The sequence below is a fragment of the Rhinopithecus roxellana genome, chromosome 15, assembly GCF_007565055.1.
Source record: "Rhinopithecus roxellana isolate Shanxi Qingling chromosome 15, ASM756505v1, whole genome shotgun sequence".
NCBI lineage: Eukaryota > Metazoa > Chordata > Mammalia > Primates > Cercopithecidae > Rhinopithecus > Rhinopithecus roxellana.
In genome coordinates, this window is record NC_044563.1 from 7,576,152 (window position 1) to 7,720,330 (window position 144,179).

General features: G+C 38.8%; 4 protein-coding genes across 4 annotated transcripts in view; all 4 read left to right on the forward strand.

The window, feature by feature from the left end:
- The first annotated feature begins 3,327 nt into the window (after positions 1-3,327).
- Positions 3,328-68,263, forward strand: LOC115893454 (oocyte-secreted protein 4A-like). The gene is made up of 7 exons (XM_030917155.1): positions 3,328-3,420; positions 18,534-18,636; positions 44,000-44,128; positions 63,703-63,881; positions 65,217-65,314; positions 67,242-67,385; positions 68,130-68,263. The coding sequence occupies exons 4-7, from the start codon at positions 63,819-63,821 to the stop codon at positions 68,203-68,205; spliced, it is 381 nt and encodes a 126-aa protein (XP_030773015.1). The 5' UTR covers positions 3,328-3,420; positions 18,534-18,636; positions 44,000-44,128; positions 63,703-63,818; the 3' UTR covers positions 68,206-68,263.
- Positions 68,264-110,093: 41,830 nt separating this feature from the next.
- OOSP4B (oocyte secreted protein family member 4B) lies at positions 110,094-116,415 on the forward strand. Its single transcript, XM_030918663.1, has 3 exons — positions 110,094-110,315; positions 111,164-111,261; positions 116,304-116,415. The coding sequence occupies exons 1-3, from the start codon at positions 110,094-110,096 to the stop codon at positions 116,413-116,415; spliced, it is 432 nt and encodes a 143-aa protein (XP_030774523.1).
- Positions 116,416-127,037: 10,622 nt separating this feature from the next.
- OOSP2 (oocyte secreted protein 2) lies at positions 127,038-134,689 on the forward strand. Its single transcript, XM_010384997.2, has 4 exons — positions 127,038-127,287; positions 130,300-130,478; positions 131,500-131,603; positions 133,598-134,689. Exons 1-4 carry the CDS (start codon positions 127,137-127,139, stop codon positions 133,806-133,808), a joined length of 645 nt encoding a protein of 214 aa, XP_010383299.1. The 5' UTR covers positions 127,038-127,136; the 3' UTR covers positions 133,809-134,689.
- A 4,035-nt stretch (positions 134,690-138,724) lies between these two features.
- Positions 138,725-144,179, forward strand: part of MS4A3 (membrane spanning 4-domains A3) — a 14,293-nt gene continuing 8,838 nt past the window's right edge. The window contains exons 1-2 of the mRNA XM_010384993.2: positions 138,725-138,853; positions 143,471-143,642. Coding sequence (XP_010383295.1) covers positions 143,487-143,642 — 156 coding nt within the window. The 5' untranslated portion in view covers positions 138,725-138,853; positions 143,471-143,486. The remainder of the gene's footprint in view (positions 138,854-143,470; positions 143,643-144,179) is intronic.

Genomic DNA, 144,179 nt, shown 5'->3' on the forward strand with positions numbered 1-144,179 from the left:
AAAATCTAGGTAGTACCATTCAGGACATAGGCATGGGCAAGGACTTCATGTCTAAAACACCAAAAGCAATGGCAGCAAAAGCCAAAATTGACAAATGGGATCTAATTAAACTAAAGAGCTTCTGCACAGCAAAAGAAACTACCACCAGAGTGAACAGGCAACCTACAGAATGGGAGAAAATTTTTGCAATCTACTCATCTGACAAAGGGCTAATATCCAGAACCTACAAAGAACTCAAACAAATATACAAGAAAAAAACAAACAACCCCATCAAAAAGTGGGCAAAGGATATGAACAGACATTTCTCAAAAGAAGACATTCATACAGCCAACAGACACATGAAAAAATGCTCATCATCACTGGCCATCAGAGAAATGCAAATCAAAACCACAATGAGATACCATCTCACACCAGTTAGAATGGCAATCATTAAGAAGTCAGGAAACAACAGGTGTTGGAGAGGATGTGGAGAAATAGGAACACTTTTACACTGTTGGTGGGATTGTAAACTAGTTCAAGCATTATGGAAAACAGTATGGCAATTCCTCAAGGATCTAGAACTAGATGTACCATATGACCCAGCCATCCCACTACTGGGTATATACCCAAAGGATTATAAATTATTCTACTACAAAGACACATGCACACATATGTTTATTGCGGCACTATTCACAATAGCAAAGACTTGGAATCAACCCAAATGTCCATCTGTGACAGACTGGATTAAGAAAATGTGGCACATATACACCATGGAATACTATGCAGCCATAAAAAAGGATGAGTTTGCGTCCTTTGTAGGGACATGGATGCAGCTGGAAACCATCATTCTTAGCAAACTATCACAAGAAGAGAAAACCAAACACCGCATGTTCTCACTCATAGGTGGGAACTGAACAATGAGATCACTTGGACTCGGGAAGGGGAACATCACACACTGGGGCCTATCATGGGGAGGGGGGAGGGGGGAGGGATTGCATTGGGAGTTATACATGATATAAATGATGAATTGATGGGTGCTGACGAGTTGATGGGTGCAGCACACCAACATGGCACAAGTATACATATGTAACAAACCTGCACGTTATGCACATGTACCCTAGAACTTAAAGTACAAAAAAAAAAAAAAAGTAATGGCAAAAACTGAGATTACTTTTGCACCACCCTAATACTTTGCGTGGAGGACAAACGGCCCCAAGTCTGCTCCCACCTCACATGCATGGGGACTGGAGCAAGGGTACCAGTGGAGGCACATATCATGTATATTTATGTAAAAGCTTTAAATGAAGAAACTGTTAAACAAGATACATTATGTTTGCTATTTTGACAAACTGCCTTTCATAATGAGCTAGAAAGATAGACTTTAATCTAGAATTCTCAGAGTCTAGAATCTCTAGAATTTCACACTGGAACACTGCAATGTGGTGAGAGCCACCGTCTGTCTCCACTCTACTACCCTCCCCTGCCCATGGCCCATGGTTAAATCCTTCCTCTTTCTAACCCAACTCTGACCTGCATTGTAGGGGGCCTCAAGTGCACATGTGTGGACACTCCAGGTGTTGTGTCCAAGCTCCGTCCATATTTGCAGCAGACAACGGCCCCTTGGCCACCATTAGGCCCAGGGCTATATACACCTGAGAGAACTGACTCAGGGAAAGGGCTCAAGCAGTCCTCGGATGTAAGTTCAAGGCCATTTGGGCAGGAAATTATGAAGGCTTGGGATTTGGATGGCATGTTCCTTTGTTTGAACACATTTCTTGTGCCCAGGGAAGAACATGATGGAGTAGTTCAGAGCGATACCCTCTAAAGCATGGGTCCCTGAGCAGAGGCTCTTCCTTCCCAGAGCTGAGGGTGATTCAAAGTGGTGTGGTAGCAAACTGATGTTTTCCGTGTCTTTTTTTTCTGTTATAATATGTGGGTGTGTAGAAGAAGCTAAATTGGGAGGGAGATGTGAAATGTTTCTTTGGGTGAAGGAATTTTTTATTTTATTTTTTATATCTGTTATGAGAAAGCTGTGTGTAGACTACTGATTCTGGAACTTGGCCCAATGTCATACTAGTTGAACTGGTCTCTGTTTTCTTTTTGGTCATCCCAGATCCTCAAAAGATAATGACTGGCAGCACAGATAACATACATGTTTTCCAAAGTTTATATTATAGATGTTGGGAGTGTCAGGAGACTATATGATGAGAAATAGGATTTGGATTCATTGTTTTATTCCTTATTGATCCATCAAAGAGGTCATTTAATGGGTAGTCCCAGGTACATCTGATTTCTTATTTAAAATTATGATGTTACATTTCAGGTCAAAGGATGCTGAGATTTATAATGTTGGTGTTTTCAAAAAAACCCCAGTAGGATCTAATATAAAACAGATATAAATAAAATGAAGATAATTGAAGGAGGATTGGAGGTCTGCCTCCCTCCCTCATCAGCAGCCCTGAGGACTTCTGCTCAGAGTTTCTGAAAGTGTCAGCCTCTAGAAGTCACCTGGGGAAATTGTTAAAAATGCAGATTCCAAGGTCTTGCCCCACTGCGTTAGACTTGAGAATTTGCATGTTTGACAAGACCCTACAGTGACTCATATGCATTCTTACATTTCCAGCTACAACAGATCTCAATGGACTAGATTGGGGTTAGGATACACATATTTTTAATAGTGTTCCAGATAATTTTGAAAGTTAATCTAAAATTTGGAAGCCATGGAAATAAATACTCTCAAAAGTGACCATGCCTGAGGCACGATCTCAGAGTATGATCCTGGGGTCAGCAGCATCAGCAGCACCTGGAAACTTTCAGAATTGTAAATTCTTGGTCCTCCGATTCCCAGCCCTGAATAAGACTCTCCAGAACACAGTTCAGCTATTGGTGGATTAACAAGTGCTGCAGGTGTTTCTGATGCTGCTAAAGTTTGCAAATCATTTCCCAACAATTCAATAAACATGCATTGACACTCTGTGAACATTCTGTTCTAGGAACATTGAGGGCCTGAAGAAGTCACAGTTCTCAAAGATTTGTCAATGGTGCTTTGTTTGCAGCCTGATTTTGGTTCTGGAGTGGTCAAGAGAATGTCAAATTCAGCAGGGAGAAAAAATTCTATGTGTGAATATAAAAATTGTGGTTTTTATAAAGAGTTTTAATTTTGTTCTTTATACTTTCTGTATTTTCCAAACATTAAACAATTTAAATTGGCAAAAACAATACATTCCTGGAAAATATGAGCCATTGGCAAAAAGTGATTTGTAAATGTCATCAGCTGGGTGTGGTAGCGGGTATAAAAGTATCCAAAGCAGGGCAACCGCTTCCAATTTCCTGAATTTTTCAGGGGTCATTAGTTGGCAGCTGACATCATGAAGGATTTTGCGGGGTTACAATCGTCTTTCCTTCTGTGCGTGATTTTGACTCTTTCTGAGCAAAAGTCAGGTACGAGTGACCCTTCTATTTTGTTGTTCGAAGGCATAGTTTCTTAGCGGTTGCGGGCCTTTTACTGTTTGCTGTTTTGAGTAGAAGTGACTTTCCAGTATAGTTTTCTGACTTCTGTAGTGGTATTGCTTTCTCTTGTTTGCTCTCTACCACCCCGCAAAGCAAGTGATTTATCTAGTTTATCCTAATGCTTAGGAAAGAGCTAGTTTTATTCTTCCTCTGGATTTAGGTATTTTCTGTTGTGTTTTCTCACCCTATTCACCCTATCTGTGGAAAAATATTTCTCTGTTTATGGTTTCAACTTGCTCTTCCGCCTCCCACCCTGATCTCCCACTCATAATCCTGCCACCTGCCTCCTGTCCTGCCCTGTTGCCTCCTAAATGGTCATGAGTTAGTGATTATAAATCAGACTGTGAAAATAAAGTTCTTCATTCTTTCTCCTTTCACTTCTTATTCTCCCTAAGTCATAAAGTTGTTACCATTAATATTAATCATTTTGTTTACATTCCACTTACTTTTTCCATATTTTACAGTAATCTTTTCTCATGGAAACTATATATTTTTCTTTATTTAAAAAGTTACTGAATAGAAATACTACATATAGAATACATGTAATTTTGTTATTTCTAGTTTTTTTCTTCCTGAAAATACAGTGATGAATTGCTTTATCTGTGGGACATGTTTTTGTCTAAAAACGTTTTTCGGATATGCTTCTGGTAGTAGAATTAATGGACACAAAATGAAGAAATGCTGTTGTAGCACCACAGCTGTGAATGTTTTGCATTGACAGACTCACCACACAAGGTTTTCATCTGAGACTATCTTCGTTGTGCATCATAGAAGGATACAGGGTGGAGACAGAGCAGGCGCAGATCTTCATCTTATTGGCAGGTCTAGCAAATGCCCCAGGGTACAGTTTCCCTTGTCTCTTCACCCACGTGGGACGTAGAAGTCTGCCAGGGATGAGAGTCAGAGGTCATAGAACCTGCAGCTTCAGTGCCCTATGAGTCATTTACACCGGCCTTGCATCCTGGGGACAAAGCCAACTTGATTGTGGTGTATAAGCTTTTTGATGTGCTGCTAGATTCGGTTTGCCAGTATTTTATTCAGGATTTTTGCACTGATATTCATCAGGGATATTAGAGTTTATCCTCTAAGAACTAATGAAAAGGAAACCATTTGGAATATGAAGCTTTACATCATTAGAACCCTGGAGTGAGGTTGGTTTGCACAGTTTCTCTGTGCAATGATGAGGTATTTATCAATGCCATTTGACCATTACAGATGCTCTACCCAAATCCCCTGGGGACCCCCCTTACTATTTCTGTTTGCCCCCTCCCTGCTTGTGTGTGATCTGGCTTTCAGTGATACCAATTGGGCTTGGAAATTTAACAAATACTTCCCACTCTCATGATTGAGTGATTTGGGAGCATGAAAAGCCAGCTCTGTTTCTTGAATCAGGGATAAACTTGGAGGCAGGATTTAACTTTGGAGCTCACTTGAGGGTCCTACTGAGGCTAGGACTCTGCCTTAAATAGCCTTCCTGCTTGTTGTCTTTACCTTCTATGTCCTACTTTTCTCCCATTCCCTTACTGGGGACACTTCTATAATAAATCACCTTCACGTAAGTATCCTTGCCAAGTCCTGCTTTTGGGAAATCCAAGTAAGACATGCTAAAAATGAGTTAAACAGAGCTCAGGGGTGATTGTGCCCATGATCACGTAGCTAGGGAATGGCAAGTCAGGACTTGAACATACCTTCTCACCTAACTGCCACCCCACAGATCAGGGAATGCTTGCAGAAACAGGAATAGTAGCCAAATGACTCAGTTTTCAACTCTTTAAGGTCAAATTAAAAAAATCTTAGCCTAAGTTGTTCTTTATTCTACATAATACCTAACTTTCCCCCCCTAATTCTGAGTGCTTATATAAATCAAAAGGCTTGAATGGGAATAACTGTAATAAAATATTTTTTAAAAGACAATAATTTAGATGTTTTCTGAATATACTATGGCCCTATGACTTTTGGGGACATCCCTGAAACTTTGCTATATCTTCAGGATCAATGGATGAATGCTATTAACCTTTTAGTAGTTTATGAACAACAACTTTTAAAAGATCCAGGATTCTCAGTTTATGCTTGTAAGAGATTGTCTTGGGGATTTTGTTTAGCTTATCAGAGCTAGCATTTTCTGTTTAGAACACATTTTCCTGTGGTAGGACTTTTTTTTTTTTTTTGAAGTAACACCCCTAAATGGAAGTGTGTTAATCCTTAAAAAAAAAAAAAAAGGCAAGTAGAAGGCAGAGAGGTAGCAGTGGTAGTAAATCTACTACTGCTAAAGTAGAAGGAACAAAAATGAATTGAGACAAAATGAGACTTACTGGTTTATGTTTAAATGTAATCTGATGTGCAAATTGTGTCTTCTTTAAAACTTTCAGCTCATCATCTTTGGATACCACTTCAAGCTCTATCCATAACAATCTTACAGAATTCCAAAATGACCCTCCCTCTACCAATTCTCATTCTCCCTGGAACTTAACCAACCCTAGCTTATTTGGATTGACTCGGATTCCATATTTTCAAGACTCCTCGGTGAGGATCCTTAGAAGAGACAAAACGTGGCAGTGTCCACATAGAAATGATCATATTGACATAAGGAAGAAAAAGCTCAAATCTCTACTAAGGAGGGTATTTGTTGTTTAAATAGTGTCTATGTAATGAGTCTCACATTACATTTCAATCGTGTTTAGAAAAAAATGCTACTTCCATGTGTCTATATATATCCTGGTCTTGTCAATAAGTCTCCCTTTACCCTAGTTATGACAAATAGATGAAAATCTCTAGTGTAGTTTAAACATAATCTGAGTCAATAAACTACTCACTTTAAGTAGTGCTCAGACACTTGAATAAAAATTTTCAAGTCTTTCAACCCTTCCCTCTAATCCCTGACACACAGTAGGTCCTCCATGTTCACCGGTCAATGTATTAGTCAATGTGTTTTCTGTGCCAAGTTTATCAAGTGGTTACATTGGAAACTTTTCATTAACTACCTTTCTTTTTTCTCTGTAGGTAGAGGCATCTCATCCATCACTTCTACTTAATATGTCTCATCCATTAGTCCATGAGAGTGTAAATGTAGCTATGTTCTAGGTTCTTTCATGGCAATCCTGATAACTCTGTTGCTATAGCTTACTTAAAATTTAATTTTTGAACCACTCACTACAGATTTATCAATTTTTGGTGCCACTTCCTGAGAGGACATTGGGTTGGGATAGTGCCCAGTGCTTCATATATTTTTAAAAAGTGTTCCTTTTAAACACAGGCCATGCTGCCCTTGCATAGTCTCTTATAACATGATGTCTAAGTATAATTTTTATGTGGAGTTGATCTTACAAATAAAATATGCTGTGCCTTTGCTTCTTGATGACTGGGTTATAATCTCAAAACAGAACCTAGGCTGGGAGGTAGGCATGGAAGGGTCTCTGTCCTCCACCTGCTATTAGTGTACAGTCATGTTTTAAATACAGTAGACTGATAATAATCCTACATGGTTGTTTCATTCCTTTAAGAAAGATTTAGTATCCATGACAGAAATGAACACCATTGGATCAGCCAGGAAATAAGAGTATAAAGTTTGACCTCCTGTAGGCCCATGGCTTTGGGAAACTGGTAGCAGAATATTTCTGTATCTTTCTTCAAGATCAATAGGGTGAGATGAGTTTTTATTCTTGGCACTCTAGGAACTAAACCTTTAGTGATCCCTTAGGACCATCCTTCTTTATTTCAATGACTACTCTCCAGTTAGTAATAACATCATTCTGAAACATGTTCATGAGGATCTTCTTGAGATATTTCTAACAAAACCTTGAGGGCTCAAGTCCTGCCTGTGTGATCCTATTCATATTGGGAAACCTTAGTCAATAGGGTTTATTGACTAGATATTTGTTATTTGAAAATAACTGGGTGAAGATAGACGTCTTTTAATCTCCATCAGTGTTTTCCTGCTGGCAGAACCTAAATGGGAGGCTGGAAAATCTAATTTTTGAACTCTTGGCTCCAACATTGTAGGGCAGAGAAAGGCACAGGTGGTAGTGAGACAACAGGCAACGGACACACGTAGGCTTGCTGCACCAACACAGCTATTGTTTTCTGTTTTAGTAAGGGGACCAGCAAGGATTTGTGTGTTAATTAGGACTAAAGTTGGTTACAGTTCATAGAAATTGTTCAGTGTTTCCTAGAAAATATTACTTGACATTTTCATCATCCTTTAAATATAAACAGTATATATATACCCCTCCTGTCCTTCTCCTTCAAAAAACTCCAGTAATTTAAGAATGAAAACTAGCTGGAAAACTCAGAAAATGGTGGTACGAATGGGTAGTTTCCATTTCAGCAATGAAGACATGCAAGAACGTTTGTCTTAATCAGGACCAAGAGTGGATAGAGTTTGCATATTTAGTCTCTCTCTTTCATATATAGCATTCATTTGGAAGGAACTTATTACTTTCATTCATAAAATATTTCTTGTTTTTCCATTGTCCCTTAAGCCAAAAGCCCACCAAGTCCAGAATGGGAGCCAGGGGTGGTAAAGGCAGACAGAGAGTGACAACCCTAATCAATGTCCCAAAGCTGTGGTGCTTCATTCTTGAAAGGAGGATTGCTGGGCGTGATGGCTCACACTTGTAATCCCAGCACCTTGGGAGGCCAAGGCGGGCGGATCACCTGAGATCGGGAGTTAGAGACCAGCCTGACTAACGTGGAAAAACCCCGTCTCTACTGAACACACAGAATTAGCCGGGCGTGGTGGCTCATGCCTGTAATCTCAGCTACTTGGAAAGCTGAGGCAGGAGAATCGCTTGAACCCGGGAGGTGGCGGTTGTGGTGAGCCAAGATCGCGCCATTGCACACTCCAACCTGGGCAATAAGAGGGAAACTCCGTCTAAAAAAAAAAAAAAAAAGATTTAAAGTTCTAAAGAGAGAGGCTAAGAGGGGCGCGCGGCGAGCCAGTGGCCACTACTCTGCGGGCCGGCGGTGGCGGCGCCGGCAGCGCGTTCGAACGCTGGCGCGTAGACCAAGGCTTCGTATGCGAGCTCTGAGCGCTGAACCCGCTGCGCTCGCTGTGGCTCACGCTGGCCGCCCCTTCCTGCTGACCCTTCTGCTACAGCTCCTGCCTCCCGGCCTGCTCCTGGGCTGCACGCTCTTCCAGGACCTGATCCACTTTGGGAAAACCAAGTGTGGGGGGCCGCCACACCCCACCGCCTGCCGCGCCTTTGATGTCCCCACGAGATTTTTTTTTCCCACTTCTCCCACTTCTGTATCACCTCAGTGCTGTGGCATGGCTTCCTGCTTTGGTGCCTTACTCCGTCTCTGTTCCTGGGAGCATCTTTTCCAAGCTGGCTTTTTGGTTTGCTCAGAATTCTCGGGGCAGCACAGTTCCGGGGAAGGAAGCTGGCACTGTCTGCATTCTTAGTGCTGGTATTTTCTGGCTTACTGGGTGAGGTGTTAACTTTATTCATTTTATGCAGATGTCGTATTACAGTCAGCCAAGCACTAACGCTTTGCATTTATATGTACTGTGCTATGGGGGAAAGAACCGTATGATTAAATAAGACACATATCAAATGCATAGTCAATCATCCCCACCCCCATCCCTGGAGCTGTAATCCAAAACTGTTAAACTAAAAATCTTTTTAGTATATCTTTAAATACATGCATGGCAAGAACATTCAAAAGTTCTTACAACAATTCTGATAGGACATTTTCTCTCCCATCAATTAACACCACTTAATTAAGATTAATCTGTGGCCCAGTCTATTTAAATAAATGCCATATTTATTTTACTTATTTAGAACTTGCCATTCTCAGAAACAAAACCCTTTGTACATTGGAAATGAAAAGCGTATTGCAGTTTGGTGTTAATTTCCATGTGAATGTCATGTATAATTTTAAATAAATTATTTGGGGAAAAACGTATTTTATTTTTAGCATGCAATTTTATGCCCAGGTTAGACTAGGGATTTGGCTGATGTTCTGGAATCTCATTGTACTGTTAAGTAATGAGCATCCCCCATGACGCACCCTGTCAGGGGTTGTGAGAAAACTGCAGTGTTCAGTTTCCCGCCCGTTTCCTTTTCCTGCTGTCTCTCTCTCACTCATCTCTGCTTCTTACTTTCCCTTTTCCTTCTGTGCCCAAACATTACATTTCCAGGCAAAGATAAAAGAGGAAATAGTGATGTCCTGAAGGGGATTCAGAACAAAGTAGCATGGCCTTTGGTGAAAGCTTCACCTATGGGAAAGAATTGAGAATCGTGCTGTGCTTGCAATGTCAGAATCGCTACTGTTTTTTTATGTGTGTTGGTGAAAATATTCCATATGCCAAAAGGGAGAGCATCAGGGAGCTGGCAAATTCTTCACAAGGATCCAGAAATAGTTTAGAGTTGGAGAGTCATGATTTTCCCGTTGGCTTAGTTGAATGGCTGTAACCTCTCGTCTTCTACTACCACTAAGTTAGGGGGAATGACATTGAACTACCTCATTAGCAGCCTTGCCTGGATTAACTACTGATTGTAAAAGTTTACTGAAAATAGCCTTTGTTTTTGTTGAAGCTCATCCTACACACTAACATTTGCTTATGGTAAGCATGGATTATTTTGTCTCTGCCAAGCTGTGTTCTGTATTAGATTTTTACTTCAATATGTGGTTACTGCTAGAATTCCTACAAAAATGCCTTTGCAGATATTTTTGTATGTAGTTTAAAAGATATTTGGTTTAAGGAGCCTGCAACATTTGCATAAAGTGCCTGAAAACCCAAGAACCACTGATAAATGAGATCTCTCAAAATGAGCTGATATATTACAGAGGACCTTGAAACAGAAAAAAGTAAATATATATATAAAAAGTTCTAAAGAGAGAAGAAAAGCACTTCTGTTGATCCCCTGCCCCCCTGGATTGGTCCCATCCATGGGAAGTTATCTATATCTTATACATTTATGTACATATCTTCCATTTTTGAAAGATAGGGTTATAAAAGAATAAAAATTTCAGAAATAGTGTCTAGATAGGTAACATAAAAAAAAAGAAAAATGATGAAAACTGAGGTAGTTTGGAAAGCCTAAACCATTTTTTTGAGGGTACAGTCCATATTTAGCCAAAGCACAAATGTACATCTTCTAATTTTCAGAAGAATGCAGAAGTTTGTTATAAAATTTCCTGCTTTTTAATGTTGGTTATTAAAACATTTAAAAAGCAATAGTAATAGGAAAGAGTCATCAATATTTGATCTTTGATAATAAAATAAATGAAGCAAAATGACTGTCATATGGTAGCTGCTCAACACATGTTACTTCTGTTTTGCACACTAGTTCCAAAATAGTTGCTGACTGCACGACAGCTATTTTGGTTGCTAAGCCCTGAACTTCCCCTCACACTCAGGCAGACTCTGGGAGTATTAGCTTTATTGTCTGCCTTGAAGTTTCTATTTCTCTAAGGAGCTTTGTGAGTCTATGATGGTTCTTCAAAGTACATCTAACACAAAACATTAATCTTTGCCAACCATTCATGTTGTATCTTACTACTTGTTAACCCTTTACTCTTTTAAGAAATTGGCCATGTGTAGAAGTAGAACATGCTTCCTTGCTTTGCCCTACCATTGCCTGATATATTCGTGTAAGTAGTTCCAGACACTCCAGGGAGTTCACCTATGGAAACTTCCAGAAGAGCCTCCCCCTATGCCATTCTGGCTTGAAGCTTCCTCATATAAGGTGTTGCATCATTTGCAATGAGTAGGAAAACATGTAACAAAGAAGTCTCCAGAGTCATCTGATTTCAGTATCTAATCCCTTCAATCACTGGGTGACAGAGTTTAGTCACAGAAAGCCATCAACTTATGATATTTGAGATAATTCAATGTCTGTCTGACATTTAAAAGAATGAGGCCAAATAATTTTTTATAGTAATAGACATATCTGGAACAGCCAGATGCTCTATTGCATCCCTAAACTGATCCCACAAAGGGCCCTGTGAGTCAGTTGACCTGTGCATGACATCCTCTCAGGTATTTCAAAAGTCCCCGAGAAGCCTTGGGGTTCATGGGCACCGAAAGCAGCTATTTGATTGTATGGGACACACATTTACTTTTTAGTACCAAAGTTGTCATAAAATGTTATTTTCTAGAGGCTAAGTGATAGTGGTGGAAAAGTTTTCTTTTGGTGTATGCTTGTTGTAGGAGGTAATTTCTTATACTTGAGCAATGTGACAGGCATCAAATCATGTGAGGCATCCCAAATCTTAACCTCCTTCTGTTTCCTGAACAGTCCTTGCTGTGAGCTTTAGCAAGATGAAGCCCCTATGCCGTTAAAAGGGTGGATTCTTTATCTTTCCTTGTTTTTTACTACTTCTGGGCTATTGTCAGATAGGTGAGAAACTTGGGTTTATGGTGGTTTGATTGCATGACTGCCAAGGGATGGGGTTTCTAGTCTGGTGTTATTGACAGGATCATTTGTTGCTAATACCCAAGGCCAGAGGGTCTCAGTCTGACCAGTTAACTGGTTAATGTCTTTGGAAAATGGTGTTTTTTTCAAGTTCATCACTCTATTTGGTTTATGCCTCATCCTCCTTTTTAACACCTTCCTGAATTCTTTTGAACTATCTTCTCAGCCCATCTCCTTTCCTTGGTTTTCCATTTTAATGCTCTGATCAAACTTCTACTTTAAATCTTTCTCCCTTTGACACCAAAGGTCTGACTGTTCCTCTAAGTCTGTCACATTATTTTGTGATCTGGTGAAGTGTGAGTGATCTCTCTCAGGTAGCTAAAGAAACTCTGGCTAAAGAGAGAACTCAGGTGCCATTAGCGTGTTTTCAACCCTTCCTTCAAACCTGGAGAATTATTTTTTTGGGAGGCTGCCATGGACTAATTGGAGGATTCATTAATTCCTTTTTTTACTCTCACACTCATTCAGAAAATACTTGAGTACTCGTGACATGTCAGGTACCGTGCTCAGTGCTTGGAATTCAAAAGGGTGTGGCTCCTGTCTTAGGGGAGTTTGCAGTCTAGTGGGGGAGACAGACATTAATTGAATCCTCCATATGTAAACTGCTAAGGATCAGAGTACAGGGAAATGTGGATACCTCAGCAGGAGGCTTGACCCACTCTGGAAGGACCATTCTCCTTGGGAAATGATGAGTTAAGATCTTCAGCAAAAGTAGGAGTTGAGTTGGTTGATGTGCAGGGGAATGAATGGGAGGGAAGTGCCAGGCAGTGGGAACAGAAGGTACAGGAGACCCGAGGTGGGGATGTATGTGAGATGGTGCAAGATAAAGAGTATGGTGGGATCATGGAGAAAAGGAGGAGCTGCCTTGAGATGAGACTTGCTTAGTAGGCAGTGCAGAGAGGGCTGGAGGTGGCAGTGGCACAAAGACAGGCCATTCTCCTTTAGCTTACTTTTTTTTTCTTTTTTTTTTTTTGAGATAGAGTCTTGTTCTGTCATGCCCTGCCTGGAGTGCAGTGGTGCGATCTCGGCTCACTGCAACCTCTACCTCCTGGGTTCAAGCGATTCTTCTGCCTCAGCCTCCTGAGTGGCTGGGACCACAGGTGCCTGCCACCACACCTGACTAATTTTTTTGTACTTTTAGTAGAGACAAGGTTTCACCATGTTGGCCAGGCTGGTCTCGAACTCCTGTCTCAGGTGATCCACCTGCCTTGGTCTCCCAAAATGCTGGGATTACAAGCATGAGCCACCTTGCCAGGCACCTTTAGCTTTTGACAATGGTACACCTTGTCAATAACAATGACACATTTGCCTAGTGCCTGGCCCACAATTGTGATTTTGTGATCCTATTGCTAGTGATCCTCAAAGTGTGGTCAGTGGGGCATCTAGTTTGAGTGGTGGCAGAGAATACTTACAGGCCATAAAAAGCAGAGAACAACAACAACAACAACAACAACAACAACAACAACAAAAACCCCAGAAAACTCAGGTTGTAGAACCAGGAGAAATAATAGGATAAACTCTAAAAGAATTGCCTAATCGGCATCTCCACTGAGAAGTAGCAGGTATCTTAAGAAGTTGAGAACTGAGGTCGAGCATGGTGGCTCATGCCTGTAATCCCAGCACTTTGGGAGGCCAAGGTGGGCAGATCACTCAAGGTCAAGAGATCAAGACAATCCCAGTCAACATGGTGAAACCCTGTCTCTACTAAAAACGCAAAAATTAACTGGGTGTGGTGGCGCACGCCTGTAGTCCCAGCTACTCAGGAGGCTGAGGCAGGAGAATCGCTTGAAGCCAGGAGGCGGAGGTTGCAGAGAACAGAAATCATGCCACTGCACTTCAGCCTGGCGTCAGAGCGAGACTCTGTCTCAAAAAAAAAAAAAAAAAAAAAAGTTCAGAACTGAATTTATAATTTTGTCCCCAACCCCAGCCTGTTCCCCTCCGGGCTCCCCTCCTGTATCTCAGTACATGGCAGCTGTGTTCATCTCTACACCATATTCAGTCTGTAAGAAAGTTCGGTGCCTTCTACCACTACTAACATGAGACAGGCTGCTGTATTTCTCAGTTAGATAATTGCAGCTGCCGCCTAACTGGTGTTTTTCCCTTGGTCCTTGAGAATCTATTAAATATTCTCAAGACAGCAGCCAGAGCCATTCTGTTAATACCCAGTGTATTTATTTTCCAAAACTGCTGTAACAAAGCACCACAAATTGGGGGACTTAAAACAATAGAAATTTATTCTTTCACAGTTCTGAAGGCTAGAAGTTCAAAATAAAGGTGTCAGCAGGACCATGCTTCCCCTGAGAATCTTTGTAGAGTCCTTTCTTGCTTCTTCCTAATTTCCAATGGTGTCTGCCAATCCTTGGTTTCCTTACTCTGCAGCCATATCACTGCAATCTCTGCCTCTTACCACATGGTGCTTTCCTTTGTGTGTCTGTGTCTTCACGTGGCTGTTTTCCTTCTTCTTATAAGGGCATCAGTTACATTGGATTAAGGGCCCACCCTACTCCTGCATGACCTCATCTTAACTAACCACATAGGCAATGACCCTATTTCCAAACATGGTCATATACTAAAGTACTAGGGGTTAGGTCTTCAATATATCTTTTTGGGAGACCCAATTCAGTCTATAACACCAAGTTAGATCGTGGCATCCTCTGCAGAAGACCCCTCATTGTATCTATCTGGCTCACAGTAAAAGTCATATAGTCTTTATTATGGCCCTTAAGGCCCTAGCACTCTGTTTGTCTTGTCTCCCAGGGAAGAGGGCTAGAAAATGCCAGCCCTTATCTACTTTGCTGCTCCATCCTCCTAATTCAGCTTTAGCTACCTGATGTTCCTGCCATTCACTGAATGCATGCTCCTGCCTTAAGGCCTTTGCGTCTGATATTCCTTCTGCCTGGAATTCTCCTTGGCCCTCTGGATTACTCTGTTTTCATGCTGCTAATAAATACATACCTGAGACTGGGCAATTTACAAAAGAAAGAGGTTTAATAGAATGACAGTTCCACGTGTGTGGGGAGGCCTCACAATCATGGCAGAATGTGAAAGGCACGTCTCACATGGCAGCAGACAAGAGAGTTTGTGTGGGAAACTGCTGTTTCTAAAACCATCAGATCTCATGAGCCTTATTTACTATAATGAGAACAGCATGGGAAAGACCCTCCCCCATGATTCACTTACCTCCCACCAGGTTCCTCCCATGACACTTGGGAATTGTAGGGGTTACAATTCAAGATGAGATTTGGGTGGGGACACAGCCAAACCATATCATTCCACCCCTGGTCCCTCCCAAATCTCATGTCCTCACATTTCAAAATCAATCATGCCTTCCCTACAGTCCCCCAAAGTCTTATCTCATTTCAGTATTAACTCAAAAGTCCACAGTCCAAAGTCTCATTTGAGACAAGGCAAGCCCCTTGTGCCTATAAGCCTGTAAAATCTAAAGCAAGTTAGTTACTTCCTACATACAATGGGGGTACAGGTATTGGGTAAATACAGCCATTCCAAATGGGAGAAATTGGCCAAAACCAAGGAGCTATAGGCCCCATGCAAGTCCAGAATCCAGCAGGGCAGTCAAATCTTAAAGCTCCAAAATGATCTCCTTTGACTCTGTGTCTCACATCCAGGTCACACTGATGCAAGAGGTGGGCTCCTACAGTGTTGGGCAACTGTGCCTCTGTGGCTTTGCAGGGTACAGCCTACCTCCTGGCTGCCTTCATGGGCTGGCGTTGAGTGTGGCTTTTCCAGGTACACAGTGCAAGCTGTTGGTGGATCTAACATTCTGGGGTCTGGAGGACTGTGGCCGCCTTCTCACAGCTCCACTAGGTGGTGCCCCAGTAGGGACTGTGTGGGGGCTCTTGTTATGCCCAGACCGTTTATTCCCCGAAGAAGACCACCAGAGTCCAGAGTCAAAGCCAAGTGGCAAGGATCTTTACTGCAAGTTCGAACTTGGTCCCTCTGCTCCACAGCATACAAGAGGGCCCCGAACGATGCATGTGCTCGCTTTTTATAGCCCGATGTAAACAGGATATATAAGGTTACAGAGAAACAAGGGAATTCTTTGGGTTACAGCATTACAATTGGTTAACATTTTAAGTTATACATTTAGCAGTTTTTTTATTGGTTCCCGCGCTTTCAGTAAAACCACTCCACAAACGGTTGTGACCTTATCGGGGACTCTCCAGGTGGTGTTTTTCTAAAGTTGAGACAAATGGAGGAATGTTTGCACTGGGCCCAGGAAGTTGAGACAAATGGAGGAATGTTTATACTGGGCCCAGGACTGAGATATATGGAGGAATGTGTTTGTACTGGGCCCAGGACTGAGATATATGTTTGATTTCTTACACTCTGACCCCACGTTTCCCTTCTGCACTGCCCTAGCAGATGTTCTCTATGAAGGCCCTGCCCCTGGGGCAAACTTCTGCCTGGGTAACTAGGTGTTTCCATACATTTTCTGAAATCTAGGTGGAAGTTTCCAAATCGCAGTTCTTGACTTCTGTGCACTCACAGGCTCAACACTACACGGAAGCTGCCAAGGCTTGGGGCTTGCATCGTCTGAAGCCATGCCCAAACTCTGCATTCAGCCATGGCTGGAGTGGCTGGGATGCAGGGCACCAAGTCTCTACATTGCACACAGCATGGGGACCCTGGGACCCCAACCCACAAAACCACTTTTTCCTCCTAGGCCACAGGGCCTGTGATGGGAGGGGCTGCCGTGAAGACCTCTGATGTGCCCTGGAGACATTTTCCCCATTGTCTTGGGGATTAACATTTGGCTCCTCATTAATTATACATATTTCTGCAGCCAACTTGAATTTCTCCTCAGAAAATGGGATTTTCTTTTCTATCACATTGTAAAGCTGCAAATTTTCCGAACTTTTATGCTGTGCTTCCATTATAAAACTGATTGCCTTTAATAGTATGCAAGTCATCTCTTGAATGCTTTGCTGCTTAGAAATTTCTTCTGCCAGATACCCTAAATCATCTCTTTCAAGTTCAAAGTCCCACAAATCTCTAGGGCAGGGGCGAAATGCTGCCAGTCTCTTTGTTAAAATGTTAAGAGTCACCTTTGCTTCAGTTCTCAACAAGTTCCTCATCTCCATCTGAGATCACCTCAGCCTGGAATTCCTTGTCCATATCATTATCAGTATTTTGGTCACAGCCATTTAGCAAGTCTCTAGGGAGTTCCAAACGTTCCCACATTCTCCTGTCTTCTTCTAAGCCCTCCAAATTGTTCCAACCTCTGCCTGTTGCTCAGTTCCAAAGTTGCTTCCAAGTTTTCAGGTATCTTTTCAGCAGTGCCCCACTCTACTGGTACCAGTTTACTATATTAGTCCATTTTCATGCTGCTGATAAAGACATGCCCCAAGACTGGGTATAATGTACAAAAGAAAGAGGTTTAATAGACTTACAGTTTTACATGGCTGGGGAGGCCTCGCAATCTTTGTGGAAGGTAAAAGGCAGGTCTCACATGGTGGCAGGCAAGAGAAGAGAGCTTGTGCAGGGAAACTCCCAGTTTTAAAACCATCAAATCTCGTGAGACTTATTCACTATCATGAGAACAGCACAGGAAAGACCTGCCCCCATGATTCACTTACCTCTCACCAGGTTCCTCCCACAACGTGTGGCAATTGTGGGAATTACAGTTCAAGATGAGATCTGGGTGGGGACACAACCAAACCCTTTTCCTCTATGATCAGTTCCCTTGACAACTAAAGAACTCTGCTTAAATGAGGCCTTCCCTTACTCAAAAATTACTTAAAATCCCATCCCCTGTACTACATTAAACTTTTTACCTGCCTTATTCATAGTATTTATCACCATCTAATGTGATATATAATTTGCTTATTTTTTATTGTCTGTATTCTTTCATTATAATGTCACCTACATGAGATTTCCAGTGCATAGAACAGAACTGGCACATGATATATTTCATTTATTCTAACATGGGCAGTTGTTTACACAGTAAAAAAAATCAGAATTCTAGAAAGTTTGTAATCAGCTATATATAATGATTGGTCAGTGGACAGGAATGCTGTAGCTGTCATCGTTTGCACATGGAGAACTTGGTCTGAAACTTTCTGTTGGCACCTCTTGGTAAGGTCAGAGAGTGCTGGCATGAAAATTTGAGAAATAAGTACCACCAGTTGGCATACAACCTGGAGATAAGAATGAAGCATTCTTTTAAGAGATATTGCATCACCAATGGTGGTGATGGCTCAAAGAGAGATACATTTGTGGGGAAACAGGAACATTGATGACTGTGATCCAAGAAGTGATTTAGAAGAGTGAGACTCACTGTAAAAAGATTTTAGGATTACTTTAACCAATAAATTTTGTTTATACTTGCTTTTGTATGCGGCACAAGAGTGATATGATTAAAAATGTCCATAAGAGCTCTTTCAATTTTTATAAAATGATTCGAAGACTAAGTAGTAAAGTGTGCCTGATTCATTAGTAGCTCCTTTAATCTTAAAGATAGAAAGTTTCCTTAATCTTTGTATGAAAAATAGTGGTATAGTTAAACCTTAGATTCAATGAAAAATGGGAGGAGATGCTCAAATATTTGTTAGACGAGTGAATAAAAATTCACCCCAGACTTTTTTTTTCTCTCTCTCTCCTAAGGGCCCTGTGGATTCCTTCCTCTAAACCCATTAAACAGTGCCATCTGCAGGGAAGGCAGCTCATGACATCCTGTTTGGATAGATGTGCAGTAACAGCATGGAAGGTAGAGCTCTTTTTTTTTTTTTTTTTTTTTTTTTTTTGGCTACAGGGTCTTGTTCTGTCACCCAGGCTGGAGTGCAGAGGCCTGATTTCAGCTCACTGCAACCTCCATCTCCCAGGTTCAAGCGAGTCTCCTGCCTCAGCCTCCCAAGTAGCTGGGATAGGCATGCACCACTATGCCTGGCTACTTTTTGTATTTTTAGTAGAGACGGGGTTTCATCATGTTGGTCAGGCTGGTCTTGAACTCCTGACCTCATGATCCGTCCACCTTGGCCTCCTAAAGTGCTGGGATTACAGGTGTGAGCCACTCTGCCTGGCTGGTAGAGCTCTTTATACAATACCACTACCCACTTTATCCTTTGAAACTTATAGAGGCCCATTTTTTAGAAGATATGAACTCAAAAAGCCAGAAATGACACTCAAGCTTTGAATTCTTTCTGTTCTAACATAGCTTCATGTTTAAACACTAGAAGAATAATAACAAGTAAAAAAATTGGCAATGCCACAATCCAAGTCTCTGTGAGTGTCTCTTAAAACTAGCAAGTTTATTTTGACTCATCCATGAGTCAGATCTAGGATGAGCAGTTATTATTTTTTAGGCAAGACTGAATTGGCACATCAGATAGATAAAGGAAAGAGAAAGAAAAAGTTAAAATGTTTGTTCAGCCTATATTTTTCTGGCTAACAGCCACTAGGAAAAGCTGGATCGAGAAAGATCTACATTAACTTTCTTGTGTTCTAGTAACTAAACTTTTAGGCAAAGCCTAAGACTGTCCTGTTTAAACCAACTCTTTCTATCTAGTAAGAAATTATAATGATATGGTATGACGGCAAAGCTATTTTGAGGCCTGGACTCTCCACTAACCACAGCACTTTAGGAGACAACAAGGTCTCTGCCACTATCCATTATCCTAAGTTAGCATGTGGGTGTTGGAGATGGGGGATGGCATGACAGCTCCATATGAGTATTAGGGAAATAATAAATGGAAAAGGCTGCTGCTGCTAAATCCCTATAATTATGTTTTGGTCTCTGGGTCAGTTCCAGGTCACTAGCATCTCAACTAGCCTAAAACCCATATAACACTTATTTGTAATTTTAATTTTTAGTTCTGTATTAATGGCATTTTATATACCCCCAGTCATAATGGAACTAGGGTGAATTTGGGCATCAAATCAGAAGTGCTGATTTTGCTACTGATAGAATCTCAGGCCTGTGTGCTGGCTGAATGCTCACACAGTGGTTGTAGATACTGTACTTTACCTTTTAGATGGTGAGGATGTTGAAAAGGCATTTTTTTTCATTTCCACATAGGTGGTCTTGTGACCATAAAATCAGTTTTACAATTAAAATAACGCCTAGATTCCTGCACTGCATCTTTTGAAAAGAGCTTTGTTTAGTAATCTCTATATGCAATAAAGGAATTGCATCTCTGTTTTGCATCTTTCACGGACTTTCTTCCTTCCCCTGGTGCCCTCTGCTGCATTCTTCTTTCTTTGACTGCCAGTCCTGGTTTCTGACAATGTAACCTCAGCTGGAACTTAGGTGATGATTTTGCTTTCCTTGTTTGGTTAAGTAAACTTGTAACCCCAGGAACATGTGGAAAAAAATAGGTATAAAGTGTGCATATTGTGTTCATAGGGATGTGGTGAAACATTTTCCAATCATTATGCTGCTTTATGGGTGCTATGACTTAAGATGCCTTAAGGGGATTTGAGCTACTAAATATCTAAGTTTCAGTTTGTATTTATGAGTGTGATTTAAGTCATTGGGAGAGTTTATTCTAATTAGCAAGTCTGCTTTGTTAGAAATTTGAAACATTTGAGAGAATCAGATATATTAAATATGTAACTATACTTAAAATATCTAAGGATATTGACATTAAGTGGCATCAAATGAGTAGGGAAGATACCATTTGTAAACTTGGATTAACTATACATTAATCAAAGAAAAAGTCAAAAAAAGTAATGATTTTAATACTTGAAAAAATAGGATTGACAGGTTGAGATACTTTAAAAAGTTTTACATATGTTTAATCAAAATAATACTTATTAGAACAAAATTAAGTTAAACTTTTCATGTGCAGAAATGCTGTAAGATAGTAAAATGTTAGTAACAAATATCACATACTTAAAATCTAGTTCCATAGAAATATGTGATCTGGGAAACTGCAGTTTCTTAACAAGCCTGTGCTATCTTGGAGAAAATGTTCGTCTAAAAGGTAATAGCTTCATGAAGGAATAAAGGGTTGATAGGTCCTGAGTATGGAAACAGGACATTGACAGCTAGGGACACCTTCTCCAAAAACGACTGGGTATCTTATGATGCCTTTGGGAAAAGGCGTCTACTGAGGTGGTCATATGACTATTCTTTTTTATTCTGTTTACATTCACTAGAAATTGTGGTAATTTTCCCTGGATATTGAATCCTAGATTGTTATTTTTTTAAGTCAGCATTTTGAACTTGAATTTTTGTCTACTGTTTTTTTTTTTTTTTGAGACGGAGTCTGGCTCTGTCGCCCGGGCTGGAGTGTGGTGGCCGGATCTCAGCTCACTGCAAGCTCCGCCTCCCAGGTTCACGCCATTCTCCTGCCTCAGCCTCCCAAGTAGCTGAGACTACAGGCGCCTGCCTCATCGCCCGGCTAGTTTTTTGTATTCTTTAGTAGAGACGGGGGTTTCACCGTATTAGCCAGGATGGTCTCGATCTCCTGACCTCGTGATCCGCCCGTCTCGGCCTCCCAAAGTGCTGGGATTACAGGCTTGAGCCACCGCGCCCGGCCTTGTCTACTGTTCTTATTACTCTCCAGTTGTAATGTGTCTGTATTAGTCTATTCTCACACTGCTGTAAATACATATCAGAAACTGGGTTACTTACAAAGAAAAGAAGTTCTGCAGGCAGTACAGGAAACATGACTGGGAGGCCTCAGGAAACTTACAATCATGGCAGAAGGCGAAGGGGAAGCAAGCATGTCTTACATGGTGGAGCAGGAGAAAGAAAGAGCGAAGGGGGAGGTGCTACATACCTTTAAACAACCAGATCTTGTGAGAACTCACTCACTATCATGAGAGCGGCAAGGGGGAAATCCATTACCATGATCCAATCACCTCCCACCAGGCCCCTACTCCAGCACTGGGGATTATAATTTGACATGAGTTTGGGAGGGGACACAAATCCAAGCCATATCAGTGTCTTTTTTAAAAAAGCTCTGGAATCTTTTCATATTTCTTGTTTGCAGCAGGAAAATTGTCTTTGTGCTGGCACTTTAGTTGCACCTTGTATAGGCATTGCATTTCTCCATCAGGTGGGCAGCTTCTGGAGGGTATGGTTTATGATACGAGCCATGGAACTCTTGATCATGTGTCCTGCCCTGCACTTCTTGTTATAAATGAGTCCTTTGATCTGGCCTGATGTTATCTGGGATCCATGCTCGTGGTGAATTAAATATTCTAAGCCCTTGGGTAGTAGTGTTGACTAAGGCCCTGCAGGCAAACCTATACCTGGTAGGCATATGATGTGGTCAAATTGTCACCAAGTTGCTGATTGGTCTCTTCCAGTGATATGTGGTCTCAGGGACTTAGGGTTATTGTCAGGTTGTACATTTGGTAGCAGCAGTAGCTCGATTAGTTTTGTTAAGTCAGAACCCATGCTATTGAGCCAGATATAGTCTCCATCTTTGGCACCACAGCTATTCTGTTCAGGTTCTTGTGCTAAGAGTGGAGTGGCTAATGACAGAAACTGGCCAATGTCAACTGGCCAAGTCATTTTGTCCACCTATATGTTTAGAAATTCTTCCATGGTGGATGCTCCCTGATGGTTATTAACAAGGGTTATGCTTTCATCTTCATGGTGGGAGATGCAAGACACAATTATTTGTTCTTTACAGAAAATGTCCCAGCATGTTCCAGACCACTGGACACAAAAATTTCAATCATGTTTGGGCCTCTGAAACTTTATAGGGTTTATCTCCTCTCTTTGGAGCTCAGGTGTCTTACCAATTCTTCCAGTGTACTGGCTACTTCTTGTTTATCCAGCTCAGTTAGTACAATATTGTCAGTATAGTGTGCCACTATGATACTCCTTGATACGTTCACATGGCCCATGTCTCTTTGGAATGTATTATGGGAGGGGGTAGGGGTCTTAATATAGCTTTGAGATAACACTATACCTGTATAGTGTTGCCTGTTCCAAGCAGATGCAAACAGTTTCTGATTGACCAGATCCAGAGCAGCAGTTGCATACTATGTCCTTGAGTTTGGGGTATCTTCTCTAGCAGAAATACCACCTTTGGCACAGAGCTGCAGTATGTAGTGAAGGTGGTATTATTTCCAATCTTCAGATGTACAAAGTCACTTTTAAGAAGGACTGCAGGTTTCAGGTGGGAACTTGTGAGTGTTAGAGTTGTGGCTCCAGAAAGGTCGAATTCTTGCCTCAGCACTGGGAACTGAGTACAGGAGAAACACTAGCAAATGGGTAACCAAAGTATCACTCCATTAGAATCAGGCACAGTAACTAAACTGATAAAAGTTTTTTATGAGCATATAAATTTCTATTTCATACCAACCTCCCAACCTAAAAGTTCCCACCAGGCAGATCTGTTTGGAGAGGCAGAGGAAGAGGAGGGAGAATGGGTAGAGAGAGAGAGAGTGAGCTCTTACTTGGGCTCTAAAAGAAGAAAGATTGCTCAGGTTTCTTAACGCAGGGGGACGGGTTAGAGAGAGAGGTAGCGTTTGGTTGCCTATGACTCCAAGCCTTCGTAAATATACCCCAAGGGGGTTCTGCCTTGCAAATGCGATAGGTATGTGCCAGTTCTAAGTTGGAAACTTTGGCCTAGCTTATAGAGTCTTTGCTCTTTCATATGATGTGTGTCACCCTTTAGCAACTTTGAAATGGGTAACTCTTACATTTTTGTTTTATTATGGACATTTTCAACCTTATAACAGCCTACATTTATGTATTGAATCCCCATATACTTACCACCAAGCCTCAAAGTTAGGGTATGTCAGTATTTTACCAGCCTCATTTGATTCTTTCCCCTTTGCAATTTTATCTCTTATGCCTACTTCTCTCTGTAGCTGTCATAGTATTTTCTTTCCTGCTGTTATAGCTACACTACTCTGAATGTTGCTGATGTTCTTTCCAATTCCTTTCTTCCCCTTCTCTCTTAAACTCATTTCAATTGGACTTTCACTCCCACCCTGCACCCAAACTGTTTTTTATGAAAATCACCAATTGCTCTCCACATTGTTTCACCAATTACCCTCCACATTTGCTAAGTCCAGGGATTGCTTTGCAGTCCTCATCTTGCTTCATCTGTCAGTAGCACTTGTCTATTTTCACTGCTAGTATTTTATCTTGACTTCCAGGCTGTCACACTTTCTTCATTTCCTCCAGTATAATGTCACCAACTTCTTGTTAGTGTTCGCTGGTTCCTCTTCATCTCCCTGACCCCTAACATTAGAATTCTTCAGAGCTCAGCCTTTGACACTTAATCCAACTTTTACTAAATTATAGACAGTAATGATAGACATCTAATGAGATAAAATAAACTTTACTCATAAACATTGTCTCATATAAAGTTAAAAATGAAGAGAGTGCCCACTAAAAAGGGATTGTGAAAAGGTACCTGGCTATTTCGTTTAAAAGTAAATAAATAATTATTTTCTCAAGTGGAAGACAACCTATGGAATAATTAGTCCCAGCTTCCTGAAAATGACTAAGTAGCTCATCTGATGCGTAATCCTTAAGCAGCGATGGAAATTGGTGTCAAGATAGGGTTTGGTCAGAGTTGTATCTTAAAAAAATATGCAATGATGTTTTGGAGGGGAAGAGAGGCAATTGGATAAGGGAGGCCAGTTAAGAATGTGTGGTTGAGATACCAGCAATGGTAAGAGAGTGTCATGTGGAAGAGCAGATAGTCCAAGGATGACTTGGTAGGAAATTCTAGTAGCTGACAAGTAGGAAAAAGTAGGAGGAGAAGAGGAAATACTAATTCTGAGAAACCTCAGAGAAAGTAAGAGAAACTTGAGTGGAACACCCTCTTTCACTGAATGGTATTAGCTGGACCCAAAGGGGGAAAAAAGCATGGGAGTAAGAAGAATTATTGAGTGCCAAACCTTTAGGATGGAGCCATCAGGTTCTAGCAACTACAAGCCCCATGACTCATGGTCACTGAGAAACTACCACTTCAAGGCACCGTAAGTCAAGGTCCACTCTTATACCCTGCCCAGAACACATCCAAGTCAAGGAAACAAGTAGAAATAGCAGTCCTCCTAATACTGCCAGGGTCTTCCTTATGCTGGATCATGGGCTAAGACCTCCTGAGGCAACAGCAGTTGGAAGGTGCTAGGAAGCCTGAAGTGGTTTTAGAGCCAGTGCCACATTCAGATGTATTCAATTAATCTCATTCAGCGACAAGAGAGAAAATCTTTCACATATTGTCAACTCCACCCCCTAACCTTTTCTCGATCACTTTGGTAAGGAAACCATAGTGTTATAAAGGGAACACAACAAAGCATTACGTAGTGTCCATAGAACTGTCATTTAAGCACTTTTGAAATGCTTAAATAGATGTCATCTGCTGGCCAATTTTTAATACTATATAAGCTCATTTAGAGATGCCACAAAACTTTGACCTGATGATGTATTTGTACTTCACTACCCACTGCTAAAGCCATTTTTTACAGTCTCTGAATTATATTGTATCTATCTATATAATAATAATATATATTAATCTTACATAAACACCCCGCACACACCCCCACACATGTGTGTGCGTATGTGCATGTAAGATTAAGAACTTATTTAGAATGCTAGTAGGAGCTGCACCAGTAGCTGCAGAATTTACCTAATATTATCAACCTGGAAAGGAGAAGCCAACAGGGCCATGAGGCCCAACCTTGACTACTTTTCAGTTTGCAAAAATCATCCTTGAAGTGTCCCATTCACTTAAGTCATTTCTGAATGTCCTCCTCAAGTCTAACCCTTAGATTTCTTTTTCTTTTCTAAAAAGATTTTACATATTCCAGAGACACTGTGGTGTGCGAAGCACTGATGGATGCTTCCGTGTGAACAATGTGTATCTCCTGGAGAGTCTGTTTAATCTGAAGATTCTCAAAATTCCTAATCTATGAAAAAAAGCTTAAATTTCCTTTAAGTTGATTCCTATGAATATATTTATTTCTCCAGTAGTGTTCCTTTTTATATACTGAGATTTGTACAAGCTCAAGAATATGCTGTCACTGTGTTTTGGGATCTTTGGGGTGTCAATTTTCTTTCTGGAAATTTCTGTGGCTGGTGGTGCCTTTGCCTGAGTTCTTGTCCTATGTCCAGGAAGAATGAGGTTCGCAGACAAGTGAAGGGTGAAGAAGACCAACAGGGGCTTTATTTAGTGTTAGAACAGTTCAGTGGAGACTGGCAGTAGGTAGCACCCCTCTGTAGGCAGGCAGGTTGTCTGTGGAGTGTTCAGCTTTCAGCAGAGAGGGAGCTCCTCTCTGCAGCTAGTCCTCTGGACATCTGCTGCTCTCAGCAGAGAGGAGGTCCTGGAGAGGGTAGCTCCTCTCCACAGATAGGTCGTTTGGTTGTCTCTGCAGGTCTCTGAAGCTCTCAGCAGAGAGGGTAGCTCCTCTCTGCAGCTGATCATCCTGTGTCTGCTCAGCTATGGCTGAACCCAGGGCTTTTATGGGCCTCAGAGGGGAGGAAGTATATGTCAATTGGCCCAGGGGTGGCCATGGGTGGGCTTGGAAAAGGTAACAGTTCCCACTTGGGTCTGTGGGACTAGCAGCCTGGCCCCCAGCCTTCAGGTCCTCCCTGATCCGAAGGAGGTACCTTACCAGAAACTCACTCCCTTTCACTTGGAATTCTGTCTGCCTCCCACTGTTCATGGTACCTGGGCTTGGCCTGACTTTGCTCCCAGATTGGAGCAGATGCCAACAGCAGGGAGAAGCCAGACAGCAGGGGCCAGCATTTCCAAGCCTGTGAGAGCAGAGTGGGGGGCCTGAGTGCAGGGATACCTGAGTCTGCAGCCACAGTTTGGGCAGTTGCAGCCCCACCCAGGAGGGCAGGGCTCCTGCCTGCTGTGTAGCATGAAGCCCCGGTGGCGCCTCCTTGCTGCTGCTGGGATAATAGCAGACAAACTGGAGTGGCTGCCACCATCAATTGTACCACAAGATAGTCAAAGAATGGATATGGCAAAATTTCCCAGACAGTCTATTAAGAGAATTATGTAATGACTTATTTGGACAATTTAAAATGGTATTTAAAATGTAAATAAAAAGGATGCCATTGTAGAAAGGAAAGGGCGATGCCTATGAATAATTAGAATAAAACTATATTTTAAGCATGCTGCTTCAGCTATAACCCTATACTATGTTATCTTTTGTCATTTCAGAAATAGTTAAAAAGCATCAGATAAGTAGATCTGAAAATGTCCTTAATTTTATAAAATGACTTAAAAGTTATATCAGGTGAAGCAAATCCAGTACCTAAGTTTTAAGTATATTTCAGTCAGAAGTTGGGGGCAGGGGAAGTACTATTGAAGACAGGTGGCTTTAAGAAAATTCATGAAATAATATAAAATGCAAACAAGACAAAAATGTTAAACATAAAAAATTAAAGTCTCATCTAATACATTCCTTGGTGATAGCCATTGTGATTAATTTTTCTAAAGTTTTTCACAGCATATGTATGCATTATATAAAATTAATATAAAATTTATAAAGAAGTTATATAAACTAATATATATTAATTATATTCTATCTTGTATTGTATTAATTATATTGTATCTTGCAGGTCTCTGAAGCTCTCAGCAGTGGGGGTAGCTCCTCTCTGCAGCTGATCATCCTGTGTCTGCTCAGCTATGGCTGAACCCAGGGCTTTTATGGGCCTCAGAGGGGAGGAAGTATATGTCAATTGGCCCATGGGTGGGCCATATATTCAATATATTATTGAATAATAATATATTAATATTCAATATATTATATATAATAATTATATAATAAATTATATACTATATATAATATATATAAAATTAACACCATAGCTCTTGCTAAGGAATGTATATACATACTATAGAAAACTTTGTATAAATCTGTGTATGTGTACTGTATATATACGTATACTATAGGTATGTGTGATAGGCATATATGTTATATATATATACTGTAGGTATATAGATTTACTTTGTTATTTTAATTGCTGACTATCAGTGCATTGTATTGATATACCACAATTGATTTAACTCATATCAGATGGTGGATTGTTGACTTGATTCTACTTTGCTAATATTGCAAAGAGTACAGTAATTGATATCTTTTAAGATAAACTGTTGCAATCTCATATCAGTATTTCTATGGGACAAAATAATATATTAGGAATTGTGACAAAGAATAAACATATTAAAACAGTATTTATTGCTAAATTGTCCCTGGAAATATATCAATTTACTTCATCATAGGAAGTAACTGATATTATTTCTTTTCTAAGAAAACCGTCATGACTGAATGTTAACAAATCTCTTAAACATTTTTCCTCAGAAGGGTGGAAATGATACCTATTTATTTAAATTTGAATTTTTTTTGTCTTTTGTTTTTGCTCAGCTAGTTTTTTTTTTTTTTTGTAGCACAGATCCTTTTCACAAAGGCAGACCGATCCCTGGGTTGTTTTTTCTTTATGGGTTTGATTTACGGGTCATTGAAAATGGTCTTATCTACTTAATTTATTAAAGTAGTCATTGGTTAGTTTTTAGGTAGTTTTTGTTACATTAAAAATCATTTAGAGGTAATTGTAAATTCATACACAGTTGTAAGGAACAACACAAAGAGATTCTATGTACTTTTCACCCAATTTTCCCCAGTGGTAACATCTTGCAAAACTAAAACACAATATCACAACCAAGATATTGCCATTGATATAGTCAAGACACGGAACATTTCCATCACCACAGTGATCCATAATAATGACCTTTTAAGAGCTACATCTACTTCCCTCCTGTCCCCATCCCCTTTTAAACCCTGGTAACCACTAATTTACTCTCTGTTTCCACTTTTCCATTTCAAGGGTGTTGTATAAATGGAATAATATAGCATATTACCTTTTGGGATTGGCTCTTTTCACTCAGCATAACTCCATGGAGATTCATTCAGAATGTTTCAATGAAGCAATAATTTGCTCTTTTTCTTGCTAAATAGTATCCCATGGTATAGATTTCTATAGTTCGTTTAGCCATTCATTCAAGAAAAAGTGGTTATCTAGATTGTTTCCAGTATTTTGCGACTATGAATACAACTGCTAGGAACATTGGTGTACAGGTTTTTGTGTGAAAATAAATTTTCATTTATTTGAGACATGCCCCTGACATATCATTTGCTTAATAGATATCTATTGGATAATTGAATTAATAAATTAGTGAGAAGAGAATAGAAAACAAAGTATACCACACGTGGTTATTTTCATTCATTTAGTAAAATACCTGTTTGTGAGAATTTACTGTTCCATTAAAGAGGTCATTAATAGGTCACATTTGTCTATAAAAACACGAATCTTATCACCACAGTTTGTATTCTCTGTGCTGAAGATCTCAGAGGCACTGCAGTGAACGCACAGCGGTACCAGCGGATATTTTAAAAATTTCAGGGAAACAGTGAGTGATACTTGACAACTGTCAGACATGATGCAAATGACCAGCTCAAGGTAGTCCACAGTCCCAACCTTTGGTGGCACTACATTATTTTCTATTAGTCCACAACTTTGTGCAGCTTGGGATTTAGTGGTTGCTGTGACGAAATACCAGGGCAGTCACCGTGGGAAGATCCATGTGGAACAAGAAATGAAGACGGTGATGCCCAATCTGATTGCAAGAGCTGAGACGCTGTGCAGTGTCAAACAGTCATACATATATTATCAGTAATTGTGGTTATTTAAATAATACAATAAAAATATTTTCTTCCAATGTATATGTTTCAGTGTTTTCAAATGGCTACTAAGTTGTCAGTACAAAAATACTTAAGTTATTTTGATGTAACAATAAATGAAGCTGTTATGTATTTCTTTTGATGAAAGGATGCCATAAAAAACAAACAAACAAAAAACAAAAGTTACTCTATCATTAAGAGAACTATGTGAATGTTTGGGACCCTCTGCTATAACTAGTCACATATCCTTAAAATTTTCCTAGAGTAATAATTCTTTTTGTAAAAAAAAAAAAAGAAAAAAATTTGGCAAAATAGAAGTGTAATTCTCTAAACCCAAGGCAAGAAAAGAGAATGCAGATGCATATAGGAGAATTACTCAGGATCTTCAGCCTCTGAAAGGGAAGGCTTGTTGAGCCCTGGTCCAGAGATTATTGAGAGTGAGACTGAAATATCCTGTTTCCCTTAGTCAGGGAGACACTTCTGTAGGCCAGACCACTGGACACCTTAACTAGTGAGAGGATTCTTTCTTATTTTTTCTGTCTGAATACAAGTGTTAAGGGGTACATAGCTGCCATATTTTAGTGTTGTTAGCCATTTAGTGAATTTGAATCAGTTAGGTGTCTGGGGATCCCACTGGATAGAGACAAACAAATGACACAGTTAATAGTGAATTACCAGCCCTGTACTGGTCATACTCCAGTCAAAGTAAAATGCTCAAAGTGTATTTAGCCTGCTTGTATTCATTATTATATTAAATGGGTATAAGCGAGTCTGTTGTAATTATGACTCGAATTCCAGAAGCAATAAGTGAAATGTGACCAAATAGAATCTGAAGCAAAAATTAAACAAATTTTGATGGCAAAAATACCACAAACAAAATCAAAAGACAAATGACTGCCTAGGAGGAAAATATTTGCATCTAATATCACAGATAAAAGGATAATCTCCTTAATATATAAAAAGCTCTAAAACATAAAAAAGAAAAAACTAGGCAATGGAAAAGCTATAGAAATGTTCTTAAGATGATAACATTTTTAACTTCATGTATTCTTGTCAAAAAGGTTTTAGTCTAATTATAAGGAAATAATCAGATTCTGAATGAGTGTCTTTACTCAAGATAACTAGCCAAGGTTCTTCTAAAAGGACATTTCCATACAAAACAAAATTCATGAGGTACAACTCAAGAAGACGAAAAATAACTCAATAAAAATAAAATGTTTGAATAGATACTTCCTTAAAAGGATGTACACATGGCAGGCCAGGCACGGTGGCTCATGCGTGTAATCTCAGCACTTTGGGAGGCCTAGGCAGGTGGATCACCTGAGGTGAGGAGTTTGAGGTTAGCCTGGCCAACATGGTAAAACGCTGTTTCTACTAAAAATACAAAAATTAGCCAGGTGTGGTGGCGGGCACCTGTAATCCCAGCTCCTTGGGAGACTGAGGCAGGAGAATCACTTTAATCTAGGAGGCAGAGGTTGCAGTTAGCCAAGATGACACCATTACACTTCAGCCTGGGCAACAGAGGGAGACTCCGTCTCAAAAAAAAAAAAAAAAAAAAAAAAAAAAAAAAAGGATATACATATAGCAAAGAATCATATGAAGAGTTGTACAATATCACTAATTATTAGGAAAATCTAAACCACAAACGGAGACCACTACACACCTCCTAGAATGGCAAAACTTAAAATGGCCCACAACACCAAGTGCTGGTAATGATAAAAAGCAACTGGAAATTGCCATGTTTCTGGTAAGATTCCAAAATGACGCAGTCACTTTAGAAAACAGATTAGCAACTACTAAAATTAAGTATATACAACCCAGCAATTCCACTCCTGAATATTTACCTAAGAGAAATAAAAACATATGTCTATATAAGGATCTACATATACACAAATGTTTATAGCAGCCTTATTCGTAAGAGCCAAAAAATGGAAACAGTCTAAATGACTATAAACTTATAAGAGATTAAACAACTTGTGGTATAGCCACACAATGAAATACTCTATGATAATGAAGAACAACCTATAGTTACCCCTAACAACTTGAATGAATCTCAAAAGCATTATGAAACCTAAGGAAGTCAGATACAAAGTCTACACATTATATGATCTAACTTCAATGACATTTTGGAAAAGATAAAATTATAGACACAGAAAACATGCACTTGCTTGGGGCTGGGGATTAGAGAACAGGTGACTACAAAGAAGCAGGTGGGTACATTTTGGGGTGAAGGAAATGTTCTATATCTTGATTATTGCAGTGGTTACATGACTGTATATTTTTCAAGATTCATGGAACTGTGTACTTAAAAAGAGTGAATTTTATTCTTTGTAAATGATGCCTCACTTTAAAAAAAAGTAAAAAGAAAAAAAATGTACACTGGAAAAAGAAGTTGAGGGTTAGACTCTAGTATGTTGTTGAAAATGGAAGTGATACAATAACTGAAAACAATGCATGAATATTTATTGTAGTCAGAATAAAGCAAATAGCAGTAAATAGCTATAAAAAGGCTGGTGGGAGAGGAAATGGGGAGAAGTAGGTCAAAGGCTACAAACTTGCCATTACGTAAGATGAGTAAGTCTAGAGATCCAACGTATAGAGTGAGGAGTATAATTAATAATATTGTATATGTACTAAAAATTTTCTAAGAGGTAAGATTTTAGGTGCCCTCCTGACAGACGAGGTAACTATGGAAGGTGACAGTTATGTCAATTTGCTTGTAGTAATCATTTTGCTACGTATATTTATATCAAAACATCAGGTTATATATCTTAAATAGAGACAACAAAAAGAAGACATACTGAGAACAATGGAAACCTTCAATTTGGTTTTTATATCAGATAATCACCACCGCCCAATAAATCTGGAGATTTCTAGCATTTCAACGTTGGAAAAGAGGGATAGATCCTATAATGACTGTCGGCTATTTCCTGTGCTACCTCTTGTTTAACCATTTTGCTCCAAAAATTGAAATATTTTTTCACTAACATATATATATTAATGTATTTAGTGTTTGTAAGTATTTAAAATGTAGTTTAAAACATTAAAAAAAGTTTATTTTAAAAAGAAGACTTTTTTTTTTTTTAGGACATGAAAGCAATCATAGATTTATTATAAAACAAATAAAAAAAGATGAAAGCCTGAAGATAGAGGCTTGTCAGGTTCACAACTATGCCAAATGTCATGTTGAGGTCTGAAGGGATTGGGTGAATGAGCAGAACATTTAAGGGGGCCGTAGGCAGGTGAAAGATGATTTTATTTAACAGCAGCTCTCATCAAGAACTTTCTCACACTGTCTGCCCTGTCTCGGCTGCTTGGTCCAGAGCCTTCCACACAAAGGTGAGCGACTGGCTTTCCCTTGCCTTCAGGGTCAGCAGCTTTCTCTCTCTCTCTCTGGGCACGAGCAAGCTGAGCTATGTCCTGGCTTCCCTCTGTCCAGATGGACAGCTTTGGTTCTCTCTTTCTCTGGGTGCCAGTGCAAGCAAATGTACAGTGTTAACAGGGCAATTATACCTTTTACAGACAATAGCGGCTTAGAGTCAAGTGGTGGTCTTCCCATGTTATGGCTACATGTCTGTGATAACAAGTGGAGTTATACGCCTGTGCCCTAAACTCGCTGAATCACAAAGGATGTTACTATCCTACCTTGGCCTGTCCTTGACCAAAGCACAGTCATGTTCCTTACAAGGCTCATGGGTAGAAATAAAAAGGATAATAGAACTGTAAGCAACCACCTCTTCAATGCTTCCATCCTCACCCTGAAAGTATTGCTCTTCCAGTGATTTAACCAGGTAATTTTAAGATTTAAACCGCCTATTCTTTACTAGTTTATTGACAATTTGATAACAATAGTAGTTTTGCAGATTGTCAGATGTAGGAGGCTAAGACTGGGTGGCTGAAAGTCGGAGACATTGCCTTGTGCATCCTTAGGTACCTGTGGACAACGTTTTGACATTCATTTGGACTGAACCTTAGCACTGTCCACCTAGATAGCAATATATCTGAAATGATGTTTTAATGTACTTTTTATCTCAATACACATCAAATTTAAAAAGCATAATTATTAAAATTAAAATATATTTGTATCTTTAACACAAGTGAAATGTAAACATTTCAAAAACTTTTAAAAAGAGGCCAGGTGCAGTGGTTCACACCAGTAATCCCAGCACTTTGGGAGGCCGAGGTGGGCGGATCACTTGATGTCAGGAGTTCAAGACCAGCCTGGCCAGCTTGGCGAAACTGCATCTCTACTAAACATACAAAAATTAGCTGGGCATAGTGGCAGGCGCCTGTAATCCTAGCTACTTGGGAGTCTAAGCAGGAGAATCGCTTGAACTCAGGAGGCAGGGAGTGCGGAGAGCTGAGATCGTGCCATTGCATTCCAGCCTGGAGAACTAAACTCCAGTTTCAAAAAAAACAAAGACAAAAACAAAATAAAAACAACGAACTTTTAAAAAGAACAAATGCTAACTAATTAATTCTATTTTTTTCTTCTTTCTCCTGCCATCTTTTATTGGGCACCCATTTTGTGAAACTTAGGACACATAAAAATATAGCGGAATGGTCCCAACCTGTGAAGAGCCCATCATTTAATGGCATTTTAGAACTTTTAGAACAGACTAAATTTAATGATAAAATTCACATAATATCAAGGATAGTTAAATGCCTTTATATAGTCTTTTCTATTTGTTTTTGGTAACCTTCTACTTTCCATGTTCTATTAACGTAGGACACAGTTGCTAAACTCTAATAACTGGTTATTAGTGAAAAAAATCAGAATATATTTGAACCAAACATTCACTTACGCTTGTTTTGGTAATGAGATTTTGAATTTGTCATTTTTAAGTTGGCATCTTCTGTTTTGAAGAAAGGAATCTAAGTGTGAGTAACTATTTACAGGCATTGCTACTCACAACGTAGTCTCCAGAGCAACATCCTGCAATCTTAAAATGCAGAATCTTAGCCTTCACCCCAGACATTCCGAATTAGAATCTGCATTGTAAAGGGAGCCTCAGGTGATGTGTGTGCTCCTTAACGTTTGAGAAGCAAGCATTGCTGCTAATGGGCATCAACACAGCATGTACTCTGAAGGCAAAACCCTGTAGACCAGGGATTCTCAAAGTGTGGTCCCTGGGTGGTCAGTATGAGCATGGCCTGGGAACTTGTGAGAAACATCAATTCTCAGGTCCTAGCCCAGTCTCAGTGAATCAGAAAACTAAGTGAGACTCAGCTGTGCTTCAATAAGCTCTCCCGGTGATTCTGATCTCTACTAAGTTTGAGTGCCACTGTTTAGAGATTGGTTGGTGAAAACACGTGAAAGTAGATGAAATCTTTCAATTCCCATGTTCTCAGGGCTTTGCCTTCTGAGATGCACAGAACAATTAAATTACACAGTTATATCTTTAGTGTTCAGAGGTGGAGACAGACGTTATAGGATGATAGGAAGTTTTAATAAAGTAAACCTTAGTGCATAAAAATAACTATATCTGATGCTTTGGACTCTAAAGCAAGTGAAGCCTTCTATTATACTCGGCACATTTTGCTTCATTTTTGCTCTTGTTTTTTGACATCTGAGTAAAAAGTGTGACATCTTAGAAAATGAAACAAAATTATATTTATGGCACATGTGTGCTAGCCAAAGTTGTAGTTAATTACCCACACCTGTGTGTGGCTTCAGGTATTTTGGCATATAAAGCTATCTATTCTCCCCAACTTCTGTTTCCTGAGTGAGATCTGGTTTTCAATCTGGGCAAATGAAGACCATTCTGGGGTTAAAAGGGCTCTTTTTTCTCCATTCCTTGATATGGACCTGCTGCTGGAGACTGGTCAGGTATAACTTATGACTTGGGGAATAGAAGTTTCTTAAAGAGGGCTGAAAGACGTGGCTTTGGATTCTTTACAGTTTTGGTCTGGTTGAATCTTAATAATAGCCAAGGACACACGGAGGGGTGGTGCCTCTTTTAGGGGTGCAATCTTGAGATCTCATGTTTTTCTCTTGCATATCAGCACTGAGACTAGGGAATGCGCCCTAACCTGAGACCTTCTTTCTCCAACTCCCCATTCCTTTTGATCTTATTCTCACCATATCAATTCTTGGGGCTCAAATACTTGAAGTGGGTTTAATATGAAGAGTGTCAAGTGGCCTGGAAAGCAGAGGAGTGGGTGGTGGTAGGAACTCAGGACTCTGTGGTGTGTCACATACACGAAGAAAGCCTTATAAAGTCTTAGCCTTTCTTTACCTTATCCTTCATAGATCCTTTTCATTTCAGAGGGAGCAGTCAGTGCCTCCTAAGTGAGGTGAGCAGTGGTCCAGGTTTTTCCAGTACTTTTCCTGCATTAGCCCTAAAAACCTCCTGTCCGGAGCAAACCAGAATGATTGGTAGCCCTGAGTATAAACTCGGGCTGTCAGTTTCTCTCTTTCTCTTTCTCTTTTTCTGCCTCTCTCTTTTCCTTTCTTTCTCTCCTCCCTTTTTCTCTCTTCTTTTTCTTCTCTCTTGTTCCCTCCTCCCTCCCTTTCTTTTCCCTCCCTCCCTCTCTCTTTCCTTTTCCCTCCCTCTTTCCCCTCCTTCTCTCCCTCACTCCCTTCCTTTCATCATTTTTTTCTTTCTTTTTGAGACAAGAGTCTCGCTGTCACCCAGGCTGGATTGCAGTGGTACAATCTGGGCTCACTATAGCCTCCACCTCCTGGGTTCATGCAATTCTTGTGCCTCAGCCTCCTGAGTAGCTGGGATTACAGAGGCGCACCATCACATCTGGCTAATTTTTGTATTTTTAGTGGAGATGGGGTTTCACCATATTGGCCAGGCTGGTCTCAAACTCGTGGCCTCAAGTGATCTGCCCACCTCGGCCTCCCAAAGTGCTGGTATAACAGGCATGAGTCACCGTGCTGAATGCTTTTTCTTTTCTTTCTCTCTCTCCCTTTCTTTCTTTTCTTTTCCTTTTCTCTTTCTTTCTCTTTCTTTTTCTTTCTTTCTTTTCTCTTTCTTTCTTTTTCTTCTTTCTTTCTTTCTTTCTTTCTTTCTTTCTTTCTTTCTTTCTTTCTTTCTTTCTTTCTTTCTTTCTTTCCTTCCTTCTTTCCTTCCTTCCTTCCTTCCTTCCTTCCTTCCTTCCTTCCTTCCTTCCTTCCTTCTCTCTTTCTTTCTCTCTCTCTTTCTTCCTCTTCCTGTTCCCTTCTTCCTCTTCCCTTCCTCTTTCTCTTCTTTCTCTTGTCTTTCTCTTTTTCTCTTCTTTCCCCTTCTCTTTCTCATCTTTCTCCTTCTTTTCTTTTCTCCTTTCTCTTCTTTCTTTCTCTTTTTCTTTCTTTTGTTTTATTTATTTCTTTGTCACCCAGGCTGGAGTGCAGTGGTGCCATCATAGCTCACTGTAGCTGCGAACTGCTAATTTAAAAAAAATTTTCTGTAGAGACTTGCTATGTTGCACAGGCTAGTCTCCAACTCTTGGCTTCAAGGAATCCTCCCACCTTGGCTTCCCAAAGCTTTAGTATTACAGGTGTGAGCCACTGCTTCCTGCCTGGGCTGTCAATTTCTAAGGTTAAGATTTCAGAATTGCAATGAAAGCTTGTGTATATTTGTCAAGTTACCTGTTCAACAGGACAACCTAGACCTGACATGGGTACATGTTAGAATCTTAGTGTATTCATTATGCTTTCTTTAATTAGGAACTATTTAAAATGGATAACTAAGTTTAAAAAAGCAAGTAACTGTAAGGAATCATATCAATATCCACTGACCCGGTCTTCAGCTTTATTAAATCCATAATTTGCTATGTTTGCTTAAATTTTATTTTCTAATAGAAGTAAAAGTTCAGGTAGAGTTGAAGTCCCTGTGGTCATTCCTGATTCTATTCTCTTCCCTCTTTGCCCATATGTGAGTTCGGTAATTATTCATTTTCCTGTGTGTTTTACAATTTTACATCAAATTTGTGGATCCATAAATATGTTTTTCAGGCATTTATCTTCTATTTCTATTTAATTCTACAGCTTTTTTGTTATCCATCACTTGGAGATTTACATTTGTAGCTCTGGTTTATTTTAATTACTATTTAGCATTCCATTGAATGCACTGCATTGAATAAATGCATTGTAAATTGTTTCTGTTCTCATGTTGATAGAATTTTTCCAGCTTTGGGCTGTTATAAGTATTGTTTGTATTTGAGTGTTTTATGTGTGCGTGTGTACATATCTAGGAATGGAACTGTGGGGCCACAGGTGCAGATCTGAAAAGTAACTCTCTTGCTCAATCGTTCTCTAATTCGAATTGGTGCCCACAGATAGTCTTATTTTTGCCAATCTGGATATGAATAACTGGGGCTTTTGCATTTAAGGAAAGTCTTATTTTTAGGTAATTGTAGATTCACATACAGTGTAAGAAGTAATACAGAGATTAAGTATACCATTTATTCAGCTTCACCCAATGGTAACATCTTGCAGAAATACAATACAGTATTACATTGGGATATTAATATTGATGCAGCCAAAGGACAGAATATCTCTGTTGTAATCAGGATGCTACTTTTAGAGCCACTTCTACTTTCCTCCTGAACCACTCATGCCACACCTTCTGTCTCCCCATTCCTTAATTTTTGTCAAGCAAAGATCTGTTCTCCATTTCTACAATTTTGTCATTTCAAGGGTGTTATATAAATGGGCTCAGAGTTTGCAACCTTTTGGAATTGACTTTTTTTTCACTCAGCATAATTCCTTGGAGATTCGTCGAAGATGTTGTATGTATCAATGCTTGATTTTTTTAATTTCTGAGTGGAATTCTATGGCATGATTATACCATGGTTTGTTTAATCATTCACCCACCAAAAGACACTATGGGCTGCCTTCAGTTTTTGATTATTACAAATAAAGCTATTGTTAACATTTATGTACTTTTTTTTTTTTTGGAGACAGAGTCTAGCTTTGTCACCCAGGCTGGAGTGCAATGGCGCAATCTTGGCTCACTGCAACCTCCACCTCCCAGGTTCACGTGATTCTCCTGCCTCAGCCTCCTGAGTAGCTGGGATTACAGGTGCATGCCACCACGCCTGGCTAAATTTTGTATTTTTAGTAGAGACAGGGTTTCATCATGTTGGTCAGGCTGATCTTGAACTCCTGACCTTGTGATCCACCTGCCTCGCCCTCCCAAAGTGCTGGGATTACAGGAGTGAGCCACCTTGCCCGGCCCATTTATGTATATTTTATGTGAACATGCATTTGTATTTCCCTGGGATAAATGCCCAAGAGTTTAATGGTTGAGTCATATGGTTGTTGTATGTTTAGTTTTTAAAGAAATTGACAAACTGTTTTCCAGTGTGGTTGATGCATTTCACATTGTCCCAGCAATGTATGAGTGACCCAGTTTCTCGGTGTCCTCACCAGCATTTGGTGTCTTCACTATTATTCATTTTAGCCATTGTGATAGGTGTGTAGTGATAATTGTGATTTGAATTTGGATTTCCATAATGGCTGATGATATTAAACATCTTTTCATACAGTTATTTGCAATGTGTATAGCCCCTTCTGCGAAAGGATTGCAGATCTATATAGCTTCGGTTTCTCTGCTGAGTTTTCAGTATCTCCTGAGAACTCAGGCTCCTTCTAGTATCTTAAGAGCAACTGAAAAAATTTTCCTTTAGTGAAGTCTAGAAGAATAGCCAAACTTACTCTTAAAAAAAACAAAAACAAAAACTCATGCCTACCCAGTCTCATAATTTCTGGTTTGTTCTAATTCTCTTCCCCTGGGACCTAATTCAAGTAGCAGATTATATCAGAAAATTATTTCCATTTCCAGATTAAAAAAAACTTAATGTCCAGATATTTCAAGATAGAAGGGAAAGGAGAGCACTGTTTTCACTCGATTTCTATGAAAGCCTGGTTGCTAACTTGAGTTTTCTGGACAAGTCTTTATATATCATGGAACTGTAGGTATAAACATGGAAACGTGCTTGCTTCTGTAGAAACGAAAGGGCTTGCTTCAAACAGCTTCAGTTGAACAAGGGAGACAGAAAATGCTCTACACTTAGTGTAAACATTATAATATGGATATAGTCTTGTGATTCTATTTCTACAATAAGTGACTTTGGAGGGTTAGATGAAATCTTACTTTGTATTGATTTTTTCCCCTATATATAGATTCACTAAAGAATGTATTTGAAGGATGAGTATATGTGTGGATATTTTTAGGGGATGAAGTAATAATACAAAGACCATGTTTTGCAAATTTGTTCACCTCTTAAGACATTTTGTTTTAGTAAGGGATGATCTCTTCATTTGTATTAACAGGGCATGCTAAATTTTTTTTGAGCTGATCTATCTAATTGCATGCTAACAGAAAGTTTCTCTTTTCTGCTTTTCAGCTATTCAAGTACACTGCACCCAGTTTTGGTTCTTTGCCAGGATTAAACCCACGATATTTTACAATTTGTATACAAACCCCGATGAAGTGTTTCTAGGAGATGGCTGCCCTGTAACCCATGTTTTGCCAAATGTCTACTATGAGTTTTTCTACCATCCTCATGACTGTGGTATTGTAACTCAAGTAAGAGAAATGGCTGTCAAAACCCAAGTGTCTTATGATTCCTTCAACATACAAACCAGAAGTCATTAAGTGTCTATTTGTAGTATGGCTAGACTCTTTAATGATCACATTTAGGACAGAAGCAGTTAAGAAAGGAGATGCTAAATGCTTTTTTCTTGTTGGGTGGTAATTGCAAACACTAATTATTCATTTAGTGATGGAGCAGGCTGGAGAGTTGAATGTTTTGAAGGAGGAAAGTATTTTCCATGCATCACAAGGTTTTTCAACAGTTTGTCTAACTAATTATTTGTTATAATTCATGAAGTTTGGTCAATTGCAAACAGAAGGTGGGAGTAACACTAATCAAGCATCAGAAGCCTTTTCAAAGTAAATATTCAGTAATCTCCCAGCCCTAGCCCCTACTCACCAGATATTTTGGGTATACTAAGTCACTGTGCATATCACTGATAAAAGTATAACTGGAATTTTGACTTGATTTAAAAAGCTTTTAAAGTTAGTAAAATCTTGCTATGATAATCCTTATTTTTTTCATTATCCCAAATAAAATGCTAAGAGAAGTAATAGAACTTGATCAGGTTTAGATAAATGCCACAGATTGGGTAACACAGAAAGCAAAAGCAAAATTTGAGGTAGAGTTGAGTGTGCGGAATATTTATTAAGAAGTGCTTTTGGGAGAAAGAAGATTGGGCAAAGGGCAAAGCTGAGCTGTGATACAGGCTCAAAGACAGCTTTGGCTGACCCTACACAGGGCTTCACATTCCTGCTGGGTAGGTGATCAGAAGTGGGCCACCCTGGGAGAGGGGCGTGGCTGGGGGTAAGACAGCTCTCAGCAGCTACACAATTCTTGGAGGGGGTGAGAGCTGATGGCTGAAGGCTATCTGGCAACAGCATTCCCAACAGCTGGGTCAACAAGCCCTTAGGGGATCTGGGAAGCACATTACAGGTCTAATATACCACGGCATGTATTGGGGGGCACTATCAACCTTGATATAAACTGGGGGGAGTGGGGAATATTCAAATGTTAATAATCTGGGTGGTGGTAGTATGTTCATTTCATTTTATCTATGCTTATATTTTCAAATTATCCAAAGAGAGCAGGATATATCTGAGATAGGAGCATTTAAAATTATGTAATGAATAGGGTATCTCTGAATCATCGTATCTTCCTATGCTGTCAAAGACTGGGCCTTATATTGAGAACCATATGCTAAATGTACTTAGAAAAATATTTTACTATTAATTGTCTTAACTCCATTCCACCCCACCCCCCTGAAAACAGCTATTCTTCCTGTTAGGTATTTATTATATGCTGATAATTTAATCACTATTATTCTTTACCACCATAATTATTGCTTTTTTATAGAAATAAGAAAACAGACTTACTTGTTTAAACACGATTTCCAAGGATTCATGATGAATAGAGGCAGCTCCAAATTCCAAATGTGATTCATATGATCTCAAAACCCATGCTCTCTTTGAATAAGCAATGCATCACTACAATTGTGTGTCTCAAAAAGAGTTGTCAATTGCTTTCTTGAATGTGAATCACAAAGCACCTTTCTCTTTTAAATAACAAGTATTGCTTGCCTTTTATGTACAAGCACTGTGCCAGATTTTAACCCATCTGTCAGTTTGGAAAATGGTCCTGTTTCCTGTGCACAGATGCTGTTTATAGTTTAGTGAGAGTGTGACCATTTTTAGAAAGCTTGATGTATCTATGTAAATGCCTGTAAGTTTCCTGAGATACTGGAGACAAATATGGGTTTAAAACCTCTCTTTGTCTTGTAGCCACTCAGGGAAGTTCTTCTGCTTAAAACAAAAATTAAGTATATCTCAAGAGACTCTACTGTCCGATCTGAAATGCCTCTGTCGTGTGTTGTCCGCAAGTGAGTAAGGAGTACTAGACCCCTGTCCATGCCCCGGCGTCATTTGCTGTCCAGATAAAAATTCCAAACCTGAAAGATCAAATGGTACAACCAGCGAGGGGAGTGGAGGAGACACCAAAATCTAATGGGAACACAAATCTCTTGATCTTTGGTGTCTTAGTCCTCTGTTGCTTTGCTATAAAGAAATGCCAGAGACTGGGTAATTTATAAGAAAAGAAGTTTAATTGGCTCATTGTTCTGCAGGCTGTACAGGAAGCATGACTGGGGAGGCCTCAGTTTTTACTCATGGCATAAGGCAATAGAAAGCAAAGCTGGAGCGGGCATACTCACAGGGCTGGAGCAGGCGGAAGTGGTCGGGGGGAGGTGCTACCCACTTTTAAAAAACCACATCTCCCAAGAACTCTATCATGAGACCAGCACCAAAGGGATGGTGCTAAACTAGGGGTCCCTAACCCCTGAGCCATGGAGATGTAGTGGTCCCTGGCTTGTTAGGAACCTGGCCGCACAGAAGGAGGTGAGCGGCAAGCCAGCGTTACCACCTGAGCTGTACCTCCTGTCAGATTAGCGGTGGCATTGGATTCTCATAGGAGCACGAACCCTATTGTGAACTGCGCAAGCGAGGGATCTAGGTTGCACACTCCTTATGAGAATCTAATGCCTGGTGATCTAAGGTGGAACAGTTGCATCCCCAAACCGTTATCCCCTATCCGTGGAAAAATTGTCTTCCGCAAAATTGGCCCGGTTGCCAAAACGTTTGGGGACTGCTGTGCTAAACCGTTCATGAAGGGTCCACCCCCATGACCCCATCACCTTCCACCAGGTTCCACCTCCAATATTGGGGATTACAATGAACATGAGATTTGAGTGGGGACACAGATTCCAAACCATATCACTTGGCCCTGTATTCTTCAAAAGTTGTCCCCTAGAACATAGGAATACTGGGAATATTATTGAAAAATGAAATGATGACTTATTTTTTGATATAAGCATCAGGGTCACTGAAAACCTGATAGGTTTTCGTCAATCAAATCAAGTTATTGAAGTTATTTAAACTTAAGCCCATCTGCAAGTTTCCTGAAGGCAATAAGAGAAAGTATAATAAAGTCTAAAAGATACTGAACTCATCAGGGTATCAAGATCAGCATGTACTATGCAGGGCTGACAGTGTTGGGAGAGAGACATCTTAAAACAGGATTTGTGGGTTAAGATTGGGTCTTTTTTTAATTGACATCTTGAGAAAGTCTAAGTGCTTATTTCATATTTTATGCCTGTATCAACATATCTCGTGTACCATATATATACATATCTACTATGTACCCACAAAAACTGAGAATAAAAAAAATTCAGAACATTAACAACCACTTTGATTAGGTCTTAGCACAAGTGTGATATATTTGGCAGGACTTTGGGCAATTTTTCAACTAGGTTTTTCTGGTTAAAATCCTGAACTGAATTTTTTTTTTTCCCTGAGTAATTACAGAAGAGCCACATTACACAGAACTCTTCCCACAGATAATTATAGTAGCAGTTAACATTTATTAATCACTTACCTTATGCCTGCACTGTGCTTGTAGGAATGTATTTGTTTTTCCTGCTAACTCAATGAGGTAGATACTATTCTTTTATTTTTTTATTTTTAAGTGGTTGAGGCTCCTTATTTTGCTCAGGCTGATCTTGAGCTTCTGGGTTCAAGGAAGTCTCCCATGTAGCTGGGACTATAGGTACCTAGCTGTGGTGGTAGATACTATTATGCCAATTCAGGGTGAGAAAATTGAAACACAGAAAAGTTAGGTTGCTTGGTCGACATCATTTGCTGGTAGATGGTGGAATCAAGAAGTGAACCCGGAAGTCTGTTTTTTAAGTCTTTGCTTCTTAGCATTACAAATACTGCCTGTGATGTTCTGGGGTGGGGTGTGTTGGTGGGTGGTGGGGGGAAGCAGAAATCAATATGTCTACCAATAATAGTAATTTGGCCCCAAGTTCAGCCTTGTAAATGCTAGGATCTGAGTAGATCTTAACCACTATGATATTTTTCTATCTTCTCTTATTTTAGTCAGCATCCTCTTTTAAATGCAGTTGAAACGAGAGATGGGGAAACTGACAATGTTAATGAATGGGAGATAGAGGTGAGGATACACATTGCAAATGAAGACACGGCAGTAACTTCTACAACACAATCTTGGTAAGAACTCTCAAAACTGGCATCTTATGAATTTTGTCCAGGTATGTCATAGATACCAGTCAATACAATTGTCAAGAAAATGGCACACATTTGTCTTAAGGTGCATTTTGCCTAAAATGTTTCTAGTTTAAGAATGCAAGTTCATGCTTTCCTATGTCTGTTGAAGTTTTTATTGATCATGGTGGTCTTGATAACCTGTTACTAACTGGGAACCCCATATAACTAAGAGCTATCCATTTTGGGTAGTAGGTGAAATACTATAATTAACTAAAAAGAAAATAGCTATCAATTTCAATATCAATAAAGTTCTGAACCGTAATAAATGAGTATTAACACTGAGCCTACAAAGTGGCTTAGATATGTTGACGATCTCTGGGAAAGTGAACTCAGAAGTGTCATAAGTCTGTGTTGCAACTTTTTCCAGAAAGTACCAAATGACTGTAAGGTAGTACAGCTTTTCATTCTTGAGCCCCATATGAAGGCGTATTGTGAAAAATCCACACATATTAATATATGGCTATTAATAAAAGGATGGAGTTGTGTTTAATAGAGAGTAAATAGGATACCTAGAACATTTGGGATGTACTTCGTAGCTTAGAGGGCAAAAGTATCCTTATTCACTTATTTTTTTTTTTTTTGGTGGAGTCTCACTGTGTCGCCCAGGCTGGAGAGCAGTGGCGCTATCTCAGCTCACTGCAAGCTCCACCTCCTGGGTTCACTCCATTCTCCTGCCTCAGCCTCCCGAGTAGCTGGGACTACAGGCGCCTGCCACTATGCCCGGCTAATTTTTTGTATTTTTTTTAGTAGAGATGGGGTTTCACCGTGTTAGCCAGGATGGTCTCGATCTCCTGACCTTGTAATCCACTTGCCTCGGCCTCCCAAAGTGCTGGGATTACAGGCGTGAGCCACCGCGCCTGGCCCTCCTTATTCACTTATACATACATTGCACTTGAATCATTAAACACTTAAGGATTACAGTCTCAAGGATAGAACATATTCTTTCTTCTCCTTCCTTACCTTCCACTTACACCTTCTCCTGCACTCCCATACATATACATTGCTTTACTTATGAATAACAGGCTCTTAGAAGTAGCAAAGTAATATTTACATTGGGACGTATATTTTATTTTCTTCCATTTCAGTAAGAATCTGACTGCTACACTCCCTTGTTCATCAAATGAATACCTTTTTTGCGAGAGAAGAAACTGCAGCTGTCCACTTTGGTACTGAAAGGCCATGTGGAATCTCTGCCATGATTGCTTAGGACTGAGGATTTAATGTGCTATTTTGTGAAAATCTGAGAAGCAGGAAGGGGATTTAATGATCTCAACTGCTATCCATCTGAAAAACCTAACTTGTGATTTTAAATAAAATGCAGGCTGCCTTCCACTATTCCCTTTTTAAAATAGGAGCTGCCACTGCTTTTAACTTTATGAAGTTTTATTTATGAATAAAGCTTGTACTATTATATATCTGTTTCTAGTTATTGCAAGACTGACTTTTATGTAATTTCAAGCTTCAATGCTCATTAGAAATAGGTTTATAAGGGTACAGTTACTAACTCTTCTCAGTTGCCGATTCATGCCCTTAGCTAAGGCTTAGTTGTGGTTGGTCCTGGTAACAGGGCCTAATCATTCATTTATTCCACAAAGAATCCCTCATGGAGTTCACACTTTAGTAGGAGGAGGCAGAGTATACAAAAAAACATACTCTATAGTATTTTAAGAAAGAGTAAATGCACCTTAGGGGACAGAGGCAGAGAAAGAAGATAGGGAATTCTTGGGTGAGGGTTGTGGTCCTTAATACGGCATCAGGGAAGGCATCCCTCGAAGGTGATAATTAAGGAAAGAACTGGAGGAAGTGAGGGAATGAGCCTGGCAGATCCTGGAGGGAAGGCTGTTCAAGACTATGGAAACAGTTGATGTAAAGTCACTGAGTGTTTGCAGAACAAGGCCAGCATGATTGGAGAGGTGAAGTCATACAGATGAGGTCTTAAAACAATAACCGAAACACCTAAAACAATGAGTGGAGTACCTCATTTCATTTCTCCAAGTTGATTGACACACTTGGCTTTTGTTTGAAATAAAATGGGAACCCCCTGGAAAGCTCCGAATGGAGGAGTGATGTGATCTGACTTGGATTTTTATTATCAGGATCACCCTGGCTGCTGGATGGAAAACAGACCCCAAGAGGAAGCAGGGACTGAAGTAGGGAGAGGGATTAGGTAGTGATGACTATAAGGCCAGTGGTCTTCAGCCAGGGGCAATTTTACCCTCTGGGGGATGTATCTGGAAGCAACTTTGTTCGTTATAGTGATGGTGTTAGTGTGTTACTGGCATCTGTATACACCCAGGGATGCTGCTGAACATCCACAGTGCCTAAGACAGCCACTGATGACAAAGAGTTATCTGGGCCCAGAGTCAATAGTACTGAGGATGAGAACCCTGGTTTAGATGTAGCATGGATTTCATAGGAAGAGGTCAGGTAAATTGATCTAAGGATTTGCAGACAACTAGATATGAAGTATGTTAGAGGAATCTGGAGAGTTTAGGATTTATGAGCTACTATAAAGTAGGAGATGCTACTATCTTGGATAAAAATGTGGAAGATGTTGGTTTGGAAACCTTATTTTGAAAATGTCATGTTTAAGATACTGCTTAGATCTCCAAGAGGAGAGAGCAAGTGAGTGTTTGAATATACAGGTCTGGAGTTCAAAGGGAGAAGGTCCAGACTGAATGTAGAACATTAGGATTCATCAGCACATACTAATACATAAAGCTAGTAAAATTGCATGAGTTCAAAGCAAAGAAGTGAGGAAAATGAAGATAATCAGTCCAAGGTTTAGGTCTTGGGATATCCAATGTTAAGAGGTTGCTGAGAGAAGGCAGAACCTCTGAATGAGCCAATGAGAAGGTCAATTGGAAGTAAAACCAGGGCAGAGTGCGGTCCAGGGAGCCATGCAGGTGGAGCTGTCAACTGTATTATCTGTTGCTGAAAAGTTAAGTGGGATGAGAATTAAGTGTTGTCCATTAGATCTAGCAATGTGAGGGGCATTGATGACTTTGATAAAAGACAGTTTTGGTGGAGAGGTGTTGGTGAAAGTTGGTTGGATCAGCTTTAAGGAAGTATGAGAAGAAAGAAACCCAAAAGAATGAGTATAAGTGGCTTTTTCTAGGAGTATGGCTGTAAAGAGAAAAATAGAAATGGGGTCATTTAAGGGGAAAGTGGAGACAGAAACTAGTGTACAAGATAAGTACCTGCACATGGTAATAGTTTTTTTTTAATAGATTACCGTGAATTTCTGAATACTTTTTAAAGAGATCTAGATGTTTAAAAAATGATTAAGAAATGTTGACTTCAGAGTTGTATCCTTACATAAAAACTGCTTGCATTACTATCCCATGGTAGTAAAAAGTCCTGAACATTTATAATAATCACTACAGCTATTTATGATAAATTATCAAATTGCAAAAAAATCCAAACTAGTGTACAGGTGGAGGGATAAGATGGATTGCTGAAATGCTGAATATAAAAAAAGGTGGGTAGAAGGTTCAGGCACATCAGTAAGTCAGGTGGGGTCTCCTTGTATTGCTCAAATTACCTCCACAATAACAGATCCTAAAATTAAAAAAAAAAAAAAACATGGCACGAAATTATACACATTTACTTTTCTGTCATTCCCATAGACCTAAAAAAGAGACAGATCGCTGGGCACAACAATTTTCATGCTTCACCTATTCTCTTGAACTTTAGAGCCCAGGTAATCAGGAAAGGCTAGGATTTTTAGAAAACCGGGCTGAGTACATGGTAAAGCATTAGAAGGTGTGTGTATGCAGCGCCTGAGTTCATTGTGAGCTATAAAGTCACGCGAGGCAGCGGGCAAGCTTCATTTTGCAGTCTGCATCCTGAGAGGTCGTTGCTTTAGATCTGGTATCATGAAGGCTCCCTTGGAGGTTAGCTTTAGTTCATCTCCTTGTTGCTGTGACTTATTTTGGGTGTGGAGAACCAAGTGGTATAAATCATAAATTTCAGAAATTTGTTCAAAGAGATGGCTTTTGTTGACATGCCCAATGTGCATGTTGAATGAACTGCATTTTTTTTTTTAAGACAGAGTCTCACTCTGTCACCAGGCTGGAGTGCAGTGGCACAATTATGTTTCTTAGCTCACAACCACTATTTGGACAAGTTTCCAAAATCATGCTTCCATCTTTATAATTAAAAAAAAAAAGTCAAACTTCCTAACTGGTCGGAATGCAAAAATTAATCAGCCTGACTAGTTCCAGAGGGTTGATTGGTCAGCCAAGTAATTTCTTACTTTAATTTGAATCAGTATCTAGGAGAAAAAAATATTTTTAACATTCCATTGATTCATGTTATATTTGATATAACATGTTATATTCATGTTATATTTGGTATAACATGAATCAATGGAATGGAATCAATGGTATAACATGAATCAGTATTTAAAATGGAGCACTAGATATCAAGACCTATTATAAAAGCATTTGGTTAAGGTGGTGCCTGTCATGTTGTAAAGTTATTTGTTATTTATTATAAAGTTATTTATCAGAGGCAAAAAATAGTATTTTGTTGGGAGGATGCTTACATACACTATTTCTTCAATACGGAGATTCCTTAAAGAGATAAAAGTAAATCTATTTGATCCACCAATCTCACTACTTGGTATCTACCCAAAGGAAAATAAGTGATTATGTGAAGAAGACATGCATGCTTATAGCCACACAATGCACAATTGCAAAGATGAGGAATCAACCTAAGTGCCCACTGACAAATGAGTGGTAAAAAAAAATGTGGTGCGTATATATACCGTGGAATACAACTTGGCCATTAAAAGGAATGACGTAATGTCTTTTGCAGCAACTTGGATGGAGCTGGAGGCAATTATTCTAAGTGAAGTAACACATGGGTGGCAAACTAAAAACCGTATATTCTCACTTATAAGTGGGAGCCAAGCTATCAGTACACAAAGACATGCAGAGTGACATAATGGACTTCAGAGATGCAGAAGCGGGGGGTGTGGTGGGGGGGAAGTTGGGAGGGGTGCTAGGGATAAAAAATGACACGTTAAGTACAATGTACACTACTTGGTCATGGGTCCACTAAAATCTCAGAATTCACCACTGTATAATTCATCTATCTAACAAAAAATCACTTGTACCCCCAAAGCTATTGAAACCAAAAAAATCCTGTTTCTTGTCAAATTTTTACTAGTGTTAGCATCCACTGATTTTTGTCCCAAGTAATTATTATTGTGGTGGCTGCAAATATTGATTTCTGCCCCACCTCCACCCCCATTCAATCATTCCTTCTATTAGTTGGCATTCTTAGGTAAGTTAGAACTTGCCCCTTCCCATTTTCCGTTATGTCTGATGTAGCTATATTCATACACATTTTCCTCTGGTTAGTATGTATGCTGTCTTTTTCTATTGGTTTACTTTTACATTTTTCTGTCTTCATGCTTTACGCATGACCATTTCCTCCAGCGAGTTTGATTTTCCTTCTGCCTGTGGCTAGAAAATGTCCTTCTTCTTAGGAACTACTTCGGCCTCTTGATTGTTCTGGCTTAGAGCAGGAGTTCCAGATTGAGCTTCCCTACCTTCTGTTGTGAATTTTAGTATTTACAAAGGACTTTTGCTAGAGGAATTGGGCCCGGAGCAACTTTTCCCTTGTTGGTTCCCTTGTTGCTCAGTTTCCTGCTACTCAGACCCTGGTCCTCTGACTTTGCTGCCTTGATTCTGTTTCTAAGATTTCTCTTAGATCTCAGATATATTTATGTTTTCTCTCTAGGAAGATGATTCTGAACTGTTTCCTAAGACAGAAATGCACTGATGTGTTCTTGTTGGATCTTTCAGACTTTGACATATACTGTCCCCCTGATTCACTTCATGTCAAAATTAAAGCACTGACAGCTGGCGATTGGTATGTGCTTTCTAATGAGGTGTTTCTGGAAAGTGGGTGTTCTGTAACCAACGTATGGCAAGATTTTTTACATGTTTCTGTACCGTACAACTGAAGGTGGCATCAAATCTCAGAGAAGAACAATTGCTATTTTTCTTGGTTGGCTTGTTTGGGCAGCCCAGGAACCAGCTGCCTCAGAGATGGTCCTTGTAAAGCAAGGCTAATCTGATTTTTATAAATATATTTTTTCAGAACACAGGAAATCAACATGTCATATAGATACTAGTTCCTCGCCTGTCAGTCAATGAATTAAACCTCTTAAGCATATTGAGCTCTGGGACAGGGATTGGCAAACTTGTTCTGTAAAGGTCTCCATAGTACAGTCATGAGTTGCTTACTAATGGGAATATGTTCTGAGAAATGCATTGCTAGGCAATTTCATCATTGTACAACTTCATAGAGTGTGCTTACACAAACCTAGATGGCATAGCCCACTTTACACCTAGGCTATATGGTATAGCCTGTTGCTTCTAGGCTACAAACCTGAACAGCATGTTACTGTGCTAGATATTGCAGGCAACTGTATCACATTGGTATCTGTATATCAAAACATATGTAAACATAGAAAAGATAAAAATGGTACACTTGTATAGGGAAACTCCATTATAATCTCATGGGAACACAGTCATATATGTGATCTCTTGTTGACCAAAATATCATTGTACAATGGGACTATGTACATTTTAGGCTTTGCAGATCATATCGTTTCTGTTGCAACTACTCAGTTCTGCCCTTGTTCCATGAAAGCAGACATGTGCAGCATATAAACCAATAAGCATGGCCACATGTATTCTAATAAGCTTCTTGTTTTCTTACCAGAATAAAAAATTTGGTAGATTTGGCTTTTGGGTTGTAGTTTGCTGAACCCTGCTCCAAGAGATGTTAAGTTAAATTGAACACAGAACTTGCTCTGAATATGTTGACAGTTCTATAGAGAATATCATTTTTATTTCTCTATTTACAGCAAAACCATTCATCTAGTAGTTTTAAATTCAATGTAGTTATTGAAACTGTAGAAGTTCAGTCCATTTTCCACCAGAGAAAAGTGAAGGGACTGTCTATCTATCTATCTATCTATCTATCTATCTATCTATCTATCTATCTATCAATCAGATCATCTATCTATATATTCTTCTACAAAAAAAACTAGCATCTTTCATTGAGTTTACTCTTTCCCTGAGTTTATGCTAGGCTTCTCGAGGGTTGGAGGGAGAAAGCTGTAGTTTTGAGGATTCATGTATGACCCTCATATAGAATTATCTGAATATACATCTATACTTATCAAATTTTGAAGCCCAGTTTAGGTGTAGGCCTTTTTTTTCTTTAATCAGGCCCTCCTCTGGTTTTCTTCTTTTTTTTTGACACGTAAAACAATCGTGAGAATTTATCTCAGAAATCAAGAATCATTTTGTTAGAAAAAGAGAACATTTAGAGGTACTATACAAACATGAAACTGAGCCTATATCTAGTAGTGGTATCATGAGAACTTTTTATTATTATTTACCTATTTTTTTCTAACACTTTAGAATTGCATACCTTCTGGGAAGAAAGCACAAAAAATACACATTATGGTTTACATTAGAATGAGATAAAATTCATCAACTGGCCAAAGGAAATCTAGGACCCAATATTATATAGAAAATAAAATATTTCAGTGAATGTGCTTATCAAAGCATTTCATCAACCATTAACTATCTTTTTAAATCCTTTCAGTCTAATTGTGGATATTATTTATATTGAATTCTTAAGGGCCAATATCTTTGTGAATTTTTCGTATCTTTATGATCTTTTTTTGTCTAATACTACAATGCTATGAATCTGGTATTGTTTCATTTCACAGGAAACCATGACTTTTAGGAAGATAGAAATAGTAAGATAGTCAAGCAAAATACAAAATTTAAACAAAGAATAAGCCCAATTATACAATAAATGATTTAATTGCTTTTTAAATAATGGTATTTGAATAATTATGTTGTATATTATGTTGTATCATAGAAGCAATAGATTTAGATTAAATTAAAACTTCCTAGGGGTTCCCACTTTCCTACACAGTGTGCCAAGTTTAATAGATCATCTATTTTTTTTTTTTTTCTTTGAGACAGGTCTTGCTCTGTTGCCCAGGCTGGAGTGCAGAGGCATGCTCATGGCTCACTGCAGCCTCAACATCTCAACATTGCTTGGTGGGCTCAAGCAATCCTCCCACCTCTCAGTCTCTGAGTAGCTGGGATTACATGCTCATACTACCACAACTGACTCATCTTTGTATTTTTTGTAGAGGTAGATTTATGCCACGTTGCCCAGGTTGTTCTTGACTTCTGGGCTCAACTGATTCTCCTGTTTTGGCCTCCAAAAGTGCTGGGATTACAGGCATGGGCCACCGTGCCTGACCAGATCATCTATTTTTATTTATTTATTTTCATTTATTCCGTTTATTGAAGAGAACAAAGTACGTGGAGCTGTGCTAGGTGCTCTGAGACAGTGCCACTCAAAGAATGACATGTGATTAATGGACTAGTACACTGACCTGTGACCAGTGGATACAGAAATGGAGAGTAAACTGCTTTTGTAGCACTTGGATATCCAAGAATAACATCATTAGGCTTGCAGTTTTCTTTCCTCCCTCCCTTCCTCTCCTCTCTCCCTTCCTTCTTTCTTCTTCTTCTTCTTCTTTTTTTTAAGTAATTCATTTTCATCATCAAATGTATTAGTTCAAGGTGGGTTGTGGACCAAAATCATGATAGCAATAGCAGTTTCCTTGGCTCAGGACATTTGCCTCAGGGAGTCATGGCTAAATCAATCACGTGACTGGCAGGGCTGCCAGTCTCCCTTTGTTTCCCTCCCATCTTCTTTCATCAGAGCCTTAAGATAGTCTCGAGATCTCAGGAGCCCTATTTTGTTGTATATCCTCTGCCCTGATTTGAAGAAAAGATGATTCTTACTGTGGGCTTTAGCCTTTTGTTTTTCTGTAAGTAGTTTCATTTGTTTATGTTCCTCTTGTTCTATAACCCCATTTCTCTTTCTCTGACTCTTTTTTTTTTCCATTGGTTATTGGGGTACAGGAAGTACTTGGTTACATGAGTAAGTTCCTCAGTGGTGGTTTGTGAGATTTTGGTACACCCATCACCTGAGCAGTATACACTGCACTATGTTTGTAGTCTTTTATCCCTTGCCCTTTCCCACTCTTCCCCTTGACTCCCCAAAGTCCATTGTATCTTTCTTATGCCTTTGCATCCTCATAGCTCAGCTCCCACATATAAGTGAGAACATACAATGTTTGATTTGCCATTCCTAAGTTAGTTCACTTAGACTAATAGTTTCCAATCTCATCCAGGTCACTGTGAATAGTATTAATTAATTCCTTCTTATGGCTGAGTAGTATTCCATCTCTCTCTATATAAAAAATATATATTCCATAATATATTTATTCCATCATATATAATATATATTCCATCTATACATATATTCCATCATATATATATTCCATCATATATATATTCCATCATATATATATATACACACACACACACTACAGTTTCTTTATCCACTCGTTGATTGATGGGCATTTGGGTTTGTTCCATGATTTTGTAATTGCGAATTGTGCAGCTATAACATGCATGTGCAAGTATCTTTTTCATATAACATCATCTAATTTTAAAAACAAATATGCCTTTCTGTTCACTTTTACCTAAATTTGTTCCTTTTAAAAACTTTGAATGCTTCTTTGATTTCTGTAAAAGTTTAAGTGTAATGTAATTGATAAATCTACTTAAAATTTATTTTGTACCCTCAGGTTTTAAAAGGGAAGGTTATTTTTAGATCTCTGCTAATATTTATCTCAAGAACATTACCAAGGGGAGGACTCATGCATATTTCTTGTGCTGTTGAGTGAGATGGATCTTCATCACACCCTGCAATTTCATTTATCCATCCAGGGTACTTGTGTTCGGAGAGTATATTAAATGTCATCCTGGAATGTCTGTTTCATGATGATACTGGTTTCTGTTTTAAAATGTGTCATCATACATGTTCATTGGATCTTCAACCACTTATTTTCCAAATAAAATTCTGAAAACGAGCTGAAGGGGCACTTTCTTAAGCACTAAGCTCTGACTAGAGCTGGATGCTTTTCATTCCACATTCTGTATTGTTTAGTAGAACAATATTTATCTCTGCAAATATTAGGAGATGCCTACTATCCTTAGACAAATAGATCATTATTCATGTATTAATAATTCTTCTAATATACTGTTATCAGGATCAACTTGGAGTTCTGTTAATTCGTATATTTCATATTTTCTCCATCTTATTTTTTATGACAAAGACTAGATGGGCACATTAGAGTTTACAACTAGATCGGCAAGAAGAATGAAAAAGGTAAAGAATGAATTTTACTAGTTCTGAGGATAGTCATTTTATATGCTTTCAGGACCACAAGATGAAACTTAAGAGTTATTTGGTACTTTCATTAAGTTGTTCAATAGGCCTGATTATATCAAGCTCTTGAATACCAATTTCTGTTTTGATCAAGTAATAACATTTCTCATGTAACTGGGAAGGTGTTTTTGCAGCAACTTATATGTAGAGGTTTTCAGATTTAAATCCTGTGCTGAGAATCTATAATCTTATTGTGGTGCCTGAATGGTAATAGGGCTTAGCAACCTTCTCACCTAAAAGTGGAAAGAAGCCTTGTGTTAAAGAATAGCAATAACTTAGCCACCAATATGATAACACTGGGGCCTAAATAGATGTTTCAATATATATTTTATCCCTTGTAAATTTGACTTAATCAAAATTAAAGTTTTTGCATACCAAAGAACAATTTTAAAAATAAGTGAAGACAGGCCGGGCGCGGTGGCTCACGCCTGTAATCCCAGCACTTTGGGAGGCCGAGACGAGTGGATCACGAGGTCAGGAGATCAAGACCATCCTGGCTAACACGGTGAAACCCCGTCTCTACTAAAAAATACAAAAAACTAGCTGGGTGGGGTGGCGGGCACCTGTAGTCCCAGCTACTCGGGAGGCTGAGGCAGGAGAACGGCGTGAACCCGGGAGGCAGAGCTTGCAGTGAGCTGAGGTCCGGCCACTGCACTCCAGCCTGGGCCACAGAGCGAGACTCCGTCTCAAAAAAAAAAAAAAAAAAAAAAAAAAAGTGAAGACAGCCTACAGAATGGGAGAAAATACTTAGAAATCATATATCTGTAAAGGGTCTAGGATCCATAATATATAAATAAATTTTACAACTCAATAACAAAAAGACAAACAACTCAGTTTTAAAAAATGGGAAATAATGAGTATATCTTCAAAGAAGATTTTAAAATGACCAACAAGTGCATGAAAAGGTGTTCAACATCATTAGTCATCAGGGTAACGCAAATAAAAACCCACAATGAGAGATCACTTCACAACCACCCAAATGCAATAATGATAAGAATGACAAGAAATAATGTTGGTGCAGCATGTAAAGAAATTGGAACTCTTATACATTACTGGTAGAAATGTAAAATGGTGATTGTTTTACTTCACCCATAGCCAAGATGGCTGATTAGGAGCAGCTACGGTGCATGACTCTCACGGAGAGGAGCGAAAGGCGTGAGTAAATATAGCACCTTCAACTGAAACATCAAACCCAAAACTATAAAAACTTTGAAAGACAACCTAGGCGATATCATTCAGGACATAGGCACAGGCGAAGATTTCATGACAAAGATGCCAAAAGCAATTGCAGCAAAAGCAAAAATTTACAAACAGAATCTAATTAAACTAACGAGCTTCTGCAGAGCAAAAGAAACTATCAACAGAGTAAACGGCCGACAGAACGGGAGAAAATTTTTGCAAACTGCATCTGACAAAGGTCTAATATCTAGATCTGTAAGAAACTTAAACAAATTTACAAGAAAAAAAAAACCCCATAAAAAGTGGGGAAAGGGCATGCGCCCAGCACTCTGGGAGGCCAAAGCAGGTGAATCACCTGAGGTCAGGAGTTCGAGACCAGCCTGGCCAACATGACAAAACCCCATCTCTACTGAAAATACAAAAATTAGCCAGGCGTGGTGGCACGTCCCTGTAGTCTCAGCTACTCAGGAGGCTGAGGCAGGAGAATCGCTTGAACCTGGGAGGCTGAAGTTGCAGTGAGCTGAGATTGTGCCATTACACTCCAGCCTGGGTGACAGAGTGAGACTTCATCTCAAAAACAAACAAACAAACAAATAAGACATACATGAGGCCAACAATCATATGAAAAAAAGTTCAGCATCACTGATCATTAGAGAAATGCAAATTAAAACCACAATGAGCTACCATCTAACACTAGTCAGAAGGGCTACTATTAAAGAGTCAAAAAATAACAAATACTGGTGAGAGAGAGAAAGAAATGCTTGAACACTGTGGGAGTGTAAATTAGTTCAGCCATTGTGGAAGACGGTGTGGAGATTCCTCAAAGACCTGAAGACAGTGATACCATTTGATCCAGCAATCCCATTACTAGGTATATACCCAAAGGAATATAAATGAATCTATTATAAAGACATGCATGTATACGTTCGTTGCAGCACTATTCACAATAGCAAAGACATGGATTCAACCTAAATGTCCATCACTGATAGATTGGATAAAGAAAATGTGGTACAGATGGACATTTGGGTTGATTCCAAGTCTTTGCTATTGTGAATAGTGACGCAATAAACATACGTGTGCATGTGTCTTTATAGCAGCATGATTTATAATCCTTTGGGTATATACCCAGTAGTGGGATGGCTGGGTCATATGGTACATCTAGTTCTAGATCCTTGAGGAATCGCCATACTGTTTTCCATAATGGTTGAACTAGTTTACAATCCCACCAACAGTGTAAAAGTGTTCCTATTTCTCCACATCCTCTCCAGCACCTGTTGTTTCCTGACTTCTTAATGATTGCCATTCTAACTGGTGTGAGATGGTATCTCATTGTGGTTTTGATTTGCATTTCTCTGATGGCGAGTGATGATGAGCATTTTTTCATGTGTCTGTTGGCTGTATGAATATCTTCTTTTGAGAAATGTCTGTTCATATCCTTTGCCCACTTTTTGATGGGGTTGTTTGTTTTTTTCTTGTAAATTTGTTTGAGTTCTTTGTAGATTCTGGATATTAGCCCTTTGTCAGATGAGTAGACTGCAAAAATTTTCTCCCATTCTGTAGGTTGCCTGTTCACTCTGATGGTAGTTTCTTTTGCTGTGCAGAAGCTCTTTAGTTTAATGAGATCCCATTTGTCAATTTTGGCTTTTGCTGCCGTTGCTTTTGGTGTTTTAGACATGAAGTCCTTGCCCATGCCTATGTCCTGAATGGTACTACCTAGAAAATGTGGCACATATACACCATGGAATATTATGCAGCCATAAAAAAGGATGAGTTTGTGTCCTTTGTAGGGACATGGATGCAGCTGGAAACCATCATTCTTAGCAAACTATCACAAGAACAGAAAACCAAACACCGCATGTTCTCACTCATAGGTGGGAACTGAACAATGACATCACTTGGACTCGGGAAGGGGAACATCACACATCGGGGCCTATTATGGGGAGGGGGGAGGGGGGAGGGATTGCATTGGGAGTTATACTTGATATAAATGACTAATTGATGGGTGCTGACGAGTTGATGGGTGCAGCACACCAACATGGCACAAGTATACATATGTAACAAACCTGCACATTATGCACATGTACCCTAGAACTTAAAGTATAATTAAAAAAAAAGAAAAAAAAAAAGAAAATGTGGTACACATACACCATGAAATACCATGCAGTCATAAAAAAGAACAACATCATGTCCTTTGCATGGACGTGGACGGAGCTGGAGGCCATTATCCTCAGCAAACTAATGCAGAAACAAAAACCAAATACCACCTGTTCTCACTTATAAGTGGGAGCTAAATGATGAAAACACCTGAACGTGTACAGGGAAACAACACACACTGGGGCCTTTTGGAGGGTGGAGGGCAGGAAGAGGAAGAGGTCAGGAAAAATAACCAATGGGTACTAGGCTCAATGCTTGGGTGATGTAATAATGAGAACAACAAACCTCTATGACACAAGTTTACCTATGTAACAAATCTGCACTTGTAGCCCTGAACTTAAAAATACACAAAAGGCCGGGTGCAGTGGCTCACACCTGTAATCCCAGCACTTTGGGAGGTTGAGGTGGGCGGATCACCTGAGATCAGAAGTTCGAGACCAGCCTGGCCAACATGGTGAAACCCCATCTCTACAAAAAATACAAAAATTACCCAGGCATGGTGCCCCTTGCCTGTAGTCCCAGCTATTTGGGAGGCTGAGGCAGGAGAATCACTTGAACTCAGGAGGCGGAGGTTGCAGTGAGTCGAGATCACGACACTGCACTCCAGCCTGGACGATAGCGTGAGACTCCGTCTCAAAAAAATAAAAAAAAAATACACAAAATAAAACAAAGAAGAAATGTAAAATAATACAGCCGCTGTGGGGAGTTTGGCAGTTTCACTCCTAGGTTGTCATGTCAGGACTAATAAATAGTAAGGCCTGGTATCACATGCTGTCTCTGCATCTGGTGAAACTGGAAGGGCTATAATGGCCTAACTGCACATTTCTCTCTCTCCTCTGCTCCTGCAGATAAGGTCCCTGCTACACAGTTCTGCTTATCAAGGAGACCAGATACAGTTCCTGCTTATCTCTGAACAGTGGGTTTCAGTTCCCTGGCAGTCTGCAGAATTATTCAAACAAACTAATCATATGCTTCTGTGGGATCTAGGGGTCACCTCACCCTCTTGATATTACAAAGCTTATGTTCCAGAGCCCATGGTTGTTCCCTCTGCTCCTAAGTGCAGTCCTCATGTGGACCTATGTGCTATGTGGTGTTCTCCTTTGCAAGGCTGTGAATGTACACACCAGTGAATTGCTTTCGAGCGCATCTGCTCAGTGTCAGGTGGGTGTTTGGCTATCACCATAGCCCTAGGATAGGAATCTCTCCCTCAGCAAGGGGGTGAATAGGAGGCAATTAAAGCTGAGTCAAATACCCCAAATAATTGAAAATAGGAATTCAAACAAATGTTGAACAACAGCTTTCAGAGTAGCACTATTTGCAAAGACGGAAATAACCCTGAAATTCATCAGTGGTTGAATGACTCAAGAAAATGTGCTAGAGCCGGGCGTGGTGGCTCACGCCTGTAATCCCAGCCCTTTGGGAGGCCGAGGCAGGTGGATCACAAGGTCAGGAGATCGAGACCATCCTGGCTAACATGGTGAAACCCATCTCTACTAAAAAAAATACAAAAAATTAGCCGGGTATGGTGACAGGTGCCTGTAGTCCCAGCTACTTGGGAGGCTGAGGCAGGAGAATGGTGTGAACCCGGGAGGTGGAGCTTGGAGCTTGCAGTGAGCCGAGATCATACCACTGCCCTCCAGCCTGGGTGACAGAGCGAGACTTCGTCCCCCCCCCCCCCAAAAAAAAAAGAAAAGACAATGTGCTATACCCATAAAACGAAATACTATACAGCCATAAAAAGAAATGAAGTATGGATTCATGGTACCACGTGAACTAAAAATAAAGTTCTAGGCCTTCAACTGATTTAATGAACCCCCATCTTGGCCAAGAGGACCCCAGAGAAACCTTAAGAACTGTGTTTCCAGCCATCATGGGGTGGGGTGTTGGACATGCCTTGTTACACCACTTCCCTTCTGTGGTTTAGACACAACACCTGACTAGCATTAATATTAAAACAAGAGATCAGGCTGGGCGTGGTGGCTCATGTCTTCAATCTCAGCATGTGGGGAGGCTGAGGCAGGCAGATTGCCTGAGGTCAGGAGTTTGAGACCAGTCTGGCCAACATGGTAAAACCCCATCTCTACTAAAAATACAAAAAAAAATTAGCCGGGCGTGGTGGCATGCATCTATAATCCCAGCTACTCAGGAGGCTGAAGCAGGGGAATTACTTGAATCAGGGAGGTGGAGGTTGCAGTGAGCCGAGATTGTGCCACTGCACCCCAGCCTGGGCAACAACAGAGTGAGACTCTGTCTCAAAGAAAGATCATAAGGCTGACACAACGAACTCTTTGTGGCAATAGCATACAAAATTATAAACACGACCCAAGGCCATGCCAAGTAATGGTTAAGTCATGCACCCCTACACTCAAAGAATAAACTTTGTTCTAACTGCCACAAGGTTTTTCTTTTTCTTTTTCAGCAGCTAAACAGCACTGGCCTTGAGATAAGCAATGTTAACAATGACAGCTCGTTCACTGCCAGAGGCTGACCTTCCTGTGCTACAAGCCATAACTACAGCTTTGATTGGACGAGGGACTCATTTCAGCAACTCTCTCCTGTTAAGAGACGACTGAGCCAGAACTGGTTCTGGCCAGTTTACAGAGGTTGCACACTTGTATAACTTTGTGTCTTGGAAAGACCTTTAGATGTATAAGGCCTAATTGTGATACATTTAAATGTTAAGTCTCCACCCCAAAGTTAACATGGGTCATATATAACATGCATGCTTATTCAGCACTTATGTGTTAGAACCACCCTAGAGAATATTCATAGCTCCTCCTATAACCTATTGAATACGTATGCTTGGCCAACCCATTCAGCATAAATTCCCATCTCACTCCTCCCTCCCTGCAATGTGCCTGCCTTTCAGACTCTGTTGGAGGCTGTGCATCCCAGCCTGTTAGGATGGCCATCTTGCAGTCTGTAACCCTTTATAAGAAATAAAGCTTCTTTTATTTGTAAACAAATAAATAGCATGATTTTTAAAGTTAAGAGTGTAATTCAATTTTCACAAAGTGTCCAGAATAGGTAAATCCGAAGAGACAGAAAGTAGCTTAGTGCTTGCCAGGGGCTGGGAGAAAGGAGGAGTGTGGAGTTGCTTAAGAAGTATAAGTTTTCTTTTGGGGGAATGATGAAAATATTTAGGAACTATAGGAATGATGGTTTCACACATGTGTATGTACCAAGTCCACTGAATTATATACTTCAAAATTGTTAATTTTATGTGAATTTAACACTTATAAAAATTAGTGGTTATTTTAACAGAGGAGGAAATCATGTAAGCTATTGGAATTAGAAATTCCAGTATTATTTTATGTACTTCTATGTAGCTAGCTATTTAAAATAACAATATATTTATTCACATCTTAAATAAGAAAACAGATAAGTATTTTCAAATAAAAACCACTGAAAATTCTTCATAAATTCAATCTACTGTAAGGCTCTCCTTCCCAAATATGATTTGATAGTGATAGATACCTTAACATAAAATCCTACTAATTTTAAAGAACATGCAATATAATAAAAACGTTTAGTAGAAAGGATTTTGAGGTTTCTGATGTTCACAGATGTTACTTTTTGCTTGCTCTTTGTTACATCAGTTCATAATCCTGGAGATTCGTATAGCTAGAAACAATTACTTTGTACTTAGAAGCTGAGGCAATCTATGTGATACGCTACACAATTTCTAAAAATAATTTATTAGGCTTTTACTTTTACTTTTCGAGAGGAAGTTTTTTGGAGGTTGATTTCTGCCAAAATGTAGAACCAAGTGATGCTGTTATTATCTATTATCCCATATCTTACAATTTTTATTACTAGATTTAATTGTCCAAAAATGCCCTTAGAGAATATTTCTAGATATGTGCACATTCATAATAAAATGCTTGTAGGGAAAGCAAAATTAAACCAGAAAGCATTGTTTTGCCAAAGCTTAGACCACAGGTGTGTGGGTTTGTTTACCTGAATCAAAAACTCCTGAAGCTGATTACAAGCACCGATTAGTGAGCGCAGCTTGGCCCAGGTTTACTGGATCTGAATCATTGGTTGGGAGGTAGAGCAATAGCTTTTTTTTTTCTTTTTTCACAAGAATCCAGAGTGAATATAATATGCAATATTGCAATATTGTTAATCAATTCATAAGTAATTCTTCTGTATCACCACCTGAATTTCTCAAATCATCTTGCAAAGCCCTACTTTAACAATTCAATAGACACATATCAAATATTATGTCAGACACAATTTCCGACACATCTACATGCTTGAGAAAAAAGACATGGTGGTAGGGGATGGAGCCTAGAACCACTTTCCACATGTTCTTTCCTGAGTTTCTGATTTATCTTTCAATGGCAAAAGCCTCAATTACTTTTGCACCAACCTAACTTCAGCTGTGAGGACGAAAAGCCAAAACTATGCTAAGGGGTTCTCAGTGCTTTCCAGAATGATAAACCATCACCCACAGCTGAGGAGGCAAGCGATTTATAAACACCTGTGGCAGCCCACGTCCCTAGGTTTTCTGTTTCCTGTGATACCCTGGGCTGGAATCTGAAGCAATGAAGATCTCTTGTGTGTTGGGAGAGCTCCTCATGCTTTTCGAGTTGATTCATGGTCACCAAGATTGTAAGAAAAAGCGGGAATTTTTGGAGGTGGCAATTTCTAACAGCAGGGCCTTTTTTCCTTTTTTTTTTTTTTAAAACATATTGTTGACTTTGGGAGTTTGTTTTTTATAACCTGGTGATCAATTGCTAATAACTAACGATTGCAAAGTTACAGCCAGACATAGTTTTATCTTTACCCCTGTACTTCCTCTTGAATTTTTCCTCTAAGTCGATCTCAAGGTGATATTTTTATTTTTCTTACATGCAAAATATTTCCAGGTTCTTTCTCTGCTGGAGACTAGCTTGTTACTTTGCTGAATGTGAAATACTTATAGTGACTGGCAAAATCAGGAGAGACTGCCCAGTGCCTAGGAGAGGAGGTTACTAGGTCTACATTTCTGGCATGGGGTATGAAGCAAACTTCATATCTACATGCTTGAGAGTAGTCAGCTGTATTCAAAAACTTCGTATCTACATACAGAGAGTAGTCAGCTGTATTCAATTGTTTATGATTCCTTTTCAGAGTTGAGGCTCTGAATAGATTTTGCATAGGTTTTAATCCTGATCTGCCATTTAACAGCCATGTGACCTTAAATTTATCCATGTGTAAATATGGGATAATGATAAAATTGACTCCATAGAAATGTACTGAAAATGAAGTAAGACCCCAAACCAAAATTTAACGTAGTTGGCAATCATAAAAAAATTATCAGAGTAACTGCAACATTATTTTGTTTCTGAATCCTGAGTTTCACATACCAATGAATATTTATTGGCTCAGATATTTTGATCAAAATAAAATTTTAAGTGGAAGCACATGATCTATTTTTCCATTGTGTGCAACCAAATATCAAAACTTTTTCCTGTTTCTCCGTTTCAGATAGATATCACTTACACCTAGATATATTTCAAAAATGTATTCATGAGACCTGTTAGTCAAATTTGAACAATCCCTAAAAGCAAAGTGAGCATGTTGGGATATTTGACTTATTTAGCTTAGAAATTCTCAAGAAGTGCTTCTACGATTTTTCCCCATTTTGATAAAAAAAAAACTGAGACACATAGAGATTAATCGACCCAAGAACTCCCAGTGGAAAAATATACAACTAGAAACAAAACATTTTCACTCTACAGTTGGGAATTCAGCTGAAAAGGTTGAACATTTCCTGAGTGCTTTGTGTGGGGGCAGACATACTATCTGATGTTTTCCCTTTTCAAATTTTCTTTCAACAGTGTCTATAACCTGTTCTGAAACCTGGCTCCAGGTCAAACTTAGACGAACGCCACTGTTAAATGACCTGCAACCTTTGCAAAACGAACTCTCTCTAGGAATTGGCTGTCCTGTAAACATGGTCGAGGTGGATTTCTTTGGGTTCCTGTATCTTCTAACTTTTTGTGGCATCAGAGTGAGCGTAAGAGCAGTTATTATTTCAACCAGTAATATATCTTTTGACTGTTTTGGGTCCACAAACCAATGACTAAAACTGCAGTATTCAAATTTTAATTGTCAGTTAATAGTTCATGTAATATTGACTATTCTCTTCAACATTTTTGGATATTGCTTCTATCTGTCGGAAAGACAAATAGGATTTGGGATCCCAAAAACTATGCATTCCTACTTTAAAAATCATTTTTTTTTTTTGGCAACATATCTCTTTTGCCTGTGATAGTGGTTTTTTGTTTTTTAAAATATTCTGTGTTAAATCCAGTTTGAGAGAAACATTTTGTTTTGAAACAGTGCCACAAATACCCAACTCTTGTTGTTGACTTAAAATTTTGATGAAAATGGAGTGTATCAGTTTATATAGTTCCTGTATTAATGAGATAAATCTTTCCCGTCACCAGAAAGCTGGTTTTTTTTTTTTTTCCTTTATGTTAAATTGTTGCTGTGTTTTGTAATTATAGCCTAGTTTTTCCTTTTTGGAGTCACATCTGTTTCTAGTAAAGATTAGGTGAACTGATCCTATTTTTGGATCTAAGTGCATGACTTTATCGTTTGTTTGCTGCTGTATCTCTAGTATAAAAAAAGTCTAGCATTTGGCAAGTACTCAATTTAGCATGAGGCTGACTTAACTGCTTTTCTAAAGTTGTCAAATATCTAGCCAAAATTCACACTGAATAATTTAGTTCTGCCTAAATCAGACCCTGACTCTTTTTTTTTTTTTTTTTTGAGATGGAGTCTTGCTCTGTCGCCAGGCTGGAGTGCAGTGGCACAATCTCGGCTCACTGCAACCCCCACCTCCCGTGTTCAAGCGATTCTTCTGCCTCAGCCTCCCGAGTAGCTAGGACTACAGGCGTGTACCACCATGCCCAGCTAATTTTTGTATTTTTAGTAGAGATGGGGGGTTTCACCTTGCTGGCCAGGATGGTCTCGATCTCTTGACTGAGTGATCTGCCCACCTCCGCCTCCTAGAGCGTTGGGATTACAGGCGCGAGCCAACATGCGTGCCCCAGACCCTGACTCTTAAACAAATGTGGTGATCAAAAGTTGTCTGTGCAGACTCAACTGCCGAATACAATGTCCCTGCTACTATGGCAGGAGCTATTAATGTCTGCTAAAACCAGGGATTTTTATCACTTAGCTCTGCTTTTCTATCGTAAACCTTGCACTCACACCTATTTTATGTCATAAAGTAAAAATAAAAGTAAAAATTATTATTTTGTTTTTAGTCTATATTTTTTAAATGGAATTTGAAAGCATTTGAAAGAAATATAATTAAGATAACTTATATCCTTTATACCTTTAGGAACACGGAGTAGGTATGCTCATTGAAAGTTTAATTGTATATGAGCCACCGAATTTTGACTTCAATTTACACATCCCAGTATCATGCTATGTGCAAAGGTAAGTGCAGCGCACTACTGAGATCAAGCCTATCTAACATTATCTTTGGCTTCTAGGTGTTTTGATCAGTTAAACTGCTGAACATTATGCTAAGGTTGGACATTGGATCAAATTTGATCTGTGGTGTTCTGTTCGGTCATGTGAGTAGGTCTAAAAAAATGGATTCTCTCAATGTAGTTTCTGAACGAGTAGATGGGGCTCAGTTGCTATATGAGAATTAAATTCTACAGTCACTAAAGAGATTATATCAGAAAGTTTTTGTTAGTAATCTTTCCTTTTTTGCGGTGTTCCTTGTCTGCACCTACCCATACTGCCTCATTCATGGCTATTACAGGAGCTTTTACGTTTTTGTACCAACCATACCACCTTTCTGCAGATATGGGGAGGAACCAAGAGATTCAAAATCAGTATTTTCTCAGTTTTAAAACTAGAATTGAGTTAGTCTCTGATTTGTCAGTTTCTGCAATATCAATAAAAAGCAAGACTTGCTAATGACCACAATTCTCTCCTTATTGGAGAAACTTTTCTTCAATGAGAGAATAAAGCAGTAGAGCCTGTTGATGAAGGTTGAGGCAATTCTGCTTGTGGTCAGTTCCCTGGGTGAGCTGTTCACAAGGCCCAATTGCACGTGTGTTCTCTCTGCCCCTAGAGTGTTCATTCCAACGTATTTTGAACAGTCTGGCCTCTGGAGACACAGAATTTAATGGCTATATTTATCTTACAACCACTGACTTCAACTGTACTGTGAAATATCTGCTTTTCTTCATTAACAGCATCTTTGGTCCTTCTCATAAGTGTAAATCAAGTCAGGTCCCTATCTCCAATGTTATATCAAATTTAGGTTTCCTTTAAGACTCCTAGAGTTTTACAGAGCATACAAAGGATTTGGAGATGAGGGTTTAGTATAATCTGAGTAGTACATTTCCCTCTGCTGCTTTTCTCTTCATGTTTTGCTGGGTATGACAGGATGAAAGAGGATGAGTCACAATTATCTCATGGTTATATGATGCAATTGTGGTTCATTTCCAGCAATGCTGGCTAGATAATCATACCTTCACCCAGAAGTGTGTCTCAAATTACGGATATGTGAGTTTTTTGGAGTCCTTAGAAAGAGGGTGGCCATCACAGCTGCATATTTCCTGATAGACTAATCTAAACAAGGCTTCCTTCTCAGTCCATACAACTGCCACCGTAGGCCTCCATACAACCTGCTCATTTTCTGTCTTGTTTGGTTTTTATTCCAGTATCTTGACTTCTTGAGGTCCCCTCCCCAGTTCACAGGTATTCTTGAGAGAAATCCTGGAAATACAGCTAAAACATTGGTACCTGTGGGGGAAATTACTTAGTCATACTATAATTCATGGTGGGAGAATATGCCCTTTCTGTCCCCTTTTCTACACCTCCATGTCTCTCATATGTCATTCTACTGCATAGGCAGATACTTGGGAGTAAAATGTTAGCCTCTTGCTGTAGGAAACTCAGTGTTGGAGAAGCTGATAGAAACACCTTTATTTGGCTTCATTAAGGGAGGGAGAATTTTAGTGACTCCACTTATCCCTCTGTCATAGGCCAAGAACTCGAAACTGCATGCCTCTAATCACTCTCTGTAGATGTCCGTTGAGATGATTAGAGATAAGAACTGCTTCAGCCACTTATTAAGAGTTCTTGGTATTTGACATCCTATGAAATTAGCTTCAGGTCCCAATAGTACATTCTGGAATAATGAAAAGTTGTATTCAACCATCTGTGAATTTTTTCTCATATTCTATGAAACAAATTTTCATACTTGTCTAAGCTAGCTGATTTAGCATTCTCTCACAGCTGGAAGAGATCTGTTTAATTTAGTTTTCTCCACATTTCAACTTTTTCTCCACCTCCAAAAGCATAATATATACAAAGCTTAAATCTACTTTTTTCTCTTTTTCAGAAGGTTTCCAATAATCTTAGTGATGAGAAGGGGACAGAATGACAACCGTCGTGAATGCAGAAGGTCAGTGGGACAGCACTGCTCACTATCACGCAAACTTGAAGACTTGGGAATCCGTCCAAGAGTGCCAAGAGTGTCCTATGTGTAAGTATTTTGAATTAGTACCATAAATGCTTACAGTATGTTTATATAAAAAAGGCCAGAGTTTAGTATACTATTGCCCCTATGATTTTAGTTCAGGATCATTGGAATACTGCATTTTTTATGTCTATTAGGGATATATTTTATCTTGGCAGTTCTCATTATTTCCTTATGTAAAACAGTTTTGCAACTGTAACCTCAATAGTTCTTTTATATTAACTTTCTTGAGCTAGAGATAAACCATCTTTGGTGCATGTAATATAAGTGTGCAATGGGATCATGGATTCCCATAAAGATAGTAATTGATATCTATGTTAACTCTAATTCCAGCTTTTTGTTCTAAAAGAACTAAATGTCAGCAAGAGAAAACTCAAATGAGCCATAAGATTATTCAAATAGGCTATAATCTTTAGACTTTATTATGCTAGAGGGACAGGCCCTTATTCCACATATCAGCCGACCCTCATAATTCTAAACTTGATATGGTGTCCTCATGTAAAATTTATAATCATTTACTAAGCATTTGTTAACTAATAGCTATATATACACATAGTATGTATGTGTGTATACATGTGTATATATTGTATTTGTGATACTTGAATCATTAGAATGTTATAATGGTTCCTGGGGTTTAAAATTGATGCCTTTTTCCCAGGTTCCCATTTGGTTGAGTCTCAGTGGTTCTTTAGTTAGATAGTAGTTTCCCATCAGTACAACAATGTAACTGTTTCTTTTCCTTCCTTACAGGAACAGTGTTCCCTTGTTGAGCTACCTAATTGTATCCCTTCCTAAGTGTAAGAACAAAGCTATACATTCTGGATGATGAGGCCACCCTATTTCACGTGGTACTCTGGCCACTTGAGGATTTCATTGCCTTTTAGAAGTTGAACTAGTCACTGGATATTGTCTTTTATCATTTCAAATGTGATATTTTTAAACGAAAAACTTGGTCTGTTATCCATATTTATGAATTGTTGGGGTAGGGAGAAAAGCCTTCCTTTCCCAGATTTTAAACTTGTAATAAAGGTATTCTTAAATAAAGTTTTATAATTCTTAATAGTTATTTATATTTTTTAAAGCTTAAGTCCTGATTCACAGAGCATTATAAAGCGTGAGGCAATTGCATATTGTGAATAGGTTTACCCATCATCTGTTTTGGGTAGCAATAGAGTATCTAATACACAGTAGTCTTTCCTTATTCAGTTTTGCTTCCCATGGTTTCAGTTACTCGCTGTCAACTGTGGTCTCAAAATACTAACATATTCTTAATATCTTCATGGAAATTCATAATTCCATTTCATACTTGTTACATACTCCAAAGAGAGACACATTCACAGAACTTGTTGTAGCATATTATATGTTTGTTATTCTTTTACTGTGGCTAATTAAACTTTACCATAGATATGTATAAGAAAAAGTACAGTGTTTATACAGGGTTTGGTACTAACCACAATTTCAGTAATCCCCTGGGGGTCTTGGAATGTATCCCCTATGGATAAAGGGAACTACTGTATCATAATCTAATTCTCTAGTTGTTCCCCATTTCACTGGCTTCTCATGATATATGTAAAATAACATGAAATCAGAGTTTTCTTTCTTTCTTTCTTTCTTTCTTTCTTTCTTTCTTTCTTTCTTTCTTTCTTTCTTTCTTTTTTTTTTTTTTTTTTTTTTTTTTTTTTGACAGTCTTGCTCTGTCACCCAGGCTGGAGTGCAGTGGTACGATCTTGGTTCACTGCAAGCTCGGCCTCCTGGGTTCACACCATTCTCCTGCCTCAGCTTCCCTAGTAGCTGGGACTATAGGTGCCCACCACCACGCCAGTCTAATTTTTTGTATTTTTAGTAGAGACAGGGTTTCACCACGTTAGCCAGGATGGTCTCCATCTCCTGACCTCGTGATCCGCCTACCTTGGCCTCCCAAAGTGCTGGGATTACAGGTGTGAGCCACCATGCCTGGCCTAGAATTTTCTTTATAAATGGTTCAGAAAATAGCCTATTTTAATCTCTACTTTTCTGTATTTTTTACCCTCTGTATCACTTTCCTTTTCTCTGTGTTAGCAATTTCAAATTAGTTTGGGGATTTAGGTTCATCCATCTGGTCATATAAAGAGGCTAGAATTGAGAGGAAATAAAATTCCAGTTGGTTTCTGCGTTATTTATGATTGCTTCAAACCAAAAGTGAATTTTCCTTGTCCAAATATCTGTAAAGGCAAATGGCAGGATTTGAAAAGAAGGTAAAAATCTTCTGCTTTTAGGGATTCTCTTGAAACCCTTCACTCCTAATCTCTGGATTATGGATCAGTTGACAAAAGTAACCAGGGGACATCATCGCAGCATACTCTAGTCCTGATAAGTCTGTCAAACAGTTTAGAGCCCTGGACAAATAAGGTGTTCTGCAAATCTCTGCCCTTTCTTAACCAGTCAGAGGGAGGAACCTTTGCCTCAGAGTTTATAAGATGTAAAGGGCCTGGGGCCAGGAAGATTTCCAGACCAGCAAAAATCCAGGTAAGGCTGTCGAGTGACTCCATCTCCTCATCAGTGGATTAAAGATTGAATTTTCTTATGAGAAAAATTGAAAGTTGAAGTCCATAAACGTGTCTCAAATGCTGTTCTTCCTTGGGTAATATAGTAAATAGACACGGTCCCATGCTATCCTGCTCTACTATCCTTCATTTCTGTTTATTTCCCAGTGCATTTTCCCCTCTTAAGCCCCTAAGGGAATTGACTAACACAATATGAACTATTTCAATGCTTGAATGTAAGAACATGATTTTCATTTTAATTCGTGAGACATTTTTCATTTTTCTCTAGAGAGAAAGGTGTCACCTATTTTAAGTAAATTTGACAATTTAACTGAGTTGCTGCAATTCCTTGTTTTAATGAATGATTCATACATGTATATGCTCTCTGTTCCTCAATTCTTTCAACTTGAGTGTCTTTTTGTTAGATTTACGTTTCAATTTTAGAAAACCAAGAGTTGAGAAATCCTACAGAGCAGTTTAAAAACGTCAAACAAAGCAAAAGCTTTTTTGTTTGTTTGTTTGCATTTCACTCTTGTTGCTTAGGCTGGAGTGCAATGGCATGATCTTGGCTCACTGCAACCTCCAAGTGATTCTCCTGCCTCAGCCTCCCTAGTAGCTGGGATTATAGGTGCACACCACCATGCCCAGCTAATTTTAAAAAATATTTTTAGTAGAGATGGGGTTTCACCATGTTGGCCAGGTTGGTCTCACTGACCTCAAGTGATTCACCCACCTTGTCCTCCCAAAGTGCTGGGATTACAGGCATGCACCACCATGCCCAGCCAATTTTTTATTTTTAGTAGAGATGGGGTTTCACCATGTTGGTCAGGCTGGTCTTGAACTCCTGACCTTAGGTGATCCGCCCAACTTGGCCCCTCAAAGTGCTGGGATTACAGGTATGAGCCACTGCACCAAGCCTAAAAGCAAAGCAAAAAGGTTTTCTACACACAAGTGTCCTTTGTAGAAGTCATCAGTGCAGGACCTATTAATATTGGTCCATCCCTCCCAGAGGTGTCATAGATGAAAGATGATCCAACCACACACATTTAAGTCTATATACAGCAAGAAAGCACGAGAAAATAAGTGGGGAAGGGTTTTGAAGAGAGACGATGCATTTAGGATAGGGTAGAGGCAGAATTGAAGAACCATGTTACTGAAATCCTCAAATATGTACTGTTCATGCACTGTCCTTATCTCTGCTGCATCATCTTTCTGCACTGACTGTGATTATGAGATTATAAGAACCTGAATTGAGGGTTGGAAAAGTGGGCTCCAGGCAGAAGGTGCTCAAGGTCAGGGACATGCATTTGCTATATTAGAGTGTCACAGAGGCAAGTTCCCCGGCCAGAGCTGTAGCTCACCAGTTCATGTGGTGTACTGCCATGGAATTCATGCAGAGGAGTAAAAAACATACGAGGGCTGTAATGTGACTACATTAGGTATCACCAATAGGTGGGCAATGTTATACAGATGTTAGGTCAATATATTTATACACACACGTATATATGTGTGTGTGCACACATGTGTGTGTTGGCTCAGATCATCATGGAGGCTAATTCCCAAGATCCACAAGCTAGAGACCCAGGAAAGCTCATGGTATAGTTCCAGTCGGAGTCTAAAAGCATGACAATCAGGAACATTAAGAGTGCGAGTCCCAGCCTGAGGGCAGAAGAAGACCAATAATATCTGAGTTCAAGTAGTCAAGTGAAAAAGAGTGAATTCTCCGTTCCTCTGTCTTTTTTTTCTATTCAGACCATCAACAGATTGGATGATGCCCAGCCACGTTGGGAAGGACGCTTTGCTTTACTTAGCTTACCTATTCAAATGCTTGTCTCCTCTGGAAACACCCTTACAAACACACCCAGAAATAATGTTTAACCAAATAGCTGGGCACCCCGTGGCCCAGGCAGACTGACACATAAAATCAACCATCACACTGACTCATCTATATTTAACAGATTTTATTAATTCTGTGGTGTTCCACAGCCTTCTTCGAATACTTCTGTACTTAAGATATCCTATAAATTTGCCTATGTTATTTACATCTAAGTTTATTACTCCTTATTGATTTTAGGTATTTTATTTTCTTGCCTTGATAGCACAATTCCATACTCTCAAATAATACAGATGAAACAGGTTATAAAAGTTAAATTGTTACAGAATTATAAGCTTGAATGCTAGAAGACTATGAATAAACAGCATTAACATTCAGAAAGAATTTGTGAGAAAATGGATATTTTTGGAAACATATAAACTTAAAATATTATTAACCTTAGATGATTTCTGAAGATGTGAAGATATCCAACAGCAAAACAAAATAAGGATTGCAATAGGACTAGAAGTTCTAGCCAGGCAAACTAGGCAAGAAAAGAAATAAAAGTCATCAAAATTGAAATGGTAGAAGTAAAATTATCTGTGTTTGCAGATGATGTGATCTTATATATCGAAAATCCAAAGAATCCACAAGGAAACTACTAGAATTAATAAATGAATTCAGCAAGGTGCAGGGTAAAGGTCAGCACAAAAAAAATAATATTCAACATTATAAGAAGTCTGAATACATTTCAAAGGATTAAAATCATATAGAATGTTGTGTATTTTCTGACACAAAGAATGTCTCTATAATTCAAAAATTAAAAAAAGATATTTTAGGCTGGCACAGTGGCTCACACCAGTAATCCCACCACTTTGGGAGGCTGAGGTAAGAAGAATCATTTGAAGTCAGAAGCTCGAGACCAGCCTAGGCAATAAAGTCAGAACCTGTCTCTACCAAACAACAAAAAAGATATTTAAATATCATCATGTGCATAAATTGAGGAATAAATGTCTTAATAATCAAAGGTCAAAAAGTCGTAACAATAATTAGAAAATATTTCAAATAAAAATGATTACAAAAAGGCCACAGTTCCAAACCTGTAAGATGTAATTAAAACAGTGTATAGACAGGGATTTAGAGAATGAAATGTATTAGAAGAGAGGAAAGCTTGAAAAGAATATGCTAACAAACCGTTTCAAGAAATTTGTAGAGCAAAATAGATTCAAAGAAAAAAGAAGCAAAAAATAAAAAATAAAAACAGTATAGATATTAAAATTTCTGAAAAAAAATCACAAAGCTCAACAAAGCCAACTGTGATTCTCTGAATATCAGAAATGAAAAAGAGGCATCAGGTTAGGCAGATAATAAATAACTTTAATAAATAGATTTATTTATTTATTTAATAGTTAAGGACATAAAGAACAATTACATGCCAATTTATCTGAAATATTACAAGATATTGACAAATGCTTAGAAGTACGTTACTCAACAAAAGTAATTATGGAATCATTATTTTAAAACTATAGTTTTATAACAATAAAATAAATGATCAAAAACCTGCTATAAATCAAATTCAAGGCCCAGTTTGCTTCATGTTTCTACAAGACATTTAAGAGGAAAATAATTTCAATCTAAAACTCTTCAAGAAAATTGAAAAAGAAATAATTACCAACTTACTTTATGAAGCTAGACTAATCTTGATAACCTCATAAGAGAAGGAAATGACAGGCCATTTTCACCAATGAATATAGATGTGAAAGTTTTAAGCAAAAAAAAAAAAAAAAAACCTGAAATATATAAATAATAATACATTATAATTTGTTTTGCATCAATAATGAAATTTGGACTAAATATTAGAAAAAGCTATTACAGTATCCTTTTTTTCTTTGAGACAGAGTCTCACTCTGTCACCTAGGCTGGAGTGCAGTGAGACAGTCAGGCTCACTGTAGCCTTGACTTCCTAGGCTCAAGCAATCCTCCCGCTTCAGCCCCCCAAGTAGCTGGTGTTATGCCCAGACCGTTTATTCCCCAAAGAAGTCCACCAGAGTCCAGAGTCAAAGCCAAGCGGCAAGGATCTTTACTGCAAGTTCGAACTTGGTCCCTCCGCTTCACAGCTCACAAGAGGGCCCCGAACGATGCATGCGCTCGCTTTTTATAGCCCGATGTAAATAAGATATGTAAAGTTACAGAAGAACAAGGGAACTCTTTTGGTTACAGCATTATAATTGGTTAACATTTTAAGTTATATATTTAGCAGTATTTTTTATTGGTTCCCACGCTTTTAGTAAAACCACACGGCTGTGACCTTATCGGGGGCTCTCCAGGTGGTGTTTTTCTAAAGTTGAGATATATGGTTGTCTCTGAGTCGAAAAATGTGTTTGTACTGGGCTCAGGAAGTTGAGAGATATATGGTGGGATGTGTTTGTACTGGGCTCAGGAAGTTGAGAGATATATGGTGGGACGTGTTTGTACTGGGCTCCGGAAGTTGAGAGATATATGGTGGGACGTGTTTGTACTGGGCTCGGGAAGTTGAGAGATATATGGTGGGACGTGTTTGTACTGGGCTCCGGAAGTTGAGAGATATATGGTGGGACGTGTTTGTACTGGGCTCGGGGAGTTGAGAGATATATGGTGGGACGTGTTTGTACTGGGCTCGGGGAGTTGAGAGATATATGGTGGGACGTGTTTGTACTGGGCTCGGGAAGTTGAGAGATATATGGTGGGACGTGTTTGTACTGGGCTCGGGAAGTTGAGAGATATATGGTGGGACGTGTTTGTACTGGGCTCGGGGAGTTGAGAGATATATGGTGGGACGTGTTTGTACTGGGCTCCGGAAGTTGAGAGATATATGGTGGGACGTGTTTGTACTGGGCTCGGGAAGTTGAGAGATATATGGTGGGACGTGTTTGTACTGGGCTCGGGAAGTTGAGAGATATATGGTGGGACGTGTTTGTACTGGGCTCGGGAAGTTGAGAGATATATGGTGGGGCGTGTTTGTACTGGGCTCGGGAAGTTGAGAGATATATGGTGGGACGTGTTTGTACTGGGCTCGGGAAGTTGAGAGATATATGGTGGGACGTGTTTGTTGGTGGGACGTGTTTGTACTGGGCTCGGGAAGTTGAGAGATATATGGTGGGGCGTGTTTGTACTGGGCTCGGGAAGTTGAGAGATATATGGTGGGGCGTGTTTGTACTGGGCTCGGGAAGTTGAGAGATATATGGTGGGGTGTGTTTGTACTGGGCTCCGGAAGTTGAGAGATATATGGTGGGACGTGTTTGTACTGGGCTTGGGGAGTTGAGAGATATATGGTGGGACGTGTTTGTACTGGGCTCTGGAAGTTGAGAGATATATGGTGGGACGTGTTTGTACTGGGCTCCGGAAGTTGAGAGATATATGGTGGGACGTGTTTGTTGGTGGGACGTGTTTGTACTGGGCTCGGGAAGTTGAGAGATATATGGTGTTTGTCTCTTTCACTGGGACTACAGGCATACACCACCACACCTGGCTTATGTTTTTGAATTTTAATAGAGATAAGGTTTCACTATGTTGCCCAGGTTGGTCTCGAACTCCTGAGTTCCAGTGATTCTCCTGCCTTGGTGTGCCAAACTGCTGGGATGACAGGGGTGAGCCACTGCGCTTGGCCCTATCACAGTATTTTACCACAATACCAGATTAATGGATAATATAGTCATCTCAGTAGATGCAGTAAACATAGTTGGTAAAATACATCAGCTGATGGTGACAAAAAATGAGCAAACAATACAAAGAAACATCTTTAATTTGGGAAAGTTTAAAATACCCTATATCAAACATCATGTTTTTACAGGGTAAAATGCTGATACCTTTCTCTCTGATAAGAAATAAGATAAAGGTACCCATGATTACTATTTTTATTAAAGTCTTTGTTGGTGGTTCTAGATAGAGTATATATAGCCACAGTAAGGAATAAAAAATATAGAAAGAAACTCATTCACAGGTGAATCATTAAGTCTATAGAAAATACAAAGGAGTTTACAGATAAGTTATTAGTTAATGATCAACTAAGAAACTCATTCACAGGTGAATAATTATGTATATAGAAAATACAGACGAATTTACAGATAAGTTATTAGAGTTAACAATCGATTTACAAAAAGCAACTGGAATTTGCTGAACCAGCAACAGTAAGTGAATAGAAAAAATGATAATAGGATGAGAATATCTGATACTTAGGAGTAAATCTAAGAAAATATAAAAATATTAAAAAACTACCCTGAGACATTAACAAAGATCTAAATAAATAGACGGTATGTTCATTGATTGTTAGACTCGTGGATTTTAGATTGATTCTAATCTCCTAAAAATCACAACTTTTTAAAAATTGAAATTTGGCAAGCTGGTTTTAAAATTTACATGGGACAGCAATTGGTCAAATACAGTCAAATACTGTCAAACAGAAAATGAAGGAGGACTTCATGTATCATATATAGTGATGAAGTACAAATTGAAAATCAAGATAGTGTGTTATTGGCATAAGAATATACAAAAAAACCCATGAGTAAAATATAAAGTCTAGAAATAGATATACAAATATATAGACTCTTGATTTATGATGAACAGACTGCAGAGAGGTAGATAACAGAAGACTTTTTAAAAATGGGACTGAAATATCTGGATACTCATTTGAATATACATATGGTCATTTACCTTGCCCTATTCAGAAAAATTAATACCAAGTGGATTAAGAATGTAAATATAAAGAGCTTAATTGTAAAAAACTTTCAGAAGAGAATAGAGGAAAATTTCTTCATGATTTTGGTGTAAGAAGGACTTATTAAAGAAGACACAAAAAGTACTAACCATAAAGAAAAATAAAATATGCATTAGCCTAAAATGTCAATAGTGATGAGGTTAAGAAACTGTGCTCTAGGTACTTAATGCAGGTAGAGATTCATTCTTGATATCGTTCCATTCTGTACCATGGAAGTAGCACTTGAGTTATAATACAAATATTTAGTGGAAAGAACTGTCACTTGAGGTTTCTGACAATCGTAAATATCTCTTTTTACTTGTTCTTTGCTATGTCAACACATAGTCTTGGAGATTCTTATTTTATTGTATTTTAATTTTTGAGACGAAGTCTCACTCTTTGCCCAGGCTGGCGTGCAGTGGCGCAATCTTGGCTCACTGCAACCTCTGCCTCCTGTGTTCAAGTGATTTTCCTGCCTCAGCCTCCTGAGTAGCTGAGATCACAGGCATGTGCCACCACACCCGGCTAATGTTTGTAGTTTCAGTAGAGACAGGGTTTCACCATGTTGGCCAGTCTGGTCTCGAACTCCTGACCTCAGATGATCCACCCGCTTCTGCCTCCCAAAGTGTTGGGATTACAGGTATAAGCCACCATGCCCAGCCCAAGATTCCTATAGTTAATTTTGATCATATTCACTAGCAAGTATCCCGCACTTAGAAAATGAGACAATCTATGTAACATATTATGTAATTTCTACAGCTAATTCATTAAACTCTTGCTTCTGAGGCGGAGCTTTTATAATGAATAGTTTCTGCCAAAATATTAAGCCAGGTCAAATTATTATCCTTATCCACAATCCCTCACTCTGCCAGGATTTTGCCTCCCTAGGTTTTATTGGACAAAAACTATCTCATGAACTTTTCTTCAGCAATCTGGAGACATACACATTCACGACAAAACACTTTGGGAAAGCAAAATGAAAGCAGACTGTGGCTTTTCAAAGCTGAAACCGCAGCTGTGTGAATTTGTTTTCCTAAATCAGAGTCTCCTGGCACTTGCTGGAAGGACACATTAACGGGCTCACTGGGTCAGAACCATTGGCTGTGAGGCCAGGGAACCACAAGATCCTAGAGTGGTTAATTTGATTGGTAAACAATATTATCAATCAAATCATAAATGAGTCTTCTGTATTATCCCCTTGAAGCTCCTCAAATCATCCTGCAAAGCCCTGCTCTTAACATTCCAACAGACACATATCAAATATTATATAAGTCACCGTTTCAGCCTTACCATGTGCTTGGGGGAGAGAGTACATTCTAGAACACCCTTTTTCACATTTTCCCACGTGTTTTCTGAATTATGATTATAAAGACTTCACCTGTAAGGAGGAAAAGCCAATGAGGTGCTGAGTGTTTCTCGGTGCGCTCCAGAAGGATAAACATCACCCACAGCTGAAGAGGTAAGAGGTTTATAAACACCTGCGGACACCTACTTCCTGTGATTCCTTGGTTTACGATCTGCAGCAATGAAGATCTCTGGAGTTTTAGGAGGGCTCCTCATACTTTTTGCGTCGACTCATGCTCTTGAAAATAGTAAGAAAAAAGAGAGGATTCTGGAGGGTGGCCTATTAACAATGGGGTGCTTTGTTACATATTTTGACTTTGGGATTTCATAATCTGATGATCATCTGCTAATATCTACTGGCTGTTTTCACTTAGATAGTTTATTCATGCATCTGTACTACTGTAATTTCCCCTTAAATCCATAATTGCATGGATTATATTTTTTCTTAATACTTTCCAAGGTTCTTATTTTCTTCTGTCTTAGTCATGCTTGTCACTTTGTAGTGTCTGAAATATTTACAATGAATTGATAATTAGGAGATTCTGCTCAGTGTCTACAGTGGAGATTGTTTAGGTGTTCATGCCTTTGGCCATGTGGCTTAAAGTTTGGACAAAGTGGTCAGCTGCTTTCATTTGTAAATGATTCCTTTTCAGAGCACACTTTCTAATAGCATATCAAACTCATATTAACTGGGTCAAATGACCTACGTCAATTTTTTTTTTTAATATCAAAGCAGGTGATACATTGTTCCAAGTGAGTATAACTAGATATTGAAACTTCCATTTTCAGGTTTGGAAAAATTTCAAAGATGTATTCCTGGGGCCCTTTCCTATGAAAAAATTGAATAAACTCTAAATGAGTGGGGAATTTGGCCTATAGCTTCATTGTAACCAACGCACATGATTTGAATCTCCCAGACTTTCAGTCATCTTGTGTCCTAATGCAAACTTCACATTTCCTCTTCCTAAGAAATTGTATCATCCTGGAGCTCTGTGTCATCGTCTATACATCTCTGGCCTTATTGATCCCACTTCCTCTTCCAGTTACTGCCTCAGTTTTCTTCTCTGTAAAGTTACCGTATTCACTCTCTCCTATTTCTCTCTCTCTCTCTCTCTCTTTTTTTAATTTCACTTTAATGAGTGGTTCACCAAAAACACTCCATCAAAAATTAGCCTGAAACATTGGTGATTTCTACATTAAAACATTTGACAGTTGCTCTGTTGTCAGCCCTCACTTACTTGATTTTTGTCATAGCCCATGGGATGGATTATGCGTCTCCTAAAAACTTGGTTTACTTGGCTTGTAGGTCATACTGTTCTCTTCTCTTTTGTCCTGCCTCGCTGACATTCCTTTTCTTTCCTTTTCTAGTGTCTCCTTCATTGCCTGATCTTGGTCACACAAGAATCAATCTCAGAACCTCTTTCTTATTCTAATTTTTTTTTTTTTTTTGGTTATCCTATCCAGAGCCATGATATCACATATCCTTTTTATGTTCATAATTATCTCACTTTTAATCCCCAGTCTGAGTATTCTTTTTTTAACTTCAGATGCATATTTCCCACTATCTGTTTGACATCTGTTTGAATATCTAATGCCTTTTCAGACTTAACCTTTCCAAACTGAACTTCTGCTATTAACTGCCACATTTGTTTCTCCCACATTATCCCCTCATATTAGCCAATGGTGACTATGTTGGGAAAATATAACTAAAACAAAATCTTCTGCCAGCCAAGGAAAACACTCCACAGTGGTAGAAGAGAAGTAAAACAGTTCTATTACTGAATGTAATAGACATCACAGTCAATCTGCTAAGAGATTGCAAAGAAAGAAAATCTCATTCTTCCATATAGCTATGCAGATACAATTCCCTATGTGTGTTCTCAAGGTAAAAAAAATTAGTCCTTAGGAAAGAGGACTTGACAGTACCATTTGTCACATGTAACTTATCCTAGCTTTTACCTGGTAATAGAGGTAACTTCTTTTAGGTAATTGGCTTTATCTAGAAAAAGAACTTTTCATCTCTTTATGATAGGACATAGTCCTGCAAATTAGAACGAGGCATCTACTGGAGTTAGGCTCTCTTCCTCTCCTAGAAACTGAGATAGGAACACCCTCTTCCTTGATGTTTACATTCCAAAGAGATGGCCTCAGGTCATTGAGAAAGACATTCTTAGGTCTTAAAGCTGACAAAAGGTCTATTAATTCTTCAAATGGCTCTATATATTTTTTTTAAAATTCCATTTTTTTAAAAAGAGGAGAAAGTACAAGTTTTCTAAGGTAAATGCTCTAAGCAAAAGGAGAGGAGGGAAATCTTTCCTTATTTTTAATGGGAAGAATTAAGCCTCTTGTCTTCAATTTGTATTTACAACTGCACCTTACAAGTTGCTAAAGCTGAAAACTATGATACTATCCTGGCTGCCTTTTTCTCTTACTCTATACATCAGCAAACTGTTGATTCTATCTTCAAAATATTTGAAGAACTGGACCATTTTTGATCAACTCTAATATTACTATGCTGGTCCAAACCATTAGTATCTTTGGCTTGAATTATTGCACTGTCCTTGTAACTTATTTTATGTTGTTTTATGTTTTATGTTATTTTATGTTTTATGTGTCACCCCATCCCCTTAAATTATGTTTTCCACATAGCAACCAGAGAGCTCTCATCAAAATGTAAGAAAGAATGCGTCATTCCTTTGGTCAAAATCTTCCAATGACTTATCCCCCGAGAGTCAAGTGCCTATTGAATGGCCTCCAGGACTACACGTAATTTGTTCCTTGATAGTTCTCTGATCTCATGCCCTATTTCTGCCCCACTTGCTATCTTTTGTTCTGCGATATTGGACTCTTCACTGCCCAGGTTCTCCAAGCAAACTCTCGTACCTGTCATTTGTATTTTCTCTTCCCATTGTCTGGGATGGTCTTCCCTTAGTTATTTGCATAGTTCTTCTACTCATCTTCTGGAGGGCTTTGTTCAAATGTGTCCTTAAAGAGACCATCTCAGATCATCGTATTTAAAATTTCAACTCTCTCCTTATTTTGTGTCCCTTTCAGGTCTTATTTTTCCTCAAAATGGTTACTATCTAAAACAGTTCTTTAGTTTCTCTTACCCAACCATTAGAATAGAAGCTCAATGGGCAATGGGGCTTGTTTGATATCTCCATATTTTAATGTCCTCTAATTTTTCCATTATCACTTCACATAATGGAATGAGGGTTGGGATGGAAAATCAAGCACTTGGAGAAGTTGGGACAAGCTTGGGATAACCGAGAAGAAGGAGCAATAATAATATCTTTTGTGGTGTCAGTACTCTACTGTCTTTCATTTGAATGCAGTCATTTGAATGCAGTCATTTGAATGCTCCTTCATCCCTATTAACTAAACCTGTTGCCTCTTCTATCTGTAGTGGAAGAAACAGAAAAATACTTGACAGCATCAGTCAGCAGAGACGCAAGATAGGGGTAAATAAAGAGGAAAGAAGAGAGAACAATGTCTAGATAACTAGACTATTTCAGGCTAAATATAGTTGTATTTGAATATATGATACAGTGATAGCATATATTCAAAAACATATTCAAAATATATCACTCAGCATATATTCAAATACAATGCTTATGACAAAATATGAGATTTAAAAAATGGTTTAAAATGGTGGTTGTCAAACTTTTACATGTCTCACCTGGAACGCTTGGTAGGACAGATTGCCAGGACCCAACCCCGTCAGACACAGGTCTGAATAGAGCTTAGGAATTTGTATTTCTAAGAAGTTCCTTAGGATGTCAACTCTGTTGGTACAAGGATTAAACTTTGAGAACCACTGATTCAGAATGTGGCCTCTTTGTTTCAAGAAATTCAAATTAGTACAAAGTTACCTTAGTGAAACGCAGGTGGTAGGAGATACAGGTAAGCAAGTACATTTCAAAGGTCTCGTTGAGTGGGAAGAGAAAGAAGTAAAATGTAAAGGAATTCTACAAGTGTTATAGCATGGGGATGGAAGCAGTGAGAAAAGTTTCCTTGATTCCCTCTGGGTTGATAAAGGAAATAATCACAGGTATATTCCTCTGATTAGCAAGTTCCATAGGATTTAAAATATTTTTAGTAAATGTTTTTTGATCAAAAGTATTATGTTACTTTATTTCTAACATTAGACAACGGCCAAATTGGCCTATAAAACTTAGTAATAGTTGATTAAGGCATTTTTTTGTGAACGTGCCTGTGTCTAATCTTTATAATGGTTCTATGGCCATAAAAAGGGATATTCTCATGTGGTTGTAGTAATATGCCTGTTCATAACAGAAGCAATCCATTATGATATGATATGATAAGAAATGTTAGCGAAGTCTAATGTCTAGTTTATTTTCAAACTGTCATGTAGCCTTAATGCTACACCATCTTGCAGATTAGGAAACAGAATTAACCTGATGTAAAATGTGAGTGAGGATAAAACTTTCTTTACTAGAAGTTTCCATAAGTCACACTAATCATCAAATCAATATAACTTTGGCAAATTGCAGAATATGCATAAATAAGATCATATTAAACAATGAAATACTGTTTGAAAATGTAAAGAGACTATATACTTGTTTTGAAGTGGGCAACATAAATGTCCTATTTCATGTTATAAATGTTCTAACACATCATTTCTGACAACAAAGGTAGGTATTCATTAGCTTTACTTTGGACAATGTGTACATGTTGGATAATAAGTTTAGCATGTAAAAAGCCTTTTTATTATCAGGTAAGGAGCAGTCTTTCTCATTAGTAATATCAAGCAATAATTCAATATACCCTAGGTCCTATATTGGTGATTTTGTAATTTAACACTCAGTGAGTCCCAGGAAGGAGCTCCTATGACTTCCTCACATTCAAATGAGGAAATTAAGCCATGGAAAGATTAAGTAAATAATCCAAGATCTCACAGTAGAAAACAGAAAAATAGATCCAAGGCATATCTACTCTGGAGCTGGGCATTCAGGTTGACTAAGAGGTTTAATGTTTTCTGAACTATTGGTTAGAGATAGACATACTATCTGACATTTTCTCTTCTCTTTCTTCCATCAGTGTTTGTAGAGTGTACTGAATCTTGGCTTCTGGTTGAAATTAGACGAGCACCTCTTGTGGAAAACCTGCAACCTCAGCATTACGAGCTGTCTCTAGGAAATGACTGTCCTGTAACCAGAGTGACGAATGATATCTTTGAGTTCAGTTACGCTCTTGATTTTTGTGGCATCATGAAATACGTAAGAATGGCTGATATTTTTACAAATGACAGTCTTCTGTAGGATTCACATTCACTTATTAACACTGTGTTTTTTAATTGATAGTTGATTTTATATTATGTAATATTGACTACTCTCTAACTTTTCAGACAATTTTATAGTAGAAGAAATGCAAGACAAAATTGTGATATTTAAAGAAAACATATTTCTTTTACCAACTTTTTGCTACACATCTCCCTTGCCTTTGATGGAGAGATTTTATATTAACTGGGGTAAAATCAAACTTAAAGGAAACATCTTATTCTAAAATAACTCTACAATCCTTCACCCAGTTGTGGGTGTTGATCAAAATATCTGACTAAAATAGTGGCTACCTGGTTATGTAACTGCTGTGTAACTAAGACAACCCAATTCTCTTTTCTGAAACCAACATACTTGAAATTCTATTAACTATCCTGAATAAAATGGATCATTAGACAGACAGCCAATAGAAAATGAGAGAAGTAACACTTAAGTAATCATGTGTCAGTTAGTGCTAAAGAGCATGTTAGAAGCTTCAGTTCTTTGATCATCATTGCAGTCAGTGCATATTTTACTTATTTAACAAACAAATAGTATGTGTTACGTACCAGGTCATTTACTTACCTAACTCTCACAGTAACACCCTTGGTTAAATAGTATTATCTCCATTTTTAAAGCAGACATTAGGAATAGAGTGAGCAAGTAATTTGCCAAGTGTCACACAGAAAGCAGAGTAGCTGGAACTTGAACTGGACATTCATGCCCTTAACCCATTCAAGTCTGATGCCTCACATCTGTTGATTTTGCCTTATCTTCCTGCTGTATTTGGAAGGGCAGCTTGGTTTTCCTTTTTGGACTCGCATCTGCCCCACTTTTAATATATCTGATTTATCTGTACCAATTCTGCCTCTGTCTCCAGGTACATGACCACACCCTTTCTTACTGATACCTCCCCAATACTTAGAACAATGCCCAGCATGCAAGCACTATACAACTGCTATTTAAATAAAATATAGGTGCTCAGTTAATATTTGTGAAATAAATGAAAAGGTCATGCCAATTGTCAGGTTAGATAATTGTGGCAGGTCAAGTGGGACTACACTGGGAACTTTTCAGAGATTTCTAGGGACATAGTTTACTCTTTTTCACTGGGATTATAAACAGATAATCTTGAAGGAAGTAAGTACTGAGATTTCTATTTGTCACCCCTGAGGAGAGACCTTGCCTGAAAAAGAGGCTAACGTGGGATGAAAAAGATAGGAGTTTGTGGAGGGCAGTGGAGGTAGGGCAGAGAGACAGGTATTTGACAGTGTGGTTGGAATTCTATTGCCAGCTATTCCTAAAGCAAGATTACCTTGGGACTCCTCAGGAACACTGATCAATTTGTGCTAAATTTAGATTACTTTGAATGTCTCTTATGTGTGATAAATACTGTCCTGGATAATGCTCAACCCTACACATGCTCACTACAGCCACTTTATAGACTGAAAATCTTGGGCCTAGTTATTCCTTATTGTTACATAAACAGGAAATGCCAGAAGGGATATTTGAACTTTAGCAATCTGAAGTACTAGCAAACATCCTTGAATACCATGTTTTAAACATGTACGATGTGTATTTAAAGTTGAAATATATCCAAATATTGACTATGACTGCATGAAAGAATTGAATTATCTCCGTTTGACACTGGCATTTTCCAATACTGTAACATGAATATTTAAATTATAGTACTTGAGGTGCACTTATATTTACTTGTGCTTTCCATGTTATCTACCACTATGAAGGTATGCTTATATATACTTCTATTGTTTTTCTTTAGAAATACTTCTATTTGTTACTTATGTTGTAGGTACTGTAATTTCTCATTCACAAATAATCGCTCATATCTGGGATTGGCAATTATGGCCAGTGGATTAAATTCAGCTAGCCATCTATGTTTATAAGTTTTATTGGAGCCTGGGTACATTCATTTAGATATTGACAGTTCATATGCTACATTGGCAGAATTGAGTACAGGCATACCTCAGATGTATTCTGAGTTTGGTTCCAGACCACAAAATTAAAGTGAGTTACACAAATTTCTTGGTTTTACGGTGCACATATGTTTCGACTACACTCAGATTATTAAGTGTGCAATAGCATTATGTCTAAAAGGATACTAATTTTAATTTTAAATGCTGTATTTTGTTGCTAAAAATACTAAAGATCACCTGAACCTTCAGCAGTCATAATGTTTGCAGGGGGAAGGTCTTGTCTCAGTGATGATGGCTGCTGACTGATCAGAGTGGTGGTTGCTGAAGGTTGGGGTGGCTGTGGAAATTTCTTGAATTAGAAAATAATGAAATTTACCGTATTGATTGACTCTTCCTTTCATAAAAGATTTCTCTGTACCATGTGATGAGGTTTGACAGTATTTTACTCGCAATAGAGCTTTCAAAATTGGAGTCAATCCTTTCACATCCTGCCACTACTTAATCAACTAAGTTTGTGGAATATTCTAAATCCTTTGTCATTTCAATAGTGTTTATGACATCTTCACTAGGAATAGATTTCCTCTGAAGAAACCACTTTTTTTGGTCATCCATAAGAAGCAACTTCTCATCTATTACATTTTTATCATGAGGTTGTAGCAATTCAGTCACATCTCCAGGCTTTATTTTTAATTTGAGTTCTCTTGGTATTTCTATCATCCCTGCAGTTATTTTCTCCACTGAAGAAAGTAGTAGAAGTCTTGAAGCCCTTAAAGTCATCCACAAGGGTTGGAATTAACTTCTCCCAAACTTCTGCTGATGTTGATATTTTGACCTTCTCTGATAAATTACAAATGTTCTTAATGGCATCTAGAATGGTGAATCATTTACAGAAATTTTTAAGTTTACTTTGCCCAGGTCCATCAGAGGAAACACTATCTATGGCAGCTATAGCCTTACGAAATGTATTTCTGAAAAAAGACTTGAAAGCCAAAATTACTCCTTGATCCATGGGCTGCAGGATGGATGTGGTGTTAGTAGGCATGAAAACAATATTGATCTCCTGATACATCTTTATCAGAGCTCTTGATTGACTAGATGTGTTGTCAAGGAATAGTAACATTTTGAAAGAAATCTTGTTTTCTGAATAACGGCTTTCAAGAGTAGGCTTAAAATGTTCTGTAAACCATGCTATAAACAGATGTGCTGTTATCTAGGGTTTGTGATTTTATTTACAGGGAATAAGCCAAGTAGATTTGGCATAATTCTTAAGGGCCGTAGGAGTTTTGGAAGGGTAAATGCACTTTGGCTTCAACTTAAAATTACCAGCTGCATTAGCTCCTAACAGTCAGCCTGTCCTTTGCAGCTTTGAAGCCATGCATTGACTTCTCAATAGCTGTGAAAGTCCAAACGACATCTTCTTCCAATGTAAGGGTTTTTCATCTGTGTTGAAAATCTGTTTATTGTAGCCACCTTCATCAGTAATCTTAGCTACATTTTCTGGGTAACTTGCTGCAGCTTTTCAATTAGCACTTGCAACTTCACCTTTCACTTTTATGGGGATGACTTCTTCCTTAAAGCTCATGAACCAACCTCTGCTAGCTTCAAGCTTCGCTTCTGCAGCTTTCTCACCTGTCTGTCTTTATAAAGTTGAAAAGAATTAGAGCCTTGCTCTAAATTAGGCTCTGGCATGAGCGATGTGGCTGGTTTGATCTAGACCACTAAAACTTTCTCCATATCAGAAATAAGACTGTTTTGCTTTCTTATCATTGGGGTGTTCACTGGAGTAGCACTTTTAATTTCCTTCAATAACTTTTCCTTTCATCCAAAAGTCGACTGTGGGGCACAAGAGGCCTAGCTTTTGTTTTATCTTGGCTTTTGACATGCCTTCCTCACTAAGCTTAACCATTTCTAGCTTTTGATTCAAAGTAAGAGATACGCAACTCTTCCTTTCATGTGAACACTTAGAGGCCGTTGTAGGATTATTAATATCTGACATTGTTGTCTCAGAGAATAGAGAGGCCTGAGAAGAGCAAGAGAGACAAGAACGGCTAGTCAGTGGAAGCAGTAGGAATATATACAACATTTATTAAGTTTGCTATCTTTAGGAACGTGGTTCCTGGTGCTCTAAAACAATTACAATAGTAACAATAAAGATCAATGATCACAAATCACAATAGATACCGTAATGAAAAACTAGAAATAGTGTGAAATGATCAAAATATGACACGGAGACATGAAGTGAGCACGTGCTGTTGGAAAAATGGTGCTCAACTTTCTCAGTGCAGGACTGCTATGTGTCTTTAGTTTGTAGAAAATGCATTATCTGTGAAGCGTGATAGAGTGAAATGCAATAAAATGAGGTAGGTCTGTATTTTCAAGAGAGCTAGTACAGTCTGCGAAGACTGAAATATTCTCTGGCCAGTTTGACAGCCCCTGAGCTATATTATCTCCATTTTATGAGTAGGGAAGGTAGAACCTGCTCTGAAATGATGAAACATTTAGCCAAAATTCATACTCACAGTAAGTTGCAGAGCCTGTCCTATAATACAGGTCTGCCAAAATCAGGGCCTTACACTTAAACAAATGTGATCAGGAGTCGTCTATACATTGACAGACAACAAAATGTCTGTGACATAATGTCAGGAGCTATTACTTGGGTGTTTTCTAAACAGAAACATTTTATTGCTTAGCTCTGTGGTCCTTTGACTTAATATAAAATAAAAATTTCTGTATTTTAAAAACTTTAACTCTTATTTTTGAACTGTTAGATTTAAGTAAAACAAGTTCATACCTTTTTTATTCTCTTCAGGAACGCCCATGGGGCATTCTTATTGAGAGTTTCGTCAAATATCAACCAATGTTTTTGAATATCAGAACTTACATCCCAGTAAGATGCTCCCTTGAAAGGTAAGTCTAGCTGGCTACAGAGATTAAGGTTCTCTAACATTTGCTTGGCTGGAAGGTGTTTCCGATGAGAGTTAAGATGTTAGAAAATATGCTGAGGGCCGGGCACGGTGGCTCAAGCCTGTAATCCCAGCACTTTGGGAGGCCGAGACGGGTGGATCACGAGGTCAGGAGATCGAGACCATCCTGGCTAACACGGTGAAACCCCGTCTCTACTAAAAATACAAAAAACTAGCCGGGTGAGGTGGCGGGCGCCTGTAGTCCCAGCTACTCGGGAGGCTGAGGCAGGAGAATGGTGTGAACCTGGGAGGCGGAGTTTGCAGTGAGCTGAGATCCAGCCACTGCACTCCAGCCTGGGCGACAGAGCAAGACTCCGTCTCAAAAAAAAAAAAAAAAGAAAATATGCTGAGGTCCAGCCCTTAGACCTGTCTGACTGATGGATAGTGTTCTGTTCTTTTATATGTGTAGATATGTCATATAATATATATATGTTTATATATAAAGCTGACTGTCTCAATGTATTTTATTAATAAAATGAACCTATTTGTTTCTCTGGTAGCTGACAGAGAAACTGTGGTTTAAAAAAAATTTTTAAATTTTTAATTCTTGTGGGTACATAGTAGGTATATATATTTATGGGGTACATGAGATGTTTTGATACAGGAATGCATTGCATAATAATCACATGGAGAATGGGGTATCCATCCCCTCAAGCATTTATCCTTTGTGTCACAATCTAATTGGTCTCTTTTGCTTATTTTAAAATGCACAATTAAGTTATTATTGACTACAGTCACCCTGTTGTGCTATCAAATAGTAGGTCTTATTTATTTTTTTCTATTTTTTTAGTATGTGTTAACCAACCACACCTCCCCGCACCCCCAACCTACCACTACCTTTCCTGGTCTTTGATTGCCATTCTTCTACTCTCTATGTCCATGAGTTCAATTGTTTTGATTTTTAGATCCCACAAATAAGTGAGAACATGTGATGTTTGTCTTTCTCTGCCTGGCTCATTTCACTTAATGACTTCCAGTTCCATCCATGTTGTTACACATGATGAGATCTTATTCTTTTTTTTATGGCTGAATAGTACTCCATTGTGTATATGTACCACATTGCCTTTATCCATCCACCTGGATAAAGTGGACACTTAAGTTGCTTGCAAATCTTAGCTATTGTGAACAGTGCTGCAACAAACATGGGAGTGTAGATAGCTCTTCAACATACTGATTTCTTTTGAGTATACACTCAGCAATGGGATTGCTGGATCACATGGTAGCTCTATTTTTAGTTCTTTAGGGAACTTCCAAGCTGTCCCCCATAGTGGTTGTACTAACTTATATTCTCACCAACAGGCTATGAGGGTTCCCTTTTTTCCACATTCTCACCAGCATTTGTTATTACTTGTCTTCGGAATACAAGCTATTTTAACTGGGATGAGATGATATCTCATTGTACTTTTGATTTACATTTCTCTGATCAATGATGTTGAACACATTTCCATATGCCTGTCTGCCATTTGTATGTCATCTTTTGAGAAATGTTTATTGAAACCTTTTGCCCAATTTTTCTTTTATCAGATTATTAAATTTTTTTTTCACCTAAAAGTTGTTTGAGCTCTTTATATATTCTGGTGATGAATCCCCTGTCAGATGGATAGTTTGTAAATACTTTATCTCAGTCTTTGAGTTGTCTCTTTACTTTGTTGATTGTATCCTTTGCTGTGCAGAAGCTTTGTAACTTGATGTGATCACATTTGTCCATTTTTGCTTTGGTTGCCTGTGCTTGTAGGGTATTCCTCAAGAAATTTCTGCCCAGACCAATGTCCTGAAGATTTTCCCCAATGTTTTCTTTTAGTTTCGTAGTTTGAGGTTTTAGATTTAAATTTTTAATCCATTTCAATTTGACTTTTTGTATATGGTGAGAGATAGGGAACTAGTTTCGTTCTTCTGCATATGGATATCCAGTTTCCCAGCACTATTTATGAAAGAGACTGTCTTTTCCCCAGTGGATGTTCTTGGTTCCATTGTCAAAAATGAGTTCACTATAGGTGTGTAGATAAAAATGAGTTCACTATAGGTGTGTGGATTTGTTGTTTCTGGGTACTTTATTCTGTTCCATTGATCTATGTGTCTGTTTTTATGTCACTACCATGCTGTTTTGGTTACTATAGCTCTGTAGTATAATTTGAAGTTAGGTAATGTGATTCCTTCACTTTTGTTCTTTTTTGCTTAGGATAGCTTTGACTATTCTGGGTCTTTTGTGATTCTATATAAATGTTAGGATTGTTTTTCCTATTTCTGTGAAGAATGTCTTGGAATTTGGTAGGGATTGCAATGAATCTGTAGATTGCTTTGGGTACTATTGATATGTTAACAATATTGATTCTTCCAATCTGTGAACATGGAATATTTTTCCATTTTTTTAGGAGTATCCTCTTTAATTTCTTTCTCTAGTGTTTTATAATTTTCATTATAGAGATCTTTCACTTCTTTGGTTAATTCGTACATATTTAATTTTGTGTGTGGCTATTGTAAATGGGATTACTTTTTAATTTATTTTTCACACTGTTTATTGTTGACATATAGAAATGCTACTGATTTAAAATTTAAAAAATTTTTAATTTCAATAGGTTTTGGGAGAACAGGTGGTGTTTGGTTACATAAATAAATTCTTTAATGATGATTTCTGAGATTTTGGTGCACCCATCACCTGAACAGTGTACACTGTACCCAATGTGTAGTATTTTATCCCTCACCACCCCCAACCCTTTCCCCTGAGTCCCTAAAGTCCAATGTATCATTCTTATGCCTTTGCATCCTGATAGCTTAGCTCCCACATATGAATGAGAACATATGATGTCTGGTTTTTTATTCCTAAGTTACTTTGCTTAGAATAATAGTCTTTGATTCCATTCAGGTTGCTGTGAATGCCGTTATTTCATTCCTTTTTAAGGCTGAGTAGTATTCCATGGTATGTGTATACCACATTTTCTTTATCTGCTTGTTGATTGATGGGCATGTTGGGCTGGTTCCATATTTTTGCAATTGCAAATTGTGCTGCTACAAGCATGAATGTGCGAGTATCTTTTTTGTATTATGACTCCTTCTCTGGGTAGATACCTAGTAGTGGGATTACTGAATCGAGCGGTAGATCTACTTTTACTTTGTAAAGGAATCTTCACACTATTTTCCACAGTGGTTGTACTAGTTTACATTCCCACCAACAGTGTAAAAATGTTCCCTTTTTACACCATCCATTCCAACATCTATTATGTTTTGATTTTTTGATTATGGCCATTCTTGCAGAAGTGAGGTGGTATCGCACTGTGGTTTCGATCTGCATTTCTCTCATCATTGTGGTGATGATTGTGATGTTGAGCACTTTTTCATATGCTTGTCAGTCATTTGTATATCTTCTTCTGAGAATTGTCTATTCATGTCCTTAGCCCACTTTTTGATGGGATTTTTTTTTCTTGCTGATTTGAATTCCTTATAGATTCTGGGTATTGATCCTTTGTCAGATGTATAGTTTGTGAAGATTTTCTCCCACTCCAGGTTGTCTGTTTACTCTGCTGATTATTTCTTTTGCTGTGCAGAAGCTTTTTAGTTTAATTAAGTCCTATCTATTTACCTTTGTTTTTGTTGTTTTTGCTTTTGGGTTCTTGGTCATGAAGTCTTTGCCTAAGCCAATGTCTAGAAGGGTTTTTCTGATGTTATCTTCTAGAATCTTTATGGTTTTTAGGTCTTAAATTTAAGTCTTTGATCCATCATGAGTTGATTTTTGTATAAGGTGAGAGAAGAGGATCCAGTTTCATTTCTTCTACATGTAGCTTGCTAATTATCCCAGCACCACTTGTTGAATAGGGTGTCCTTTCCCCACTTTATATTTTGGTTTGCTTTGTTGAAGATCAGTTGGTGGTAAGTTTTTGGCTTTATTTCTGGGTTCTTTATTCTGTTCCATTGGCTTATCTGCCTATTTTTATACCAGTACCATATTGTTTTGGTGACCATGGCCGTATAGTATAGTGTGAAGTTGGATAATGTGATGCTTCTAGATCTGTTCTTTCTGTTTAGTCTTGCTTTGGCTATGCAGGCCTTTTTTGGTTCCATTGAATTTTAGGGTTGTTTTCTCTAGTTCTGTGAAGAAGGATGCTGGTGTTTTGATGGGAATTGCATTGAATTTGAAGATTGTTTTTGGCAGCATGGTCATTTTCACAATATTGATTCTACCCATCCGTAAGGATGGGATGTGTTTTCCATCCCATGGAAACACTTATTTGTGTTGTTTGATTTATTTCAGCAGTGTTTTGTAGTTTTCCTTGTAGAGGTCTTTCATGCCCTTGGCTAGGTATGTTCCCAAGTATTTTATTTTATTTTTTTGAATCTATTGTGAAAGGGGTTGAGTTTTGATTTGATTCTCGGATTGGTTGCTGTTAGTGTATAGCAGAGTTATTGATTTGTGTACATTAATTTTGTATCCTGAAATTTTGCTAAACTCAGTTACCAGTTCTAGGAGGTTTTTGGGTGGGTGTTTAGGGTTTTCTAGCTATACGATTATATATCATCAGCAAACAGTGACAGTTTGACTTCCTCTTTACTGATCTGGATGCCATTTATTTCTTTCTCTTGTCTGATTGCTGTGGCTAGGACTTCCTGTACTATGTTGAATAGAAGTAGTGGAAGTGGGCATCCTTGTAGTGTTCTAGTGCTCAGGGGGAATGCTTTCCAACTTTTCCCTGTTCAGCATAATGTGGGCTGTGAGTTTGTCATAGATGGCTTTTATTACCTTAAGCTATGTTCCTTCTATGCCGATTTTGCTGAGGGTTTTAATTATAAAAGGATGCTAGATTTTGTCAAATCCTTCTTCTGCATCAATTGAGATGATCATGTGACTTTTGTTTCTAATTCTGTTTATGTGGTGTATTACATTTATTGACTTGCATGTGTTAAGCCATCTCTGAATCCCTGGTGTAAAACCCACTTGATCATGGTGAATAACCTTTTTGATATCCTTTTGGATTCAGTTTGCTAGTATTTTGTTGAGGATTTTTGAATCTATGTTCATCAGGGATATTGGCCTGTAGTTTTCTTTTTTTGTTATATCCTTTCCTGGTTTTGATATTAAGGTGATACTGACTTCATAGAATGATTTAAGGAGGATTCTCTCTTTCTCTATCTTGTGGAATATTGCCAATAGGGTTGGCACCAATTTTTCTTTGAATGCCTGATAGAATTCAGCTGTGAATCTGTCTGGTCCTGGACTTTTTTTTCTCAAGCAGGAGTTTTGCCCCATAGTCACCACAGCTGGTAATGTGGTAAGTCCTACCTGAAGTCAGCAAGTCTCATAGGCTCCCCCCAGGCCCTCAATGTAGTAACTGCTTATCACTGCTGCTAATTCAGGGCCCAGGGTCTTCTCAGTTAGCGGGTGATAAATATTGCCAGGACTGCATCCTTCAAAGAAGGAACCCATTGTCAAAGCAGTAGGTTCCCTTCTGGCCAAGGGTGGGTCTAGAAATGTCTGGAAGCTGGGACCTGGAATGAGGGGACTAACAACTCTGACCAATGCCCTCTCCTGCTGTGGTTGAACTGGTATTCAAGATGCAAGACAAAGTCCTCCCCACTCTTCTTTCTCTTCTCCTCAAGTGGAAGAAAGAACTCTCTTTTGGAGCCACAAGCTGTGCAACCTGGGTTTAGAGGTGGGGGTAATACCAGCACCTCCTTAGCTGCATGGCTTGTGTCTTAGCAGGTCATGTGTTCCCCCAGTTCACTGTCTCTGGGCCCAGTTCAGCACTAGGACTCACCTAAGAGCTGCAGTCCTTATGGCCGAGACTGCCTTTCAAGTTTAGAGACTCAGAGCACTTTAGCCCTCTGTGGTGAGGTTCGCAGGAACTCAAGTTCTGACTACTGGGATTGGTGATTCCCCTCTGGCTAGGGATAGTTTAAACGATCTCTCTGTGGATGGGCATCAGCTGAATTTGGCCTGGTTTTTCTTTCTTCTCTAACAGGATTTTGTGAGTGAACTTTCCTTTCTCTGGGCATTCTTTGTACCCACCACTTCCAACCTGCCCAGTCCCAAGGCTATCATAGGCACTATTGATTTCTTCTATTAACATACCACTACTCTGCAGCTGATTGTCCCAGGGAAGAGAATGGCCCAAGAGATTCAAAATGATTTTTTTCTTCCAAAATTTTCAAACTAAAACAGAGTCAGTTTCTGATTTACCCAGAGTTATAACAATGAAGACTTGCTAATGACCACCATTTTCTCCTTGTTTTTAAGAACACTTCTGCAATGGGAGAATAATGTAGAAGATGCAGAGGTGAGGTACCTTGGCTCATTCTTGGCTCAGTTATTTACGTGGCCCAATTACGTATCTGTTGGAATTTTAAATATGATCTACTTTTTGAATAATCTGAACTACATAAAAGCATAATAAGTAAATGATTATATTTCTTTTTCAGTAACTCAGCTCAGTTCTGTTCTATAAAGTCTTCTCTTCCCATACCATTATATCTTTTGCCTTTTCCTCCTATGATACATTAAGCTTAATGAAAACCTCAATTTCATATCAAATTTAATGTTCCCCTCCTTTACTACTGCCAGCCCTGGATACAAACGATTGGAGAAAAAGAGGGCTCAACCTACTCTATAAATACTTTATCTTCTGCTTTCTTCACTGCCTTGGCATGTTAAGGTAGAGAAAAAGGATAAAAAGAAAGGAAGGATGAGTGTCAACCTGGCACAGGTGTCATCCATTTCTAGTAGCTTTGATCAAGTAAGTTTTTACTATACACTCTAAATGTTGCTCAAATTTGCTTGGGTCTTTAGGGCTCACTAAAGGCATAGAGATGCCAATGTGTACATTTTGATGGGGCAATCTATATAATGCTTTACCGGCTCCACCCAGATGTTACTTTTGATACCTCTCCGCAGTCTCTTAACTTGGTTGTTGATCATTGAGCCTCTTATTTCTTGGGGAGCCCTACACAGATAATTAGTAATCTGCATGCATAAAGCATTGCTAGTTGTTATACTTCAGAAATAACTCAATCCCAGGTATTGTTAGGAAAGCACCTGCCAAATGTTGGGGTTGTACGGCTCTTCCACTCTACTCTTTTTGCTTCTTGGACTTCTCAATCTTGTTCCCCGCATACTAAAGAGGTATATGTGGAAGACACACCAGCCTACTACATGAGCAGATGCTACTTGGAAGTGAGATGCCAGTCTCCAGTGGAGGTATCCTCGGTGTCTAAGTCTTCATTTAAAACACTCTTACAAATAAATAAATAAATAAATAAATAAATAAATAAATAAATAAAGTGGGCTCAAAAAAAAAAAAAAAAAAAAAAAACAAACCACTCTTACTTTGGCTTCACAAAGAAGGGGGAGTATTTCAGTTGACTCCTCACCCACCAGGCCAGGAATGCAAAAACAGAATTTCATCATTTTCTATAGACTATAGGGTGACATGTTTAGAGATACCAGATCTGGTCCAGCAAATTTTAAAGTTTCTAGCATTTGCAACTACTTTGATTTTAGCTCCGGGTCACAATCACTAATTCTGGGGTAATGGAAAGTTCTAATTAACATTCTGTTAGAAACTTTTCCTCATCCTTCTGCAAAATAGCAAATTTCTGTTTCAACATGAAGTGACTTGATTTGGTGTTCTATCCTTTAAAACCCAAAGAGAGAATGTCTAGTTTATTTCTATTCTCATATTCCCAGCCATTGCAAAAATAACTGTAATGTAGATACCAGCCTCAAATCCCTGCATATGTTTTTCTCCCTGTTTTTCAGAAAGCCTCCTTTACTTGAACAAAACGTAATACAGAGTAATACAGATAAATCTAAGAAAACAGTCCAAACTCAGTATTATCAAGCAGGAAATTTGTGTATCCAGGAGTATTATTTAGGTGAGTACTTTGATTTAGTACTCTAAATGTTTTCCATTATATTAAGAGAAAAAAGGTGAGGGTTCAAGGTGACATACACCATATATCTACAGCATGTGCCCATATAATTCCAGTTTAGGATCATCATTACCATGCATTTGTGGTGATTAGGGATATATTCTGTCATAGTATTTCTCATTACCATTTTGAGTAAAATGTGACCAATTTGCAAGAAACACTCAATGGTTATTCATGTTATGAATCCCAATCAACCAAAGAATGAAAATCTGACTACAACATTACTATAGAATGGGACTAGAAATTTCCAGGAATTACCATGAAGACAGTAATTGATATGCATGTTAACTCTTGCGTTTTGTTCTGCAAGGACAAAATGCCTACAACAGAAGAGCTAAAATCAACTTTCCACTCTTGAATGGAAAGTTGAGTCCTAAGAACTATTCATATAGTCTATAGTTCTTGGACCTTAGATCCCAGAAGATACAGAACCTGTACATTCTTATTTCAGGGATCTATTAATCATCCTAAATTGAAATTTGAGATGCTATTATATAAATTTTATAATTATTTGTTAATAATAGCTATATGTAAGTATTGCATTGACTATACTTGGATCATTACAATATTGTAGTCAACTCTGCAGTTTAAAATTGGGATTATTATAATATTGTAGTAAATTATGCAGTTTAAAATCAATTCCCTCTTTCTCAATCCCTTTATTCCTCCCTAGTTGAGCCACAGTGAAATATCTAAGAGTTTTATGTAAAAGCTTCTAATCAGTACTACTGCCTGTTCTTTTTCTTCCTTACAGGAGCAATTTTTTCTCTTGTTGGACTATGTAATTTTTATTCCTTGAACTAGGCAAAGGAATTAAGCTTTGAATTCTGGTGGTTAAGACAACCTTTGTAACCTCGGTCCTCTGATTACCTGAGGATTTTGCACTACCTTTCAGAAGTTGCACTAATGCCGATGGATGCTATCTTTTGCTGTTTTAATAATATTGTTTTAAAAATGAATTTGCTCTATTTCATGTGTTTATGAACTCTTTGGATGGGGTGAAAAGGAACTTCCCCAGACTTTTAAATTTGTAGTGAAGGCTACCTTTAAAAATAAAGTTTTGAATATTTGACTAGTTATTTCTCTTTTGTAAAGAAAGCTGAAGTCCTGACTTACAGGGTATTTTTCCAGGCACCTGTATTTTGTGAAGGGTAAAGGTGTACTCATTACCCAACAATCTGGGTGGAGACTCAGCAACTATTATACTGTGGTATATAGTTTTTTGATTAATTGCCATTTCACTTCTTTCTTTTTTTTTTTTTTTTTTTTTTTTTTTTGAGGCGGAGTCTCGCTGTCACCCGGACTGGAGTGCAGTGGCCAGATCTCAGCTCACTGCAAGCTCCGCCTCCCGGGTTTACGCCATTCTCCTGCCTCAGCTTCCCGAGTAGCTGGGACTACAGGCGCCCGCCACCTCGCCCGGCTAGTTTTTTGTATTTTTTAGTAGAGACGGGGTTTCACCGTGTTAGCCAGGATGGTCTCGATCTCCTGACCTCGTGATCCGCCCGTCTCGGCCTCCCAAAGTGCTGGGATTACAGGCTTGAGCCACCGCGCCCGGCCCATTTCACTTCTTTCTAATGATATGTGTAAACATAGATGAAATCAGGTTCTCTCTGTAAGGCTGAAAAAAGTAGACTATTCTGTTTCCTGCTTCTGGCTTTTCTGTAGTTTTCTTTTGCTCCTTTTTGTATCAGTTTTACTTATTTTCTATACAGTAGTAATTTCAAGTGAGTTTGAAAATTTGGGTTCATTCGCTTTGTGCATATGAAGGAGCTATTTTTGGGGGAAAATAATATTCTATTTGATGTCACGATTTATGACAACATTGAACCAAAAGTGAATCTTGTCTAAGTTCTTGTTCATATATCTGAAAATATTTAAAGTGATGGATTAAGTGGTAACATCTGAAGAATCTTGTAAAAAAAAAAAAAATCACGTGCTTTCATGTGTCCTCTCAAACCTACATGCTTGTTTTTCTCTGGATGTGGAATCAGTTGGCAAAAGTAACAAGGAAATCATAATTACAATGTGTTCTTTATTCCTCATACAAGTACTAAAGAGAAAGTAACCTCCAGGATAAAATCAGACTCTTTTTGGAAAGCCTGCCCTTTTGTGGACTAAATCAATCCCAGGATGGGACACCTGCCTCAGTTTTCTTTTTTCTTTCTTTTTTTTTTTTTGAGACGGAGTCTTGCTCTGTCACCCGGGCTGGAGTGCAGTGGTGCAATCTCGGCTCACTGCAAGCTCCGCCTCCCGGGTTCACGCCATTCTCCTGCCTCAGCCTCCCGAGTAGCTGGGGCTACAGGCGCCCGCCACTGCGCCCGGCTAGTTTTTTTTGTATTTTTTAGTAGAGACCGGGTTTCATCATGTTAGCCAGGATGGTCTCGATCTCCTGACCTCGTGATCCGCCTGTCTCGGCCTCCCAAAGTGCTGGGATTACAGGCTTGAGCCACCGCGCCCGGCCCTGCCTCAGTTTTCATACTGCAAGAGACCTGGAAGCCAGGAAGATTCCAAGGGGAGGAGGCAGCAAAACACCAGCTAAGTGTTGAGTGACTTTTTTTCCACCTTGTAGATAGGATAAAGATTGAATTCTCTCATGAGAAAGTAGATGAAAGTTACAGTCCAGAAATATATCTCAAGTGTGGCTCCTTCTTGGGTAGTAGAGTAAGTGAATACATTCCTCTAGTGCTATTCATTCAACTCTACTTTCCTGCCTCTATTTTTCTGTTTATTTTCTACTTTACCCCCTCTCCCTTTCTAACAAAATACTGACTAGAGGATTCGTTGACATACTGTCGAATATCTCTAACCCTGAATATAAGAACATGATTTTTAATCTCAATTTATATGAAATTATTTTTTATTTTCCTTCTCTGGGGATTACATCACTAGAACATCATGAGTGATTCATTTCTATCAGATTGAGGACAATTTATTTTAGCTGTTTGAGTTTCAGTAATTCTTTCTGTAAATGAATGTCCTATATTTTAAAAGTTACATATTCCCTACTTGTCTTTCAACCCAAATATTCCTGAGTTAGATCTAGCTTGCTGAAATTCTAGAAAGACAAAAATTGAACACTTGAAAATTTTAAATAAAATCAAAAGCAAAAAGAAAATGCACTATTAGTTTTAGGCACATTAGGCCATCTCTGCAAGACACAGCACCTCCTAAAGCTCATAGACAAAAGGATGATGCTGAAATCACACGGGGTATAAAATCAATTTAAAACTTGTAGTAAGAGGCAAGGGAAAATAAGTAGGCACTGGTGGAAGATAACACATTTAGGGTAGGAGGCAAGCAGGATGGAAGGACCACACTTGCAGCATCCTGGGGTGTATACTGTACATATATTTTGTATCTTTCCCTACTGTATCATCCTTCTCTACTGATTAATTATGAGGTTAAAAGGACCAGCACTGAGGATTGAGCAAGGCCACAAACAGAAGGTACTCAGGGTCAATAGCACGCATTTACTCTGTCAGAGAGATGCAGTGGTAAGTGTTACTGGAGATAGCTATGACATAATTCCAAGAGATTTTGTGTGTGTGTGTGTGTGTTTGGTGGGGGGCGCAGTGGAACACATGGGGCCAGAATGGGACCAAACTAGATGTTACTAATTGGAGGGCAATTTGGAGTTACAGAGTTGTCTGGTCAGTGATCGCATGATGGAAAAAATATTTTTTTCTCTATCTTTCCCCTGATACTCTTGTATGTTTCATCCTATTTTCTATTTATCTATCCTTCTGGTTAGCATTTCACTCGCCTATATTCAATGCATCTTATCCTGCCTGTTTCACTGGCTTCTTACTTGCTTATGTCACTTCTAATGAGTTTTCACCATTTTGTTTTCTTGCTTTTAGAGACAAATATTTACAAATCACACAGCAAATCTACATTATAAAAGGTTATTAACTTGTACAGGCTTATCTGTAAATTTGGATGCTAAAGGTCTACAGAATAATAGTAATTGTGATCAAATTTATTTTACTCTGTCCCCCCATATTCAGGCTAACTAGATTTCATTTGTGAGGAGAAAAAGATTTAAACATACACTTTTTTTTTTTTTTTTTTTTTTTTTTTTGAGGCAGAGTCTCGCTCTGTCGCCCGGGCTGGAGTGCAGTGGCCGGATCTCAGCTCACTGCAAGCCCTGCCTCCCGGATTTACGCCATTCTCCTGCCTCAGCCTCCCGAGTAGCTGGGACTACAGGCGCCCGCCACCTCGCCTGGCTAGTTTTTGTATTTTTTTAGTAGAGACGAGGTTTCACTGTGTCAGCCAGGATGGTCTCGATCTCCTGACCTCGTGATCCGCCCGTCTCGGCCTCCCAAAGTGCTGGGATTACAGGCTTGAGCCACCGCGCCCGGCCTAAACATATATTCTTGAAGTATTATTCACCTTAGATATCCTCTGATGGTATAAAGACATCAAAATATCAAATAAGGATTACAATAAATAATACAGATCCCCTTCTGAAGAATTATTAGACTATGTGCTCCAAAAGAACAAATGTAAATGCAAATAAAGTTAGAGAGCTAAGATATTGGCAAAATTCATACTTTGGCATAAATTTGGTACTGGAATGCAAAATCTGAAAGTCCCAAATCATCATAAAATGTTGGAAAAATGTGGTAAGTTCCCCACACAAGAATATACATCGTGTATTAGCTTTGTTTTTCTTGCAACGAATTTCCACAAATTTGTCGGCTTCTAAAAACATTCATTTATTACCTCATAGTTTCTAGGGTTGGAGTCCAGGCACCAAGTGGCTCATTTAGCTTCTCTAGAGTCTCACAAGAGTGAATCAAGTTGTTAGCAGGGCTCTTGGGGCAATTTAAATTGGCAGAATTCAGTTCCATGCAACTGGAGAACTGAAGTTCCTACTTTCTTGCTGGTCATCGGCTGGGGCTAGTTCTCAGCTTCTAGAGAACTCACATGTCTTCCCACATGGACCCTCCCTAAGTGTAAGTGTTTAGAGTCTCCAGTAGCTTACAGTAATGTCCTAGGCATTCACATTCACTCATTGTTCACTTCCTGACTCACCCAGAGTGACATCCAGTCTTGCAAGATTCATTCATAGTAAGTGCCTTATACAGGGGTACCATTTTTAAAAAATGTTACTTTAAGTTCTGAGATACATGTGCTGAATGTGCAGGTTTGTTACATAGATATACATGTGCCATGGTGGTTTGCTGCATCCTTCAAGCCATCGTCTAGGTTTTAAGCCCTGCATGCATTCGGTATTTGTCCTAATGCTCTCTCTCCCCTTGTCCTCCACCCTCTGGCAGGCCCCGGTGTGCTAGATACCATCATTCTCAGCAAACTAACACAGGAACAGAAAACCAAACACCAAACACTCTCATCATAAGTGGGAGTTGAACAATGATAACACATGGACATAGGGAGGGGAATAAAAATTGCAACCATCTTTAAAAAGATTTTATCTTTATATAGCAGTTTTAGGTTCACAGCAAAATCGAGAGGAAGGTACAGAGATATTTCATATTTCCCCTGCCTTCACATATAATGGCCTTCCTCATTATCAACACCCCCACACAGAGTGGTAAATATGTTACAATTGATGAACTTCCATTGACATATCATTATCACTCAAAATCCACAGCTTCCACTAGGGTTCACTCTTGGTGTTATATATTCTATGAGTTTGGATCAATGTATAATGACTTATATCCACCATTATAGTATCATAGAATAGTCTCACTGTCCTAAAAATCCTCTGTGCTCTAATTATCCCTCCCTCCACCCAACTCCTGGAAACCACTGATGTTTTTACTATTCCTGTAGTTTGGCCTTTTCCAGAATATCATATGGTTGGAATCATACCATATGTAGCCTTTTCAGATTTGGTTCTTTCACTAAGTAATGTGCAAATATTTTAGGTTCCTCCATGTCTCTTCATGGTGTGATGATAGCTCATTTTGGCACTGAATAATATTCTATGGTCTGGATGTACCACAGTTTATCCATTTACCTATTGAAGGACATCTTGGTTGCTTCCAGGTTTTGGCAATTATGATTAAGGCTGCTATAAACATTTGTGTGCAAGTTTTTGTGTGGACATGAGTTTTCAACTTCTTTGGGTAAGTACCAGGAAGCGCATTGGTGGAGCAGCCACTAAGAGTATATTTACCTTTGTAAGAAACTACCCAGCTGTCTTCCAAAGTGGCTGTACCATTTCCTATTCCCACCAGCACTGAGTGAGAACTTCTGTTGCTCTACATCCTCACAGCAACGAACTGGTGTTGCAAGTGTTCTGGATTTTAGCCATTCTAATAGGTGTGTAGTGGTATCTCGTTCTTTGAATTTGCATTTCCCTGATGACAGGCGACATGCAGCAACCTCTCATATGTTTATTTGTCATCTGCATATCTTATTAGGTGAGGGGTCTGTTCAGGTATTTGGCCCATTTTTAAATTGGGTTGTTTGATTCTTTATTGTTAACTTTGAGTACGTTGTGCATTTTGGATAACAGTTGTGGAGATAAAGCAACTACATCTCGAATGCTAATTTGCCATGTTGACTTTTGATTAACCCTGGTTCCAAGAAGAGATTTCCAGTTTATCTGTTGCTACCTATGTAAGAGTGTGTAAATCCTGCCTTTAGGTCAAAACAACCTTCATGTCATCGTACTTCAGTTGTCCTACACATCTCTTCTGAATCACGTATTTCCCTTCCCTATGGTAGACCTCTCTGGGTCTAGGGGAAAAAGGCATGGGATCCACCATCTGGTCTCAGTGCCACTGAGGCACAAACATGGCTATATGGTTTCTAAGGCCCTGTTAAATGTTTCTTTCTAAGAAACTGGATTTGTCAACCACTTTCTTCTGTCCCTCAGCTTCCTTGGGCTTTGGGGTAGGTTTGCATAGATCTGCCCACTGCAAAACAGAAGTCTTTTTACCAGTTATGTCTTTTGCAAATATTTTCTAACAGTGTATGTCTTGTCTTCTCATTCTCTTGAACAACAGGGTTTTTTTGTTTTGTTTTTTTTTTTTGTTTTTGCTAAAACTTGGCAAGCTGGTTTTAAAATTTACATAATTGGTCAAAAAAAAATCAGCACAGTTAAAAAGAAGAAAGTAGGAGGACTTGATATTGGAGTACCAATATCAAGATAAATCTGTGATAAACAGGATGTATTCGTATTGATACAGGAATAAATAAATAGATAATGAAACAGAGACTCTGGAAATAGGCATACACACCTTGACTCATGAAAGACAGACTGCGGAACTGTGGATAAAGATAGACTTTTAAATAAATAAATTATTTCAATCCCCAGATGGCTATCCATATGGTCAAATATGCTTTTCTATTCACAAAAATCAATTCCAAGTAGATTTAAAACCTCAATATCATGAGCAACATTATAAAGTTTTTAGAAGAGAATATTGGAAAAATTGTCATGGATTTCAGATCAATAGTGCACAAACTCTAAAGGAAAATTTGTTAGACCATATTAATATTTAATTATTCTGTTTATTATCATTAAATAAATACACCATGAGGAAATTAACAAGATCACCTACTGTATTATTTGGGTTCTCTAGAGAAATAGAATCAATATGAGATGTATGTATGTGTCTGTATAATATATCATATATATGTGAGATATATACACATACACACGTATACACACACATATACAGTAAGGACTTGGCTCATGTGATTCCCAGTGTCTCAGAAGTCCCAAGATCTGCAGTCAGCAAGCTGGTGATTGAGAACAGCTGAGGGTATCGTTCCAGTCCAAGTCCGAAGGCTTAAGAACTAGCAGAGCTGATGGTGTAAATTCTAGTCTAAATTCAAGTCAGGAAAAGGAGAAGACCAATGATTCAGCTGAAGGTGGTCTGACAGAGAGAGTGAATGCTCCCTCTCTCAACCTTTTTATTCTATTCAGGCCTTCAACAGATTAAATGAGGCTCACCTACATTGGTGAAGGCAGTTTGCCTTACTCAGTCTGCCCATTTGAATGTTCAGCTCACTGAAAAATGGCTTCACAGACACACCCAGAATAATGTTAAACCAAAGATCTGTGCACCTTGTGGCCCAATCAAATTGACAAATAAAATTAACCATCACAGTACAGAGTGGTAGAAGATATTCACAATATACATAAACTAGAAGATTCATATTCAGAATATATAAAGGACTCTTTCAAATTAATTTTTAAAATACAGACAATGAAATAGAAAATTTGGAAAGTGATTTCACAAGAGACGGTGTCCAAATGGTCAGCAAATGTTTGAGAAGGTGCTCAAACTCATCAGTAGTTCAGGAAATTTAAAATTGAACCACAATGAGAGAATGACGGTGAGGGGAAATCACAAACGTGTCACCTGTGTCAGTCTCCTGACGCTTTTTAAATCCTACGGCTCTTGTACCTTATAATTTAAATAATAAGTATCACATGTAGTATGTAGGCCTTCACTGAGACACATCCATATAGCTAGAGATGTATAATAGATTTAGTAACTTTATTTACATCATGATTTCTAATTTTATTTTATTTTATTTTATTTATTTTTTTGAGACGGAGTTTCGCTCTATTGCCCAGGCTGGAGTGCAGTGGCCGGATCTCAGCTCACTGCAAGCTCTGCCTCCCGGGTTTACGCCATTCTCCTGCCTCAGCCTCCCGAGTAGCTGGGACTACAGGCGCCCGCCACCTCGCCCGGCTAGTTTTTTGTATTTTTTAGTAGAGACGGGGTTTCACCGTGTTAGCCAGGATGGTCTCGATCTCCTGACCTCGTGATCCGCCCGTCTCGGCCTCCCAAAGTGCTGGGATTACAGGCTTGAGCCACCGCGCCCGGCCATGATTTCTAATTTTAAAATAATGTTTAAGAAGTTGGTAGTCAAGTGGCCCAGACTAAAGCTATGCTAAGAAAAATGCCTCTCAAATTTAATATGCATGTGAACTACTTGGAAATCTTGTTGAAATGCAGTTTGTGATTGATACTGTAGGTCTAGAGTGAAACCTGTTATTTTGCATCTAACAAGCTCCCAGGTTGCCCATGGCACAGGTGAAGTGATGCAGCTACTGCCAGCTGATGGGCCATGCTTTGAGAAGATGCTAAGGGGTTTCCCTGGGCTACCCCAGCAGAGGGCAATTGCAGACAGCTGAATGTGGCCAAAGGTTTATAAGCACTCAAGGAACGCCCCCCCCCCCCCAGCTCCTTGCCATTTCTCGTTCCCTATGTTGTGTTTTGCAGTCCGGAGCAATGAAGCCCTCTGTGCTCTTAGGCGGGTCCTTCCTCTTTTCTTTCTTGTTTTGGAATTCTTCTGGACTCAACCCAGGTATGAATAAGAAATATCTTCAGAGGTTGGTGATTTGAAGTGATAAGATTACTTTCTAAAACACTGCTGTGTAAAAACCTGAGATTTTTTTTTTCTTTTTCTCCCTGATTATAAACCAACAGGTAGGGCTCCCTGTTTCTAATTACTCAGTTAAGAAAAAATGACTGTTTCTAGTCACATAAACTGTGCTCAAAATATTTTCTTTTTCTATAAACCAATTTGAGGGTTCTCCAGTTTTAGTTTATCTTGTGCCATTATCCCTCTTCTAGGTGAGACCCATGTTTCTAACATAACTGGGGCTCCTATAATTTGAGAGAACCTGGGAAAGGAAGGGCTACCTTAGAGATCTCTGGGTTTCTGGGGAAGGTTACAGGCTCTCTTGGCCTATCCATGGTGCTGGACAGATAGAATGAAAATTACATGGTGAGCAGCCAAATTTGGATGAGTTCTAATTGCTTCCTCTATATACTGAAGTTTGGGGAACAGTTGAGCCCCCCCAGCTTTGTACTTAGCTGCATGAACTTAGGCAAGTTACTCTGAGTCTATCTAATTTTGGCTGCCAGGGAAAAAGGACTAGGAATGTATCGTGCCTTAAAATAAGATGATGAGAGAACCAGTGAAATGAAAACACTCAAATCGGTTTGGGTCAGTGTGCCAGAGTGATGTCAGCTGTGTCTAATGTCAGTCTGAGAAGTTTGCCAAATAAAGCAGCCTCTGGACTTTCTCCTAGATCTGTAACCATGCACTAGTTCACTTCCACCTTTACTTTAGAATACTGGTTCTCAATGGCTGGTTTTGCCCCCCAGGGCACATTTGGCAATGTTTAGAGGGATTTTTGGCTGTCACAACAGCGTTTGCCACTGGTATCTAGTGGATGTGGTCAAGAATGCCACTACACATTCTGCAATGTATAACCAACAACAACAAAATCTCCGTGGTTATAGATCTCAATAGGGCTGAGTTGAGAAACGCAGCCTTGTGTTTTACTTCAGCTTAGAAGCACTTTAAGGCAGGTATTTGTGAGACCCCTTTCCTAAGCAAAACTAGTGCCAGACTTGAAACCAGCTGAAACCACGGCTACGTTTCATATAATCTTGATTTCTAATAACCGAAGCTAATGACCACCTCCTTGCAGGGGTCTCAGAGTGAATAAGATTTGTGGGAGGCTACCCAATATCAAATCTCAAACCTGTGATTACTTTTCTCATAATCAGACTTGGCGTCTCTGTTACACCTGAGTTTGTTAGTTTGTTTGATCTTTCTTTGAGATTTCAGTGCCTTAATGTCTTTTTTTTTTTTTTTTTTTTTTTTTTTTGTATGTGGGTCTAACTTCCTCTATTACTATTCCATGATACCAAAATTAGGGTATATAGTTAGGGGTGGGATTGAGACATAAGTGTACTTTAGTCACATGAGATGAATCTAGGGAAACTTAGGGAGTAAAATGAGTTAAAAACCTAGCACCTGTAGGATGGGTGTGGTGGCTCACGCCTGTAATCCCAGCACTTTGGGAGGCCAAGGCAGGCAGATCACTTGAGGTCAGGAGTTCGAGACCAGCCTGACCAACATGGCAAAACCCCATCTCTACTAAACAAAAGAAATACAAAAATTAACCAGGCATGGTGGTGGGTACCTGTAGTCCCAACTACTCAGGAGGCTGAGGCAGGAGAATCACTTGAACCCAGGAGGCAGATGTTGCAGTGAGCCGAGATCATGCCGTTGCACTCAAGCCTGGGTGACAGAGCGAGACTCTCAGAAAAAACAAACAAACAAAAAACTTGCTTGAGCTCAGGAGATCAAGACCAGTCTAGGCAACGTGGTGAAACCCCATGTCTACTTTTTACAAAAATTAGCCAGGTGTGGTGGTATGTGTTCCAGCTACTCCAGAGGCTGAGACAGAAGAGTCACTTGAACCCAGGAGGCAGAGGTTGCAGTGAGCTGAGATCTCACCCCTGCGCTCCAGCCTGGACGACAGAGGGAGACTCCATCTTTCAAAACAAAACCTAACTCCTGCTCTGAGAGTACTACCAATCTATTTTTTGATGGCATTTTTGTAACCATGGTCTAGCCCTAATGCTTGACACACACAAGGTCTTCTATCTTTGCACTGGAAAGCATTAGTTATATAAAAATTGAATGAATGGCTATGTGAAAGAAATCTGGCCTCTCATCTATCCTTCTCTTCACATGTTTTTATCTGCTTTTATTATATTCAGTGGTCATGTTACAGCTCTGAATGTTGGTACCTCTTAGACCAGTTCTCAAACTTTGCATATATAAGTCATCTTATTATTAAAATGTAAACTGAGTCAATAGGTTAGAGATGAGATCTGGAATTCATTATTTCTAATGAGTTCTCAGGCGATGTTGATGTTACCGATTTGTGGACCAGACTTTGCTTAGTAAGGCTTTAGACAAATTACTCACTGGCTAGAATTATTAATAGAGAATACAGAATTCTCTGTGAATAGAGAATAATTAACTGAAACCTGAGTCAGGCACTTAGTGTTGTTCTAATTCTCACTTTTTCATTCCTACCTCTCCTAAGACACAGATGGTCAGTGGATAAAGAAGACACTGTTTAGACTGCAGCAATGACTCAGTTGACCACTGATGGTCTAGATCACTGTCTGTCTTGGTATTAGGGCCAGGCACGTTATGTACCAGATTTAAGATTCTTCAAGTAATTTAATGGTTTGAGCATTTCATTTCTTATCTGGAAAATGAAGAGATTATCTGTCCTATCTCAGGTTTTCTTTGTTAGACTCAATAACAAGAACATAGGCCGGGTACCATGGCTCACACCTGTAATCCTAGCAGTTTGGGAGGCTGAGGTGGGTGGATCACCTGAGGTCACGAGTTCGAGAAAAGCCTGGCCAACCTGGCAAAACCCTGTCTCTGCTAAAAATACAAAAATTAGCTGGGTGTGGTGGCACATGCCTGTAATCCCAGCTACTCAGGAGGCTGAGACAGGAGAATCACTTGAACCCAGGACGTGGAGGTTGCAGTGAGCCAAGATCCTGCCACTGTACTCCAGCCTGGGCAGCAAAGGGAGACTCTGTCTTAAAAAAAAAAAAAAAAAAAAGTATGTGGTGACATTTGACCTAGGAATTGGTACATAAACAGCAGAACTTCTTATTTAATGTGACAATAAATGTGGGAATCCCCATGGGAACAGGCTTGTGGTCTAACGTATGAACCCCTCAATGACAGCCTGGCCCTGAAAACTTTGCTTTTTAAGATAAATATAGCCATCCTTGGGATACAAACACAAAATACATAGGCTACAGCTCCTTTCTTAGTCTGAATAAAAGGAGGGACTTGATAGTAATTACAATTCCCATTTTGACATGGACCAAGGACATTGTACCATAGTTCTGCTGCTATGAGGTAAGTGGACTGCAGATTTTTATCATCCTCACCCTAAACTTCATTTCTGCAGCTGTCATCACTGTATTTACTATCAGTATCTATCAACTTTCTTAAGTGAATAACTTATGCTATTAATCTCTCTAGGAAAATGATTTCTCAAAATTCTAAATGCTGAGATCCATGTTGTACTTGTGTCTCTGTTCTTCTAGCTGTCCCAATAAGCATGTGTCAAGCTGGTAATCTCAGGTTGATAGGTCAAATAAGGCTCATTCTAAGCCAAACATTTTATGGAAGACAGAGTTCTGTAGATCCTTGGGTATTGTCAACTGTCCTGAGATTAAAACCTGGGTCAATGTCTTATGTGGTTGGACTAGTCACTTATTCAATTAAAATTCATATTGAAGACTAAATACATGCCATATGTAGCTGGGGATAAAGAGATGAAGATGTGATTTTTTTTTTTCCCCTAGGGGTGGGGAGAGATAATGGTAAAATGTGAAATGTCCCTGTGTGCCTGGTATTGTAAAAATGTTCCTAGGGTATAGCCACAGCTTCTTCAGGTTAATATGAGAAGATTGGACTGTGTAACCTAATCTTTTATATAGTATTAAATTCTGATCCAGGTTTAGTTTAATTGGTACTGAGGATGGATGGTTGGAGATCTATCTCTATGGAAGGAATTAGTGGTGGTAGTGTCTTATATAAAGACCTTTAAATTGTTTTTACTTTAATAAACATTGATTGAGCATTCAAGTTCTAGGCAGTGTTCCAAGATCTTTTATATGCTTTATTTCATTTAGTCATCACAGAACCCTAAAAGGTAGGTAATAATGACTACATTCACTCTAACTATGAATAAATGGTTGCAAAGAAATTAAATAACCAACTAACCTCTCTATGGATTTTTGCAGCTGTGTAAAGTACAGAGTAGCACAGCAGCCACCGCCCTCAAGTGGCTTTTGAGCATGTGAAGTGTGGCCAATTTGAATTGTGCTACAAATACAAAACACACATCAGTTCCAGAAAATTAGTATAAGAAATCTCAATTTTTGTTTTGTTACATGTTAATGATCATATTTGGGATATATTAGTTTAGATGAAATTTAAAGTACCTGCTTTTTTAAATTTTAATTTTAATGTCTTTTTTTGAGATAGGGGTCTTACTGTGTTGCCCAGGCTGGAGTGCAGTGGCATGGTCTCAACTCATTGCAGCCTGTGCCTCCTGGGTTCAAGCAATTCTCCCACCTCAGCCTCCCAAGTAGCTGGATTACAGCAGTGCACCACCATGCTTGGCTAACATTTGCAGTTTTAGTAGAGATGGGGTTTTACCATGTTGGCCAGGCTGGTCTCGAACTCCTGGCCTCAGGTGATCCACCCGCCTCGGTCTCCCCAAATGCTGGGATTACAGGCACGAGCCACCATGCCTGGCCTATACTTGCTTATTTTTGAACAGGGCTAATAGGAGACTGAATGCTACCCAAGTAGCTTGTGTTATATTCGTCTGTCAGCACTGACAGTGTAATGTCTTGAGATTAAGTATGCTATCATGTTACTTTTTGGATTTTTTTTCTTTTTTAGCAATAACTACAACGTGCTCTGATGATTGGTTGTTAGTCAGAATGAAAATAAGGCCCTTTGATAACAACACAGAAATTAGAATTGGCGACATACACCTGGGAGATCACTGTCCTGTAACAAGACTGTTGTCATTTAACTACGAGTTTTCTTATCCTGTCACTTCTTGTGGGATCAAGAAAATTGTAAGTGCCATGATGCTTTTCCCTAAAATATATTCTGATTTTTTTTTCAGGGCTACATAGTATCAAAAGGTCCTTCCTAATTAAAATTTTCAAGCATCTTCCTATCTCTTGCAGTGATCAATTGTTAGATAGGACCAGGTGCTTATCTATTTAATTGGGACATTTCAGATAAGGGACTTTAAAAAGTTCATAACGGGCTGGACGTGGGGGTCACACCTGTAATCCCATCATTTTGGGAGGCTGAGGTGGGTGGATCACCTGAAGTCAGGTGAGACCAACCTGGTCGACATGGTGAAACCCAGTCTCTGCTAAAAATACCAAATTTAGCTGGGTGTGGTGGCCAGTACCTGTAATCACAGCTACTTGGGAGACTGAGGCAGGAGAATTGCTTGAACCTGGGAAGTAGAGGTTGCAGTGAGTGGAGATGGCACCATTGCACTCCAGCCTGGGTGACAAGAGCGAAACTCCGTCTCAAAAAAGTCATAAGGTACAGCCTGTGCCTTCTCAGTTTTACTACCTCCATCGGCTGTCAGCTTTTAATAGCTGGGAACATTGTGTATGAATATATGCAATTGGGGGACTATTTTGGAAACAGCACATATTCTTTAAAACAGACCCAGAGACAATTATTTTCTCCTATCCCCCATCTGGTATTAGAGATGGGGGCAAAGAAGTTGAAGGACCAGAAGAAAAGCGAGAATAAAGTATTTCTCATGAGGTCTATTTTATTTCTGTTAAATTAATGTAAAATGCCATTTCCAGATTTTCCTAAAACAGATTCTATTAAGATCATTAAGCCACCAAAATAATTTAATGCCTTCTAGTATTAAAACTCTCAGTTGTTTCAGATGTTCCAAAGAAATGATGATGCCATATTATCAGAGATCAGTTACAGACCAAGGTTGCATACTACTTATGAATTTCCAGTGGTTTGCTTTGTGAAGAGGTACGTGTAGCTACTTTACACATTCTTCAATTTATTATTTGGTTGATAGATGTTTCTGTTAAGAATGCAGCTATAAAAATGCCCTAGAGTGATGCATATGGCACAATTACAATTTCTAAAGTGTCTCTAATTATAAAGAAAATGTTCAAATATAGAGATGAAATAATTTACATATAATACCTAGATTCTACCATTTTGCTAAACTTTGTTACACATCCATTTCCCTGTCTATCAATTTGGATGCACTTCCAATTGAAGACATGAGTACACTTTTCCCTAAGTACTTCAGCATGCATATCATGAATTAAGGATCAATAATTTATTTGAAGAAAAACTCACATGCAATTAATATATAAATGTTACACAAGCAAATACATTTGTCAACTGAGCTTTATGTTTAACATAAAACCCTACTGACATGCGTAACACTGGTTGTTGCAGAAAGTGGATCTTCCTAGTTGGTTCCTGCTGGCCACACCTCACTGTTCTTTTCTATAACTTTGTAGAAATAGAATTGCAGTATGTATGCTTTTGTGTCTAGCTTATTTAATTCAGCAGAATGTCTGAAACTCATTTATGTTGTATATTCCAGTAGCTTGTTTGCTTTATCTTGCTGGGTGGTATATTTCATTAGATACATATTATTTCATATTATTTGATGAAGACGTGCTGTTTTCAGTCTCTGGCTATTATGAATAAATGTGCTATCACCATATGTTTGCATGTCTTTGGGTGTATGTTTCCTTTAAATACCTAAGAATAGGATTGCTTGATCATAGGGAGAGCATGTTTAGTTTTGTAAGGAATGATGAATATTTTCCCAAATAAGGTGTTCTTTTTGGCACTAATACGAGGAATGTATGAGAGTCCAGTGGTTTCACCCTCTGATGTCAGTTTTTTATTCTAACCATCTGAATAGGTGCATAGTAGTATTTAATTTGCATTTTCCGATAACTAATTAGTGCTCATTGGCCATTTGTATTCTCTTGTGAGCCATGTCTTTTGTTCATTTTTACTCTGTCTTGTGTTGTAAGTGGTCTTATATCTTAAAGACTAGGACTTTGTCAGACGTGTTTTGCCCCAGGCCCCACATTGCGTATTCATTTTCTTAATGTGTTTTTTGATGAGCAGACATCTTTAATTTTGGAGTTTAACTTATAGACTCTTCCTTCTAGTTACTGCTTTCTGTTTTGTCTTAAAATTCTTTGCTTACTGCCAAGTCTTATTTTCTTCTAAAAGTTTTATGGTTTTGAATATGTTTGGGTTTAGAATCCATCTGAACTTAATTTTTGCATGTAGTGTAAGGAAGGTCAAGGTTCTTCCCGCTCCATAGGGACATCCTGTTGATACAGTACCATTAACTGAAATGAAATTTCCTTTCATTCTTGAATTGCTCTGACTCTTTTGTTATATCAATGACCTTATAAGTTTGGATTTCTCTGAGCTCTTATTTATGTCTTAATGATCTATTTGATCTTTAGCTACTTAAGTTCATGCTATCTTGACTACTTGGTTCATTTGCAACTTAGCAATGCCATTTTCAGCTATTCAGGATGATTTCAAACAAATTCTCACTATATCCTTATACTTCTTGAAGGGTGGAAAAAGTCAGACAAAATTAAGTCACTCTGCAAGGAATGACTTGAAATCAGCTTTTAAAAGGAATCTCTGTTCTTCAAACTTCACCGGTCATCTCTAAACCTTTGCTGTCTAATATAGTAACCAGTAGCCACTGGTAACATTACATTTAAATTAACTAAAATTAAAACAACAAAGAATTGAGTTGCACGAGCTATTTTTTCGACTGCTCAGTAGCGGCGTGTAGCTAGTGGTAACATTTGCACAGTGTAGACTTAGAATTTTCTGTAATAAAGATTTACTAATGGACAGTGTTGCTACATCAGAATAAACACAATTGTTAACCAGACAGTAGCTAAATATCATAAACATTCATGTTGATCTTGAAGTGGTTCTAACCTTTATTTTTAGTTTTCTAAATTTTAACTCTTATTTTAAATCCAGGGAGTACATATAAAGGTTTGTTACATAAGCACATTGCATGATTCTGAGGTTTGAGGTAGAATTGACCGTGCTATCCGGATGCTGGGGATAGTCCCCAGTAGGTAATTTTCTCATTTTCCCCACTCCCACCCCCACATTCCTGTTCTTCACTGTCAGGGAAGGAAAGATTTAACAGTGGGAATTAACACTACAACTCCTGAAGTAGGATGGTGACGGGTTGAGATGATAGCTAAAGGTGGTAGGATCTAACTGCTTTTTAGCCTTGGAATGGGGGGTTTCCCTCTCTTGCCTGGCTAAGATTTTGGTGATAGTCTTTGGCTCTTTAAAGAACATGCTTCCCTGACCACAAGGAGTTTTTACAAATTGGTATGAGTCCCCCATACTCCCTGGAACAGGGGTAGAAAATGTACCTCTGTTGTACCCTCTTTTAATCTGAGAAGGTATGTTTGTTCTTCCAGCCCCCAATATCTTTTCAACCTCTCGGGCTATAATATTAGCTGCTATACTGTTATAGGCACCTCATATCCTCTTCTTCTTAATTGATCTAGAGGTTAGCACCTGACTTGGACAATGCCAATTAGTTTATCAAACAGCCTTTGTAAACTTGTCAGCCTCTGAGCAGGTAAAGGTTACGATATATATCATATATCCACATATATGGATATATGATGATATATATCATATATCCACAGATGTGTATATATGGTGTATATATCCATATATATCATTATATACATACACACATATATACACATTTATGGATATATACACATATATGGATATAGATATACATATACATATACATATGTATACAGCTGTATACATATGCAGCTGATATATGATATATATACATATATATGTATATATATGATACCAGCACTTTGGGAGACCAAGGCAGGCAGATCACTTGAGGCCAGGAGTTTGAAACCAGCCTAACCAATGTGGTGAAACTCTGTCTCTACTAAAAATAAAAAAATTAGCCAGGTATAGTGGCACATGCCCATAATCCCAGTTGCTTGGGAGGCTGAGGTAGGAGAATCGCTTGAACCTGGGAGGTGGAGGTTGCAGTGAGCTGAGATAGCGCCACTGCACTCCAGCCTGGGTGACAGAGTGAGATTGTCTTTAAAAAAAAAAAAAAAGCCATTAGTCTCCTGTCTTTGGATCATGGAAAGAAGTGGTACTTATGGCAATGGAGTCAAGGCAATGAGCATGTAAATGTGGTGATAAGTTACATGTCATTTAAATTCCTCCTTCTGATTCTTGAGATCTAGTTGCCTTTTTGCAACTGATATCATCATATTCACCTTTTAATTAATTATTGGATAGTCTAAACTTGCAGAAAGTAGTTTTGTAGTCACTGTTTTTTGTTTGTTTTTGAGAGAGTCTCACTCTGTTGCCCAGGCTGGAGAGCAGTGGCGTGATCTCAGATCACTGCAACCTCTGCTTCCTGGGTTCAAGCAATTCTCCTGCCTCAGCCTCCTGAGTAGCTGGGATTACAGGCGTGCATCACCATGCCAGACTAATTTTTATGTTTTTAATAGAGATGAGGTTTCATCATGTTGGCCAGGCTGGTCTCGAACTCCTGACCTCAGGTGATCTGCCTGCCTCGCCTCCCAAAGTGCTGGGATTACAGGCATGAGCCACTGCACCTGGCATGTAATCACTGCTTTTATGCAATGTAAGTTTTTCCTCGATGCTTGACAGCATCTTGAAGGTCATTTTCTGGTTATTAGACTTGTGAAGCCTAGTGGAATACAACTTAATACTAGAATTTCATACTTAACTTAGTTTTCTTCCTTCCCTTCTTTCCAGTTCCAGCTATGCTGGGGTTTGAGGTTTTGGAGTAGATTCTTAAATGTGATCTTTTTGTGGTTTTGAAATCTGTTCTCTTCCCCTACCTTTCCTGTGTTTTCCGGGATAGGGTAATGGTATTAAGACATGAAAAGAGAAAATGTCTCTTAGGTGAAACGGTTGTAGGGGTCTTTTGGCCAACACTGAGCATAGATGCCTTCTCAGTGGTGGGTCCAAATGCTGGTCTTCCTCACTTAATGACTTTTTGAATGGGCCTATCATGAAATTCAGATTTGATCCTTGGATTTCTCACTCGGTGCTGGTTATCTTAAGGGGAATCTTGGCAATATAGTTCAATCCCATCTGCTATCTATATAGGCATCCACTAAGCTCTCAAAAAAATGGTTTCAATAGCAGATTATAAAAATAAAGGCTATTATGTCTTATCTGTTTGCAGTCCATTTTTCTCCCAGATCAAATAGGCCAGGACATATTGGCCCTTCTAAAGTCAACAAGAGATATAGAAAATTTGAATGAGATTTTAGCCTTCCTTTACACATGCACTCCAAATCTGAATCATTCTCCTGGAACGACATACACGCTGGCTTTGGGAGACGAGCAAACTACATTCCTTTTTCTTACATGCAGGGAAGAAAGACCAGCAGTGGGAATAAACACTGCAACTCCTAAGATAGGATGGGGAACGGTTGAGATGGTAGTTAAAGGTGGTGAAATCTAACTGCTTTTTAACCTTGGAATGGGGTGTGTCTATGTCTCTATTTCCTGCCTAAGATTTTGGTGGTAGAATCTTTTTGCATACATATGGGTCTCTGTTTTCAATTTATAATCTTGGGATGTGTGTGTGGCCTGGCTTGGTTGAGCCATAGTCCATTCAGCATAGAGAGAACGTTTGTCACATCTGACAATCATTTTGCTTTTCAAAACTTTTATTGACCCGAGAGCCTCAAAGTCAAGTCTAGGATCAATTCTGGTTCAATAAGTAACATCCTATTCAAGATTCTGTTACAATTTCGATTTATTGAGCTATTTTATTTATTGAGCTAGTTTATTTAGATGTATTGAGCTATTTTGCCTTTCCTCCACAAGTCAGTTATTTTGGGTTATCACTTATAACGAACCTATCTAATATATATTTTTCCCACAAAAAATCTGTACAGCTATCAATCCTGTGCTTTTCTTTTGTATTTTTTTGTTTGCTCTGCATTTAGGTTTAAATTCCCATCTGCGATGCATTTTGGAATGAGTGTGTTTGATGCCAACACCTTGAAAGAAATCCCTCAAAAATCAAAAACAAGAGTCACCAGCTCCCACACAAAGTAAAACATGGGCACCTAATTTTAAAAGCGTTAATAAGGTGAGAATATTAAGGTTGTTTATTTTATAGTTAACCACTATTTGTTAAACATAACTTCAAGGAAGGCAATAATGTAAATTCCTATTTGAATGCTGCATGCTGAAATTGCTCTGGTTTTAATGTGAACCCTGCAATACTAGGTATCACGGTCTGTACTTGGATACAGTTATAATTTTTTTGTTGCACATAAACATGAATAGGTTCCATACTGGTCAGTTTCCTTACCTATTCTCTCAGGTACTAAATTGTTCATTTTCAATATAGCCCATGACAAAATGAAATTGTTGTCATAGAAGGCCCATACCAGATCTCTAATTTCATACTAATATTTGCAGAAAAACATGTCTGTATACATATATGTGTATAAAATAAGTAGGCAGATAGATAAACTAGGCTTAAATTCAGAGAAAGTCGCTACATCTAATTAGCACTTTTCCTAAGATTAATACCTGTAGAGAACACTCTTCTTAGGATTTTTCTACTGAGCTTATTTTAAAAGGATGCCAGAAAACTTGTGCATATTGACAATAGCCTTGAAGTTGACATTTCATAAAGAAATAAGCTTTGTTCTGGAGATCTGAAAACCACTAAAATCAAACTTGAAATGTATAATATAATTACTTGATAGTTTCGGAAAGGCAGTGATCTAGCCAACACATAGATGCTAATCCCTTCTAGTAGCATAATATCTAATGGTTATATTTGATATAGTTGGGTAATTCCACAGATTACATTTCAGGGTAGAAATGTGATTTTTTTTCACATTACTTCTAATTGAGCACCCATGAGTTCTCTGAACATGTTTTCTTTTTAGGTAAGGTTATATTTAAGCAGCTCTTAACTGCTTTTTCCTCCCATCCTACAGGAGCAACTCTCCAAGAAGTCACTGCATCAATAATGCCTGTGTTATAACACCCTCTCCTCCCCAAAGCACTGGAGCAAGTGGTACATACTTGCTGAGAACCAGTTTCATCAATACTGTTGATATGTCTGTACAAAGATGAGTAGCAATATCTGTTACCAGTGTCACTACATTTTGGAGTTTGGGATAACATATCTATACCATGATATTTACATCTTTTAATGAGTTAATTTTAAGTGAAATTGCCATTCTAACTCTGAAATCAAGTTCATACATAATAAAACTTGCCTATACCCACTGCATACTTTTCTGAATTAACATTCAGCATTTCTATGATTTAGTTGCTCACTTTAGTTTTACCCATTATGCTTAGCAACTACGTCTCAGTGAAATAGATTTAAATCTCCCTCTTTTGTAATGCACTCAAAAGGAGGATTTTCCCATTAGCCCTTCATCTTTGGCTTTCTATACTGCTTTTTTCTTTTCTGTTTCCTGGTAATGTCTCATGAGGAAACATTGTAAACTTATATTTGGCATTGTGCATTTCTTTCCTATTACTTTGATAAAGCAAGAATCTAGAAGAAAATAAGATTCCAATTGCTTTTTGGCCTAATTCCAAAAGTGTTGTAACCATATAGGGTCACAACTACACCATCACACTACCCTTCCCACCATTAGTGCTTTGGTGGAGATTTTCTTAGTGAACAAGATCACCTGCTCTTCCTTCTGAGGCTCCTGAATTGATTGACAAAATGTCGAACAGGGAGATCCAGCTATGAATCCCAAGTAAGAATTCCCCTTGCATGGAGGGTGGCAAAGATAACAGTGCCAACCACCAGGAGTGGGAGCTCACATAACTAGGCCCACTGAATCTTGGAGTTGCCAAGGAAGACTCAGTACACACACAGGGCACTGGTTGGAGCCAGGGTCTTTTTTGTGTTGGGAAAGAAGGAAAGGTGCAGCAACGAGAAAAGATGAAGCGAAATCAGCATTTGTTGTGTGTACTAGTCTCCCACGTAGGTCCGTCCTGATAGCCAATGCAAAGTGGGGGATGCATGCATCCCTCTGGAGCTGTAGGCAAAGACCCTCTTACCTTACCTCAGGGGGTAGGTATACCTCTACCTATACCAGCCAGGTGCCATATGACACCCACATCTTAAGCAATACAGGGAATGTGCCTTGTGTACCCAGAACAGGGAAATGATTTCTTCTAATGAAGAACTTGGAACCAAGTGACAACTTGGCTTCCAGCTTCCATATAGCACAGTGTCCCAGGCCTAGTGAAATCCCTCAGAGGGACGGCAGGTTCCACAATAGCTGCTTTTCCCAACACAAAAGTGCTCACAACTCAGATTATGCTGATCACAGTTTGGATCCCAGGTGGAAAGACATCTAATTTAAATTGCCTAGTATATCTCTGGAAGTGAACTCTTGTGCCTTTGAGTAGTATACTGTGCAAGAGTACAGGTGCCAAACTCATTCCAGGGAGCCTGAACCAGAAAGTACCACATACATGAGTAGGGATGCATGTACACAAATGATCTTTACTCAAAGCAAGGTCAGTCTTCTTCCATAGGGAAAACTGGTAGTCGGGGCAGAACATTCTTATGGCTAGATTTCTTGCTCCTGGGAGGGAGGAAAACTCATGGACACAAGAAAATGTGAAAAAGGTCTCTCTCCACCTCTTTAGATAAAATTTATTTTTGCTAGATCTGAAAGTACCTCTCTTTCCCCTCTAGAAATGGGGATTTTTGTTCCAAGAGAATACAAAAACATCTAAATTTGAGTCATCTGGAACTGCTGAATAACTTAGCTGAGCTGCTGGGCTTGGTTGACTAACAGGTACCTAACTATGTCAATTTCCTGACCTTCAGTCCTTCCCAAGACAGCTGAAGCTGGAAAAGAGCTAGAATTTGTTGAAAGGACTGAATACTTTCGTTTTTGAAATGAAAATGACAGTACAATTTTGTCATCTTGAATATATGTGATTCTTTTACTATTTTTCTTTCCACCTTGAGTAAAATTAAAGATGCAGCATGACTTGGCCTGACCTTTCTCTTTTATTTTTGAGATGGAGTCTCGCTCTGTCACCCAGGCTGGCATTCAATGGGCACAATCTTGGCTCACTGTAACCTCTGCCTCCTGGGTTCAAATGATACTCCCTCCTGAGTAGCTGGGATTACAGGCATCCACCATTATGCCTGGCTAATTTTTGTATTTTTGTAGAGATGGGGTTTCACCATGTTGGCCAGGCTGGTCTTGAACTCCTGACCTCAGGTGATCCACCTGCCTCGGCCTCCCAAAGGCAGGAGGAACGAGCCACCATGTCTGGCCACTTGGCCTAATCTTTGCTTTCAATAAACCCTAGTAGATTTTTGACTACTCCTGGAAATATAAATCCTAGTTAAAAGATATTTTTGGGCTCTTATAAAAAAGTTAAAAAAATTCTGATGCTTGCCAGGTTGCAGAGAAAAGGGAACAATTACATACTGCTGGTGGGAATGTAAATTAGCTCAGCCATTGTGGAAAGCAGGGTGGCAATTCCTCCAAGAACTTAGAGCTGTCATTCAACCCAGAAATCCCGTTATTGGTTATATACCCAAAGGAATATAAATCATTCTACCATAAAGACACGTGTTTGTCCCAGCACTATTCACAATAGTAAAGCCATGGAATCAACCTAAATACCCATCAGTGGTAGACTGGGCACAGATAATGTGGTACATAGACACCATGGAATTCTATACAGCCATAGAAAAGAAGGAGACATATCCTTTGCAACAACATGAATGGAGCTGGAGGCCATAATCTTATGTGAAGTAATGCAGGAACAAAAAACCTAATACCGCATATTCTCACCTATAAGTAGGAGCCAAACCTTGAGCACATGTGGACACAAATAAGGGAACAACAGACACCAAGGCCTACTTGAGGGATGGAGGGTGGGAGGAGGGAGAGGGTAGAAAACTACCCGTCAGTTACTATGCTAATTACCTGGGTGACTAATCTGTACACCAAGGCCTGTGACATGCAATTTACCTATATAACAAACCTGCCCGTGTACCCTTGAACCTAAGATTTAACAGCCATCTGTTGCCCTCATTGCAATAGGATCTATGCATTTATTTAACAATCACTACAGTAATGAGTGCAGGTAACTCATTAACTCAACCTAAAAAGTCTCAGTGGTGAATTCAATTGACCAAAATCTCTACATGTTAGAATGAGGTTTTGATCCAGATGCTTTTGGTTTTAGACCTTGATTTTTGACATTTAATGTCTGATACTTAGACAAAATCTTAAGTTTGTAAAATTAACTTTTAATGTAAGTATTCACTCATTCCAATCATAATGATTTCAGGAATATACAGTGTATCAAAGGGAGATACGATGGATAATTCTTATTTTTGATAAGGATTTGTACAGCTGTGAAACTGAAGAAACTATATCTCTGGGTTCAAGAATCTTATTAATTTCCTGGAGGCATAGCAGTAAGAGGCTGGCCAGTCAGAAAGTTGGTGAAAATTGGTTTTGACTTGAAAGGTTAGAATCAAGGGTCAAGAGAAGTGGTATAATTGAGGATATATTTTGCAGGATATTAAAACATACAAACGGTTAGGACATAGAATGTGAGAAACACACTGGAATCAAGCATTTCTCCTGTGATTGGGGGCTATAAGTGGGTGACTTGTGGTGCTACTTAGATGGGAAAGATTTCTTTGGGAGTGAACACTTAATGTTTGCCCAGGCTTAAACATTTAGCATCTTTTAAGCTTAGCAGTGTTGCTGGTTTTCTCTTTCTACCTTGCATTCTTCATCAGTATTCAGATGGGATTTTTGCTAATCACTCCAAAAAAGGTTAGGCTCAACCTTAATGTGGTTGGGGGAGTTAGCAGGTTTTGTCCTCCTTAGTAGTTGTGACAAAATGTAGAATCAAGGCAAACTGAAAGTCAGCACCCTGGTCAGAGAATGGGACAAAGTGGGGCACAGGTGTGTCAGATGGATGGGATCAGAGATGGCCTCTACAACTGTTGGCACCTGAATAATCCTAACAAAGGCATTTAAGTAATGCAGTCTTCCCATTCCTTTGCTTCTAGCGTATATAGTGTAACCCAGATAGCTACAGAGAAAACTGCTGTAATATGTATTGTTTAATTTTGATAAAGCTAATCAATTATTTCCACATATGAGTTCATTATGCTAAGATATACTTTAGGTAATACAAATAATTACACATGTGGTCTCTGCCAAGAATACTTTGAACAAAGTATATAACAACTTTAAAATTTCCTTATGCACTTGCTTTATTCTGCATGTGTGTTATAGAAAGGTTGTTTTATATTGGGATAAGGTCACAATGGTGGTATAGTTTGAGTTGCCCCAAATCTTACACACACAGACAGTGCAACTAATATATTGAAAGAAAGTGCACAGACTGTTATCTTTAGAACTTAGTGATCAGTTATCCCTAAAAATTGTAGAACACAATGAATGGAGCCAACCAACTGCCAATATGAGGCCCTCTACAAGGTTTCATGCAAGCTCGGGAATGATTGCTAATGGGATTCTTTTATTCTTATTTTTTTGAATTGGATCAATGAATCCAAATTAGCACATATAACTGCTTTAAGTTTTTTTTTAGTAGTAATATCCCTCATGCTTGTTGAATTTTTAAATAGTTTAATAATTTGTTAGTTGATTCTCTTTTTTTAAAAATAAGTTGATTATATCAGCTGAAACTAATATTGATATTAACTATTTCAGGCCAGGCACAGTGGCTCACACCTGTAATTCTAGCACTTTAGGAGGCCAAGGCAGGTGGATTGCTTGAACCCAGGAGTTTGAGACCAGCCTGGGCAACATGGCAAAACCCCGTCTCTACAAAAATTAGCCAGGCATGGTGTTGGGTGCCTGTAGTCCTAGCTACTCAGGAGGCTGAGGTAGGAGGATCATCTGAGCCCAGGAGGTCGAGACTGCAGTGAGCCGTGATCATGCTACTGCACTCCAGCCTGGGTGACAGAGTGAGATTCTGTCTCAAACAAACAAAAAGTAACTATTTCAAATATATAAACTTTTTGTCTCTTGTTGGAATGCAATAAGTTTTTTTTTTCTGCAATAGCAAAGTTATAGGCCTTGTTTTGTGCCTAGTTTTAATGGAAAGAATTATTCTCAGAATGATGTGTCTCTGGGTATATTCTTGATATATTAATTCTTCTGGCCAAATTTTAAAAAATCTTGCTTCTGCAATAGCATCCTTCCTCAGTGATCACTGTTTGTCTTGAGGAGATCCTCCCTGGTTGAAATTTCTCTTTTCTGGTTTATTGGGGTTTCTAGGGATTGAACATTGAACTGCTCACCCCATCTATACATATCACTCCCTTGGAGAGTTTATTCAATCTCATTGTTTTCATTAACATCTGTATGCTGATGGCTTCAAGTTACATCTCTATCCTGGACTTTACCCCTGAAAGGTAGACTCAGTTATTCATTTTCCTCTACAACACATTAACGTGGCTGTTAAAAACAGTGTTTAACCAAAGTATGTATAACATGGACGTTCCTATATTCCTTTCCCACTCCAAACCTCCACCTTTAGCCTTCCTTATGGGAATGTCACAAAGATATTCTGTCCTTTGCTATGGGAATGTCACAAAGATATTCTGTCCTACGTATTTCTCTTAAAAAGTTACAGTCTTGCCTTTTACATATCTAAATGAGATCTATGTAACATAATAATAAGATCTATGTAACATAAAATTTACCATCTTAACCATTTTAAGTGTACAATTCAGTAGTGTTTAGTACATTTACATTGGCGTGTAACAGAACTCTTCATCTGTACATTGTGAACAGAACTCTTCATCTTGTAAAACTGTAACTCTATAGCCGTTAAACAACTTTGCAACCACAACGTGATAATGCTGGCTGCTCAGACTTTTAATTTTTTTAAATTTTTGTGAGTACATAATAGGTGTATATATTTATGGAGTCCCTGAGATATTTTGATACAGGCATGCAGTGCATAATAGTCGCACCGTGGAGAATGGGATATCCCTCTCCTCAAGCATATATCCTTTGCAGTATGAAGAATCTGATTATACCCTTCATTATTTTAAAATGTACAATTAAGTTATTACTGACTGTAGACACCCTGTTGTGCTATTAAATAGTAAGTCTTATTCATTCTATTTTTTTTGTACCTGATAACCATCCCCGTCGCCCCCCTACTACCTTTCCCGGCCTCTGGTAACCATCCTTCTACTCTCTATGTCCGTGAGTTCAGTTGTTTTGATTTTTAGATCCCACAAATAAGTGAGACCATGTGATGTTTGTCTTTCTGTGCATGGCTTATTTCACTTCACATAATGGCTTCTAGCGCCATCCGCGTTGTTGCAAATGACAGGATCTCATTACTTTTTATGGCTGAATAGTACTCCGTGTGTACATGTACCACATTTTCTTTATCCATTCATCTGATCATGGACACTTAGGTTGCTTCCAAATCTTAGCTCTTGTTAATAGTTCTGTAACAAACATGGCAGTGTAGATATCTCTTCAATATACTGATTTCCTTTCTTTTGGGTATATATGCTGCTCAGAATTTTTGATGTCAGGACTTCCTTTAGACTATGAAAAATATTGAATTACGAAGAGCTTTTATTTATATGGCTTTTATCCTTCCAAATTACCACATTAGAAATTAAAAGTGAGATGAGATCACTTGGACGCAGGAAGGGGAACATCACACACTGGGTCCTGTTGTGGGGAGGGGAGATGGGGGAGGGACAGCATTAGGAGATACACCTAATGTAAATGACGAGTTAATGGGCGCGGCACACCAACATGGCTCATGCATACATATGTAACAAACCTGCACGTTGTGCACATGTACCCTAGAACCTAAAGTATAAAAAAAAAAAAAATTAAAAGTGAGTTAAAAATATTTATTAAGTAATTAAATAACTAATAAATCCAACAGGTGTTAACATAAAATAGTGAACATTTAGTGAAAAATTGCTGTTTTCCAAAAAAAGAGTGACATTGTTTTATATTCGCATTTTTGCAAGTCTCTTGTCTGGCTAACTAGAAGACAATTGAATTATCATATCTGCTTCTGCATTCAGTCTTTGTAATATGTCACTTTGGTTAATGTACATAAAGAAAACCCTGCCTCACACAGATACATGGTTGGAAGAAAGAAGAGTATTTTAAAAACCTTTTCAGATAACTGGCTATTTTTTTTTTTTTTTTTTTTTTTTTTGATACTGCACCAAAACTTGCCAAGGGGCAGTCTCTTCGAGGTTTGTTGCAACATGGGATCTGAAAATATATCAATAAACTCTTCATACTTATTCCCATTAAAATCCACTGGTCCCTGTTGTGCTTTGCCCTGAATGTTTCTGTAACATCATGTGCAGATAATTTGGAAAGTTTTAGGTTCAGAGTTATGCAGATGTTTTAAACGATGACATTTTATTATGCAATACAAGAAATCATAGTTAAGATATCACCACTGAGCTTCCAAGCTCATAGTAGAGAATACAACTTTTTCAAAATTCAAATTTTTCCTTTAAGCTTGAATTTTATCACTGGGTTTAATTGTTGTTAGCTGTTTTCTTTGAAGTGACAAACTTACATCATTCAATTTCAAAAAATGTCAAATACCCACGGGCAAATAATCGTTGTTTGTTCAATAGTCAGTCTTTATGTAAAGATGGTGTTCTGGGTTACAGGCGGCTAGTTCAGCTCACAGCTCCAATAACTGCACAGATTTTCCTGGAGACACTCTTCATACTTTGATATGCAGCAGAAGTGTATTATGCATACTTTCTATTTTATCACTCTGAATACTAAAAAGGCATGCATTCAAGGGTTGGCGTTTAATAAAACAAATACTTTTGACTGCTTCAAGACTTAAGTGAAACTGGCTTTTCCCCTTTACTGTGAGTGTGTGAAGACTACAATGATGACTAACAAACTAACACATTGTGCCACTACCTTGATTACTGCTCAAGACGCAGCAGCGTTTCCCACCACTTTTTTTTGCACACCTGTGTGAATGTCAACATTGTGAAAAAGAAAATGTGTTATTGTTATTGTGAAAATAGATTTGACCCCATGGACCCCTCCATCATCTCAGGTCCAATTATTGAGAACCACTGTAGTAGACGAATGTCCTTATTTATTGGATATATACTTCAAAATATTTAGGGTCAAGGGAATATCTTGTCAGTCACCTACTCTCAAAAGGTTCAGGAAAAATAAAGTTTTTTGTACTATAGTTGCAACATTTCCCTAAGTTATAAATTGTTTTAAAATATTTGTTTTATCTCTGCTTTATCTCCATCTATTTTACATTAAAGTTATATTTAAACTCCATTACTCTTTCACAGTAAAATTCTGTATTAAAATTGGAATTTTTGGAAAATGAACTTTGTTCATTCTACGGCTTTGAGTAATCCTCAAAACATTGCATAAAATCCTGTTACTAACTGTGCTTCAAGACAAAGGAAATAGTCATATATTAGATATTTTTTGTACACTATTAACTTGAGTGAGACTGTTTACATTTGCTATGTCTTATTCACAATAAATTTAGAGAGAATATATCTCCTTTTTACGGAGTATGAATAGGAGCCTTAACTTGTTTAACTAACTTTCTCAAACTTAAATACAAGAAACTGGCCAATGATTCCTTTTGAAACAATATTAGATGCTTTACATAGGCAAGATTTAAAAGCTCCATATGAAGCTACTAAATTTTAGACCCTGAAAATGTTCACAACATCAGAAAAATGTTTAAAAAAAAAAAGATGAAAAAATAATGTGTAGACTTACCGTTTCTTTCTCTAATACTCTTTCCCCATTGGTGGTTGGCGACTGGGTACTCCAGGCTCTCCTGATGCAGAGCACTGTGTGGGTCACAGCTCTGGGGATCTCACTGTCCACAAGAGAATGTCATGTCAGAAATGGAAATCCTTCTTAAATACATAGGGAAGCTCTGTGTATGTAGTAATTTGACAGCAGATTGTAACATTGAAAATATAATTCAGATATGACTAAAAACAATAATAGGCATTTAATTCAGCCTCTTTGAATTTTATTTACTGTTAGCCTTTGATTTTCAAGTTTCCTTAAAACCACGCAGTCATGTTCAGGCCATGACTAACATTTTTTAAAAATACAATAATAAAAATCTATGGCTGGAACTTTTATTCTCCTTGAGTATTGAAATGAATTATACATATAAACTTCTTATACCAATAAAGTTATGTATGTATATATATACATATAAAATATTCTCTTGTCTCAGGTTTGAAATGACTAAAGTTACTAACACATTAATTTAGAAAGAACACAGATGGATTTGTCAACTTTCCTAACACCAATAGACCTGGCTTTCCTTTGGGTGCCTGTCTGTTCCTAGGGATTTATGTTCCTGGTCAAGTCACTTTATCATTTCTGCTTTGCTTCTTCCAGCCAAACCCATAGAAATGAAGAAATAATAGTCTTTTGATTTCAAGTGTGAAAGCTCTAGGCTGTTCTCATATTAGATGGAAACTTACAACACCTGAACGTTAGTAAGAACAGTTTCCTGTAATTTACTATTTACTGGAAGCATTGCGTGCCATGCCATCCTCCTGATGTTTGTGACAGGCCTTGTACAGACTGTTATCAAATAACACTTTTTTCTTGATATGTCTCTTTGAGCTTCAGTGTTTGGATAATCAAGAGAGTCTCAGCCTTTAGGTAGTTGACCCTGTGATAAGTGCATCCTGTGAACTACCCAAATAAGGAGGAAAACGAAGGCAGCTGAGCCATGGGATGCCATATAAAAATCACTTAAACCAGTCGCCACTTCTTGTTTCCCGAGTTGTCCTGTGCTGGAGGTCTGCCCAGATGAAGGTCTCCATGGCTTTAGAAGTCTTGATGCTCCTTGCTGTCTTGATTTGGACTGGTGCTGAGAACCTCCATGGTAAATAACAAGTTTTAGAGAATGCTTCCTTGAAGGAGTTAATCATAATGATCGCTTTCCATGCAGGCGTTTTACTCCCTGAAGAAATCCGATCTTATTCTAATTGGCTAGAAGAAGAAAAGCTTTCAGGCCAGGTAGACTTGTGTCAATACACGGAGGATACATTTTCTCTTTCTGCCTCAATGTCCCGGTTCTCAGACTTTTATTTGTCTCTCTCTCTTTTGGTCTTCTATCTTGAGACTCATTTGCAGAGGTTCTTCAGGAATAGTCCTTTGCTCTCCTTCAGTCTAACGTTTCAAACCCGCTGCGAATTACTGGTGCTTGATTGTATCATATTGTAAGGTACTCAGTTGCATCTTAGCTGATCTTCCTGCTTCCAGACTCATCTTTTTGCTTGATGCTGATATTATTGCTGTTTTGTTCCCTTAAAAAGACTGCTCTGAACTTCACTCATGTTAAACTCATCAACGGTTCTGCAAAGTTAATAGAAGAAAGCTAAGTCAGCGAGTTGCTGTGTACAAGTTGATTCCAATGTATCTTTTCTGTTTTGCCTGGAATCCAAATGCTTGCCAGCTCCAAGGCCTGACTAAATGTAATCTGTAAAGTAGCATTTCAATATTACTTTTTATGTTCTTTATGGTTTCTTTTTGTAGACCTCTCTCTCTTTTTTTTCTTTTTTTTAATTTGAAATGGAGTTTTTCTTTGAAACCGATAAGTCAATTTCTTACTCATTCGGCCTGTAACACCTTTGGAAGCAAAGACCGCATATAGCTTCTGATGTTTTTCCATTTTACCTAAGATGAATTTTAAGAATGCCTAGATGAGTGCAGCTCACCACTCAATAATTAACCATTTCAGTTAATTATTGAAATGAACAGCACATGGAGAGAAAGAACGACCATGAATTCTGGCTATCTAGGGTGGGTAGGGTGTTTAGTCCCTGTCTTTCATGAAGCCTGAGCAAAGGAAGATTCTGCTGCAGTGAAAGTATCTATGTGTGTTTCTAAGGCTTTTCTCAGCTATTTGAGAGAATGTCAAACTAAAACTCGAGTTTCTGGCCAGGCATGGTGGCTCACACCTGTAATCCTAGCACTTTGGGAAGCCTGGACCGGTGCATCACCAGAGGTCAGAAGTTCGAGACCAGCCTGGCCAACATGGTGAAACCCCGTCTCTACTAAAAATACAAAAAGTAGCCTGGTGTGGTGGTGGGCATCTGTAATCCCAGCTACTCGGGAGGCTCAGGCAGGAGAATCACTTGAACCCAGGAGGCAGAGCTTGCAGTGAGCCGAGATCACACCGCTGCACTCCAGCCTGGGTGACAGAGTGAGACTCCGTCTCAAAAAAAAAAAGCAAAACTCCGTCTCAAAAACAAACAGGCCAGGCGCAGTGGCTCACGCCTGTAATCCCAGCATTTTGGGAGGCCGAGGTGGGCAGATCACGAGGTCAGGAGATCAAGACCATCCTGGCTAACACAGTGAAACCCCGTCTCTACTAAAAATACAAAAACAAAAACAAAACAAAAACAAAAATGGGCGTGGCAGCAGGAGTCCCAGCTATTCGGAGGCTGAGGCAGGAGAATGGCGTGAACCCGGGAGGCAGAGCTTGCAGCGAGCCGAGATCACACCACTGCACTCCAGCCCAGGCGACAGAGTGAGACTCCGTCTCAAAAAAAAAAACAAAAAAAAACAAACAAAAACCAAAAAAAACAACAAACCCCAAACTCGACTTTCTAAGGTTAGTGTGAAAAAAATGCAGTGAAATCATAAGTATGGGCTTTCTGTGTGTCCATGTCCACTTATCCTTTCCATCCATCTTTAATCTTAGCTGCTGGAATTTATTTTCCTTTAGGAAGGACCTTCCTGATCATCTTTCCTAGGTGATGTGAGAACAGTATTTCAAACACATAGAGAATCGTGGTTTAAAGGTTATGAGGCAAGAACACGTGCCTCCTCTACTCCTTTTCTGAAATGTGCATTGTCTTACCTTGTTGATTTCCCACTAAAGGCGGGACTTCCAAGCTCCAGTGGTGGTGGAGTCCTCTGTGGCCACTTGCTCATTAATAATATAAATATGTACTTCTTAATGCTGAAAAGACTCAGTTCCTCCAAATGAATCTATTGCAAATAATGATGATGATTGACTTACTGACGATTTAAATATAGAGGATAAAGATGGCTTTGACAACGAAACTTGCATGGAGCTAACATCCCAGATAAGGGGCTTTCTTTTTCTTTTTCCTTTTATGGCTGAGATTGTTTCTGGTGCTGGCTGCTCTAGACATGAATTCTACTGTTCTAGAACCACCCTTTCTCTCTCTCCTCTTTCTCTTTCCAAAAAGTATACTGGGATGATATCGCTTTTATTCTAATACACTGCAATTCACTTCTGCCCCTTATGTTTTGTCCTAAATAGATCACCCTCCATGGAATATAACTTATTTAGGAGAAATTAAGGGGCTATACAGTTATGCTTTTTTTCTTTCCTTTGGAGTCTCGCTCTGTCACCCAGGCCTGGAGTGCAATGGCGAGATCTCAGCTCACTGCAAGCTCCGCTTCCTGGGTTCACACCATTCACCTGCCTCAGCCTCCCAAGTAGCTGGGACTACAGGTGCCCGCCACCACACCCGACTAATTTTTTTGTGTTTTTAGTAGAGATGGGGTTTTACCGTGTTAGCCAGAATGGATCTCGTGATCCGCCCACCTCCGCCTCCCAAAGTGCTGGGATTACAGGCATGAGCCACTGTGCCCGGCCCAGTTATGCTTTTTCTCACTCTTGCATGTTGATCTTCCCACCTCCCCCATGAAATTACTGAAATCTAGTTACTTGGGGACATAATTAGATGTTTTGGAAAATAATCTTAATAATGTTTATCAGAAAACCTTTAAGCCATGGTTACCCTTGCCAGAGAAATAAATGCCTTTTGTTTATCGCAAAGGGCAGAACTGACTATTCTTTGAACACTTTCTTAAGATAGACATACTTCTGATGCTTTTCATATGGTTCTTTCCACAGTGAAAATAAATTGCTCTCTGGACTGGTTGATGGTCTCAGTTATCCCACTTGCAGAAAGCAGAAATCTGTATATATTTGCGGATGAATTACATCTGGGAATGGGCTGCCCTGCAAATTGGATACATACATATGTATATGAGTTTATATATCTTGTTCATGATTGTGGCATCAGGACAAGGGTGAGAACAGTGATTGTTTGTAAAAATACTAAATGTTTTGTCAGACTTTTATGCCTAATATTAAAATTGTCTTTTAAAAAAATAATCCTTGCTTCTCGTTGTAGTAATTTATGGGCAGAGGACAACGGAATTTCTCATTATTTCTCACTGAATATTGGGTCATTCTGTGTGCACAGGACCTTAGATCACAGATTTATAGACTGGCTAGTGAACTGATTCTAAGTTGCCTTTAGGCTACTACTATATTTTACTAAATATTAGCAGACTGCTTTAAATTTTATTTAATTCTTCTAATGTGGGAGGTCGCCAATCTTGGGAAGCTCTATCACTTTCAATGTTAGGTAATTTGAAATCTCTCCATGTTCCATGAGGATTTGTGTCAACATATAATGGATTTTCATGAAAATGAAATCTCTTGTTTGTTCTTCGGCTAGGCACAAATCCTAAACTGCGTTGTTATCCTGGGATATTATCTTCTTTTAGATTCCCAAATTTAAACAATTTATATTCACACTACACAAATATTTTGGGCCAGTGACCAATGATAATGATCATTTTTGAATAAGGTATTTTATTTTAGAAATTAGGAACTCGGAGCTTCAGAAGGTGCCTTACCAAGTTTTCCAGGGATCCATCCCTTGTTGGTGGTAGTTTAGATGCCAAACCAGGATGAATACTCTCCAAAGCTTGTGCTTTAAACCACTCTGTTATTTGACTTACAAATCACCTTTCTCAAAAGAACTGTTGAAAATCTTTTCATTAATGAATCATAGAGATGGCTGTAAGTGGCAGTTTACATTTGCTGCAATGAATTAAGACTGTTTTGTCCCCAGGCATTTTAAATTCACTCTTCGGGATAATGGTCCTCTTCTGTCCCAGTGAGTTGTCAGCTCTTCATTTATACCTAAGAATGACACTAGCCATTTTTGAGATTGTGAATGTTTTTTACATCCTATTCACGTGTGTGTATTCCTCCTCTGTTACTCCAAATATCTTCCACTGAAACTTTGTGCTCTCCTAGGTCATTTCCGAGGAAACTCTTCTTTTTCAAACCGAGCTATACTTTACCCCAAGGAATATAGATCACAACCCGGAGGAAATCCATTTGGAGTGTTCTGCCTCTAGGTAAGTCCAGCAGATCTGATTCCTTTGGAATGTTTTAGCTTTACCTTTGCTTATGAGAAGCTTCTGCAGAAGCATAGATTTTGGAGAATATAACACGATTCACCCATAATTGTAAACAAAGCCCAAATTAGTATTTACACAAATGTTTTAATGAATACTTCAAAATGTTTTCATATTTTAAATGCAATGTTTATTTTAGAATAAAAATATGTAGATTTATAATGGTCCTAACAGACAATCTAGTGTAACTAGGTCATTTTATAATAACTACAAAGCAGAGTCATTAAATACTCAGTCACCTTTAGTAAGTGATACAGTTAAGCATTGATACTATCTTTCATTGTTTTGTCCTTTATACTATTTTTTTCTGATACATTTTATTGCCCAATTTCATCTTATAAGAGTAAGTGGCTAAAAACGTGAGAAAACCAAACCTTCAGCTGATACTAACTCATGGAGAATTCGTGAAGGAAGGGCTTATCAGCCTAATCATTAAATGTACTTTGCTTGCAATTTTGTGGAACTGAGATATTGAATCCCAAGAGCCTCGTGTGAACTTTGAGACTAAGTGGAAAGGTATCCTGATACACTTTTTTTTTTTTAACCATGCCATTGAAATATTTATGTTTTATAAATCTGAGTGATGAATCTTGGAAATCATCTCAAACCACAGGACAAATTGTATCCTTGCTTAATATATGGAAATAGTTGACATCAAAATAAGAACTTAGAGCTCAGCCAATGTGCAATGTCTTTTAATGTGATTATAGTACTTTTTTTCGGGGGGAGGCAGAATTTTTTTTTAAATTTTGGTAAAAAATACATAATATAAAATACCATTTTAAGTGTACAGTTCAGTCCTATTCAGTTCAGAAGATATTTGGAGTAACAGAGGAGGAATACACACACGTGAATAGGATATAAATGGCATTAAGTCCATTCACATTGTTAATACTTTTACTCTTCCCTTTAACTTATTTTCATAAAGGCTGAGGGGTTTAGTGATATTCTAGAAAGTAGTTGAACTCTAAATAGAAACCACCCCTTGATTCTCTGTCTCTCTCTCTCTGTCTCTGTCCCTGTCTGTCTCTGTCTCTGGTCTGTTCCTGTCTCTCTGGTCTGTCTCTCTGTCTCTCGCTCTGCCTCTCTCTCGCTCTGCCTCTGTCTCTCTCACTCTGCCTCTGTCTCTCTCGCTCTGCCTCTGTCTCTCTCTCGCTCTGTCTTTGTCTGTCTGTCTTTCTGCCTGTCTCTGTCTCTGCCTGTTTCTCTCCCTGCTCTCTCCGTGCTCTCTCCGTCTCCACCTCTTTGTCTCTGTCTATCTTTCACACACATACATATGTTTTCAATTCTATAAACTACCCAATGCTTGGAGCAACACAGAGTTCTGATCTAATGCCCCAGAACTACTGCCTCTGTAGGCTACCAGAGTAACAATGATAAATAGATATTCCTAGTTTGATAGTAAATTACTATGTTGCTTGAAACCTACTTTCCTTAAAAAAATGAAGACTTGGCCAACAAAGTTGTCTGTTTAGGTTTTGGGTGCGTGAATTTTAATGTTGCAGTCTCTCTCTCTCTCATATTCACTTACTCACTTTGACATATAGAACTTTGCCACCACCGCAGTGGGTCAGATTAAGCCTTTGGTGGCGTTTACTTACTGTTCTTAGGATCCATTTGGCTGAGTCTGTTTTGCTGGGTACATTGGTACTCTTCTAATGCAAGCATCACAAATTATCTAAGACTATTCATCTTTCCACTCCATGTTTGATGCAGAAATCATGGGGAGACTATCTGGAATTAGCTCTTTTGTAATCCTATCTGCTCAAATCCTATACCAAGAGTCCATGAGGATCTAGAAGGCGTAGTATGCTGGCTCTATGCCACACTCCTGAATGACTATTCTGAAAATGATCATGATATTAAACAGCGGTAAAACTGACTTGATCCCAAGTGTGCCAACACTATCTGCTTTCTGTTTCCCTTTTCTTTAGGAAATCAGTGTGGCTTACACCAGTTTCTACTGAGAATGAAATAAAATTGGATCCTAGTCCTTTTATTGCTGACTTTCAGACAACAGCAGAAGAGTTAGGCTTATTATCTTCTAGTCAAACTTGCTCTGAGCTAAAGGAGAAATGGAAACTTGAAGCTGGTATTATGTATTTTGCAGGAAAACAGTTTTGTTTTTTCAGAGCAAAAATATAGTTGGTGTATATCTCTCCTTAAGTCTCTGGTTTCTAAAAACCCTACTTCAGTAAAGGTCCTGATCAGTTGATTAGTGAATGTGTATTTCTAAATATTTGTATTCAGTAGGGGTATGGCTTATTAATTTAACATTATTAGGTAATTCATATTATACATTTAAGTTTTTTTCTGTTCTGTGTAGAAGATTCAGAAATATGTCTTCAATGACAATGACTTGATCTAATTGATATGAACCTCCAATAAATATGTTCTAATATTTTTCAGGAAGAATAAAGAATAGAGAGAGACGTATAAATGTGCAGGAGGCAAAACTTTGAGCATAGTGTAAAATTTAACATATTAACTCTCATGAAAGACAAAACCCTTTTATGTGCAGATATTTTAATTCATGTAGACTTTGCTATTAATCAGTAAAGTTGAATCCTAACAATAATGCAATGTGACTGCCTATTTAGATTATTCCAGAAGTAAATTCTATTTATTTTCTAGAGCTCAAATAACCACTCCCTTAACTGAAATTTGATGTTCGATTTTCCTTTTTCCTCAGAATGTTTCTTCCACACTCAAAATAATTGATTGGTTGAGTTGGTTAAGCAAAGAGTTATCCTGCCACCTAAGAGCATTCATTAAATGATTATTTATTAACACTTACTTTATACAGCTTCCTTTCTTTAAACAGGGAGTCTATATGTGTAATATATCCAAAAATACTTCTAATTTTGGTAGATTTCTTATATCAAGGGTGAAAATTGAACTGTGCCGTTGGCTATTCAATAGTTTATTGAATGTATGTTTTGGATGCTACATCCTCCTGGAAGCAAATTTTACCAAGATATTGGTTATTATTATTTTTAGTTAAAGTGATACTATTCAATTTTCAACAAAATGACGCCTATAGCTGTTTACTTGTCAAATAAAGAATTTGAACCTGTCACAGTGAACATCTGTCTTTGGCAGTTAATATGCAGCTGAGAGGTAATACTTCTATGGGCCTTCCTAAGTGTTAGAATATGGTACAAGTACATTACGATAAATTATTTAATCTTCTTAAAGAGAGAAATATATCACTATTACCCCAGTTTTACAGATAAGCAAACAAACAGAGGTTAAATCATTTGCCTGAGTCATACAACTTGTTGGTGTTGGTTCAAGATTTAAAATCGGGCAATCTGCCTCTAGGTCTGTCTCTGTACTCTCTCTTTGTACGTTAGCCACTATACTCTACTGCTTGGAATCTTCCTAAGTTGCTGAACTTTAGTTCTCTAGGAAACAATTGCTATTCAAGCAGTTACACAACTCTCAATAAAACTTAAAATTGAGCAATAGTGTTTCTCTTGAACATGGAAGTAAAATTATTTTATATAAACCGGTTTGAGAGAATATTGGGCAGGTGAATGTTTGCTAAAAACAAAGTAAATTATTGAGTGTGGGATAATACATATTTACAAGATAAAGAGTGATGATGTGGCTGGATTTTAGAAGGGTGGCTCTAAAACCTCTTCTCTTCCTTTTCTTCTTCTTCTTCTTCTTTTTTTTTTTAACAAATTATGATTAACACATACTTGTATCTATCAGCTACAATGTGATGTTTCAATACATGTATAAATCACGTAATGAGTACTTAGCATATCTGTTACCTTAAACATTATTTCTTTCAATGAGAACATTCAAAAACCTCTCTTCTAGCCATTTTGAAATATATAATACAATTATTTTTAACTTTCATCATCCTACCATGCAATAAAACACCAGAACTTATTCCTCCTAACTCTAGCTTTGTTGATGAATCCCTCAGCATCCCTCAGCATCCCTCCTCCTTCCCTCCCTTCCCCGCCCCTCCTCATCTTCTGGTAACCACTATTCTACTTATTTTCACATATGAGTGAGATCATGTGGTACTTCGCTCTAGTCAGAATGGCTACTATCAAAAAATCAAAAGATAAGTGTTGGCAAGGATGCAGAGAAAAAGGAATCCTTATATACAGCTGGTGGGAATGTAAGTTAGTACAACTGCTATGGAAAACTTTATGGAGTTTTCTTAAAAAATTAAAAATAGAACTACAGTATGCTCCAGCAATCCCATTATTGGGTATATATCTAAAGGAAATGAAATCAGTATATCAAAGAAATATCTGTACTCACATGTCCACTGCAGCACTCTTCACAATGGCCAAGATATGGAGTCAGCCCAAGCATCCATCCACAAACAAAATGTGGTGTACATACACAAGGAATACTATTCAGCCTTTAAAAAGGATAAAATCCTGCCATTTCATTTTGTAGGCAATGCTCAGAAAGAGGAAGTAATTTGTCTTAAATTCACATAAACATTTAAGAATTAAGCCAGGCCGGGCGCAGTGGCTCATGCCTGTAATCCCAGCACTTTGGGAGGCCAAGGCAGGTGAATCATGAGGTCAGGAGATCGAGACCATCCTGGCCAACCTGGTGAAACCCCATCTCTACTGAAAACACAAAAATTAGCTGGGCGTTGTGGTGGGCACCGGTAGTCCCAGCTACTCGGGAGACTGAGGCAGGAGAATTGCTTGAACCCAGAGGTGGAGGTTGCAGCGAGCTGAGATTGTGCCACTGTGCTCCAGCCTGGTGACAGAGTAAGACTCTATCTCAAAAAATAATAAAAATAAAAAATAAAAATAATTTTTATGTATTTATTTTACTTTTTTCCCCCCTCTGCTTTAATGAGATAAAATCAGATAAATACATTCTGGGGATATTTTTGTATACTTGAAGTTTGTTAGGAGACCTTAAATATTCTCTCCACCTCCAAAGAAAAAAAAAAAAGATGATTATGTGATCTGATGGGTAGATTAATTATCTGCTTTGTGGTAATGACTTCACAAATACACACGTGTCAAAACATCATGTTGCCCATGGTAAGCATATTAAATTTTTATCTGTGACTCTTCCTTTGAAAGTGGTTTCTCAACAATCATCCTCTCTTTAAGGAACTGAAGAAAGACCCCAATCATTTTTATTACTTATTTTGAACTCATGTGAAGATCTTAGTCACTAAGACCTTTGCATGGATTCTGTCATTCGAACTTAATACCCCAAAGTGGAAACTATGGTCTTCAATTTACAAATGGGAGAACTGCAGTCTTAGAGTTTAAGTGACTTCCTTTCATGGCTTTTTCTACAGCTCCAAATTCAAAACGAGCATGTTGAAAGCATCCACTCTTTCCTTTCACTTCTTCAGATTTCTTTCTCTTCTTCACTGAAGGCGTTTTCTTGTTATCTCTTTCTTCTTCAGTATTCCATTTGCAATGGTTCTGGCTAAAACGGGGAGGGAAGGATCTTATTTTTACCACCTTCCTTTTGGCTATTTCCTTCTGACTTCTGCCTCCATCTTCTCTTTCCTCAGTCCCTTCCTTCGCTCCTAAACGTAGACCCTGGAGAGCCGCTGCCCTAGGGCTCAGGTGCCGGCTCTCCCAGCAGAGCGCCTGTGCAGAAATTTTCTGGCAGCTGGGCCCCCGCTCATTTCATATTCACAATCTCTGCCCCACACACTATGCTTTGGTCTTGGTGTCTGGCCCGCTTTCTCTTTGCTGTGATCATGTCCCCAGTTATGGTCCCGTTTGTAGGACTAGGACCTCGCTTTTCTTGCTCTTGCTGTGAACATTCTTCTCTGTCTCCCAGACTCCCCTGGGGGCATGGATCAGGGGCTGTGCCCTCATTCTGGGCCTTTCTCTCAGGCCTGGCCCTGTGACCTTCATAAGGATTGTGGTTTGAATCTTCACGTTACCCACTTCCTTACTCCCTGTCACTTGGCTCTGATCTTTCTATCACCTATTTTAGGACATTTATTTAGGATAAGTATATAATTTGGCCACTTTTGAAACTGAAAGGAGGCCAGGCGCGATGGCTCATGCCTGTAATCCCAGCACTTTGGGAGGCTGAGGTGGGTGGATTCCCTGAGGTCAGGAGTTCGAGACCAGCCTGACCAATAAGGTGAAACCCTGTCTCTACTAAAAATACAAAAATTAGCTGGGTGTGGTGGCGCATGCCTGTAGTCGCAGCTATTCAGGAGGTGGGAACAGGAGAACTGCTTGAACTCAGGAGGTGGAGGTTGCAGTAAGCCAAAATCGCACCATTGCACTCCAGCCTGCACGACAGAGAGAGACACCATCTCAACAAATAAACAAACAAAACAAAAAACAAAAAAAAACAAAAAGAAAAAAAACTGAAAGGAGGGATTTTAACAATCATATTAGGATAACTGGCACACTTCGGGCTTCACCATTGTACAAAACAGAGATTTTGCACAGGGCTTTTCCAGTTAAATTTTAGGAAAACTGGGTAACATTTCTATACCATAGTTTTCTCTACCATAACATTGGGTTAATAGTAGTACCTGGGTCCTGGGTTATTGTGAGAATTAACACATGTAAAGCATTTAGAACAATGACCTGTACGTAGTAATCATTTAATACATTTAAACAATAATCAGCATTATTATTATATCTGTGATATTGGCAAAGTAACCTCTCTAAGCATGTGAGAATTGAATGTCATCATGCATATAAGGTACATAGCACCGTTGCTGGCACATCATGTAAAAGAAGTACCAGGGTGACCACCTCCCTTCTCCAGATGCTTCTCTGACAGTGTGACTTTATCTCTTCTTGCTATGCAACTAACTCTGTTCTACCTCCATCCCACAACCTCTTCCCACTTGTCTACCCGTATTTGTTGCTTGTATTTCCTGTTCCAACAACGTGTTAAGCAACATCTGAAAGCCAGAAGACAGTTACCCCTCACGCCAGTTTCCTAATCATCACTAAGCCCTAGGGAAACAAAATGGATCAGGGAGGCCCCAGATGCAGATGTGATTAGCACACTGGTCAGTCAGCCCGCAAAACATTTTCACCGAGTCCTCTAAAGTGTTGCATAAGGTAAAGATAACGTTAAGTCTGTGGAGGCTTCCGTTATCGGGAAAAGATGCTGTAGTGATCTTTTCTGAGTGTCTCCTACTTGCGACAAGCTGGACTTGGGAGGAAAGCAGTCTGCCAAAGCCTGAAGCCTCCAAGGTATAGATTCCCTCTCCATAGACATTCCCCTTTCTTTTGCATCTTTTGTTAAAATGCCTCCCAGTGGACTACTGGGGATGTCTGCAAAGGTCTCTGTTTGGTTGCTGTGCAGAGGTTTGGAACATTTAACTGTGAGCATGGCTTCTCTTTAGGATGTGATGATTCCTTTGGAGCCATGATGGAAAGTGTTAGACATAATAATACAGCAATTTCTTTGGGAAAATGTGGGTATGGATACACACACAGGCACACACACCTCTTAGATACATTAATCCCACTGGCTGCACCTGAGTTTGTCTGCCAGCTCTGACAATGAGGGGTGATCTGGATATGCCTGAAGTATGGGGTCTGCAAAGTGCATTTTAGCATAGCTCAGAGGACAGTAGAGTGTAATGATAACTTGAGATGGATTGCCAGGTTTTGATTTTTAGCTTCTCAAATTGCTGGCTGCGTGGGCTTGGGAAAGCTACTTAACTTCTTTGTTCCTCAGCTTCTTCGTCTGTTAGATGGAAAGGATCCTAACAGTAGTACCCATTCATCTGCTGTTGTGAGAACTAAATTAGTAAACATGAGTAAAGCCCTAGAACAAATGCCTGCCACATACTAAGAGCTGGAGAGCTGAACTTAACTGGTAGTTTCCTAGAAAATCTACATTTCTCTGAATTTTTTTTTTTTTTTTTTGTGACGGAATCTCGCTCTGTTGCCCAGCCTGGAGTGCAGTGGTGCCATGTCAGCTCACTGCAACCTCTGCCTCACAGGTTTAAACAATTCTCCTGCCTCAGCCTCCTGAGTAGCTGGATTACAGGCGCATGCTGTCACAACTGGCTAACTTTTTGTGTTTTTAGTAGAGACAGGGTTTCACCATGTTAGCCAGAATGATCTCAATCTCCTGACCTTGTGATCCTCCTGACCTCGCGATCCTCCCGCCTCGGCCTCCCAAAAGTACTGGGATTACAGGCGTGAGCCACTGCACCTGGACCATTTCTCTGATTTTTTTTTTTTTTAAAACAGATACTTGATTTAACCAAATTTTAGAAAACATAGTTTGTTTCACCTGAAGGCTGAAAATTCTCCCTGATTATTTTGATTATTTGAAACAAATCAAGTTAAATAATATGGTTAGATATTTGCTCCCTTCAGAAATGCTCTTGGAGTTTCTTGGGATGAGCGGCTCCAGTGCTTGTAGAGGTATTTTCCATTATCATTTATCAGGATGGATACCTGGGGTTGGACCGAAAGTCTGGTTACTGATTGAACATGTGTTAACTGCTTGCCATCTGATGATTCTGAGCTAGGCACTGGAATTGCAGTGATGAGTAGACAACGAGGTAACAGATAAGTATCCAGGCAGTTAACGCTCAGGCTGATTAAGTGGTATGAAAAGGAAAGTTGAGGAAATTCTGAGAGCAACCAAAAGGGGTGCATGCTTCTTCCAGACTTGGCCAGGACTAAAAACAATGTCCTGAAAGTATGACATGTGGGCTGAAAATCAGTCTGGAAGGGCCAGGCGCAGTGACTCATGCCTGTAATCCCAGCACTTTGGGAGGCCGAGGTGGGAGGATCACCTAAGGTCGGGAGTTCAAGACCAGCCTGGCCAACATAGTAAAACCCCATCTCTACTAAAAGTACCAAAATTAGCTGGGTGTGCTGGTGCACGCCTGTAATCCCAGCTACTTGGCAGGCTGAGGCAGGATAATAGCTTGAACCTGGGAGGCAGAGGTTGCAGTGAGCCGAGATTGGGCCACTGCACTCCAGCCTGGGAGACAGAGCAAGACTCCATCTCAAAAAAAAAAAAAAAAAAAAAAATCAGTCTGGAAGGAGAGCAGAAATTATCCAGGTGAAGCTTGAGGGGACTTGTCTTTCAGGAATAGTGGGATAGCACAGAGGATTGAAGACATTTGCGGACTTGGAACTTCTAAAGGAAGACAAATCAATAAATCAAGGCTGGCTGGGCGCGGTGGCTCAAGCCTGTAATCCCAGCACTTTGGGAGGCCGAGACGGGCGGATCACGAGGTCAGGAGATCGAGACCATCCTGGCTAACACGGTGAAACCCCATCTCTACTAAAAAAATACAAAAAGCTAGCCGGGCGATGTGGCGGGCGCCTGTAGTCCCAGCTACTCGGGAGGCTGAGGCAGGAGAATGGCCTAAACCCGGGAGGCGGAGCTTGCAGTGAGCTGAGATCCGGCCACTGCACTCCAGCCTGGGCGATAGAGCGAGACTCCATCTCAAGAAAAAAAAACCACAAACAACAAGATAGGGAGGGGTGAGGGGTGAGGGGTGAGGCAGGAGACATAGGAGAGAGATTATCTGGTCATAAGGCAGCAACACTCTCCATATTGCATGCATCTTAGTTCATTAGATATTTAATCCAAAATACATACAAATTTCCCAGTGGATAAATCTGAAGTCTTGGCTTTTTGGCTATTCTTATTTATACTTCTTGCAGATAATTACGTTAGAAACTCATTCATATGGAGTTTGCTTTAAGCTTCATTGATCTTCCCTCGCTCTTGGGTTCTGTGCAGTGTTGAGCATGGGAGGTTAAGGGCCTCTTGTCATTTCACATTTATCCATAGTTAAATACATAGAGAATGTAATTTAACCTTAGCATGAAAATCAGTATTGGTAGGAAACTTTGATGAGGCGTATTGGTAGGAAAATTTTATGACATTTATAATAAACGTTTTATCAGTATTGGTAGGGAACTTTTATGAACTTTTATTGCAATTTCCAGTGTAATAATAAAACATGGCCTGACTCTCACTTTAAGTCAGTGCTTAGTAAATCTGTCACCACACTTAAATAAGGGTCATACACACCCCCAGAACAGAGTATCAGAAAGGTAAACATCCTGAAAGTGGCATGTATTTAGTTTAACAAAAAAATTAAGTTACTAGAAAAATGGATCTGGTATATAGTTGATGACAAAAAGTAGAAATTAAGATACATTTCTTTCTTTTTTTAACAAAAAGCTTTTATTTTAGGTTTAGGGGTACATGTGCAAGTTCGTTATATAGGTAAGTTCGTGCCACAGAGGTGTGTTGTGCAGATTGTCACCCAGGTACTAAGCCTAGTACCCAATAGTTATTTTTCCTGATCTCCTCCCTCCTCTCTCTGATAATCTCCAGTGTGTGTTCCCCTCTATGTGTCTATTTGTTCTTATCATTGAGCTCCCACTTATAAGTGAGAATATGTGGTATTTGGTTTTCTGTTCCTGTATTAGCTTTCTAAGGATAATGGCTTCCAGCTTCATCCATGTTCCTGCAAGACATGATCTCATTCCTTTTCATGGCTGCATAGTATTCCATGGTGTGTATGTACCACATTTTCTTCATCCAGTCTACAACTGATGGACATTTAGGTTGATTCTATGTCTTTGCTATTGTGAATAGTGCTGCAGTGAACATTCACGTGGATGTGTCTTTATGGTAGAATGATTTATATTAAGATCTTATTCTTAACCCAATCAATAGTTTTGGCAGAATACAGCATCATTTCATGTGTTTATGGTTCATCTCATGCCATGTCCCCCATCACTTACAAAAGCATATAAGCATTTTGCAACTATTTTGTGTTGGAGGGTACTATGAATTAGGAAGTTACATTGCCCAACATTCAGAAGCCCAATGTAAGCATTCTGTGTGTACTTTAGTGATACATATTTTTTAGCTGTAATGATTGAGGTGGTTGTTTTGTGACTCTTATATACAAACTTGAAGTCCTTTTTGTCAGAAGGCAGAGTATAAGTTAAAAGTTGATACCATCTGTTCATAGATTAAGAATCCCGTACATTATCAAAGTCACCTCTTGCAATGTTACTATCAAATTAAAATCATTCTCATTTTTACAGAAGTGAAAACTGAGGTTCCCACTACAAGGTCATGCAACTAGTAAATGATGAAATCTGGATTTGAATTTGGATCTTCCATAGTGCTTAAACTCTATCATGCTATGTTGATACTCAGAAAGACATCTTCTATATAGTGCTATATAATGTAATGATTTGAAAAATATTCAACCTTAGAGTAGAATGTTTTTAGTAGAATCTGAAATGATTTATAAGCTATATGAGTTTGGGTAAGTTTCTCAATCTCTCTATACCTCAATTTTTTTTCATCTGTGAAATGGGAATAATAATAATATTATAACAGGATTAAATATATTAATACATTCACAGCATCTGGACAGTGCCTGGTAGATAATAATAAGTACTAAATAAATGATACCTACTATTATTACTGGAATCTGGCTAAAGCCGTTATTCTTATAAAGAGACCACTGCTCAGAGGAGCCATATGTCTGGTTGCCCTCGGCTGATTTGAAGAAAGGCAGGGACTATATATCAGTGCATGCAAAATGAGAAGGAAATTGCTCTTTACCATTCCAAAGTTAAGTGAAGCACCAAGACCTACTATAGTGACCCAATGATGTGTACTACTCCAAGGCAAGACAGAATTGAACATTGTACAAACTCTGTTACCCTGCCCTGGTGTCCCATTTGTGGAGAGTCATTGTAATGTATGGACAGAATTGAACCCTTCCGGAATATTCAAAATTTTAGTAGCTAGTGGAAAAAGGGAAAGCATGAAGCCTTTGGATTTCTTTTCTATCACAGCAATAAACAACCCCCAATGGCCTCCCACGAAGTTGATAATGCAGAACTGGGGTCAGCCTCTGCCCATGGTACCCCAGGCAGTGAGGCGGGACCAGACGAGCTGAATAATTCTGTCTACCAGCCCATTGATGGATCACAAGATTATCAGAAAGAAAAATTACAAGTTCTTGGGGTAAGTCAGCCTTAGTTTAAACACTGATTTAAAAGGGAAGAAAATAAATACAGTTGACCTGTGAACAATGTGTGTTTGAACTGTGAGGATTCCCTTACATGAGGATTTCTTCCACCTCTGTTTGCCATCCCGAGACAGCAAGAACTGTCTCCCTCTCTCCTTCCTCAGTCTATTCAACAAGAAGAGGATGAGGATGAAGACTTTTATAATAATCTACTTCCACTTAATGAATAGTAAATACATTGTCTCTTTCTTATGATTTCCTTAATAAAGTTTTTAGTTTCTCTAGCTTATTGTATGTAACATGTTACATACAAAATATGTGATAATCGATTGTTTATGTTAATAGTAAGGCTTCTGGTCAACAGTAGGCTATTAGTAGTTAAGTTTTGGGGAAGTCAAAAGTTATATGTGGATTTTCAACCATGAAGGGTGTGGGCATTCCAAACCCCAATGTCGTTCAAGAGCCAACTGTATCATGAGGAAAACCTTGCTTATGCTGAGAAGGAGGAAATTCTGAGTTATTTATCACTGAGT

Bases quoted from the DNA above. Each gene is read 5' to 3' on its own strand.
- OOSP4B (XM_030918663.1), top strand. From the start codon at position 110,094: ATGCTATCATGTTACTTTTTGGATTTTTTTTCTTTTTTAGCAATAACT. The intron at 110,316-111,163 runs GTAAGTGCCATG...CAGTTGTTTCAG, and splicing joins CTTGTGGGATCAAGAAAATT to ATGTTCCAAAGAAATGATGA. The intron at 111,262-116,303 runs GTACGTGTAGCT...CTCTGCATTTAG, and splicing joins GTGGTTTGCTTTGTGAAGAG to GTTTAAATTCCCATCTGCGA.
- LOC115893454 (XM_030917155.1), top strand. From the start codon at position 63,819: ATGGTCGAGGTGGATTTCTTTGGGTTCCTGTATCTTCTAACTTTTTGT. The intron at 63,882-65,216 runs GTAAGAGCAGTT...TTATACCTTTAG, and splicing joins TTTGTGGCATCAGAGTGAGC to GAACACGGAGTAGGTATGCT. The intron at 65,315-67,241 runs GTAAGTGCAGCG...TCTCTTTTTCAG, and splicing joins GTATCATGCTATGTGCAAAG to AAGGTTTCCAATAATCTTAG.
- OOSP2 (XM_010384997.2), top strand. From the start codon at position 127,137: ATGCCATATAAAAATCACTTAAACCAGTCGCCACTTCTTGTTTCCCGA. The intron at 127,288-130,299 runs GTAAATAACAAG...TTCTTTCCACAG, and splicing joins TGGTGCTGAGAACCTCCATG to TGAAAATAAATTGCTCTCTG. The intron at 131,604-133,597 runs GTAAGTCCAGCA...CCTTTTCTTTAG, and splicing joins TTGGAGTGTTCTGCCTCTAG to GAAATCAGTGTGGCTTACAC.